The following is a 144,179-nucleotide window of genomic DNA, read 5'->3' on the forward strand; positions in this document are numbered from 1 at the left end:
TCTATGACAGTTGTGATGCTTCGGAATTGACCTCAGCAAACGTAAATCGAATACCCTCTTGTCACGACAATTATTGCTGCGGTGAATTTGGCACAGCATAGGAGTGAGAGGACTCAAAATTTATTGGTCCAATTGAGCTGCATAAAACCCCGGTCCGAACTTTTTTCATGTAAAACTCGTATAAACGACTGGGTTTATTGTAATTTGGCGAAAAATCGTGTTAAGTTAATAAACACCATCAAAAAGAAAAAGAAAAATCCACTGTAGAACTATATACAGCCATTTTCCACTTATGCGTATGTTCATATGTATATACACCCGTTAAATGTTGTTAGCTTAGTTGTTGAGTGAAAATTGTTAAAGATTTTTATATACAAATGCATAAAAATACACACACATACAAAAAATTCTAGATATGTATGTACGTAAATATTTATATTAATACAAAATGTGTATAATAAATGTGCGCCTCGAATTGTTTTTGTAAAGATTGTTAAAACTTTGACTTGATTAAGAGAAAAAAATTCAATAATACAAATTTTAAATATTTATGGTGCACACAGGGACAGAGTTATACTACTGCGTGGTATATCGACGCTTACAGTTACGTCAAGAATTGTAGGTTCGATTCGTATTTCTCAGGTAAGAAATACAAAAATATTGAATGGCAAGCAATTATCAATCCAAAGGGATTTAAGCTGTGAAGAATTGTTATTATTATTAAGTAAATTTAAAAGAAAGAAAGCGAGATAAAAAATAAGGCATCACCTTTTAACAAATCTTATTAAAAGAGAGTTAGAAAAAAATGGAGAAAAATTACATTCAAGTGAATAAAAATTGCATTACATTTTCGCTTTGCTTTTATATGCAAGTATCAAGAACTTTTAAATGCAAAAATGCAGATTTTTTAGTGATGGGTCAGAATTTTTGGAACGGAGATTTGGCGCTAAAACACAAACTAAAATTACCTTAAACTGAAAAGGCACTAAGCTCCAGCAACTTTTTTTAATTAACTGGCTAAACATCAAATTGCAAAATTCACTTAATACGAGGGTTGCCGTTTAACTATGTTGCGAAAAGTTCAAACGGAACTAGTCCTTTTTAAAATTTGGTTAAGTAGAATTAGAAATACATTAAATTAAAAATTATTTTATACGAGGGTGGCTGCTTATGTTTTGAAAAACTAAAAAAGAGCTAATTTTAAAAATTTCTTAAAAATGTACAGGTTATAATTTAAAAAATAGCAAGTTAAAAATTTTCCTAATACGAGGGTTGCTATTTATTTGTGTTGTAAAAACTCAAAGGAACTAGTCTTCTTTTAATTTTTTAATAAGTAGAATTCGAAAAACGTCACATCGAAAAAATTACTTTAAAGTATTAATACGAAGCTCGATACTTTTGTTTCGAGGAATTGAAAAGGAACTGCTCCCCCTAGTAGTACGTTTTTGACATCTTGCATTTGAGAGAAATCAAATAAAAGATTATTTTATGCGACTGTACTATTTATGTTTTGAAAAACCGAAAAGGAGTTAATTCTAGAAATTTCTTAAAAAATGTCTGGCTGCAATCTTAAAAACATCAAATTGCACAATTTCTTTAATACGAGGGTTGCTATTTAACTATGTTGCGAGAAACTCAAAAGGAAGTAATTATATTTTAAATTTTGTCTAGATGGAATTCGGAAAATATCTAATTGAAAAATTCTCTCTAAAGTATTAATGCGAGGGTCGCTATTGTGTTTCAAAAATCGAAAAGGAGTTAGTTCAAGAAATTTCTTAAAAATTTTCTGACTATAATTTTAAAAATATCAAAAAGTCACTTTAAAGTATTAATACGAGGGTCCCCACATATTTTTCGAGAGACCGAGAAACCTGCTACTAACAGTATTCATTTTTGTTAATTTCGACTAAGAAGAAATCGAAAAATATCAAATTGCAAAATAGTCTTAAAGTGTTAATACGAGGGTCGCTACTTATGTTTCAAGAAATTGAAAAGGAACTAGTTCTACAATTATTATTTTATTTTTAATTTGACTAAGTAGAATTCGAAAAACATCAAATTGAAAAAATCTAAAAACGACTAGTCCGCGCAAGTTCTATAAATTTGCTTGAGTCGAATTCGAAAATTGTATTATAAGAGGGTTGTTATTTATATTTTGAAAAACTTTATAATATTTAAGCCCAGTAATTTCCATAAATTAGCCAGAAATGAATTTAAAAAAAAAATTAAGCTCAAAAGTTGCCAACTGGTACTATTAACTTTTTTTAATTGAGCAATCACAGATCTTACCACTTAAAATCTATTAATAGAAATTTACTTTGAAATATTATTATATATATTATATCGAGCACAAGTAATATTTTTGTTGCTTACTTTGATTTTAAAAATTGTTAATTAATTGACCTGAAAAATTGAACTCGACAAAGAGTTAAAGGAAAAGAAAAGCGATTATTCTTTTAACTATTGCATCTTCTACGAAGATTTTCTCAATAAGAATGCTTTGAACTGATTGTATTTAACATCATTAACACGTTGAGTGCCGCAAATGTGCAAAATATTCTTTCTCAAGTTTCATTAGATATGTGAATCTAATTAGATGCGAACTCTAAAGTGTAGTTTCATCCTTTGAAGATAAAACAATTTTTTAAAATTGAATAAAGGAAAAAATTCCAAATTTTGGTAATCCAACAATTTTTCTTTGGTCTAGTGTTAAAGGAAATACGAGTATTCGCCGGTGATAGGTATGCAGAATTCAATCGTTTTGTGCGAGAAAAATTATGCGATTCATTTCCTTTTAAATTATTGGGCATTAGTTAGACCAGCATCTGTGAATTACCGTATACATTTTTAGAGTAAAAGAGATTTAAGTATAAGCGCTGAATTCCACTGAGGCAAGAAAATGTTGAGGCAAATACGATAAAGGTGCATCAGACGTTATGTGAACAGTGACGGGCTTGCATTAATGTGTCAGGCATCTTCTGATATGAAGCAAATTTGAGAAAAAATATTTATGTGGGAAATAGTTGATGTTTCACGGAAGATTGCGCTTGTAGTAATTATACGAGTATAAGTACTATTAAAGCAGCTTAGAATGATCCAGGCGCAATAACCCTTAGTTTGCCAAATGTGTTCGGTAAAATACTGGACGAGCAGCGCCAACAAAGATATTTCTTCATAATGGATTACGAGCTCTCACCAACCGCTTGCTTGACAGAACATAAGAAAAAAAAAATTGGGTCAGCAAATTATAAAATATTTATTTATTAAGAAAAAAAATTTACGAAAATATTTTATACTTAGAAAGCTTGCTTTAGCAACCGTAGTGATCTCCAAATCGGTCCATACACAATAGAACTCATTAACCAATTCCAGAAGATGAAGATGAACTTCACACTTAATTCCTCTTCACTGTTAACTGCTCTGGTTGCTCTCACAGCAGTCGACTCACACTTGCATAGCAATTGCAAGGGATGCTATAGAGTCGAATGTGTATGATGTTCGCTAATTGGAAGACATCAGGGAGCAGGTCCGTTTATGGCACTAAAATAACTATTTTTTACTCAAGCTTAGGTTAGGTTAGATTAGGCAGTGACAATAGTCCCCATTTAGGATCTGGGGCAGGAAGGCCTACAAATTGTGCCTATTTCGCTCGGACCATTTGGTAAATAAAGTGAATCCCGACAGGTTTTTAATATTTATCTCTCTATTTATCTGTGCGCCTAGCTGATGGTGGATAATAGCAGAAAAAGTATTGTATGGTCTCCTCTCGATGACTTTTACGGAAATTGTTCTAGAGTGCTTCCAAGTGGGTTGATTGTAAACCAATTAAGGGGTTACATAGGTTTCGTGGCTTCAAAAAATCGATTTTTTTTGCTTATTAATTTCTACAACATCTCAAGAATATTATCCTAAATTTTCAAGTCGATCCGAATAATAGTTTCGGAAATACAGCCTTCGGAATGTGTGCGCTCCAAGCCACTTTTATTGTTACTCAAAACTTTATACGTGTTTATCTCGGAACTGTGTTTTCAAAGTCGGTTCTCGAAAACTACTCAACCGATCTTGATGAAATTTTACACAGGTGTTCGAGAAACAATTTGCTCATGCTTGGACGAAGGATATTTTTTTTCAATTACAACTATTAAAAAAACCAAATGTCAAGCAAATTTCACAGAAATTTTCCTTATTTTTTGGAAAAATGTCTGCCAAAATTCCAATTTTTAATTTCCTTCGTTCAAGCACGAGTTTATGGTCCTAATTAAAACATTTATTTTTGTTTTTTCATTTTCGATGATCCTGTCAGGAGTTATGCTGACAACGCGGACGCATCTTTTTTTCGAGGGTCACCGGAAATGACGTCACAATGGAGGAGTTATAATTTTTTTTTTTTTTTTTAATTTCAGAAATTATTTTTTAAATATGTATCTATAAGACAGAAAAAAGTTTGAATTAAATAAATAATATTTGACATAGAAAACAAAATATTGAAAGTAGCCCTTTTTTACCCGACGAAACCCATGTAACCCCTTGAGCAAAATCCAGTAAGGACCGACATTTCTGATGTGAATAGGCTGAGTATTAAGATTGAGTTGAGAATCTGTACAGGTTCAGGTGATTCTTTCAACTGCATGTTTAGGAGATATTCCTGCGACCTTATGGCATCTCATCTGGGGCAGTAAAAGTTATATGTAACTGATTCAAGCGCCTGCAATAATTCATACTAGAAATTGATAATTATCGAAAGTATTTTGAGATTCAATAGCTCCATTGTCGATGACACAATTTTGTTTTTGTTCTCCATTTCCAAAATATAAATGACAGCCCTCGCATACATTTTCAATCGATAAAAACAGTAATAATTTTCCATAAGCGACAATCTTGGGACTTTTATTTTCTTACACAAATTAATATTATTTAGCAGATTTTAATTAAACTCTGAGACTTGCAGTGATCGCTTCGAGGAATTCTGACCAAAACAAAAAAAAAATCTACTCGAAGTGTATTTGTATGTTGATAAAAAAATTTTAAGATCACCGCAATTGCATTAACAAATATCATAAAATAAAAATATCAAATTTAAGCTTTTGCATCAAATTGCTGACGCGAAAGGTGGAAAGGAAAAAATGTTTGTATTCGAATGCCATAGGCTTGAAGCTTTTGGCGTTGCGAGAAATAGTGCGCAATTATATTGAATATTTATACGCATAGTAGTTTTTATATTGAATGTTACTCTAAATAAAAAATAAAAAATAGCGCGTTTTTACCAAAGTTGAGTGTAGCGTTGTTAGGCTAAGGCGAAGAAAAATTTGTTGTATTTGGTTTCAAGTAAAAAGCTTAGCAACCAAGAAGTTATAAAACCATTGATGGTTTAAATGATTTTTACTAACTTTACGAGACAGTTAAAAAAATATGAACTAAAATAAAATTTATTAATTAAGCGAATAATAAAGGAAAAGAGGAAACGGAAGGAAAGAAAAAACTGAAATTTGTTTATTATAAGTAAAATGTGTGCTGGTAACGCATTCGCTTTTCTAAAATAAAAAAAAAATTAATAAAAAATTAGAAAAAACCAAAAAAACCAAAAAAAACTCCTACGAAAATTATTTAAAATTAAATAATTCTGGCTTTATTGCGATTGCCTTTCTAAGCTAAAAGCCAAGACATTTGGTTGATATTAATTAATTAAAAACAAAATGATATGCATACTCTGGTATGTTTGGATTAGCAAGCAAAAAGTAGTAAGCAAAATAAAATTATATAAACTCAGTTGCACTTGTAAATGATTGAATTCCAAAAAAAAAAAAAAAACAGAATAAAAAAGTAAAAGCCTTTATATCACTGAAGAGTGAGGGCAACACACGACCAGAAATTGATATAATTTTGGTTATTTCAAAAAGTAAAGTTTTGTGTTCGAGGTCCAGAAAAGCTTAAGCTTTGTTCGCTCCTCTAAAGAAAGCACAATGTCCACATAAAAATACGCTTTAGAAATCTTTGAGACAATTTCTTTTCACAAATTTTATCGAATTTTGTAAGTAGCCTTACTGGACATTGTTCGCTAGGTATCCATGCGGGGAAACTTGCTGTTCTCAGTCTCAAGATATAAACTCCGTTTTCTACTAACTATTTCTTCAGAGAAAACGGTGAAATTTTTATAGAAAATAATTAATAAAAAAAGTTGTGCTCGGACATTACTTCGGCAAACAATCGTACTGCCTCGAAATAATGAAAATCGGGGTGTAGACTAAGCCAATTTGATAATTTCTAACACAGGAAATACTTCATAGAAGAATAAAGAATATAATTTTAACTTTTCTAAGTGTGATTATGTTGCGCCTGGCCCATTGTGCCATGTGGCCTATTTTCCGTTGAAGTCTGGCATTTTCTTAAAAGTTTACTATTTGTCTAAGCGGCGTTACAAAGAATTGGTTTTGAGAAAGCATGCGCCATTTGGTTTGCCACACTTTCATTAATTTCAAAGCATTGCTGACCGGACCTCGCACCCGGTTAAAATTTTCCGACGGTTCGCTCCGTTCTTCGCAGTTTTAAAGTTTTCCCATGCCTTTTATAAGGTTTTCATAATATTCTACAGCCCTGAAAGAGGATTGTCTCTTCCTCTTCTTAGTTGGCGCGATAATCGCTTACGCGATTTTTGCCGAGTTTAACAAAGCGCGCCAGTCGTTTCTTTCTCGTGCTAACCGGCGCCAGCTGGATACACCAAGTGAAGCCAAGTTCTTCTCCACCTGATCTTTCCAACGCAGAGGAGGCCTTCCTCTTCCTCTACTACCACCAGCTGGTACCGCATCGAATACTTTCAGAGCCGGAGCGTTTGTATCCATTCCGACGACATGACTCAGCCAACGTAGCCGCTGGATCTTTATTCGCTGCGCTATGGTTATGTCGTCGTAAAGCTCATACAGCTCATCGTTCCATCGTCTGCGATATTCGCCGTTGCCAACGTGCAAAGGTCCAAAAATCTTACGCAGAATCTTTCCCTCGAACATTCCAAGCGTCGCTTCATCGGATGTTGTCATCGTCCAAGCTTCTGCGCCATACGTTAGGACGGGCATGATGAGAGTCTTGAAGAGTGTTAGTTTTGTTCGTCGAGAGAGGACTTTACTGCTCAGTTGCCTACTTAGTCCAAAGTAGCACTTGTTGGCAAGAGAGATTCTACATTGGATTTCAAGGCTGACATTGTTATCGGTGTTAATGCTGGTTCCTAAATAAACGAAGTCTTTTACAACCTCGAAATTATAACTGTCAACAGTGACGTGGGTGCCGATACGCGAGTGCGCCGACTGTTTGTTTGAAGACAGGAGGTACTTCGTTTTGTCCTCGTTCATCACCAGACCCATTCGCTTTGCCTCTTTATCCAGTTTGGAGAAGGCAGAACTAACAGCGCGGTTGTTAGGGCCGATGATGTCAATATCATCGGCATACGCCAGCAATTGTACGCTCTTATAAAAAATTGTGCCTGAGCGATTAAGTTCTGCGGCTATGTCTACTGCACATAATATTTGTTCCAACAGCATTCCCGCTTGCACGCGAATACAGAGAGATTCAATAAAATCGCAGACCCTCTTTTAGTAATAAAATACAACAAAATTTATCAACATTTTTATTTCATTATGTTTTGTAGTCTATGGCATTTAGGTATGAAACATAATATCTGTTAAATGCCCACCACGACTGCTTTGCTAACAAAGGATGCGTATATCATAATTTTGCATCAGTGTTTGGTACAGTTGGGACTGTATGTCATTTATAAAGCGTATGGTATCATTCTTTAGCTTTGAAATCATATTGGGCTTATTGACACGAATCAGACTTTTCATATAGACCCAGAGAAAGAAATTGAATTGCGGCCAATTGACCTCGTTGTTTCGTGATATAATGCGTCCTGAGAGCTTGACAAGTGGTATCATCCTGTTCAAACCACATATCGCACAAGTACATGTCATCTAATTCAGGTAAAAAAAGTTTGTTATGATGTCACGTTAACGTTCACTGCTCACCGTAACAGCGTAACGGCATCATTTTCCATGAAGTACGGTCCGATGACTCGGCCAGCCGAACAGCAACACCAAGCAGTGACTCATTGTGTGCGCATACCTTTTTCTGAGTGCTGAGATGATTCCACCTCACCCTCATTCCAGGCAACTGCTGCAGAAAGAACTTGAAGCTATTCCAAGTCTCTCCGCATGGATACCTAACGGACAATTTCCGGTAAAGGTACTTAAAAATTCGAGAGCTGCGGCTTTGTTAGCCTTAGAAGTTCTTTCGAGCTACTTCGATTTCCCAAAGGAGTGTGAGACTTTGCACATTTGTGCTGTAAGTCAGCGCTCGGTTAGTTGACGCGAAGCTCACCTTACCGGTAATAGACAACAGGCTTGCAAATGAACCCCAATCCTCTCATTTGCGCTCATGCGCCTAGCCATTTCGCGTTATGTTCCTGTGACCAGAAACCCGACTGAGCCTATTATTAACAATATAATCGATGCAGTCGAAAGAGAAGGCAGGCATTTCCCGACTAATTGTGAGCGCATCAAAATGAGCTTAGAACATTAGTTACCACTTGGCTGTCGGAGTACATAATTACTTCCGCGACAGTTATTACACAAGAAAGCACTCAATCCACTGCTTCTTTGCTTGCGATTACCTCGGCTTGGAAAATATTACAGAGGTGCGGTAGCCTGAATTTGAGCTTAATGGAGAACCTCTCGCAGAATATTCCTCCAACTCAACTTGAGTGTTTTCTACATACAACTTTCGCCTTTGCTTCTCTCTGATGGCAAGAAATTCAAATGTGTGCTAGAATAAAATCTTTTTACAGCGAATGTTTTGAGCTAAAAAATATATTAAAAGTTTTCTTATAAACTAAAAAATAATGTATGTATGTATATGTGTAAGAATGATAGAATCAAGATTGAGCCTTCCAAATTGGCCGCGACGTCATGCCGCGAGAGTATACAAGCAAAAGGAAGACAAATGACTGGTTTGTGGAGGGGAAGAGTAGGCGAAATTATACAATTATGCAGCATCAGCATAAAAAAAACGCGTTTTTATAATTCATGCTTTCAAAATTTAACACGCAGCAATTTGTGTTAATTAGTTTGTTTAGTTTAAATGTCACAAATCACACAAATTCCAAGCCATTGACTAAATTTTCACAAACATGTAATTTTTCCTCCTTTTGTTTGTTTTGTTCGCGTTTTTGTATTGGCAAGGAACCTGACATTAAAATAAATAATTGGCGCGTACACTTCTGTTAGGTGTCTGGCCGAGCTCCTCCTCCTATTTGTGGTGTGCGTCTTGATGTTGTTCCACAAATGGAGGGACCTACAGTTTCAAGCCGACTCCGAATGGCAGATATTTTTTATGAGGAGTTTTTTCATGGCAGAAATACACTCGGAGGTTTGCCATTGCCTTCCGAGGGGCGACCGCTATTAGAAAAATGTTTTTTTTTATTAATTTTGCTTTCACCGAGATTCGAACCAATGACCTCTCTGTGAATTCCGAATGGTAATCACGCACCAACCCATTCGGCTACGGCGGCCTGACATTAGACTTGTCAAAATTCAAAAAAAATAAAGGTTTTCGGAAGGTGCCACCTTCTGTATTCTATTCGCTTGGTTACATGTGAATTCATAGTCAGGTGTCAAAGCGAACGTGACCTTCGACGGGCCTTTAGTTTGCAAAAAATTTGATGTTTATTTGGATTTTTACTTGGTTTGCTCTCAAATAAAATTTTGATACAAGTTAAATAAAAATAACTATAACCAAAAAATAATCAAAACAAATTTGAAATCGCCAATCAATAAATATAAAGTCATATAATAAAAATCCCCTTTAATAAATAGATTAAATATCTACAATTCGAAATGGGTTGGAATTAGATTCTGTTCATTTACTAAACTTTAAATCTTTAAATAAACTATTAGCTATTCTCAAAATTTTCAATACAACTTTTTTAAATTTAAACTCGAGATGAATCCTTTTATAAACATGAATTTCAGTAGTGAGTAATTAAAAATGCTAGGGAAAGTATTGGGAAAAACTATCATCTTTAACGCTACCTACTTCTTATTAAATTAATGCACCTCAAAGCTTTAAATCTTATACTCATAATATGTAAAAAAAACTATAAATGTATTTATTATAAAAAAATTATTTGCATGCAAATCAAGCAATAAAAATGGGATGAGAAGTGGATGACAAGTGCGATAAATCGATAAAAATATATATATAAACATATCGTCGAAAATGATATGGTATGATGACCTGAGCAACAAGAAAGAAATATAAAAAGTATATTTAAGAAAAATACAAAAAAAAAATAAATGAAATAAATTTTAAATGAAATGTTAAAACGGATTCAAAATAAGATATATACATATATAAATATACAGTAACTGAATAAAACACGTTTGTACAGCCAACAATATGACATTTGTATGTGCATTTGTATGTAAACCAACGCATTGCAATGTAAAGAAAGCTTCTGCGTTTCCTGCGAAAGAAAAATATCTACTCCACATATATTTTCAAACACCCTTACCATAGACTTACCTATCTATGTATGTGTTAATTGCGTAATCAAAATGTGAGAAAGTACTTGCACATAAATATATTTTTGAAAACCCACTACGATGCAATTATATAACTGCTGATCGCATATAAACTTGAAACTTTGAAATGTATAATGAAAATATAATTATTTCGAGCGTTTTATTCCAGCTGTTGGACGAATTGGTAAGAAATATTAATAATTAAAATTAATTTATAGAAACTGCGCTCTTAGTTCTTCGCCCTTATGGTACCATTGGGCAGTACTGCTAGTTCAGAACCGAATAAAGCGAATCTCAATTGGGATTCATCGTTTACTTAAGGGGTCCCGGTGGTCTAGAGCACGAGAATTTAGAGTATTTTCAAGATTTTTTTACAATAAAAAAAATTAAAAACGATATTTAATTTTTTTAGGCTTTTTATTTAACTTCTTTTACATACAAAAATTAAACAAGAAAAATTTGTATGTTTTAATAATTTTAAAATGGCGCTGAAGTTGACCCTCCCGAAAAATTGGACCTGGACGGTGTGTTCATTTTAGCTCTTCTAAATTTTAGCTCTTTAGTTAAAACACAAAAACCAAAAAAATTATTAATCAGTATGACTGTAGCTACGTTCCGTACTAGAATTAAAAAAAAAAATTGACAAAATGGCGCGGTTTTAAATTTGATACTCTAATAATCTGGTTTTTTTCGTTTTTTAATAAAAAAAAAACGAAATAATTGAAATAATAATACGATTCAAGTAGGGACGATAGTCATTGATGTTGTGAACAACATATTAAAATTTCAGACGATTCGGTAGAATTGTGTTTTTTTTTTTTTTTAACAACATCAGGTCGACAAAAGTCGTTTCGAAATGAATGAGTTTACAGTTTGAGCTACAGGAGCGCGCGGACCGCTCTCTACCTAGTTAATAGGCTGTAGAAGCTGTAATATTAGGAACTTCCGCATGAAAATTTCACAGTATATTCTTAAGATACTATACTTTCGAAATATCGAAAAAACAAAAAATCGATTTTTTGAAATTTCTAGACCACCTTAAGGGGGGAGCCTGGTTTGTAAGGTCAAAAAAATCAATTTTTTGTTTTCGTTTTAAGCGATTCCTAATATATTTCAGAATATTCACACAAAGTTACAGAGCCTAATTCTCAATACTTCCGTAGATACAAAGCCAAAGGTAGGCGAGCGTTAGGTAGTTACGCTGTGACCGGTCAGCTATAGTACAAACTTTATCTTCTTTTCTCGACTTTTCATTTTTATGATATCTTTGAATTGGCGTACCTGAAAAACAACTAATGAAACTTTTGAAAAGAATCATAGCTTGTTTCCTTCAGTATTAAATTCTCTTCTATTTGAACTACAATAACAATATAGATAAAAAAATTTTTTTTAAGATTTTTATACCAAGTTGAAGTGAATTTTTTTTTTATAGAAAGGCATTTTTTTCTTTAAAACCTCCAAAAAGTTGAAATTTTGGAATTTCTCTCAGTTTTCTTAGATAATAATTACGAGCTGTATCTTGTACGCCAGTTGGAAACTCCAGCGTTGCAGCCCTCTACTAATTTCTATGTTAAACATTTTTTTCAACTTATTTTAACCAGTACAAAAATTTTGTATACTTTTTAAATGTTCATTAAAAGATAGAAAAAACTTTGCAGCGCTAAAATATTTTTTTCTTTAAAAAAAAAATCGCAAAGAGATGCAATTTTTAGACCTCATAAACTAGGCTCCCCCTTAATGCTAGCAAAATTAGGCTGCATATAATTCGTCTTAATCATTTTCATATAAGGCCTCTAAAATCCTCTAAATAAAGATCCTGTCACTTCCGAGGTACACATCAACTGTAAAGCGGTACGGTGTGCAAAATTCACTAATAATTAGACTCAGTCGACACAACTGGAGTGTATTATGCGCTACACACCGGTAGTGGGTCCTAGATGCCTTTATTGGTGCAATAACTACCGGGTTCAACTATGCGGGCCATTTGTTGTTGTAACATCATAAAATATTCCCTTCAATTTCTGAAGAACGCTACGGACGCGACAGTTCTTTGGGTCGTTTCAAAAAACCAGACTCGTGGATACGACCCGTTCCATCATCGTCCTATACGGCTCCAACTAAAAACGCCAAGAGAAGTCAACTCCTTCTCCACTTAGTATTTCCAACTCAATAAGCTGCAGATACCGTATCAAAGACTCTCAAGAATGAAGTGTTTTGTATCCGTTCGTATGTATGCTATAACTTAACCAGCGAAGCCGGGGAATCTTTATGCTTTGCTATGTGTTTATGTTGTATTTTTCGAGACCTACGATATTCACCGCCGCTAACACGCACAGAATCTTTTTCACGAACACTTCACTCCTATTGTCCACGTCGCTGACTCTGTGTCGTACAATAGGACGGAAATGATGATAAACTTAATGTTGCTTTTTTTCTTAGTCGGGAAAGGGTTTTACTCGGCCGATTTAGTTCAAAAGCTCGCCTAAGTGAAAGAGAAATTTTCAAGGCTCAAATTATTTTTGGCGCGCATGCTGATTCACAAATAATTTAAGTCCTCTACTATTTAAATATTTTACCTTTCAACGGTAACGTGGTTCCACTGGTGGTTGTCACTGTTTTTTGATGATACTTTGTTTAGAAATGGGCAAGGTAAGGCGCGCCTGTTGAGGCCGTCGAAATGAATATCGCTGACATAAACTGGCAGTTATCTATTATTAAAAATTTACTCTGTATAATTTAGTTCTTCAGCTCGAAAACTGTTTTCCAACATCTAATAAGAAAAGTCATCCGATAGTGAAACACCCTCTCTGAAGCCTTGTTAGGTGTCATATGGCTAGGAGAGGTAATTTCCAATTCTAGTGGAGCTGGTTGCATCCCATTGCATGAACAAAATATTAAAAAGTTCTTTTCTAATAGCAGTGCCACTGCATTTCTAGCATTAAAAAACATGCCCTCTGGCATTTGCAGTCGTCATAGAACTGTAGAGCCTTCACATTATTTGTGAGAATTTTTCAATGCTCTTACCGCACATACGCAAGGATGCATGAAGACTTCAATAAATTATTTCTCCTATTATTAAGTTAGCCCTAGACCAAAAGAAGCTCTTGTACCGCAAAGCAAGAATACTGTGAAGAAGAAGACTTTCTGTATGCATTTTGCGCAATATGAAGTTGACATTCTTGCACTACTTACTGCATTCTCAGGGCATGTGCCAAAAAGCACTCATACATCTGCAACTTCCCACTCCAAGTATGTGCATGTGACGCAGTGTATCCAATATGAAAACCCATTTCGAGCATAAGTGATAAAACAAAGCGCGGTTAAACATTGACATTTCTATTTTTATTAACAGTTACAATACAGCTACATTTAGTTAAGTTATTTGTCTTATATTTTTTATCTAGAACACATGTATCATTTTTTGCTTAGTACTAAATTTGGAAGTACAACGTCACAGCATATAAAAATTAAATAAATTTACTTAATATCATTTAAATTACGGTTAATCTAACAGTAAATTCATAGACACTGTTTTCACATTTGATCTACACCTATAATAAAAATTGATATAGAAATGAGATTCATTTTAAAAACAAAATTCAATTTAGATTTCTAATAAAGGAAAATGTTAAGATAAAATCTTTCATCCTATCTTACGAAAATCAGCAATTAGCCGTTCAGCTGAGTGTAAACTTTGTACTCGAAGAAAAATTTATTCTTTGTTGCCAGCTTAAATCCCAAAATTAGTGCTTCCATTATCATTTTCTAGTGTGAACTATTATTCATTTTAAGTTCAACTTTTTCTGTGGCTCTTGGATTATAAGGGCACCACTGAAACTTACGAGAGAATTTTCGAGGTTGCTATCACCAAATGTATCTTTTATAGAAGTCTGGACAGTTTTTTCGATTTTGGAAATGTTTCGAGATTTTCAGAGTTTTCAAAACTTGTTCAAGTTCAAGGGAGCACCCCTACTAGCCCCGAACAAAAATCATCGAACGGTTGTTGTTATCCTATACGCTAAATGAAAAATCATTGCAAGTAAAATATCTAAGTATCACTCGACATGTGGCTGAAAATTCAAGCTAACCCAAGATGAAGTTGTGATAATTTTCTTATTGTTGTAGCAGCATAAAATCTGTCCCCTAAACTTTTTGAGAAATTATGCTGTAATGGTAGCCTTTGACCGGGTGTAAGTTTAGGAACGAGCTTTATAATCTATTCATGCGTTAGGTTGCTGTTGTTGTTGTTGTAGCAGCAATACTAAGCCCTGTCAGTGTAGTGTTTATCACCGGGCGTCTAATTCATCTAAAGGTAGGTCCAAGAAACTTGCTGTGTCGACAGGTTGGGTCCAGAGTGAGAGGGGTGTTAGACGAGTGCGTTTAGTGGGACATGTGAAAAGGTGGTTAGACCATGCGTTGGGCATTACCACCCTCTCAAGTCACTATTACGATTAGTGGTTGGAAATTGGCAAGGACGAATCATTTCAACATGTTTTCCAACTATTTCGCTTTCCCAAAAAAAAACTTGGTGTGGATAATTGATATGATGTGCGGAATATTTTTATATTTCTTTCTTTCTATTCCCTCCCTGTTTCTTATATCTAGCAGTTCCTCAAAGGACTATTGCTCCACTTTCTTTATATTGACTAGGTCCACATATAGAGGTCCACAAAGCTATGCGTCTACTCTTTATTGGAAAAAGTGCATAAATTATAGTTTTCCTAAAGCAAAAAAAGGTATCCTTATTAGCAAGTGACTTTACGGCAAGTGGAAATTTGGAAGTGAAGACACATTAAAATTGGCAGGTTCGTAGGAACTCACGGTAAAGTGGGTTGCGCTCTGAGAGTTATTTTAAAGTTACTCTAAAATCTCTACTAAATATATATATATAATTGGCGCGTGCACCCTTTTTGGGTATTTGGCCGAGCTCCTCCTCCTATTTGTGGTGTGCGTCCTGATGTTGTTCCACAACTGGAGGGACCTACAGTTTCAAGCCGACTCCGAACGGCAGATATTTTTATGAGGAGCTTTTTCATGGCAGAAATACACTCGTAGGTTTGCCATTGCCTGCCGTGGGGCGCTATTAGAAATAACTTTTTCTTAATTTTGGTGTTTAACCGAGATTCAAACCTACGTTCTCTCTGTGAATTCCAAATGGTAATCACACACCAACTCATTCGGCTACTGCGGCCTACTCTACTAAGTACTCATAAAACTGCAGCTTAAAGCAAACAGTAAAGAAAAGCAGGCAGTTACTCGTTTCCTTATTCTTCAATTGGGTAAAACACAAATTATTTATTGGGAGTTTATCTCTACTTTGACCTGATGTAGGTATGGAATAGCCTTTTTGACGAGTTTTTAGGAGTCGACGAAAACCTAACGTAATCCTAGAGATCTGCTTGATGTTGAGAAACTGGGGGAACCAACTAACCAGTTTGTTTTTGTTGTTGTAACAAAAAACATTCCCCATACATGTACGGAGAGTGCTGCTGTAGTGACAGTCCTTCGCCGGATATATAGTAAATCCGGGTTGTTCCAGTAATGTAGAACCGACTGTCGGGAAGGAACGAACTAACCAGTTTGTCTTAGGTACTTGCAGGTAATTTGCTGGTTGCACAGAGAAATTGCAGTTAATAAGCCAGCAAATCATTTCCTAAGAAAGGCAGTCGTCTCATAATCTGCTTAAATAAAGTAAATGCAATTTTACAAGGTGGTTCACCCAGCGTTTGAAATTTAATTTAATTCGGCAGCAAATAACATATGCAGGAATATTTTTCAACGTAATGAAAAAAAGTAAAATAAAAAAATTAAATGGATGTTTAAAGCAGGTATTTTTTGCGTAGAAATAAATGATACATTGGTCTGAGTTCATGGATTTTAAAATAAACTGAATTTTTAAAAAGTCCTTGAACTGTGGTTTATGTTTTATTACATTTTTATACAATTTTCAAATTAAAAACGAAATGGCCCTGATTTCTGCAGCAGAACCTACCATAACATTTCAACCGCTGCTAATGTCAAATCAATGTTACATTTTGAAGTGAAAACTTCTTTAGAATCGTTGGGAGTGATTTGAGACTCGATGAAACGAAAAAGCGACACCACTCTTGGCTACGAAGCGTTATATGTTGACATACGTATATGTGTGTGGCTGCGTACTGCTGAGCCACGCTAGTATAGTGAGTATTGTAGTATGTATACTACACTACCTAATAGTTGCTTAGACTAAGCGCCCTACGAATGTTTGTGTGTATGTTAGTACGTCTGTGTAATATACGCGTTACGACGCTCAAAATAGCAACCGCGTGTGCTGTATTGCGTCCGTATTTTTATATTAGTAAATATTTTTTTCATTTCTAAATATTTACCTCAATGATGTTGAAAAACAATGCAGAAAAGTGTCGTGAATATCGACAGAAAAAATAAAGTATACACCAGAAGTATCGCGGATACTTAGAAAAGATTACGATAAAGTTCCAATGATTTTAAGTGGCGATTTTAACGTAAATTTTGCATTGGATACAGCGGTTCCTTTAATTGACTTTCTCAATAGAACATTCAATTTAAAAATGTGTAACAATCGCACTGAATCGACAACACGATCAAAAACAACAATTGACGCGGTATTTCAAAGATATGTTGACAACATCGAAACCAAAGCATTTGTATCATATTTTAGCTATCATAAGCCACTCCTATCATTTGTTGAATTTGAAAAAAAATATTGAAGAAAATAAAATATGAACTTTATAGCAATATTATAATGAACCTCCTAATGCTGCTTTCGTCTCATTCTCTCTCAGTTTGTTTTACGGAAGGTTTCACTTCTATCGCGTCTAAACCGTATTGGTATTTTTTTTTTCTGTACACCTCTGTTAAACCAGAGAATGTTAATGCTATTAAACCTTTATTCAAATGTTAACTCTCCAGAGCTGTATTCCCGTTCAGTTGTTACAGATTTGTTTTTGTTTATTTTTTTCGTTCCATCTTATCGTTTATGCGTTCTCTAATCGTATTTATCGGCTGCAACTTACAGCTTAAACGGAAACTTTAGATGTTTAAGAGTAAACAGCATTTAAATTTTGCACATCCGTATGTTCGCCTATTCTTCTTCTTCTTCTTAATTGGCGCTAATGTTCGCCTATTGCCTATATTATTTCTCTGTAGCACTATTTTCTCGGTAGATGGGTGTTGTGATCGATATCTCATAAAATATCGATCAAAGCATTAAAAGTTTATACTCGTGGTGAAGATGATGTTTCACACTAAAGAAATTCGTTTGCTCTTTTCTGTTTGTCCCATTCAATTGTGAGTTACAGCGTACTAACAATGGCAGTCAACAAAGAGAGAGTTCGGTACATATGGGCCGCTGAAATTGTGAATAGTGTTTTTTTTTTTTTTGTTTTGTTATGGCGCCGATACTGTAACAGTTAATTACGTGCAAGTTTGATTTTGTCTATTCCGTTCAGGCATTTTTGATGTTAAAGAAAATGTCGACAGAATTACGGAAATAATAAAAATTTACCGACATGTTAGTAGTTGTAGCATCGCTCAGGAGCTAAAAATCGACCATAAAACAATTTTAAACCATTTTCGCAAAAATAATGGATTTGTATTTCCCCAAACTAATATGCTTTATGATGAGCTTTTCCAAGATGGAAATACACTCGGAGGTTTGTCATTACTTGCCGAGGGGTTACCGAATAGTAGTCACGCACCAACTCATTCGGACACGGTGGCCGCTAGAAAAATAGTGAGTTTAATTAAATGGACTCTAAATACCTACAGTGATTTACAGCTAATTTCGTGTGACCCTTTATTCGAAAGAAAATGCGCGATATTTCACTCGCACCTAAACTCTTCCATACTTGTTATTAAGTTTTTTATAATATTTTTTTAATATTAATATATTTTACACTTAACGAACGACTAGAACTTGGCAATCACCAACGAGTAACACTAATTTATTTTTTTTAAACTTATTTCTTTAAATATTACTTAAAATGCTTAACAATTAATTACGAGTAATTTAAATTCATTTGTAGTTATTGAAAATTTAAGTTTTCCAAATGCATGAGTTGTTGTAATTATAAGTATATGCCGCACAGCTTTAAGCTTACTTTCACTTCACAGTAGATACAATAAGTACATACACTGATACTACTAAAATACGTTCCTGCATCGCTATCCGAACCTGAAATTGCTTACAGCTGAGAAATACTAAAATGAAAATAATTAACTACTTCTTGTTAACTTTTCCTTGAATACACTAATTTTTTAAATAGTCTACTAAATTCCTGTATTTGATTCTTTCCTTTCCTCGGCACAATTGCCTTTGCTCTTGCCTTACTCTTCTTTCGCACTCTGTCAGGTCTCCACATGATTGAGCAGCAGTGGCGTATTAGCTGTTGGATAGGAGGAGGGTCTGCGTTGACGTTGCCAGCTGGTAAGTTCATCGTTGCTACCACCAGAGAGTGTTGACTCCTCGTAACGTGAATGCGTCGAACCGCCGGAAGAACGCCGCACACCCGTATACGAATCGGTGATGACCTCCAAGAGCGCCTCATCGCTGTGTAAAAAGTGCATTTTAATTTTTATATGCAGTTCAAAGGCAATAGTCACCCACACCCACCTGTGGTAGCGATGATGCTCGAGCAGACTGCCAGTAGCAAAGCGTAATTTCTTAGGTGATTCTAGGCTGGAAGAACGCGTAAGCGAGTTGCGCGGCATGCCCTTATTTTTCAACGACGAACGTATTCCATAATCCACCAATGCTGATGTTGTCTGCTGCTGACCTTTCTGCTTAATGGTACCCTGTATAAATTTGTTAAGCGCTCGCGAACCACGTCGCTGCGAGCGTTCATAGTTGCGTTTATTGCGCGCCTCTTCGTCTTCCCCCAACAGCCAATAGGTGCGCTGATCGCCTTTGCCTTTCATAGTGATGACGCCACGTTCCTGATAATGATAGCCACCCAACTTTTCCAGCAACTCGCGGCACTGTTGACTACAGTGTATCTTCAGTGGCACACCGCTCGATTCCATGCGGGATGCAGTGTTCACAGTATCACCGAATAGACAGTAGCGTGGCATTTTCAAACCCACCACACCGGCGCATACGGGGCCTGTGTGTATGCCTATGCGCAGTAGCAGTTTGTTGGTGGGACGATGACGTATTTTGAATTCGGACACGGCACTGAGCAGGTGGAGGGACATCGAAGCGATTTCGGCGGCGTGCAAATCGCCATTGCGGATCGGTAGACCAGAGACCTGAAATGAGAGGAAGGGAAACAATTTTTTTTCTGAAAGTATAATATTACATTTTGCAATTTTTTATCAATAATAAATACCGAAATGGATTCAAGATATTCTCATGGGGACACAATTGCCGTTCGACTCGGGCACGGGCAAAACTTTAAATATATTTTTCACAAAACTATGTTTTTTGAACTGGTGATCACTATAACTAAAAAAACCGCTTTGTAGATTTCAATACAGTTTATTCTGCTTTGTAAAAACATAAAAAACTCGAGCCTTAGGATTATTTTTTCAAAAATTTCGATTTTTTTTTTTAACAATTAATTGTCGGATTTTTCTCGAAAATCTGAAAAATATTTCCGGAGGCCGCCATATTGTTAATTTTGAAAAAAAAAGTTTCGATCAGGCACAAGATTATCTATTAATAAAACTAATTTCTCTTGCCCGATTGACTTTAGATGAATCTCCAAGAACTTGTGATGATCACCGCAAGGGACTTCTGGAGACACGGGCTCCACACAAGCAGCACTAACTTGAAATTTTGCTAAAGTTAAGTCGAAACATGATGCATTAATCCTATGTTTTTATTTTTGTAAAATAAAGCAATTGACTAGCAAAACAAATTATTGAAAATCATAATTTTTTCGGGTCTCTGACTACCTCTAACCCCTTTAGTCATTTTGTCCCAGCGGAGCTTTGTATTAGTGCGCTTACTTTAATCTAACTGATGGAAGTCTACTGTCCATTCGAAGACCTATTCATCGCTTTTCTCAACCATTTGAATGAACAGAAGGAAGCAAGATTGCTTGTAATCTGTAACATCGGAAGATCTAAACAGGGCAAATAAGCGAAATTAATTGGTTTGGAGGTAAACGAAGACCAACCACAGTATAACATCTTATCCAACAAGCAGTCTCCATGTCACTATTGACGTTCGTTTACTAGGCAAATAGCAGACTTCTAAAGAGACTCTGTCTCTCTCGCTGTGAAGAAGCACTTCTTTAGCCTAAGTGGGCCATTGAGGAGTAAAGCATCTCTCGACCAAAAAATATTACTTTATAAGGGTCATGGTAAGGCACAGATACCTGAACAATGACAACGTATAATGACGCCCCATGAGAGAAAAATTATGGATCTTTTCGCTTTTACGCCGACGAGTATCGCAGACAATGCAAAAATTAGCTGTGGAAGATTTATATGATGCAGCAAATAACGATCCAGTGATTTCCCTAGCTAAGTCCTTTCCCTGATCATTAGCCAGGAAACGATCTGCTGGTGTCTGCATAGAGAGTAGAATACCAAGTGTGGAAATCTTTGGCTTTATTTGATGTTTCTATGATAATTGACACCTGCTCTAAATCTGGTGGAAAAAACATGACCGCCGATTCTGTGCTTAGACTTCATATTAAGGCGCGATGGAAGACCCACGCTTCTATACTACAAACTAGGAGAAGTCATAATCAAGAAATCTACTACTCTTTCCCTAAACCCACCTAAACCCACAGACTCTTCAAGACAAACATCACGTCAAAAAGAGAGTGCCAAACTCAAAAACCATGGAGAAGAGGAGAAATAAATTTTTACACAGATCGATCCAATAAAATTGGCTATGGCTGTCTTCCGGACTACTGTAGCGTATACCAGGCAGAAATCTTAGCCATAAAGGAGGTAACTGTGTTCCTTAAGACACACGCCGTAACAAAAACTACAATAAATATTTTCTCGAACAACCGGGCGGCCATCAAATCAATGGAAGTAGGCTGCTCAAAAGCTGCTCAGGAATGTCTGACAGCTCTAAATGATACAACCACCATCTTCAAGGTCAATTTTATATGGGTTCCGGGACATAGAGATATTGAAAGAAATTGAAAGGACGCTGAGCTAGCCAGAAAGGGTACTAATCTTCCACTGCTTGAAAACAGAGGCAATATTGAAATTCCTATGGCAACTTGCAAATAAAAAATAAAAAAATATTCTTCAGTAGACCAATAAGTAATGGAGAAACGAAAATACGCGTGTTATAATCAGGCTAAGTTGGGCGCAAATAGATAAGCAAAGGTCAGGAGAATTGCTCAACCTCTGAAGAGAGAACATGTCGAAGGTCGTGACTTGTGTCACCGGTTATTGGCTGTTAGGTAGGCACACTTCTAAGCTAGGAGTATTTTCTCAAGAATACTGCAGAACTTGTAAAGATTAGGAAGAGGAAGAAACATTAGAACACTTCCCCTGCATTCGTCCAGCCTTAGCTCGGAGGAAATCAAGGTTGTTTGGAACACACTATCTTACGGAACTATCCTGTGTTGGAATAAAACCTATGCTACGCTTCATAAGTGCGTCTGAATGGTTCCAATGATGAATAAATACTGAGGTTCCCGTGTTACACAGTCTACACATGGTCTAAGTGAGTTAACTATTCTAAACCGACTGCCTAAAACCTAATTGGCGCCGATTAGCAAGAGGAAGAAACGACTGGCATGCCAAATCGCTAGGCGATTACCGGGCCAATAAAGAACAAAAAAGAAATTAGAAGGGGAAATATTACAATAAAATATCTTCTCCCTGAAAATATCTTCCGCTCGTAGGTGGTATAAAGTCTCCTCAATTGTAGGGAAAAAAGGTTAACGTCACAAATTGGAAGGTCTCTCTAAGCCCATCAAGGTTGCTTACGCCCCATCATACCACTTCAGGTTATAACACCTTACCTGTGCTTATTTGTCAACAACACTACACACTGTAGGGGAATATACACCTACTCACCACCATGTATGCATCCCCAATCGTTTCGACCTTGTACACATCATAGTGTCCGATTATGGAATCAAAGCAGGTATACAAATCGTTCAAGAAGTCTACCACCTGCAATGGCGTGCTCTCCGCCGACATCGCTGTAAAGCCCACAATATCACTGAAATATATCGACACTTGCTCATAACTCTCCGGATCCACTTTATTCCCCTTCTTTAATTGCTCCGCAACGGGGCGTGGCAACATTTCCAACAACAACGCATCAGTCTTCTTCTTTTCCTCTTGCAATTGATCGGTGCGTTCATCGACCAGCGCCTCCAAATTATTCGCATATTTCTCCATCATAGCCATCATATTGTCAAATATATTCGGTTTCATGCCCTTGCGGAGGGGACGTAATTTAGCGCGTATCGTCTTGAAGTCGGGTCGTTCTTCTGGACGTTCGGACCAACATTCACGCAAAATTTCACGAACACAATCGAAAGAGGTTTCCAATGGTTGCAACGACGGACGATATGGGTAAAGATGATCTTGGGGTTGGAGTACTTTTTGCAGGCATTGCATGGGCGTGAGTCCGGTTTCGCCGAAAGGACCATGGCGTATATGAATTTCATACAGCACAATGCCGAAGGAATATGAATCACCTTTTTGTGTACCGGGCACGAGGGTCGCAGGTCCTTGTCGCAGCAACTCGGGTGCACGATAAAGTAACTCTGTAAAGTAAAAATATTTAAAGTATGCAAGAAATTAATTGTGCTTTAAGAATTTTCAGCTAAAATGAGAAATATATATATTGTGTAACATACTTGTGCACTTAGCCGTCATGTTTGCGACTTCCGTTGAGTTGTCCTCCATTCCCTTTTTGAAGGCGAAGAGCCCGAAATCGGTCAGCTTAACAACCCAGCGTGAATCGATGAGGCAGTTGGAGGTGCACAACGAACCATGAAAACGAATGGGCGATTCATGTAAGTAGATGACACCCTGTCGTGCGAGCCGAGACGAAAAAATGAATGGAAATGGAATAAGAAATGCGTAAATGTGTTTGCTGCAGCAGAAGGAGAGAAGGGCTAAGGTTAAAATGCGGTATTGAACTTACACGTATGATGTCAGCGACCATTGATGCGATAAACATGTTGTCCAGCTTGACGTCCTCATTTTCCAATATATCCTTTAAGAAAAGAAAAAATTAAAGGTTTGAAAATTAAAGATTAAAGCCATGAGGAGGAGGAGAAATGGCAAATTGTCTTTAAGCAAAATGTGGGACATTTTTAGGTAAAACTAGGAAGTAACAAGTTAAGTAAATTAACGCGTTTTTCTTTATAATTTTAAGTGCACTGCTTATACATTGCAGTAGTGACATGATTAGCTCAAGTTCTATGCAAAAACTATAGCTGTTTTCCGATATATCCTATTAATGTAGCCTGTGCTGGTGGGTGAAGTATTTAGGATAACCAAGAGGACCTGCCGAGGTAACCAGATCAGTGCTTTTAACGAATAAGCCACTTGTTCGATACTCTCTTCTACCTTTACTCTTGTGACTATAAGATCTTCATTAAAAACCTTCGCCTAAGCAAAGTATTTTTATTTGTATTGATTAGGTCAGACGAGTTCGAGAGATTATTATTATTGCTTGCGATAGAGTACTGCGACTTTAAAATTGGTTGCGCGCCCTTCAAGATATATATAACTATAAATATTTTTTATACAGGGTGGGCCATATAGCGTTTGCTTTTTGAACCACCTAGTTTTTTGAGAATGGTAACACAAATGACATGTCAAATGTGTTCATAATTTACTTAAAGGTTTGACATTTACGAAATGGGACGCTATACGCTTGAACAAAATTGGGAAATATTGAAAATCTATTTCCAAAGTGGTGAGTCTTCTTCTTCTTTTCTGATTTTCACATCGGTGGCTACGTCAATAAGCAAAATTGTCGAATTTGCGGCTCAGAAAATCCACACGTTACTGTAGAGAAGCAAATGCATCCACAACGAGTCACTGTTTGGTGCGGGTTTTGGTCTGGCGGCATCATCGGGCCATTTTTTTCGAAAATGAGCGAGGAGCCGGGGTTACAGTAAATGGCGAGCGTTACCGTGATATGCTCAACGAGTTTTTGTTTCCAAAAATTGTTTCCAAATCGAACTTCAGCCGAAATTCCGATATCAATTGGCCGCCTCGGAGCTGTGATTTAAGCCCGTTGGACTATTTATTGTGGGGAGCCGTTAAGGACAAATGCCATGCGAACCATCCAGAGACGATTGATGCTTTAAAACACGAAATCGAAGTTGCCATTCATGAAATTGGAGCCCAAACAATCGAAAACATGCTTAAAAATTGGGTTGATCGAATGGCCTACTGTAAAGCCAGTCGTGGCAGTCATTTGAACGATATTATTTTTCATTCATAAATGGCAATGTTCAATCTTCAAAATGAAAAAAAAAGTTTGAAAAAATATAGATTAGTTTTTTTTTATAGCCGATTGAAAAAGCAAATTTTACATGGCCCACCCTATATAAAAATAAATACATATCTAATTTTACTAAGTTGTTCAATAAGTTTCGTGGTTCGATAAGAGAGGGCGTTGCTACTGGCTTAAATAATTTTTTGTTATGTTGGTACACCCTTTATATAAACGCACGAGTATGTGAAGTTTCATTTCGATCTGTCAATTCATTTTTCATATCATTTGTTTACAAGACGTTTTGTAGCAACGTGTCACAGTATTTTCTACAATTGAAAAACTCAAGTAACCTGAAATGATTGAAATTTTTATTTTGGAAGGTTTAAAAGCAAAGGAAATTTATGAACGAATGTTGAAGGCATACGAATATAAACACTTTCGTTTCTAATAGCGGTCGCCCCTCGGCAGGCAATGGCAAACTTCCGATTGTATTTCTGCCATGAAAAAGCTCCTCATAAAAAAATATCTGCCATTCGGAGTCGGCTTGAAACTGTAGGTCCCTCGATTTGTGGAACAACGTCAAAACGCACGCCACAAATAGGAGGAGGAGCTCGGCCAAACACCCAAAACAGGGTATACGCGCCAAATATATTTATATACATATATAAATAGGTGGTTAGTACCGCGCGTGGCACCATCATATGCATATATTGCATATATATGTATGTCGGATATATTGAGTATGTCGGAGTCGATTCTGAATAAGTAGAAGTTTAACCTGCTACAGTATCCAGGACGTAATTGTGCCGCGGATCTCACGAGGCAGCTGAAGTAGTTATGTTTGATCCTGGATTTCGTCAGTATAGTCGAAGAGGTGTAACTTGCCTCTGGAAAGTGTTTCCGGTGTCACTCTACAAAAATTGATTTATAATCCAAATCTAGTGACTGTCTCTGTTCCTTTTTTAAGAGGCTCTAACCCGACCGATTATCTTTATTCTGTTAGTTTTGGTACTGTTGAAAGCATATATGCTTTAGTTGTTAATGACCAACTTTTGAGAATGGCCCTTAATTTTTCTTCCTTTGCCGCTGAAAATAAGTGACTAGGAAGTTCCTCGGTTTCTTGCCAGTTAATTATGCTAAACAAAAAAAGTTTTATTTGCCTTTTATTCTAAATGAAACGGTATCCTGCATTAAATGACCGTACACATTCTATTTTATTATACCATACAACCTTAAATCAAATCTTAACCACAAAAAAATTATTACAAATTTCAAACCACTTTCAATGCCTTGAATCATTTGCTCTAGTTTTACGAATTTATTCAAGCATCCTTCGAGGAAAAAATAAAATAATAGAAAATATTTGAAATCCATAATAAATTATGAGGACTGAAAGTAAATCGCAAGCTCGCTTTAAAGGCATTTATTATCTTTTCCCTTCTTATTCAATTCACTTCACTCCTTAATCCTCTCTTGAGACTTCAGTTCCCCATGCAACACAATACAACACTGCGCTCTTTTTCCAGTGCTGACTGCTGACTGCTGATTGCTATCAAGTAAGTAAGTTGGAGTTGGAGGGACTTAACTCGTCACTTACCTTCAAACTGCCTCTTGTGCAATACTCAGTGATGATACAAATGTTCGGTGGATCTGTGCAGGCACCAATGAAAGCGCATATATTGTCGTGGCGTGTATCGCGGAGCTACAAAACGGATGGCGGAAAGCGCAGTTTGCAGTTGGAGGATTTGCACAAAGGAGGTGTGGAGTTGGCGCCGAGTGCATTTGACAGCGCAACGTAAGTCCCACAGCAATATTGAAATGGCGAGTTGGCATGTCGCATAGACCGGACGGAGATGGAATGACGGAAAATGAAAATGAGAAAAACAGTTGAAAAATTCTGTACATTACTTAAATCTGTCTGTTACAGTAAAAATGTGAAAAGTCAGAACATAAAATTTAATTTGGGACGTATTAGCAGAATATGGGATATCTGAGCTAATTTATTGTTCAAAAGTTAAATTAAAGCTAAAATGAAATATATAGATGACTAAAGAGCAAATAAAAGAAAATTGTTGAAAATGTATTAAAATTAGGGTTTCAACCAAATATTATATTAGTACAAAAGTTGACTTCTGAGCTACTTTAATTCTTAAAAATAAAATTAAATTATAAATTAAAAAAATACATAATAAGAATTAATACAAAAATACTAAATAAAAGCATATATTGAAAATGTATTGAAATTAGACTTTAGACCAAATTTAGGAAATATTAGTAGAATATGTGATTTTTGATTTAGTTTATTATTCAAAAATAAAATTAAATTTATTTATTTATTTATTTACAAACGTGGTATAATAATATAATTATTTTAACACGATAATAGGAGCACTGGCTGCCAGGAGAAGAATATGAAGAATATATTAAAGAGTAAAAATCAAATAAAAAGTATATATATACATTAGTTTTCACAGAGCAATGAGCGATTTTTAAATCGACCCGCCCTAATGTACATATTGAAAAAGTATAATATTAAGTTAAATTTTGGACCACAATTTTTGTAACATATGTATAAATATGTATGTATGTTTGAAAATATATTACTCTGCCGATTATTTCTGTTTTTTTCTATTTTTTTAATTACATATTTTTTGTTACTTAAGATTAAAAACTCAATCTATTTCATTTCATATTATTTTATCTTATTTTACCTTATTTAATTTTTATATTTGTTTTATTTTTTTAATTTTATTTTATTTATTTGTTCATTTTACTTAGAGTTATTTTTTTATTTTATATTTAATTCATTTCGTTTTTTTGTTTTATTTTATATCTTTCTTTATTTTTTTCATTTAATTTTATTTCAATATTATTGGATTTCACTTTTTCTATTATTTGAATATATTTTCTTTTATTCCGTTTCATATTATTATTTTCTATTTTTTCTGTTAAATTAATTTTTTAACCTTTTCTTCTATTTCTTCATAAACTTAAATTATGCAAAAGAATAAAAAAAAATGGCAGCATAGATTGAATATATATTTAAATTACATTTTGAACCCAAATTACAATATGAATAAATATGTATGTAAGTATATTACTTGGTTTATTATCATTTTTGTTTTTTTCTAAACGGATATTTTTTTATTATTTTTAACTTATTTGGTTTCATTTCATATTATTTATCGTATTTTACTTTACTTAATTTTTATATTTATTTCATTTAATTCAACTATTTTAAGGCACTATACGCCCACCAAATGGCGCTAATTATTATTATTATTAATTTATTTTTTGATTTTTATTTTATTTAATTTTCGTTTTTTTTTATTACACAGGCCTGCGAAATCTCGCTTTTTTACAGTTTCTAAAACCGCTATGGGTGCTTCCTGAAGATTTTTTTATGCTAAAAACGAATATGACCTTGAAAATGCTCCAGCACGTCAGGATTTTTGGCAATTTGAGGTTAAATAGTCAAAAAATGCAGATTTTGTCCATTTTTTTAATTTTTTTTGAGCAAGGTAAAGTTTTTTTTTTAATTTCCCACAACGGCATCCCAAAGTACTACTCTTTAGCTTTAAGGTCCTTTTTTTAAAATATTTTTACGATTAATATAAAAAAAGTTATTCTATTTTGAATTGGAGACTTTTAGATATGCAAATTCAACCTTTCTAACTCTCTAACACCCCTGTAAAGGGCGAATTCAAAATAGTATAACTTTTTTTATATTAATCCCAAAAATATTTTTAAAAATGGATTTTAAAGCTGAAGAGTAGTAATTTGCGATGCCGTTGTGGAAAATTAAAAAAAAAGCTTTACCTTGCTGAAAAAAAAAATTAAAAAAATGGCCAAAATCTGCATTTTTTGACTATTTAACCGCAAATTGCCAAAAATCCTGACGTGCTGAAACATTTTCAATGTCATATTCGTTTTCAGCACAAAAAAACCTTCAAGAAACACCCATAGCCGTTTTAGAAACTGTACCTCGCAGGACTGTGTTATTATTATTTTTTTCATTTTACTTTACTTTATGTTATTTTTTATTTAACTTTTTTTAATTATTTATTTTATTTAATTTTAGTTTATTTTTTTATTTCATTTTTTACTTTTTATCTCGTTTTATTTCAATGTTATTTGATTTCGCTTTATTTAATTTTCATATTTATTTTATTTTATTTCATTTAATTTAGTCCTTATTTTTTTGCTGTTTTTTCGACTCATTTTTAGGTTACTTCATTTAGTACGAATTCTCCTTTTTTTCTTTTTTTGTTGTTTATATAAATTTGTTTAATCTATTTTTTGCTTTTCTGTTTCTTTTTATTTTTACTTCTTATTATTTTATTTCATTGTTTTTAATTAAATTTTTTGGTTTTCATTTTGTTGTATTTTTGTTTTTATATTTTTATTTCATTTTTTGTAAGTATTTTTTTATCATTTTGTTTTATTTATTTTTTGTTTTTTTTTCAGAATTCGGCATTCAAAGCTAATTGCTAGTATTCACGCGGCCGCGTCCGAGGACCAAGGGTTGCGCCCTGTCGCACTTTTCTATTTCATCTATTTTATTTAAAATTTCATTTCGCTTCATTTCAATATAGTTCGATTTTACTTCATATAGTTTCCATATTTTTATTTCGTATTTATTTTATTTTATTTCATTTAATAATTTTTTATTAAATTTGATTTTATATTTTATTTGTTGTTTATTAAATTTGATTTTATATTTTACTTGTTTATTTAATTTTTTCGTTTTTTTTTATAATCTATTTTATTTCATTTGTTTTTGACTCCATTTTACTTTGCTTAATTTCATATTACTTTATTTTGTCTTACTTTATTTCGTTTATTTATTTTATTATAGGTGATTAAATTTTTTTATTTTAATCTTGTTTTATTTTTGTTTTTATTTTTTCTGTTACTTAATTTTATTTTTTAAATTATTATTATTTATTTAATTTTATCTTTCATGTAAAAGCCTTATTTCTTAATTTATGTTTTTATTTATTTTATTTTATCTGATTGAATAATTTTTTTTTCATTTCATTCCATTTCAATATTATTTGATTTTACTTTTTGTAGTTTTTACATTTATTTTATTTCATTTAATATTTTTTTCATTTCTTTTCTTGTTTATATAATTTTTTTGATCATTTTTTTTTTTTTAGACTTTTAACTCATTCTCTTTCTTTTCGTTTCCTTTTTATATTATTTCCTTTCAATTGCATTTTCTTTCTTTCCGGTTCCTTTTCTTTTATTAAATAATAAAATTTGCACTTACCAACTTCAATTCCTTCTTCATTTCGCGCGTTATATCAACCGATTTTTTTCGTACTTTTTTAATGGCGTACAGCTGACCTTTGTAGAGTCCAATGGGTGTGAAAATTGTCGTATAACGAAAATCAGCATCGGGATTTGAACTCAGGCTCACCTGACTGGTGCGTATGAGAGGATGTGTGGCCTACAAAAATTCCGAAATATAAAAGTTAATTCAATTTATTGTCTCAAAATGTTCGATAACGTAGGAAATAATTTTATTATTCTTATTCTTTAACAATTTAGGTTTGCTTTAGAACCTTTCAGAGATCAACCGGTGGAGAACTACCAGATAAAATGAGTTTTTTTTTTAATTAAATGCAACAAAAATAATAGTAGTAATAATAAAATAATGTCTCTCTTAGCGATTTATCGATTTTAATTTAGATTTCATTCACAATATATTTTTCACAAGATTTATTTTTTTTTTTCGTAATAAGCGAGCTTTCGCACAATTTCATAACTAAGTCCCGTCTTTGATAGCTTTCTTCAATTGAATCGTTTTTTTTTTTTTTTTTATTTAAAACTTTATTTTGTATTCTGTCTATACTTACAATTCTTAGAAGACATTTTACAAATATTTGGTTACATTTAAGAGTGGCTTTGATTTTAGTATTAAAGGAATATTTCCAGTGAAATATCCTTTCTATTAATATAAATAAATTCAATATTTTATAGATGGCTCTTGGACGAGCTGAATTGGTGTTTTTCTTTTCAACCTTAAAAAAACACATGATGGTGACATGAGGGTAGAGGCCAGTTCATTTGGGTGCGATTGAAGTCGATTTCGGTATTTACTGATTACATTTTGTATTTCCTCTTTTATCGTTATTGAATCGTGCCCGTTGTATAATAATATCATGTAATATAGAACTTTTTAACTTAAAGCCAATTTGGTTTGCTAATAAAAAAAAAACGAAATATCGAAAAACCAAGCATGTTGACTTATCAACTCAATAACATATGCATGTGACCGTATATATATATATATAAAATATATATACATACATTCATACATAAAAATAATATAAATTGTATGTGTCGCTACACCTTCTTATACCCGTACGCACACATATCCATTGTAATCACAAAATTGTCAAGTGCAGTCTTACGTGTACACAGCTTGCAAGTGTTACGACAACAGCAGCGGCAACAACAACGACAACAGCGCACACATTTGTCAGCAATGGCAGGACGTCATTATGCTAAATGTTGCCATGTTACTTCAGTTCCCTATTCACCAGGCCATCAACACAGGAAGCTGTTACGCTGCATAAGTATGTGTGAATGTGTATGTATTATATTGTTTTTATTGTTGCTTTCACTATGTCTGATAACGCTTAAGTTGACGATTTGTTGTGTTACGTGCATCCTCCAAGCAATCATTGCTACATTTGCTTGTGTTGCTTCTACTTTCTTTAACTGTACTTCAATGTACGCCTGCATAACTTGCATAACATAGCACAATAATATTTGCGTAGATACTTGCATTTATGTAGTATAGGGTGATCAATCATGAGGTGCTTTTTTCAATAGTTAAAAAAAACAAAAATGTAAATTATGTTCAAAACCTTTATTTATCATTTGAAAGGACATTCTTTGACATTTACTTTTTGAATATGAGTTCATTCAAATGTTGGCCGCAACTACGCTTAAGGTGGTCCATTCTGAAGGTCCAATTTTCAATCACTCGTTCGACCATTTCGACTGGTATGTCGTGAATAACACGCGTAATGTTGGCTTCCAGAGCTTCAATCGTAGCTGGTTTATCAGCATAGGCCTTGGACTTCACGAATCCCCAAAGAAAAAAGTCCAAAGGTGTGATATCACAAGATCTTGGTGGCCAACTCACAGGTCCTAAACGTGAAATCAGCTGCTCTCCGAAATGACTTCTCAATAAAGTCATTGTTTCACGAGCTGTATGGCAAGTGGCTTGTCACAGAACGCTGATTTTCATAATACAGTTGAACAATTTGTAGACGTTGTTGCGGTGTGAGTCTTTCCATGATGAAATGCCAAACGCTGTTCAACAAATCCACGATGACAGTTTGCCACAACTCGCGCGCGATCTGTAAAAAAAACGCAAATGAAAAAAACTCCTCTTAATTGATCACCCTATACAAGTATTCACCATCACTAAACGCTTAAAAATCTATTATATTCTATGGTGTTCAGCAATAGTGAAGACCCTACAGGTTGGAGAACCCAATTTTTTATGTAGCACTGGTGAAAATTTGAGTGGAAGTGGCACAATCGGCAAATGGTGAAATACCAAAATGTTTGGTGACAAATATATGTCGGTCAATTTTGATTATTTCTGTATTTTTATCGACATTTTCGAACATCAAAAATGCCTGAACGGAATTGACGAAACCAAAATTGCGCGTAATTATATTAACTGTTACAGTATCGGCACCATAAACACCTTTCACAATTTCAGAGGCGTTCAACCTGGCTTGCATTTTCGTCTTTATCAAAGAAAAACTGTAAAATGTACCGAGTTGTCTCTTTGTTGACTTTCATTGATAACCCCTTGTAACTCACAACTGAATGGAACAAACAAAAAAGAGAAAAATATTTATTTTAGTATGAAATGCCACCTTAACAACAAGCATAAACTTTAAATGGTTTGATCGATACTTCTCGAGATATAGATTACTACATCCATCTACGGAGAAAATAATGTATTTCGTTTTCCCCAAACTAATCTATATATATAAAAATGAAATGATGTTCGTTTGTCCGCAATTTTTTGGGCCGATACGAGGCCAATTTTATTCGTTCTTTTTTCATATTATAGGGATCCACTAGGGGAAGGTTTTTAGCAAAAAAAAATTTCTTTTAAATATTTTCTTCATATAAAAAAAAGAAAAAATCAAAATATTGTACAAAACTTGCTCGATTCTTAGATTAAAGTAAGTTTCGAATCGGCATTCATTTTATGTGTACAACTTTTTTTGAATTTTTCGTTATTGTATACAGAAATTTCAAATGATTCGAATGAAAATTTTTTTTTTTTTTTATTTCTTCCATAAAATATTACACCTGTCGTTAGACAATAAGTAATTTGATTTACAAAAAGATGGAATGAGAGTGATATTGAAGGGCCAATGCCCCCAAGCTCATTTAGAAGAAATATATACATATTATTTAAAAACAAGTGGTTAACAAACAATGACATATACGATTAGTTGACAATTGATTACAAGGATTTTGCAAGATCTGTTGGTGTTTGACGGTTAAGCCGACTTTGGGTAGATTTTTCTTTATTTGGTAGTCTTCTCATCATAGGATTTGTATGCGTTAATAGTCTATTTATGTGTCTTCTGCTAGCGCTTTGTATTGTTTCATCAATAGTATCGATGTCAAGGTCGCGATGAATATCTGCGTTAGGTATGTACCAAGGTGCATTAGTTAAGGTCCTAAGTATTTATGAAAATAATGTTTCAATTCAATTGAGCAATGCTTTCTTTGACCAATTCTATATGGAAATGAATGCGTTTGCAAACGATGTTTTCGGCTATGAACAAATGTTGGAATCGAATGAAAAAGGAAAGAAACGCGAAATGATAAAAAAATTCTTGGAAAATTTAAAATGAATGGTGCTTCATTGGAAAAATTCAAAGGTAATAAGAACATACACAAGATAAAGTTAGAATTCGAATTTTTAGATTTATTTTGTTTATTTCTCATTTTTTCAGAAGTACACCACACAACAACTCATTCCAACTCTGATTTTGAAATCCTGTTGGAATTGGTGATCGATAATTTTGTCACTATAATGGTCAATGGAAATTTGCGTGTATCAGACCCTGCATATTATTCACCATATCAACTTTTTATGGAACATATGGACCAAATGAACACAAACAAATAATTTAGTTTTGTTTTGATTTTGTGCAACATTTTGGTTTTCAGTTAATACAATAAAAACAATACTGTTTTTTCGTGAACCCAAAATTCTAAATTTATTACGTTGTTTGTTTAGAATTTTTTTAGAAAAACAGTAAATTTTTTGGTTTTGAGGAAATTTGTTTATTGTTGCTATTTGTGAAAGCGTAGATATTTGTAAGTATTTGACTATAATCCTAAAAGTTAATGGAATACCACTATGACACATAGAAAACATTTTTTCAAAGGGGTGTTTTTCGAAAATTATTAAAAAAATTGTTTTCAAAAATTTTGAAGAAATAAAGTAAAATAAAAAAATTTCGAAAGCATGAAATTTTTTCAAAACCAAATTTTCTTCAAAAAGATAAAAGAAATTTCTTCGAAGAGGTGTTTTTCTAAAATTACAAAAAAAAAAAAATTTCACAAATTTTAAACAAATAAAATAAAATGAAACTTTTTCAAGGGTATGAAATTTTTTCAGAACAAAATTTTCTGAAAACCAAACAAAATTAAAAAAAAAATGGTGTTTTCAAAGCATTTCATATTCCACTATTAATAGAGAATACATTTTTTCGAGGGGGTGTTCTTCAAAGCGGAAAAAAATCTTTTTTAACAAATCAATTTAAACTTTTACAAAAGTATGAAATTTTTTCAAGAACAAAATTTTCTCAAAAACGTTAAATTAAAAAAAATAGTTTTTTCAAAATATTTAATTTTCAGCAATTAACTGAGAAGAAATTTGTTAGAGCGAAGTGTTTTTCAAAACTTCAAAAAACACTTTTTAACCAAAAAAATAAACCTTTTTCCAAAAACAACAGGAATGATAACATTGCCTAACAATTTCTGCACTTTTGCACAGTCTAAAGAGGCATTAATACAGAGTGTATTTCCAAACATAGTTCAACATTACAAAAACCATGATTGACTCAGCGAAAGAGCAATTTTAGCTGGGAAAAATAAGGACGTCAATGATATAAATTCAGCTATTTTAGATCAAATACCTGGTGACATAGTTGCGTATAAGTCAATGGACACTATTACTGATCAAGATGAGGTCGTAAATTATCCACCTGAATTCTTAAACTCACTCGATTTGCCAGGCTTACCACCTCATAATTTACGATTAAAAATTGGAGCACCGATTATTATGCTGCGCAATAGTAATGTGCCCCGAATTTGCAACGGTACCAGACTCGCTGTGAAGAAGCTAGTGGGTAACGTTATCGAAGCAACAATTTTGAAAGGGAAGTACAAAGGAGAAGACATTTTGATACCCTGAATTCCACTGATTCCGGCGGATTTACCATTCGATTTCAAACGTTTGCAGTTCCCTATTCGCCTTGCCTTCGCTATGAGAATTAATAAGGCGCAAGGACAGTCTCTACAAATGTGCGGTATTAATTTAGAATACCCAATTTTTTCTCATGGACAATTGTATGTAGCTTGCTCACGAGTTGGCAAACCATCGTCATTATTCACGCGAAAGATGGAGAAACCAAAAACGTTTTCTACCAAAAAGTGTTACAATAAAGTTCGAATGAAATTGTATCAAAGAATTTGCTTTGTTTCGTATTAATTTCATTCTCTTTCAGCAAATCATTGAATTTATCGTCTAGCGAAGCGGGCGAGGGTACGCTAGTAATTATATAAAAATAATATAAAATATAAAAAATATAATAAAAATCATTAATTTAAATTTACTTGAATAAATTGATAATCCGCCAAATCGCAAATAGATAGAGTTTCAGTTCGCAAAATAGCGCTTTTGAAAAATCTTAATGGAAGCTTAAGATTGACAACAGGTGTACCAGCGAGATAAGATGATTGGCTGTCAATAAAAACACCAGCCCTAACCAAATTAGATGTGAACTTTCTCCCAATATTAATCTCGATTCGACTCATGGTTGCATTGGAAGAAGTATTGGAGAGATTTTCGCGAGCTAGAACAAAACGCGTCACTCCCGAAACTTTTTATGACCTGGGGTGTTTTAGCTACCGAGCCAATACCCCGGAAATTACGTAAAAGTTTTGGATAATTTTTTATTGAATTTTGCCGAAGAATTTCTCGGTGAATCTTGGACGTATCAACAGGGCAATACTCCAATGGCCCGAGCTAAATCCAAAGAAAACCTCTCTTGCATTCTTCGGACACAAGTTCATAAAGCCGGCCGCAAGTTTATTAGCCTATTACACATTAAAAAAGCTATTCAAGAGGAATGAACAAAAACCTTCCTTAGGCAAAAAAAACTCTCCTTTAGTCAGTCATAAATTCGATGCCACGACGACTACATAGTACCAGTTAAAATAAATAACGGAGGATGTACAAGCTAGATTTATTATATTTTTAAATTGTTTTCTTAAGATTTATTATTTTCTAAGGTTTAATATTAAATTTGTCGCTTTTATCTGCATACAGTCCGTGTCAGAAAAAAAGAACCGATTGTTTTCTTGTAACTTCAAGATATATTTCGTTCTGCTTTTCGCTGCGTAATAGTCCCACTCAAGGGCGACGACGCCAATGCTACTCAGGTTAGTGTCGTTCGAAACTTTCCCGTAAAAAATGAGTGAGAAGTACGTGAAGCGTTTCTAGGCGTTATTTTTATGCACGCATTCGAAAGAGCCGAAATTATCTTCCGCCGCGGCTGAAAACGTAATTGAAAATCAAAAAAGTTTGTTGTGATGTGGAATCAGGTGTACAAAAATGTTGATGACTTTTCCGAGCGCAGCTTGAGGCGGGTGATGACAAAACAGCTGGATAAAGTCATTGTCTAATTTTTTAAGCGATACCCTTCTTTGCGACTACGCCAAATACACTCAATTCTTGCTAAAAAAAGAATAGATGTGAGTGTCAACACCATCGAACGACGACTGAAGAAGGCGAACATATCCTACCATCCCACATCATCAAAACCCCTGCTCTCAGAAAAACACGTCTTTCAGGAAAGCGAGTTCACGATTTAAAGCAACTCGAGCGTCAAGTTCGCAAAATCTGGTCTTCTGCTGACGAGCTACGCAGAAAGCTGGTTTAAAGCATGTCGAGAAGATGTCAGGCTATACTCGATAACGATGTAGACTATACGGCTTATTGAGTAATTGCGACCCGTAGTTTTGTACATACACAAAAATTGCAAATATATATCTTTTATCTTTTTATCTATCGGCAGGCAATGGCAAACCTCCGAGTGTATTTCTGCCATGAAAAAGCTCCTCATAAAAATATCTGCCGTTCGGAGTCGGCTTGAAACTGTAGGCCCCTCCATTTGTGGGACAACATCAAGGCGCACACCACAAATAGGAGGAGGAGCTCGGCCAAGTGTACGCGCCAATTATTTATTTTTTATATATCTTTTATACTTCATGAATAATCGCGGTTTCTTTTTTCTGGCATAGACTGTATTTCATTGTACGCAGTTGAATATTATTAAATTTTTGCAATAAAAGACTGAAATAAATCTTTTAACAGATTTTATTCTCACGTTTGCTTTCTTCTTCTCACGTAATTGGTTTATCCAAACAATCTTATCTAATAGTGACACATTTTAAATTTGTTGTGGGGGACAGGCGTCATTTAGCAGTGCTTTAAAGTACTGGTTTAATATTTCCGGAGGTATATCTGAACCTATACTTGCATTTGCAACTTGTATATTTTTGGCAAAATCCCACCACTGACCCAGCGCATTTATTTATTCCGTTAATTTCTTCTTCTACTTGGTCATAATACGCTTTTCTATTGACTTTACTTCCTTATTTTATTACGAATTCATTATTTAATTTTTTTTTTTTTTTTAGAAAAAATCCTTCAATTCTCAACTCGGCGTTCAATGATTAATCTCTCGGAACATTGTAAGTAGAAAATTCGAGCTTCGATACAGCTGAACTCTGCATTTTTGAAAGTTCCAAGTGGTGTGAAAATGTAGGATGTTTTAAATAATGTTGGAAAAAGTGGGAAAAAGTACAATAAATAAAATTATTATTAAAGGTGGCGCAAAAATAAACTGCATAATTTTTTTAATAAAGCTTTTACTTAATAAATAAATAAAAATGATTTTGAGTGATGGGCAACTTTATTTTAGCCTTTATGCGCTCATTTGTTTATCTGTTTGTAGACTGCAGCCACTAGAGAGCTACAAGTGTCGAACGGCTGTTCCATCCTACAACTCTCGGCTAAAGCTAATTAATTTAGACTCTCTAGAAAAGAGGAGGACAGTTCTTTTACTTTCGTTTATTTTCAGTGTTGTTGATCGCATACTTGAGCGGATGAGCTTTAATGTTCCACAAAAAAGTGTTGGCAATTTTTACCCTATTTATAGGGAAAACTTTAAGACTAAATTTGCGAGTAAAGAACCACTTCGAAACTATAATTCAATATCCAATTCCAGCCTGCTTGATTTCGTTTTATTTAGACCTAATTTTGTAAAAAAGTTGGATTTAGTTGCTTAATGTTAAATTGACTGCTAATATTTAATTTGCCAAATTTGACTTGTTTTTCCTTACATTTTTGTCTAGTCTGTAAGATAATTTGTACTGCAGATTATTAAAATAAATAAAAATAAATAAATACACTTGACAAAAATTTAAATTATTATTATTTGTGAAAATTATTCATCTTCCATCGCTACCTTGTACAATGTGAAATTTTCGACGTCCACATTCTGTGTGTAAAATTGCACCTATTATAGTATATGAAAAGAGTTGCCTACTTTAATATGCGCACATTTACACAATTTACTAAGAGTTTAAGTAGTTAATAATTAATAACTTCCGCTGGTACAATTAATCGGCTTACACAAGCTTTTCTATCAACCGCATTGTATTTCACCCACTCGAATAGCATTTGAAAAAGTTTCCCCACACATATATATGTATATGTAAGTATGTACTATATGTATGTTTGCACTCACCCTTGTTTGCTTTTGACTAGACGTTTCCTTTTCGCTTTCATGCATTTGCACTTCTCGAAAATCAATTTTCCACAACAAACTATCCAGCTCCTGTTCGTAGCGCCAATTACGATACAAAACCAACGAGATAATCCCGAGCAGCAGCAACGCCCCACCAGCGATACCCGCGGATATCTCGCCCGTATAACCTGCAAAATATATAACATATGTATATATGAATGTGTGAATGTACAAAATTAAGTTAATAATGCCAATTGAAATGAGGACACGCCATTGCATGGTGACCGTTAGTTGGCCCTCTACTCACTAATGCACTTCTCGCCCGCAAAACCGCATTTCGGCTCCGCTGCTGGACGCCCATGCCCGCTCACCCAATGGATTTTGCCATATAAATTGAGATCCTATTTGTGGGTTGAATAAATTTTTAATATCAAATGGCTATTAAAGCGCAGTCATTTATTTATATTCATTGCAATGAGAAAAAAGTGTCTTCGTATATTTGTAGTGTTGGAAGATGGTTCGAGTGGGTAAATAGCAATTAGCAAAATTCGAACGTGTGTATGTAGGTATAAGTACTTGGGTGTGTAGTAGGGAGGGGGCGAGCACTCACCTGTACAAAACTCTTTCGCATATTTCGTTTGTTTTAGTTTTTTAGTTTTGTTATTTAAAGCATTAGTTTAATGAGAAATTATTGAAATCAATTATTAGAAAAATGCATATTTACAAAGTGCAAAAATTGAATAAAGTAAGTGTGAAATATGAACACGATTTAGTACTTTTCAAAAAGTGTGCAAATAATTAATAAGAATATTTATTTGAAGAATTATTTAAATAATTTTTTTAATTTTGTAGAGAAAATAAATGGTTCATCAGGATGTGAGATCGATTTTAGTGAATAGCTACTAATAATTTCTATTGAGGCGAAAAATATAGATATAGCTTATATAGCTGAGCCAAAAAGCTCATAAAATTAAAAAAATTGTGTGTAGCGGGTGGTTCATCTACCTAGCCGTTCTACCTCTCGCTTATTTTGAAAAAAAAAAATAAAATAAAATTAGATGCTAAGGATATGATGATTTTTCGGTGAAAATGTTCAACTTCAGCCAAGCGTTTTTCAGTTCATTCAGACGAACTTTGTGAATCAATCACGTCTTATTTCATAAATGTCTAACCAAAGATGTCTAACCATAAAATGTCTACCACTCGGCAGACAATAAAAACCCTCCTCATAAAAACAATTTTTCCATTCGGAGTCTACTTAAAACTGTAGGCCCCTCCATTTGTGGAACAACAACCAACCTTGCCAAATATCTAACAAAAGTGTGAGGGTCAATTATTTATTTTTAAAAACTAAATTTTCAACTATGTCAAAAAAAATTGATAGTTTAAATTCTATATAAAGAATTTTTTTCATACAATCGGCGGGTTTCATAAAAAAAAATTTCTGATTTTAGATTGACCAGAAATTTTATTTGCGATAATTTTTTTTCTCTAAAAGGGTGTTACACATACATACAAGCTGCTTCTTAAAAATAATATACAACGGAAATACATCGTTTTTTCCGGCTTTACTTTATGTATCCTAATGAGTTTTGAACTTCCATATAAAATTTGTAATTACACAGGTGAACAAACAATAATGTTTTTTTTAGCCCAGAACTAGACCAGCCAACTCGTATGTAAAATCCAAGACAATAGAAAATCCATATATAAAATCGTTTTTGTACATAGTTTTAGAGACATAGCCGTATAACGGTTTTGAATTAAAGAAAAAAAGTAGATCATAAAAATTTCTTATATCTGGAGAAAAAATCGTCTAAAGATGTTATTTATGTCAAATTTTATATTGTAATTAAAATTTATCACTCCAGTAATTTGTTTCTAGAAAAGCCAACTAATGATTTCACAAAAATGGAGTTTTTATTCTAATGGAGTAACTTTTAGGTTTAAGAAATTAAAAAGCAAAATATTTTGAAAATATTTCTAGCAATACGAGGGGTGCCTTTTATGTGTCGGAATTAGAGAACAAAAACAAATTTTAATCATCGAAAATCACTTTATTGGTTTTCAAAATATTCTCCATGAAGATCTATACACTTTTGCATGCGTTTGAACCAATTGTCGAAGCACTTTTGCCATTCTGAATGAGGTACCTCCAAAACATGCATTCTGAATGCCGCAACCGCTTCTTCAGGTGTCGAAAAACGTTGACCTCTCACTTTGTTTTTTACGTACGGGAATAAAAAGAAGTCATTCGGTGCCAAGTCAGGACTATACGGCGGATGACCCATTAATTCGATGTTTTGGGTGCTCAAAAATGCAGTTGTTTGAGCCGATGTGTGAGAGCTCGCATTGTCCTGGTGAAGATTGATCCGTCTAATTTGTTGGAAGACAACTGGCAAACAAATGGTTGTGTACCACTCAGAGTTTACTGTTCTGCGTTGTTCTAGTGGTACGGTTGCGACATGTCCAGTTTTTCCGAAAAAACAGGCGACCATTTGCTCGGAAGTGCTTCGTGCGCGAACAACTTTTGTTGGATTTGGCTCATCTTGAAACACCCACACAGTCGACTGCTGTTTACTTTCGGGCTCATACGCGTAAATCCATGATTCATCACCTGTCGCGATGTCATAGACGTGTTTCGAAGCCCCGAGATCGTATTTTTTGAGCATTTCCTTCGACCAATCGACACGAGTCTTTTTTTGAGCGGTTAACAAATTGTGTGGGATCCAACGCGAAGACATTTTTTTTGTCAAATGTTTATGCAATATTGAATGTATGCTAATCCCACTAATGCCTAAGATTGTCTCAATCTCACGATAGGTCACATGACGATCTTGCAATATCAGTTCGCGCACAGCATCAATGGTTTTCGGAACAATAACTGATTTTGGACGACCTTCACGAAATTCCACCCCTCGTATACTATAAATCGAAACTTCTCTTGATGTTTTCCCATAAACTGAAATACACTCGGTGGTCATTAGCTCTCTGTCATTATGAAGTTTCATGCACGGAATTGTACACTTCCGAATTGTTAGGCTATATAATATTAATATAGATATAGTGGGGTCTCTCAAGCACTTAGTCAGAAAGACCATTGCACTAAATGTCAGAATAGAGAGTCAGGATAGATACAGTAAGGATCGTAAGACGAAAAAATTGGTTTGAGGTCACTCTTCCGCAAATCTTTTGGATTCATTGATGAAACTTAAGAGATCCGGAAGAGGAAGATTATAAACTGTATCCATTATGATCAGAAATTTGTATGATGTAATCATAAACCTCTATTTGGCGATAACTCGAAGCTGTATAAGAAAAAAGAAATTATGTGAATTGCAGACTCAGCGACCTATTCTACATGGGAATTGAGTGATCTAGTTTTTTTTTTTTTTTGTTTTGCCTGTAAAGTAGTGTTATTAGATCTTTTTTGTAGTTAAAGCATGGTCAAATACAAGTTTTTTTTTCACAAACAAAATAAAAAGAACAAAAGTATTATTTTGTCTTCATTGCATCTGTATTGTAAGCCTTTCATAAACGGCTTAATATTCGAATTCGAATTCGCATCAAGTTCACAAATTTTATACTGCACCACAATTTAAAAGAAATTTTTATCCAAAAATGCAATTTCGTTAGCTCTTATAATTGACAATGAATGCGTAAAAGTCGCTGAAATTTGGGAGTTGTTGACTTGAAACAAATATTGCGCCCAGTTACTTTCATGGTAAAATCTATGGTTAAAATTTGTTCAAAAGTGCTGCTGAAGCGCCTTAAGCAGTTAACAGCAAATTTCAACATAATTCTCTAAACTTCCATCGAACGAAATGAGCCGGCCGTGGCAGCTAAAATTTGAACTATTGATCGTGAAAGTCTAAACAAATTTATTATCACTTCATTTTTATTCTTTATATGGCGTATTAAAAATATTTGGTTGCGCATTCGTAATCAGTATCCTCAAATACTATCAAATGCGGCTAATCACTGACCAGTGACTTCAAAATATTAAAATTTTGTTGCATAGTTTATTTGACCTATTTATATTAATAAATTAATCAGAATATGTTTCATATCTTTGGCCATTTTAAAAAATTAACTGAAATTTTTTTTACTTAAACAAGAGTACCTTTGCTGGGTTTTATTAATAAAACAAAACTAAATTTCTTAAAAAGCGTCGTCTATTTTTATAGACTGAAATATGTTTGCTACGGTTCGCTTTAATTTCGCCCGAACATTGATAAAATGCATGGTGAAAAGAATTCAGAAGGTGTGGACAACTTCAAACCGTTAACCGGGTCTTAGAAATATTAAAGGAATCAGCTGATTTGCTGACGTGACTTGAGATACATATGACGACGGTCTGTTTACGATAAAACCACGATTGAGATGGTGATAACACAGTAACTGCCCAAGTTACTTCGTTGCTGCCTGAATAACGACTGTTTGGACAAGCGTACAGATCTGATTATGCATACTTCGCCCCACTTCTCATAAATTTAAAACTGTTAGATAAAAATTAAATGCTTTTGTATATGTCTGATTAACCCATCTTCGGCCGCTACAAGAATTCGACATAATTTTTTCATTTCCTTTTTAGTCAGTGCTTATAGGACCATAATCAAGATAAATAAAAAAAAAAAAATTCTGACCATCGGTGTTTTAGATATGGACTGGTCGAAAAATCGACCGCTAGCCAAAAACCGTCAAATATATTAAAAAAAAAATACAACATATATGAAAAAAATTTAGCACACGAAGTCAATTTACATATTTCATTTTATTTCAAATACAAATATTTTTTTGTTGTTTTATTGATAGAAAAGTCAGCTTACAAATTTTTATGATAATCATCAAAACATTTAGTATGTAAATGAATATTGCATTTTTTGCAAGTAAAAATAGTATGTTTCTTGCAAAATTGACACCGCCGAAATTTGTTTTCAATGCTTCTCATGACGACGTGTACCCTTTCATTGATCCGAGGAAGGTTCGATGGACCTTCATCTCCATGTTCGTTTTCATACTCGTCCTCGTCCTTGTCGTAATTCAATAATTCTGTTGTGACTTTGGAACGAAAATCAATTTGTGACAGTGGTTTTATCTTTTCAATTTTTGCCATCATACAATGAAGTTTCCATGCATTGACCATTGCGTTACCAAGAGCATTTGTCCATATTGGCCACCCCCATTTTTTTCCTCTCATACATATTCTATAATTTGCCACCGCATTATCATGGATATCCACACCACCCATGCCATGATTATACTCTTGAATAACTTTTGGCTGCGGGATAGTGATAGTTTGTTTTTTCTTCCGACAATATCTTTTAGTGCTAATAATTGGATTGACTGTGGAGTTATTAGTTATAACATTGACTACAGCATTATCATTCCACCGAACAGTCAATATTTCTTGCTGATGATCAAGTAGTTGATGAAATGTTCCTCGTATTTCTTTTTTTAAATTTCTCAAAGGAGAATCGCCCATTCTATTTTCGCGTATAGTACCAGTTGCAAAAAATCGACGTTCGTTCAGAAGGCACATTAGATGGTATGAAGAGAAAAAAATTATCAAAGAAAATGATGTTGCACTCAGGGTCAGATACGTTGGCAAGCAAGTCTAAGAATGTTTGTGCGCCTAGACCAATAGTTTTATCGTGAGGGGTTGCTGCTCCCCCGTACAATGAACTAGAAAATAAGTACCCACTTTCAGAGCATAAGCACCATGTTTTAAACCCAAACCGGATTGGCTTTCCCTGGATAAACATTTTGCAGGAGTGGTGTCCAAAGTATGGAATCATCTGTTCGTCTATAGAGAGATTATGGCTAAAGACTCCAAACTGCATAAACTTTTTGTTGAGAGCGTCAGTAATAGGATGAACCTTCGCAAAACGGTCTGCTGCGTTTAAATTCGTGTTGTCAGCGAGATGGAAAAACTGCTTAATTTTGGAGGTAAGGTACTAGTGCTGAACAAGAATTTTGGTTCACTAGTAATGATTTTCCCTGCAGGGGTAGTACCTTTCCTATACCACAAAGATACTCACTTCCATCTCTTTCAATAAGAAAAAAATATTGCTAGATTTTGTTCTATCCTACATGACAGTTCCTGGCCAGCGGTCGATTTCTCGACCACTAAAGTTTACGTCCATGAAACAGTAAAAATTATTGCAATATCGATATGTTACTTTTTTGATTCTCTTAATTTCATCTTTTCTCTTCACAATTAATTAGTAACAATTATTTATTTTTTTGTTTTTCATTATTTTATCATCTGCACAAAAAACACGTAAAAATAGTGATAATTTCATTCTTTTACAAAAATCTTCCCTGAACCTTTTTTTCTTAAAAAATTATGCTCTAGAAATTAACTAAATTCCAAATTTAAAACTTGTGAAAACTAATCAATAAATTTACATTTAGTTTCTGAGATATTGGAGGCCGAAGTTGGTGGTCGAAAAATCGACCAGCTGCCGAAAATGGGTTAATCTGATTACTCGGAAAGTTGTGCTAACTTACGAAAAATCAGCAGTCCGTTGGACTTAGAATTTGTTGCAAGTTTTGTTAAGTGACATCACATACAGTGATGCCAAAAGCAATATTTTTACAGATTTGCATGCAAAGCATATTGCAGTATAAACTCGATTCTTGCACATAATGAAAACCAACCTGGATGCAAGTACTGAGGTTATTTTTCCGTATAAATTCAAGTGGTTTTTTACTAATAGCAATGCAAGCTTATTTGTTTTCATTGCATTCATTAAATACGGCCGCCGTAGTCAAATGGATTGGTGCGCGACTTACATTTGGAAGACGTAGGTTCGAAACTCCGTGAAACACTACAATGAAGAAAAAATTTTTCTAATAGCGGGCGCCCCTCGGCAAGCAATGGCAAACCTCCGAGTGTATTTCTGCCATGAAAAAGCTCGTCATAAAAAATATTTACCGTTTGTGTAACAACATCAAGATGCACGTCACAAAGGAGGAGGTGGTCGTCCTAACACTCAAAAAGCGTGTACGCGCCAATTATAGATAGGATTATTTTTATATTTATAATTAAATACTTTAAAGTGATAAGTTGGATTCTGGACCAATTACCATTTAAGCCAATAAGTTTCATTTAAAGTTAAAGAAATTTGCGATTATGGTTTGTTGTGTACACATTCGCTTGTTCAGGATTACACTGCCTCTGAGCCTTTGCAGCGTCATAATATCGTTTAAGCAAGCATTGTTTTGCTCGTATATTGAATACTGGTATTGCCTCCTCCGATGCAATTTTATTCTTATTCAGCATCTCGCCATTAGTTCCTTCGCCGACTGTTTCGTCGTTTTCACTACAATATTATTTATTTAAAGCTGTGGGTTCCGAATGAGGCTCAACAATCCATTGCTCGATTTCAGATTGGGAGACTTGCTGCAATGGTTCTACTTCCCGAAGCAAAGTTGCAATGAATTGGATATTGGATGCATCATCAGCTATGTGACTGAATTCAACTTGCAGTAAAAGCATCCCATACACTAGCTAAAAATTATATTGGATTTTTCAGGTCGATATTTCTCAGTGACTCATCGATAGTTTCTCCACGAGCAACAATGAGACTTAAAAGGAGTTTTTGTAGTTCAATTTAGTAAACCTTATAGCGTTTTGATCCATGGGCTGTATTAAAGCCGTACAGTTAGGAGGCAAGCACATTAACGATTTTTGGCCATCGTAGCTCTTTAACTTTTACCGCCTGCTTTGGGATGGCTTGGAGCATTATCAATAAGAAGAAGTGGTTTTTTCGGAAGACTTTGCGCACGAAGGAACTCTTTTACTTGTTAATTTAAGAAATTTTTGATTAAAACAGGATTCTTAGTTTTGGCAAAAAATGAATATAGCTCTGGAACAAATGTTCTGTGAAATCATTTTTCAAATGCAGCGAAGATCATTCAAGCACTTTTATTTACTTTGTAGGCAACGGGCATATCAGTGACATTTTTTATTTAACGAATTTTTAATGAATTTTTTCCAGCAACTTTTGCACAAGCAAGGAACGTTATTCTCCCCTTACTTATCTTATGACCCGAAGAAGAGATTCCTGTTGAGCGCACAAGAGCTTAATCGGATAAGGGCTTCCAAAGTAAGACAGGCTCAGCGGCATTGAATATGTGCTCCTTGGTCACACCTAAATCCATAATTGTTTTGTTAAATTTGTTCAAAAATGGATTTCTGGAGTCACTCTTATTTGATAATTTTTCTCCGAGTTTCTAGTTTATTATATTATTAATATAGGGAAATTGTAAATATTAAAAGATAATTTTTTGAAATAGTACTGATTTCTTTATATGATGGTATACGGAACATAATCAGCCTTAAGTTTTCTGAAGTTTGCGTAAAGTACGCATAATCAGACCTCATGAACGCGTGTGAAATGAGCGGGCAGCCGAAGTTACTCTCCCAATTTTGCTTCGAATAGCCAAACCTCGCAATCTATGCATCATCTTTAGATAAAATTGGCCGGCGATCGGTTTAGTTCAGCTTCGGCCACAAAAAGTGATATTCGTCCGTTCTGTACTCAGCACAAACTACAATTAATTTTACGCAATTGTATATGCCTACGTACATACATAAACCGAGAGTATGAATTTAAGCATTAGCGAGAAGCAATCAAACAAAGCTATAGCTTTCCGTGCACTTACAGAGAATGTGTACTCCAATCCCGGTGGAAATGCATACAAAATTGGCATGCGAAAATTAAGAGCATTTTCAGAAAAAGCGCCAACATGCCCTAGTACTTGGGCGAAAATTTTTGCATAGTTGCTGCCATAGAGAGGAAACTTAATAATGGGTCGTATCAGAAATTAACGAAGAGGAACGCCGGGCAGCTAAGAAGATAAAAATCCTCATACAACTCTAATGCTAGACGGCATTCCAAATGTAGTGCTGAAAGCGGCTATACAAGCGAAGCCTTTAGAGCAAATAAATACCTGCTTGCGTGAATCAATTTTCTCCAAACTGTGGGATAGCCAATGATTGGTGCGCATACCAAAAAATTTAAAACCTACACAGATGCCAGCAGAATATGACCCAATATGCCTACTGGACACCACAGGCGAAGTAATCGAACAAATCATATGTAATAAATTGTAGAAATATACTGAATCGACAAGGGGACTCTCCCAGTTTCAGTACGGCTTTAGGCTAAAAAGAAGTACACTTGATGCAATCCAGAAAGTGTGTGGCCTTGCTAAAGCAGCATTCCAGGGCAATAGATGGGCCGAGGGCATATGATATACTGCTCAATTACTACGTTTGACGTAAAGAATGGCGGACTAGAGTCGAATATTAAACGCGGTGCACAGTCCGGTGTTCCAGGCTATTTGATAAAGAAAATATCGTTGTACTTCAACAATAAGACACTCATATGTTACACAGACGTAGGTTCAATGTCCTTCAACGTCAATGCAGGCATCCCACAGGTCTCTGTGTTACGAGTATCATGTGCAATGGTGTATTCCGCGTACCTAAGCCTGAATAGAAATTGTAGGGTGCTCAGACGACATTGCGTTAGTAGTGGCAGCAAAAACAAAACGAGAGATTGCCAAAAGAAGCAGGACGACAACATCTGAGATAAAGAAACGGCTACAGAAAGCGCACCTATTTTTAGCACCTAATTAGCAGCCACAGACCTTTAGAGAATACTCACATGATTCAAGCATGTAAATGATACATTCTGCCAGTTGTGTGAGGACAAAATAGAAAACCCTGAACATGCAAACTCAGAGTATGTTAAATTTTCAGACTTAAAAAATAGGCTGAGCAGCAACTGAATTGCACAATGAGCTCCAGTGAACTAGTTCGCCAAGTGCTTTCCTCGGTTAAGCAGGTGAAGCTAATACGAAGGGTGCCTTTTATATGTCGGGATTTGGCAACCCTGGTGTTGCAATCTGGCAACTGACAGCTGTATCGCAAAGTTTGACATTTTTTGGCTTTTACGTACTCAGAACGTTTTGAAATACCAGCGCTATTTGTGTTGTTTACAGTAACTTAAAAGATTCATCTCGGTCCAAAAATGGAATTAAATCATGAACATTTTCGTGCGATTATTTTTTACAACTTTCGACGTGGATTAACTCAGCAACATTGCATGGATGAACTTAATTCATTTTTTGGCGGTGAAGCTCCATCAAGGACCAGTGTTTATCGATGGTATGGTAAATTCAATCGTGGTCGTAGTTCCCTCTAAGACGAATTTCGTGAAGGTCGTCCAAAATCAGTTGTTGTTCCGAAAACCATTGATGCTGTGAGCGAACTGATATTGCAAGATCGTCATGTGACCTATCGTGAGATTGAGACAATCTTAGACATTAGTGGGACCAGCATACATTCAATATTGCGTAAACATTTGACTGTCAAAAAAAGTTGTTCGCGTTGGATCCCACACAATTTGTCAATCGCTCAAAAAAAGGCTCGTGTCGATTGGTCGCAGGAAATGCTCGAAAAATACGATCGTGGGGCTTCTAAACACGTCTATGACATCGCGACAGGTGATGAATCATGGATTTACGCGTATGAGCCCGAAAGTAAACAGCAGTCGACTGTATGGGTGTTTCAAGATGAGCCAAATCCAACAAAAGTTGTTCGCGCACGAAGCACTTCCAAGCAAATGGTCGCCTGTTTTTGCGTACCACTAGAACAACGCAGAACAGTAAATTCTGAGTGGTACACAACCATTTGTTTGCCAGTTGTCTTCCAAGAAATTAGGAAAACCAATCGCCAAAGACGGATCATTCTTCACCAGGACAATGCGAGCTCTCACACATCGGCTCAAACAACTGCATTTTTGAGCACCCAAAACATTGAATTAATGGGTCATCCGCCGTATAGTCCTGACTTGGCACCGAATGACTTCTTCTTATTCCCGTACGTAAAAAACAAACTGAGAGGTCAACGTTTTTCGACACCTGCAGAAGTGGTTGCGGCATTCAGAATGCATATTTTGGAGGTACCTCATTCAGAGTGGCAAAAGTGCTTCGACAATTGGTTCAAACGTATGTAAAAGTGTATAGATCTTCATGGAGAATATTTTGAAAAACAATAAAGTGATTTTCGATGATTAAAATTTGTTTTTGTTCTCTAATCCCGAAATATAAAAGGCACCCCTCGTAATGGTGAGACTCCGACAAGATGAGCAACGCCTGAGAAACAACTGAGGAGACAAAACGTGCAAATATAACCTGCCTTACGAAGGTGGAGGGGGTGATTTATGTCCGTAGGCGCTCAGCCGCAAAACAGGCGAGTGAATCGGGTATGCTTATAGTAAGGGCTATACGTCTCATTTGGAGACTTAATCCCCTGCATCGCACATAAAAAAACAGATATGTACATGTGTATAAAAACAATTCAAAAATAGTTGGTACAAATAATACCGATTTTTTAAAGCATTTTAAATTAAATTTTTTTAGAAAAAATTTTACATCTAAATTTTTCAGTGACGAAATATCTTAAGAAATCGAAAAAACTTTATTTAAATATTCACATATAGATATTTTTTTACAAAGCGTCCATGCAAAATTGAGTTTCCTATACTTACAGGTAATTTATCACTTTGTGTTTGACTAAATGTCCCCACCGGCACTAGGCCAGGAAGTGTCAGATTTCTACTATTCCGCGCATAGCCCCGCGCTAATACTGTATAATTGCCAGCTGCGTCGCCATTCTCATCGATATAGACGTGGTAGCTGCAAGGAGGAGGGAGTAAAAATTGTTCTATTATTTAATTTTTCGAAATATGGCCACCACAAGAGAACCATGAAATAAGAAATAATTTTTCAATTCCAATATCCATATAAATGAGGGAAACAAATTCTATGCAATTTTTTATGAGCAAAGAAAATATGCTTCCATCACTCATTAAATATAAAACTCATTATTCGACATAATTAAAAGCTTGATTTCGAATACGAAACAGCAGCAATGCGCTCAATCTCCACAACGACCATAACATTTAGATTTAGCAACGGTACAGCTATTTCGCATTTTACATTACCCAAAGTGAAAATTAAAAAAGCAATACAATTCAGGTTCCCTGTTTTTGAATAGTCATACACAGTTACACATATACAGGTGAAAAAATCACTTCTTACTCACCCCATGGCGCTCAAGTATTTCGAACCTTTTATGGCTGAAATAAGAGCGGTGCCATTTTTGGGTTTGCCACCAGACTTCAAAACTTTTATTAGCGCATTTGCATACAAATGAACAGCATCGTAGAGATACGCAGCTTCGGCGCTGATCTGAAAGCGGAAGTATAATAAAAAATACAACAACAAAGTAAATTTAAGCTTCCTGAATCTACATGAAAAAATTGTGTAAAAATGTTGGCGTTGTTGAATTTACAAAAACCTTAAAGTCACACTAAAGCTTCGCACATTTCATAAATTTACTCACCTGCTTTGCTCCCCCAAAATAGCCTAGAGGGTTGGGGAAATTGAACGGTGGCAGTTCCATGTATTTATTCACCTAAACGCAGAAGGAAGCAAGAAAAATAAAAATTTCGTTAGGCTGCGAGTTGAGTTTTGATGTAATTGTGGTTAGAATTAAATATTTCAGGCACGTTATCCTTATCTCTTTCACATTTCCGCCCTACCTCCTTTCGAAGCGCACATAGCCCGCAGTGATGTTTGCTGGCATATTTAGCAACTGCACGCAATTCTCAGTCTATAATTGTCACTTAAATAGACATTAATGCGTGTTTATACACACTTTCATTCGCATACACACATACATACATACATACATTCCTACAAGGCTGCGTCTTCGACTATACCTCTTGTTATTCTTGTCAGCAATTTTGATCGCACTTTTATCTACGTAAATTGTTGCCAATCAATCGGCCTAAATCAGTTACAAGCTTAGCTCGATGAGTGTCATACATGCATGCATTTATAAAGATACATACACATATAAATAAGTATGTTCATACACTAGGGAGAAAAACTGAAGCACCAAGCATAGTTTGCTTTTACTGCTAATTCAGTAGCTGTAAACTAAGCCTTTAGTAACTAAATTTGATCGTTTTTAACGACTTACTAAAGGAGCTGATTGTCTATATGGAACACGTGACACTTACGAGGGAAGATTCATAAGTCTTTAGAATGAAAAACTAGACATTGGTTTTTTAACAAAAAATTGATTTATTATTCAACATAATCTCCTTTTAAGTCAATACATTTTTTGCAACGCTTTTCTAACATATTTATTCCTTCTCTAAAATAAGTTTTTTCAAAACCTTCAAAATAAGCATTTGTTTCAGCTATAACTTCAATATTTGACACAAATCTTTTTCCGCCGAGCCATTTTTTCATATTTGGAAAAAGTCACTGGGATCTAAATCTGGCGAATATGGCGGATGAGGGAGCAATTCATAGCCTAACTCATTTATTTTTTCCTGCGTTTTCTAAGATGAATGTGAAGGAGCGTTATCATGATGAAAGAGGATTTTCTTCTTCTTTAAATGTGGCCATTTTTGCTTAATATTTTGGTCCAATGTATCCAACAAAGATGAATAATATTCAGCTGTGATGGTTTTACCCTTTTCAAGATAATCTATGAAAATTATACCTAGTGCATCCCAAAAAATAGATGCCATAATCTTACCAGCTGATGCAACGACCTTTGCCTTCTTTGGAGCACTTGAGCCATGTTCTACCCATTGTTTGGACTGCTCTTTAGACTCTGGTGTATAGTGGTGGATCCACGTTTCATCCATCGTTATGAAACGACGCAAAAATTCCGATAGATTTCTGTTAAACATGTCTAAACCAACTTTTGAAGTCGTCATTCGGTTCATTTTTTGCATAGGAGTTAGCAAACGCGGCACCCATCTTGCTGAAAGCTTTTTCATACCCAACTCATCATGTATTATGTCATGCACACGTTCATAACTAATGTTCACAATGTCAGCAATCTCTCTCAACTTAATTCTTCGATCTTGTGTGACAATTTTGTACACTTTTTCCACCGTATCTGGAGTCGTTACCTCTTTTGGCCTCCCTGAGCGTGGCTCATCTTTGGTGCTTATCCGACCACGTTTAAACTCGTTTACCCAATTGTAAACTGTTGCATTTGAGGGTGCATGTTCCCCTAATACTGTCTGCAACTCCTCAATAATTTGCGTCTGGTTTAAACCTTTCAAATGAAAGTACTTTATAACAGCACGAAGTTCACTTTTTTCCATTTTTAATAAAAATACAATAGTGTTTTGCAAAAATAATTCTCAAAAAAGTACCGTTTGACCATATGTTATGAATGCTGGATTACCTAGCCGCAGTTGTCAAACGGAAACTTAGAAAAGACCTATCAAAAGACCCATAAAAGGAAAATCGACACACACCATTTTTTTGTCGATTGATATTGACATCATCGGCCTTAGCAACCGCGCTGTTTGTTCGGCTTTCCCAAAGTGGACAAAGAAGCAAAGCGAATAGGTCTGGTGGTGAGCGCTGATAAAACTAAGTACCTCCTGTCATCAAACAAACAGTCGGCGCACTCGTGTATCGGCACCTACGTCACTGTTAACAGTTACGAATTCGAAGTTGTAACAGACTTCGTTTATATAGGAACCAGCATTAACAAAGATAACAAATTCCACCTTGAAATCCAACGTAACAGGTGGCGCTAAAGTAATTCTCCTATCAGAAAATGCTATAAATTTTGCGATTGGCCCCTAATGTCAGTTCTGTTTTGACATTTGTGTAGTAAACACATGCGAAATACACGTTAATAAACAATGTTACGCTACACTGCTCCAGAACGCAATAATCGGTCGGTGACTTTGGCACAACGTGAATTTCGTCGCAGATTTTCTCGTCGTCCAACGCCTACTGGTGAAACACTGCGACGTTTAGCCGCTCGCCTTGAAGAGACTGGCACAACACGAGATGCTGCCAGGCGTGGCAGACCCCGGAGTAGCCGTTCTGCAGAGAATATTGCTGCTGTAGCCGAGATGTCATGGAAGCGCCGTCGACATCGACCAGACGACGTGCCACGCAAATGGGTATCAGTCGACGGTCTTTACAGCGAATTTTGGTACAAGATTTGAAGATGTTTCCGTACAAAGTCCAGACGGTGCATCAGCTATTAGCTGCTGACCGCCAATCGCGTCTAACATACGCTCAAGCCATCCTTAATCACCATCAAGAGGAAGATGATTTTTCATCAAAAATAATCATGAGTGATGAGGCCCATTTCCATCTTAGCGGGTACGTAAAAAAGCAAAATTTACGCTTCTGGAGCACTGAAAATCCACGTGTAACCCACGAAGAGCCATTACACCCGCTCAAAGTCACTGTATGGTGTGCTGTTTTCGATGGAGGAGTCATCGGACCTTTTTCCTTCGAAGACGTCGCGGGCCAAACGGCTACTGTGAATGGTGAGCGCTACAGAGCAATGATCAACGAGTTCTTTTTGCCGAAAACATGTGGTTCCAACAGGACGGTGCAAACGGCACACACTGCACGTGCCACAACCGATATGCTGAAGGATGCATTTCCCGGGCGCCTAATCTCCCGTTTTGGCGATTTGCACTGACCAGCAAGATCGCCTGATTTGACCTCTCCAGACTTCTTTTTGTGGGGATTTTTGAAGTCGCGGGCTTATGTCAACAAGCCTCAGACTCTTGCAGTTCTTAAAGACAATATCCGTCAAGAATGTGAGGACCTATCGCCGGAAGTTTTGGCCAAAGTGATGGAAAATGCCATAAAAAGGGCTCAAATGGCAATCAACTGTGGCGGCGGCCACTCTCATGACATCATATTCTCGACTTGATGTAAAACAAATTAAATGACCAAATAAAATCCATAAGAAGAATCAAAGTTTTTCATTTATTTTTTTTTAATTGCAGCCAAAAAACATCGCAAGGTTACTTTTGCGCCACCTTGTATAATCTCTTTTGCCAACAAGTGCTACTTTGTACTACGCAGGCCCTCTCTCGACGAACAAACCTAGTCCTTTATAAGGCTTTCATCATGCCCGTCCTAACGTATGCCGCAGAAGCGTGGACGATGACCGTATCCGATAAGGCGTTCCTTGGAGTGTTTGAGAGGAAAGATTGCGCAGAAGATTTTTGGACCTTTGCATGTTGGTGACGGCGAGTATCGTAGACGTTGGAACGATGAGTTGTATGAGCGTAACGACGGCATAGACATAATGCAGCGAATAAAGATCCAGGGGTTTCGTTGACTGGGTCATGTTGTCCGAATGGATACAAACGCTCCGCTGCCGAAAGTATTCGATGCGGTACCAGCTGGTGGTATGGTGGTAACAGAGCAAGAGGAAGGCCTCCTCTGTGTTATAAAGATCAGGTGGAGAAGAACTTGGCTTCACTTGGTGTGTCCAACTGGCGCACGAGCACGAGAAAGAAATGACTGGCGCGCTTTGTTAAACTCTGGAAAAATCGCTTAAGCGGTTATCGCGCCAATCAATAAGAAAAAGAAGACGAAGTTGTCAAACGGGGTACCCTCTCAAGATCAAGCACGGCCTATTCAATGAAGAGAAACAAAAAATCAAAAACTCAACCTTTTTCGGCATGCTCCGTTAGTGGTGGCTGATAAGGTGCAGTACTTGCGACTAACGGAAAGCTAACATAGAAGCCCAAAATTGGGGAGAGGGTTAGGAAGGCTGCAAATTCCATTTATGGTTGCAGTGGTACCTTTGGCGAAAAATAGATCCTCTCACCTAGAGTCATATTTTTGCTTTTTTTGTCCTCACTGCGACATCGAACAAAAAGCTGGAGAGGGACCCAAAGTCAGTGCTCATTGGATTCAGTGAGGTCGTTCAGTCCAGCACTACAGCAACTCCTAACGTCATGCTAAATGTGGCAACCGAGGAGATACCAGGCAAAACTGTCACTGCGCGAACCGCAATCAGGTTTGATCTCAATTACGGACACTCAAGTATACTTAGAAACTGTGAATTTATCCCCATAGAAGAATTCACATCCCATCCATTCATTCCCATTTCTTCATGAAAAGGGCGCGTGGGGTGCAGCTTTTGAAGGTAGGGTCAGGCAAATTTGTTCACGGATATTTCGAAGTTGGCCAGAAAGGTTTATGGAGCGATATTCTGTGAGAAACTTCCCAATAAGCTCAAGTTCAAGCTACCGGACCACTGTCATGAGTTCCAATCGAAGATAACCGCAAACAAAAAATTAACCGATTAATTACTTATTTGAGCAACTATTGTCAGGCAAGTGAATATTTTACTGCTACAGCGAAGTGGTAATAAGGGCGGAAAATGGCCGCATCCCAAAACTTTAAAGTGAATCTCATATGTGTACCTAGTCACAGGGGCATGGCGGGAAACTGCTGGGCGAAAGAGTTAACTAGACAGGAGACTCGTGAGGTGGGAATGCGAAGATTGGAGTCCCCTTAACTATCTGTGGTTCTTTCCGGACATTGTCCCTTGGGCATTAACGAGTCTCTTTTTCTGTAACTGTCTGGATGATGAGATGGAATCATCTCAGCCCTGTCCTGCGCTGGCGGGGCTAAAGTTTAGTCATCTCGGCTTATAGCATTTTTCGAATTGTGCAAATTCGATGAATTCGAAAGAACGTGGAATTATTCCGAAACTATCAGCAAGTGCTTTAGTACCACTTTTGTTTTGATGAGTTAAACGACAGGTTAAGTGGGTGTGTAAAAATAGCACCCTCTCAAGCTATAGTGGCTATGGAGGCACTGCAGAAAGTTATTAGTACTATGTACTGCTTTTACATTGGAGTTTCTTCTCCAGCATATCTTGGTTGAGGCCACTTCCGAACCGCAGATGATTTCATGAGAAACTTTTTCATGGCAGAAATGCTGCTCGGTGGTGTTCGTAATTGCCTACCGAGAGGCGATCGCTATTATAAAAAAAAAAATAAAAAAACTTTTACTAAGCATTTCAATATTGGCGAAATAATGGCGAAACCGGGAAAAATCGAATGATTGTTATAAGAATAGACTGATTAATCAAAAATATTTATCACAAAATATACACTCCTTGTTTCTATTTGTAAATATTTTAGTTTTTTTTTAATATTCTATGTGCATACAAACGTATAATATTTAGCCATGAAATTTAACCACTAATGGTCATACTTGTACATGATTAACTGAGTACTTAATCCAATTTTTATTTGAAATGACTGTGTAATTAAATTCCTGATTTTGATGCTGTGACGTTGTATTTTCACTTTGTTGCGATTTGGCTTTTGAACGCAATGTTGGGAAATTGAGAGTATGGAATGCCCTGGTAGCCACATCGTTATGTAAGTACAGTGCACACTCGATAATGTGAGCTAATCAATTCGAATTTGCTCACTTTTGATAATCTCAAAACTTGGGGCAAAAAAATATTCAAACTTCCAAAATAAAAATTAAAAAAAAAATTAACATTTTTGCAAATATGTAATAAATTTAATCAAAAAATTACCGAATGTAGAAATACGTTTATTAAGCGTTATTTTGCAGTTATCCAAAAAATATTTGTAATTTTTTTCTGCTGAAAGAACTGAACCCCCTTAGACCTCTCTCTCTTAGGTATCCAAGTAGGTTCATATCGCTTTGATCGACTTTCTTTTTCAGCCCACTCTTAACCGCAAAACCTTCTCGGAGCTCATAGTACAACTCAAATTGTCCTCTGTTCGTACTAATGCGTATGAACTAATTCGTATGGCTTGAATACGCATGAGTTTGTAAGTTGTAATCAAAAAACGCTTATTTCTCAATAACTCTTAAATTCGAAAATACCATTTATGCATTTGAAATATGTACTGAAGTATCCATCTCATACAGCTTTCAAGCCTTCTTCACTCTTTAGCATATTTTCTGATATTCACTCCATATTGTGTTCACATTACTGCGCGTGCACTGTAAGTATACGAGTATAGCTAACTCTACTCGTACATTAATTAACAATAATTAGTTTATTTTGCCACTACCAAAGGCGCAGGCTTTATCAAAGCCGGCAGCTAAATGATGTTAAAACACTGCACACACAGAGTAAGGCCCTATGGCTGATGTAACGGCTGCTGGTACACAACAGCTGACTAACGCAGAAACTTTGTTGGTTGTAATGTAACATATTTTGATAATTCGATAATTACTATTTAGAAATGTAATAAGTATAATTTTAATGGGAATCGTTCCAAATTAATATACATTTCACTAAAAGGTTCGATGGGTGCACAAAATTCGTTTCTGCTGAAATTTACAAGTTTGTCTAAGAGATAAATTTGTTTCAACTTAATTTGCTTACAGATCATTTATTGGCCATAAAAATGTATAAAAAAACAGAAAAAGCAAACTAACGAACGCATACGAATTTTAAAAATTCAAATAAGAAAAAATTTAAACAATTATTGATAGCTAAAAAAAGGGTATACATTAATAAAAACCAAAAATATATTGAAAAATTTATGGAATTAAAGAACAAATTGATCAAAATAAAAACTAAACCGACTACTAAATAGTAAATACGAAAAAAATTTAAGATTAAAAAAATTTTAAAATAAAATTAAAAAGAAATTTAGAAAACCATTGATAGGAAAAAAAAATATATAAAGTCACTAAAAACAAAACAACAAAATAATGTAAAAAAAACCATTTTAAATAAATTTGTAAAAATTTTAAAAATTACAAAAGCAAATTGATAAAAATAAAAAATAAACCAATAAAAACAAAATCAAAATAATAATAGCAAGATAAGCAAATAAAATTAAAAACAAAATTATATATATATAAAAACTTCAAAAATTAGTAATCGCTCACTAAAGCATCAAAAAATACAAAACACTAATTATAATATATTAAAAAATAATAAAACAATATATTAAAAAAATTTCACAATAAATAAAAGTTTTGAAAATTTGTACTATTTCATAAAAATTAAACCAATGAAAATAAAAAATAAGTCAGAGAAATTAAAAAACAAATTACTAAAATATATAAACCAAGACAATAAAAAAAATTATAATAAATTCATAAAATATTTAAAAATTAGTAAAAGTAAAGAGCAAATTGAGAAAACCAACAAACAAAAAATTAAAAGATATTGCATACAAAATTTAAAATAAAACAAACTAGCTAAATATAAATTTAAAAGACTCTTGAGAGACTGAACGACCGAAAGTAATAAAATTAAAAAATTAAATAATATATTAATAAAAGTAAAAGATTAATTGAAAAGCATAAAACAATAAACAAAACATAATAACAACATAAAAAATGAAAACAAAAAAAAAACAACAGTGTATTATATACATGTATGTTCTTAAACAAACGAACTAAAATAAAAAATAAATAATAAACACAGAACAAATTAAAAAAAAAATATTTTAATTTATAAAAACATCAAAGTTTAAAAAATCCATAGCCCATAAAAAATTAGTGATAAAAATCAATAAATAATAGAAGAAACAAATTGATAAAAATAATAAAGCAAAATAGTAAATACAAAAACAATTACAATAAAAATTAAATTGTTTAAATAATTTACAACGCGAAAGAAAAATTGTTCAATTTAATAATAAAAACAAAAAAACAAATAAAAATTTAGGTTAAATGGTTGGAGTGTCAGTCTAGCATTCCTCAAATAGCACTAAAGCGCCGTTCTGATACCATTAAGATACCTCCAACAGGCAGATATCTACAGCCAGCCAGAGCTGTTGGTATAATGGAGAAGATTGATGGAATTTAGGTGCTAAAAGGTAAACTAATAATAAAAATATTGTATCCTACATAAATATTTTAAATAGGTTAAAAAATGTTGTAAATAATATAACTTGAAAAAACTCCTAATATTTCATAAGAGAATAAAGTAATAAAAATGCAAAAAATAAATTGGTTAAAATAAAAACTAAGCAATTAACCAAAAATGATAAAAAAGCAAAATAATAAATACATAAAAAGATACAAATTAAACTAAAACAACATTGTTTAAATAATTGATAGGCCACAAAAAAAAAAAATAATTAAAAGTTATAATTAAAGACATCGGTATCCCCGTCGTTAAAGGGAAACTACACAACTTCTTTCTAAGAAAAGCGCAAGACAGATGGAGGTCTATCTCATCATGTGCCATTTCAAAAGCACTATGGCCTCAATATGACATAAACAATACGCTTAAGGTGATGGGAACCCCCCGCCATTCAATTTCCAAACTCATTGCGGTGATCACTGGCCACTGGGTGATCGGCACTCATGCGGAGAAGCTTGGAATTCCGTACAACCCCCATTGCAGAAGCTGTGGGGATCCTGCAGAGAAAGAGACTGTGGAACACTTTCTCTGCAGATGTCCGGCTTTGGCGGCTAGGCGCTTAAGATTCCTCAGCGTCCCCTTTGGGGATGACTTGATGAAATTCTCCAGCCTAGATCCCTTTTCTCTCCTCCGCTACATCAACAGCACTGGATGGCTGTAGACGGTTTTATCTTCTCCCTTAATCCTTTCACAGGTAGTGGTCCACTTTATGGTACCAAAACGGCACGTAAGTGCTACTTATAGTGTACCTGGGGTACTCTTGCCATCTTACCTACCTACCTATAATTAAAGTTAAAATATAAAGTAAATACAAGATACATACAATATACAAAAAATATTATAAACAAATAAAATTTGAAAAAAATGCCTACTATTTCATAAAAAATAAAGTAGTTAAAATGAAAAAAAATAATAATAAAAGTAGAAAACAAATTGATAAAAATAGACAATAAAAGCCAAATAATAAATACACAAAAATTAGATACTACAAAAGTAATTTGTGGGTCACAAAAAAACGAAAAAATAAGAATAAAAAGTTAAATTAAAAAGTATAGTTTATATATGAAGCAAATACTAAATATAAATTTAAAAAACTCCAAAAAATGTTTAATGTACAAAAATTTTAAAACATGTTTAATATTTTATAAAAATAGTAAAAAACAATTTAGTAAAAGTTCTATTTTATTACAAATTGTTAAAAAATGTAAATGTATCACAGGTAAGTGAATAAAAATAAAAAATAGCAAAAAAATAAATGTAAAAAGAAAAAATTTATAAATTTAATAATAAAAATAAAAAGTAAATATAAAAATTTAAGTAAAAATGTAAAATAAATAATAAATACAAAAATAATTTGAAATAACGTAGATATAGGCTCAAGTCCACAATTTGCCGCTGTATTTCGTATGGCTTAGAGATTGATTTGACTCCACCTAGGAGCTGCACTAAATTAAACTGCCAGCCATCGTGGTTTATATATAAATCGAATTTCAATACCGTGCTTCACGCACTTAATAAATCTACGACAAGTAGTCCGACCTATCAACAACTCTTCGCAGAACAGGAAAGAAACTACCGGAACAGCAATTGGAATTTTTTATATACGGATGGATCAGAAACCAGCACTAACACCACGTTCGCTGTAGTTAATCAACAAGGATTGCTCATTTCTGGAGGCCAGTTATCTAAACACTGCTCGGTGTTCACAGCGGAAGCAATGGCCATATATGTACAAAGCAGCAGATTTCGCGCAGAGTAATAAAGGAAAATTCCTCATTTGTACGGATAGCATGTCGTCTATTAAAGCCATACAAAACATTTATAGTAGTAGCAAATTGGTTGACAAAATAAGAGACCTTTGTATTCGGAACTTAAAAAAGATCAACATTATGTGGGTACCAGGCCATAAAGACATCCGAGGCAACGAGCGAGCCGACGAAACAGGTCGACTTATGCCAGCAACAAGCTCATTGTTTCCAGTTTATTCAGAGAATGATTTACATAGGCATATAAAAAAACATATTGACTCGATTAAGCTGACAGAATGGTATACATTTAAGCATCGGTATACTGAATTCAACGACAGGCGCAAACCATCTCTATACCCAAGCAATACACGTCGATATTTATCAAGCCAGTTCGCCAGACTCAGAATCGAGCATACTAAACTCACACACCAACACCTCCTCACAGGAGGTACCCAACAACAATGTCCATTTTGTGATAGTAACGCATCAGCTGACCATCTTTTAAACGATTGTTGTACCTTAGAAAGTTTCAGGAAAAAACACTTCGGATCCACCAAACCTTCTGCTCTGCTGGCTACGGTTTCTACCACCAATATAACTGCTTTAAATAATTTTTTGAAAGATTGTAACTTAACTACTATGATTTAATATGATTTCCTAATAATAACACAGACTGTTCTATCTAACTATCAAGTTGTAGGCCCTGGCAGCTAGTACTCGTTCTTGTATTAGTTTTAGTATTATATATTAATTTTAATAAATAAATAAATAAATAATTTGAAAAGGTTAAATAAAAGTTTAAGGGGGAACACCGCGTGAAAATTAAGTGATTCTCATGCATTTTTTTTTTAATAAGTAGGGATGATTGTTTGAGGATCGGACAAATTATAGTTTATTTAACATATATTCAACTATACTGCCACAAATTTTTATTAAAAAATATTAAGAAGTAGAATTGTTATTAATATTAATGCAATGACGTCATAAAAAACTGATGCACCCTGGTGGCCACGATACAGCGGTGAAAAATCATCTGAAAGCAAAAAACCAAAAAAATGCTTAATCTATACATCAATGGCTATCGTCGTACGTGGGGGTTTTTTATTATTATTATTATTTTTTTTTTTTTAGAAAATGGTGCAGGTTTGAAAAATGAGGTAAAACCACAAACCCTTTTTTTTTTGTTTTCGAAAGGCTTGAAAAAATATTAATTTTTGGAATTTTTAAAAACGTATGCTATGTACGACTGTAGCCCATAAATGTACAAAAAAAATTAAAATCGGTTCGTAAGTCTTCGAGAAATGGAGGCCACCGTGTGCAGAAAACGTTTTGAGAAAAACGCGTTTAAAGTTTTCATTGGCCGTTGTAACTCATTACCTGCACTTATTGCCTTGGGTATAACTTCGTCAATTTTCAAGATTTTAAGTTAAATTTTTTTACATATTTTTGAATATATCTACTTTAAGAAAATGCAGAAAAAAGCAAATAAAAATTTAAAAAACTCCTAATATTTCATAAAAGAATAAACTTATATAAATTAAAAATAAATTGGTAAAAGTAAGAAATAAATAAATAAATAAAATTAAAAAGTAAGCCAAAAAAGATAAAAAAGCGAAATAATAAATACATAAAAAATTACAAATTAAAATAATTAAATTGGGTCACAAAAATTGAAATAACAAAAATAAAATGTAAAAATGCAAATTAAGTTTAAAATGTAAAATAAATACTAAATACATACCAAAAAGGTGAAGGTTGAAAACTTTTTAAATAAGTAAAAATTGAAAAATACAATGATAAAAATAGAAAACAAATTGCAAGCAAAAGCAAACTAATAAATACATAAAAAGTTTAAAATTAAAAAATGTTTAATTAAATAAAAACCACAAAATAGTTAAAATTCAAAAATTAAACTCCACTTTACTCCTTTTTCAGTTGGTGAAAAAACAGAAAAAGCAGCTGTTCACGACTAGAAGTTTGTTTCCCTATTTTCCTTGAAGAATGTTGGCAAATAATTGATATGCTTACATACATACACCCTTGTAACACGCTTAAATTGAATACAAAGCCTCGGGTTTAAACCAATCAATCACATTCGCTTACATTGCAAAGCATGCGTCCTTATTTTACACCAGAGACATAACATATTTAATTATTCATAACAGTTATTTTCATACATACATACGCACATCACGCGTATTCCCCCAAGGTGGCACAACTCATAACCGTTTTACTATTCGTACTGAACGGCAAGCAGAAGACCAATTTGAGTTTTGTTGTGAATTTCTACTAAAATATTCATGCTACTCCTTCTCAACGAAACCCTGTGCTAAAATTTTTCTTTCACATTTTCTTCTCACCAAAAAATTCCTTGTCATCAAAAAATTAGGTCTCATTTGAAGAATATGTACATGCTAATGTATGTATGAATGTGCGACATGTGCTCTACTCACCTCCTTGGCAAACTTGGCAAAAGAGGCCGGCGCTGTTGGGAAGATGCCCACATACGATTGGAAAGCCACTTCTGCGCTTAAATCGATTTTCTCCAACAGCAAACCGCGCAAATACTTATCCGGATTTGCTGGGTCATATTGTTCAATGTCGATGCCGACGACAAAGTATTCACCGTTGGCGAGTAGACCTTTGCGCTCCAGACTGACCATCAGGCCGACGTGCTCATAGTAATGGCCAAGAATGAGATAAACTGTAAGTGAGCAAAAAAGTGGAAAAATAGTAATGGCTAGTAATGGGATATATACTTATAAAGGTATGATATATATTTGTAATATACTTGTATATAAAAAATTCTGTGTAATCACGTGGGATTAGCGTCAGGAGAATAGAGAAGGAAATTGATCTGAATTTGTATTTGCGCATTGTTTGGTTGTTGGAACTGAATTGCCAGCCTTCAGTAGCCCCTATGAGTGAAACAAAAAAAAACTTTTGAAAAAATAATTTTGAATTAAAAAAATTTTAATTTGTTTAATCGTTGAAAAAATATGCTGGAACAGCTTCCTATTTCTCAGAATGTTACGATAATTCAAAAAAATGTATTTTTTCTGAGTACTAATGGATTTTGATTTGTTGCGTAAGTCTTTTAATTCTACCAAAAACTACTCAAAAAACAAAACAAAACAACGCCATCAGCCAAAGTGTTCCCGGCCAGATTGAAAAATACTCAAATTAGGCCTTGAAATTACTTTTTGTGATCAGTGATGTTCAAGGTATTGACCCAATTTGGACTGTAATTTGTTAATTAATGGCAAAAGGACAGTGTTCATGTTGACTGCTGAGCTTCCAACCGCTCTCTTAATATCCATTAAACAATTGCATTGTTCTGACTCTTTCTTGTATATGTATTATTATATATAAAGGGTGATTTTTTAAGAGCTATAGGAAAGTTTTTCAAAAAAACACACGTAAAATTCAGAAAAATGCATGAACTTTTTATTTAAATCGATAGTACAGTCCATATAATTTAATGTTTGAAGATTATTTCATGCAAATGTTGACCACGACTGCGCTTCAAATGGTCCATCCGCTTAGTCCAATTTTGGCATACTCTTTCCAATGTTTTGGCCAGTATCTCACATATAAATACTTTAATGTTGTCTTCCAATGCGTTAATTGAAGCAGGCTTGTCTGAATAGACATGAGCTTTAACATAGCCCCACAAAAAACAATCTAAAGGCGTTATATCGCACGATCTGGGTGACCAATTGACAGATTGGCAGGCCCCGAACGTGAAATAAAATGTTCACCGAACTCGCCTCTCAACAAGTCCATTGTTACGAGTGCTGTGTGGCATGTGGCACCGTCTTGCTGAAACCACATGTCATGCAAGTCAAGCTCTTGCATTTTTGGCAAAAAAAAAGTTGAATATCATTTCACGATAGCGCTCATCATTCACAGTTACGTTAGGATTCGCAGCATCTGTGAAGAAGTACGGTCCAATGATACCTCCAGCCCATAAACCGCACCAAGCTGTGACCTATTCTGGATACATTGGTAGCTCTTGCAATTCTTCTGGTGCTCTTCACTCCAAAATCGACAATTCTGCTTATTTACATACCCATTGCTCCAAAAATGAGCTTCGTCGCTGAACACAATTTTTCGATAAAAAAAATGGATCTTTGGCCAACTTTCCAAGAGCCCATTCACCAAAAATTCTGCGTTGCGGTAGGTCGTTCGGCTTCAATTCTTGCACCAGCTGTATTTTGAAAGGCGTCACACCTAAATCCTTTCGCAAAATTTTCCACGTTGTTGAGTAACAGAGGCTCAATTGCTGCGAACGGCGACGAATCGATAATTGATGGTCATCATTAACACTGGCCGATACACCTGCGATATTTTCTTCAGTTCGCACTCTACGTAAGCGTGTTGGGGGTTTGATGTCCAATGATGTGAATTTGGTTCTAAATTTAGTCACAATAGCTCGAATAGCCGGTTCAGTGGTACAATTAAACTGACCATAAAATGGAAGAAGTGCGCGATAAACTTTCTTAACAGAACACTCATTTTTATAATAAAACTCAATGATTTGCAAGCGTTGTTCGTTTGTAAGACGATTCATGGCTAAATTATAGACCAAACTGAAGATGTTTGACAGTGAAACAAAACACGAAACGTGCGTCAGCTGTTTAAACCAACTGTTTAAAACGATAATAGCTAAAAAATCACCCGTTATATGTACATAATACAACACTGCAGTTCCGTTGCGTTCAGGTGCAGCCGTTAGCTTTTTGTCATTTATTTTTACTTTTAGTCTTCTGCTGAAGCACAACAACAACAACAAATTACTTTGAAATTATATCGCACAGTTGGACTTGGTTAGTTCTAAAATGTAATTATTGCTCTTACACGAAAATTGCTTACTTAATAAGATATCTTTTTAGGAGTTACATATGTTTTGTTCTGAAAAATATTTTTTTTTTTTTTGAGATTCTTGCATTGCATTTGAACCTTGTTATTTTAACATCCTGTAAAAAATACCGTTGAAAAGAGAGTTCAGTGTACTACACTTATTGAGTTATAGATCGTGTAAATCATAAAATTGTATTTTTAATGTTCGTCAATATACTCGTATGTATGTAATTCTTAGTAAAATAAATATGAAATAATTGCGAGGTTGAGAGTGGATGGATTGTTCATCTCTATTTTACAGTATTAGTATAGCCATTATTGACTAATAAATAAATAAGTATGCAGAGCAGGTAGGTGGATTGCTCAAAATACTACTTCAAGTACAAAAAAAGCACAAACAAATAAAACCATTGTTTATTTTTAATTTGTCAATTATTCCCAACCCTTCTTATTATTCATACTTTGGGGACTACACAAAATTGTCCCTAAAATATACGTATGTCAATGTAAGTTCGTATCAATACAGTGGCTCACAGCTTATTTCGTGTGGCTGTATGTTAAACTAAAGAATTGTAAAATTATTTTTATTTGATTTACTTTAAAAAAAATTTAAATGCACAATCAAAGATAAATTATTTCTAATTACAAACATGTATAAATGCATTCAAATTTTTTCTGCTTTAGTAGAATATTTACAACAAAAACAGAATACTAGGTAAATTGACGTCACAGCTTATTTCGTGTGTTCACTTTTACCGTTATCGGCGCCATTAAACCGGTTAGCAATTATAGGAAATTTGTTTTGCATAGTATATTAGATTATATCCTTATTTAGTTTACACATTGAAAGTAGTCGGTTTTCCAGCTTAATTTAAAAATACCGTGATGGGTCGTCGTACGTCGATTGAAAGGCGCGAATTAGTGATTACGCATTACAAAAATGGAAAGTCGCAGAAAAAAATTGCTGAAATTGTAAATTTAAGTACTTCCACAGTACAGTACATTATTCAACGCTTTTCTCGTGAAAAAAGAGTGGTTGACAAAGGCCGCCAAGCTCCAAACAAAATTTTTACAGAAGCTGATGAAAGGTGGATATTAAGAAAAATTAAAAAAGACCCACGAATTAGTGCGCCAGCTTTGACAAAAGAGGTTGAAAAAGTACTTGGTAAGTCATGTAATCCTGAAACAATAAGAAGAATTCTGCGCAAAGCTGATTTCCATGGTCGTACAGCTCGAAATAAACCGTTTGTTAATGAGCGTAACAGAAGATTAAGGGTGGAGTTTGCCGAAAACCATGTTAATAAAGATCAAACATTTTGGAATGACGTTATTTTCGCCGACGAAAGCAAATTCAACCTCTTTGGTTCCAAAGGAAAGTTTTTCGTTTGGCGTAAGCCCAACGCGGAGCTGGACAGTAAAACACGGTGGGGGCCATGTAATGGTTTGGGGCTGCATGTCAACAGCTGGTGTCGGAAACTTGGTTTTTATCGACGAAATTATGGATAAAACAGTTTATTTGAATGTATTAAAAAATAATTTACTACAAAGTGCTGAAAAATTAGGCATTCGGGACAGGTTCAGGTTCTACCAGGACAATGATCCGAAGCATAAGTCGGAATTAGTGCAACGGTGGCTTATATGGAATTGCCCTCATGTGGTAAAAACGCCAGCACAATCACCTGACCTCAATGTAATTGAGAATTTATGGAATATTCTGGATCAAAAAATTAGAAAACATAACATAAGCAACAAACAAGATCTAAAAACAGCATTGCAAGTGGAGTGGGAGAAAATATCTCCTGAATACACTGGAAAACTTGTTAGCTCCATGCAATCCCGGTTAAAAGCTGTATTAAAACAAAAAGGCTACCCTACAAAATATTAGATTAGTAAAAACTTAATAAATTAAAACAAAAAAATCATGTTTTTTCTAGTTTGGTTAAGCACACGAAATAAGGTGTGACGTGGATTTACTTATAATTTTGATTTTGCTGTAAATATATTACTTAAGAAGAAAGAATTTAAGTTTATTTATGTATGTTTGTAACAAGAAATAATTTATCTTTGAATGTACGTTTAAGTTTTTTTTCTATATAAAGTTTATACAAAAATATTAAATTTTTTTATTTTAATAAACGGGCACACGAAATAAGCTGTGAGCCACTGTACATACATTCACCCGCCAATACAGATTATGTTACCAGAGACCAAATCACATTTTTCTTAATTTAAATTTAAATTTATCAATTATCGGTTCGCAACCAAAGGTCGCAAACCCTTCAAAAATTCTTCATAGACTCATTAGAGTGCTCCTCTCCACGGAAATCTTTAGTAAAAGGCGAAAGATTTATTCGACAACTGAAGAGAAGCCAGAGTAATTTCTATAACCCAATACACAACTAATACTTTAAAACATTTTATAAACCATCTGCGAACTACAAATTTTGAATGAACACGAAAAAATAGTACTCACACTACATAATTCACATATTTTAACATACAGATGTACATAAATAGGGGGATGAATCAGCAGTACGCGAAGCGATTTTCCAACGTTTCAAACGTGAAGCATAAAACATACTCACAAGGGTGGGAATGTATATGTGAAAGATGTAAAAATTGAAAATCAGGTAAAAGTCAACAAGCACTAAGGTGAAGAGCTGGCACAAGAGTTGCCGATAGCTCTCTGCCTGAGGTTTTGCTGTTGTTGTTGTCTTCTTAGCTCAATGTACTGTGAAGTGCCACTTATAAGTTAAATAAAGTTGCCAGACAATATACATAAATGCAAGAAATGCGTATTTAAGCACTTTTGCTTATGTAGCGAGATTTACTTAATATAAGGCCAAAATAAATGAAATGGGTTAAGTAAAAAGTCGCTTTATCGAATTTATATGATAACAAAATTTTTCAATAAAGTTTGAATTCTTTCCTGGAATTTCTGAAAACGTTTAATTTAACCCATTTACACCCAACTCTCTTTTTACACTATTGTTTTTCTACTCGATTTGGAAAGAACACATTTATTATACAAAATTTTCGCTCTTGCACGAATCTCAAAACAAAAAATGTTTTTACTGAATATAGTTTTGAGTAATAGTAGTTTTATTTCACCCTCCAATACTTGTCTATTTGTATACTGCACCTGCCTAGTGCACAAGTGTCAAATATGATTGGTATACGCCTTTAATTGCAACATTATAAGATTTGTATAGTGTGATTAATTTTACGCCACCTTGTATAAACAACTAGAGAAAGCAAAAAACAGTCGCTGATAACAAACTTGGTTGCAACGAAACAACGAACGGAAACTATTAATAAGTGTAATAAAACCTGGCAGATGGGCTGGGCATATCTGACATATGATATCTACTCACGAAAGCATTTTGCGTTCAGTCTGTAATAAACGTGCATTTATGTTAACAAGTGGTCATGAGTAGTTGAGTAGATTTTCTTTTTTCTAAATTCAATTTCAATTTTTATATATTTTGTATATTGCATTTTTTCAATTTGAATTTTTATGTGTTTTATCTATTGATTTTTCACTGTACACTAATTAAAATAAAATTAATAATGAAACAAATTAACATAAAATATATTAATTAATAAAATAACACATTTAATGTTTGAATAATAAAATTAGTTTGAAAATAATTTGTAAGAAAAATTAATTGTTTTTGTTATATAAACACGCATCTATATGGATTTCTTTATTACTTCTTTTGCACGATTTTTTGTGAAAATATTTATAGTTTTTTCATCTTACAGGAAGTTGTGGAACCTATCCCCAAATTTACGAAAAATTAAAAATTGTGTAAAAAATACGTCAGACATAGTATTTTTTACACAATTTTTATTTGCCCCTTATTCTAAGGAACATATCACAAACCATGTGAAAGAAGAGTTCGGTGCATTAACACTATACTCGCTTGGGTATGCAAAAGCCATGTAATTTTTTTCCAAAAGTTCTAATACTTTCCAAGTTTTATATCTTGTTTATTTTTCTAAGAGTTTTAAACTATTTTTGCTTTCCATGTATTTTTTTCTCGTAATAAAATCTTGTTTATTTTGGAAAATATTATGAAAATTAATAAATTGTGCCATATTACCGATTTAATTACTTAACTGAATCTCCATTCTTGAGTAATGGAAGAAAGCATTTTTGCATAAAAACTATGCCGTTTACATTAACCTTTTTTGGTTCATATACCTTAAGAAATAAATAAACCTAACACAACCCCTTAATTTTGTGTACAGATCTCCGCTGTTTGACATCCTCTTTTTAGTTCTCACAGGCATCTCATCTACACTCACCTCACGGCAAATCTGCGCTGAATTTTTCATTTCGTAATCTTGTATTATTCATTCCTGATATATACTAAGATTAACATTAAAGTCGTAGTATTTACATATAATATAATATTAATTGGTACTGATGTATTATAGAAATTTGATCAAAAGCCAGTTTGGCTTCATGAGCGTGATATTGGCATTTATCTTGATTTCTTAAAGTATTCGTACCGAAAATTTAATTACATATGCAAATACAAATAAAAATATTTTCATGCCCGCTGATGCACACTCAAGTCTGGCAACGCCTTTGGCTCAATGCTGCCTATAACAGCGCACTAGCGTGCTAGTAAAGTCACACCTATGCTTACATATACGTTTGTACAACAATAGCAAGCAAATGCTTGTGTAACAGCAGGGGAAGCAGCCGGCAAACGAATACAACCGAAAAGGCGACGGCCAACAATCAACGGTTGCTATGAATGTTTTGATGTTAACATTTGGCAGCTTGTTAAACGTGCGTATGTACATAAATGTATGTATGTAGATGTGTATGTCTGATAAGTATAGAGGTAAAATGACTCGTACGCTATGTTGCTGATATCGGGTAGTTGATTGTAAATTTATACATGCCTTCCTCCACTGTTCGCTGTATTTGAAATGCGTGTTGAGTTTATTTCGGATGTGGTTCACTCGCTTCAGTTTTGTGTAGTACAGTTTGCTGTCAATTCTCAGAAGCCTTATTCACGTTTGAATTAAAGTACTTTAATGTGAGCGTTGGTCAGGTTATCGCTTCTCGGCCTTATGGCTAAGATCAAAGTGTAGTATCTGTTCTTATCAGCTTAACATCTGATAGATTCTCCATCGGAGAACAACAAATGTTAAACTGATTTTTGGAAATAGACGGAGTGTTTTAGGAGCTTGCTCCACCTCTGTCACGGGTTGGCCCAGTATTGCAGTACCGCTGGGATTTCGGCCCAAATTACTGAATAAATATTATTAAAACTTCTGCGAAACTCTCCCGTCGGTTCTCGAATGGCACGGTTATGTCCACTATGGTGACGGATCTCGTGGTCTCGTTCCTGATGACAATGTCCGGCCTTAGTGCTGAGAGATTCCCACCAGAGACTCCCGCAACTGTCTGGTTGATGGTCATGGTGCCAGGCAGTTTGACAGCTTTTGCCACTCTTGCTACAATAGCGTCATGGCGCAGTTGTCTCGCTGCCGAGTGAGGTGTGCAGTGGCACAGCACGTGCGGCAAGGATTCCAGGGCGTGATTACATCTACGGCAGCGCTTGTCCCCCTCACCCCATCTTCGTGCCCCGTTTAATGGGAGCACGTCGAGCCGGGCGCGGTGGACAAAACGCCACTCGGCAAACCTGGTGTAACTGCCGCTTCTCATAAAATGATTGGCGACCCTTACACCAGATGAAACCTCGTAGACTTTTCCCTGGTCTGGCTTTGCGAGGAGCGTCGCGAGGTAATGCTCCTGTATGGCCGTTCTCAGCCGGTTGATCACCTGGGTCCTGGCCTCTGGGGGGATGATGACTGTTCTGCCACTAGATCTCTTACACTCCAGCGATAGTTCGTCCCGGCCGCCATCGTGTCTCCATTTCAGCTCCAGCTTCGCAGCTTGGCGTCTCGTTGCCACTCTGACACGTGACCAAAATAAGGAATTGTCGGTGCTGGGCCCAAAGAGCTCCCCCTCCAATGAGCCAGAGAGGTATTCAGCGATGTCCTGCTGCACTGGTGGTCTTTTCAGCTTCCGCTGAACCGTATCCGACAGTGTCTCCCTCGCCAACGCGCTCACGGACCCATCCGCACAGGTTAACATCCTGAACGCATGAGCTACCGTGAGTACGTCTACCAGGTCCGCCAACGGAAGCAACCCTCCACCACCCCTATACGGGGGTATGAAGACCACCTCCGGACTGGCGCGCTGCGGAAGGTTCAGCCAGCGTTTACCTGCTCTCTTGATGACTTTGTCCGCCGCTGTGAGGCCCGCCTTCCGGACCTGAGCTCCCCTCATCACGAAATCTAGCCTTGGTAAGATGAAAGTGGCTACGGCGTCAAACTTCTGTCATGGGGTTAGCAGAGAGTCATCCACCGTCCTAACATCAGTGATGAGCTGCTCAATGGTGGCAACGGGTGTTTGTCTCACTTGGTAGCCAGTTGGTATTCCTAGATGTTGGTAGGCTTGTCCCGCTTGGAGCGCCTTCACTGGCTCATCGTCCATGATGAACTCAGTGGGTACTGCGCGCTGCTTACCGCCCTTGCCCCTAAGATGGAGGGTGGCGCATTTTCCAGGATTAAGCCTGAGCCCAATCTTCTTGGCTTCAGCCTCCGCGGTCGTCAGCAACAGTCTCATCTCCTCCGGGCTGCCAGCAATCAAAGCAAGGTCATCGGCGTACGCTAAGTTCTTCCATCGCGTGGTCCCCATCACGTAGCCCGTACCTTTGCTGGAAAGCTCTCTGATGAGCGACTCCAGGGTCAGGTTGAACGTGATGGGGCTAGCCGGGCAACCCTGCTCGACTCCCGCAGCAATTCTAATTGGGTCAGTGAATCCCTCCCGTGTCCTTACCTGTGTCGTGCAGTCGGTGTACATTGCTCTCACCATGTTCACCGATGACGACGGCAGGCCAGCTCCATCCGAGTCCCTATATATGGATTCATGAGGGATGGACCCGAAGGCGTTGGACAGGTCCAGCCAGGCCACCAGAAGTTCCTTCCCCGTCCGTTTGGAGTCCTCAATGACCTCCTGCAGAACGTAGTTGTGCTCAGCACACCCCTCATACTGCAGGAAGCCCTTCTGCTCCTGTCCAAGGCGCTTCCCCCGTACTGCGAACTCGGTGATCCTGTCCGCCAGTACAGCAGCAAACAGTTTTGCTGTCGTGTCGCCCATGGCGCTGCATTCACGAGGCTACAATGTGGAGAAAGAGGCGATCCTCGTTGGTGCCCTGGGCACCTGGGACCCATGCAACGAGCCGGTGCTGAGACGCTTGCGTGTTAACCAACGCTACGCGTCTATGATGCGCCGTCTAGTTGTCTCTGACACCATCCACTGGTCACGGGACATATACGTGGAGCACGTCTCTGGGGTGAGACAATATTCTGCTCCTCCTGGGGAGCGCCCTGGCTAGGGTGTGCCCCTGGCGGACGGACTTCAAACCCTCCTGACCCTACGTGAATGCGATTGTAAGGATGGGCTATGGCCTCCGGTACCCCTTCTGGGTGAACGGGGGCAATAACAAGATTAATTCTTTCATATGAAACACCTGCAAAGAAAAAAGTCAACCTTAGCTAAAAAGCAGCATAATCTTTTATTTATATCTAGCGAACCGTCACTCTCGAAAAGAGTGCGGGAATTTTTATGTATCACCCCGGGGGGGAAATGTCCCCCCGGGGAAAACGGTCTTGAAGCCCACTTTATCTGTTCTTATCAGCTTAACATCTGATAGATTCTCCATCGGAGAACAACAAATGTTAAACTGATTTTTGGAAATAGACGGAGTGTTTTAGGAGCTTGCTCCACCTCTGTCACGGGTTGGCCCAGTATTGCAGTACCGCTGGGATTTCGGCCCAAATTACTGAATAAATATTATTAAAACTTCTTAGGTGGTTTAGGGATGTTATCAACTGGGAACGTTACTTAAGACGAAGCGTTTTCAATTAGTTGAATCATTCAAAAAATATGTTCCTGTATATCGACGCAGTAAACAACGTACACGATTTGTGCCAAGATTCTTATTATATTCGTGGATTTTTAACGACTCCACTTCCTTTTCTTTTACCTAACTTTGAGATTTAGATCTTCTTCGCTTGGCTTTTTCAACGCTGAGGAAACTGGTTTTGCACGCACTTCTTTCTTTATCCAGCATTGCCAATTTTTGAATTTCAAAAAACACTAAAACCTGGAAAAAAGCGTTCTACCGCCAAATAGTTTTTTAAATTAAAGAATACTTTTTTCGTAAAAGTTAGTGCCGGATGTTTTTTAACACCTTAAGAACTTAAATTGTTAATACGGAACAGAAATACTCTTGGAATGAAGTCAATGATAAGGACCGATGCTGCCGTCAGTGCTCTATGAACTTCGCGAACAGATTTATTTTCGTTTTTTTCAAAGTAAATTTCCACAAATTTATGTTGTTTTGGCGTTGAACGATTCATGATGACCTGCCAAACCTTACTAAACACAAATGTCACAGAGTTTGTCAAACCCTAGCGCTCATACAGCTAAAAAGACACCCAATATAAGATTTCGCCAATTTGTACATATAATTCTCTTTTCAAAGACATTTAAATTACACCATTTCAAAGTCATATTCCGTCTCTTCTTCTTCTTAATTGGCGCTATAACCGCTTACGCGATTTTGGCCGAGTTTAACAAAGCGCGCCAGTCGTTTCTTTCTCGTGCTAACTGGCGCCAGTTGGACACACCAAGTGAAGCCAAGTTCTTCTCCACCTGATCTTTCCAACGCAGAGGAGCTCTTCCTCTTCCTCTGCTACCACCAGCTGGTACCGCATCGAGCGTTTGTATCCATTCGGACGACATGACCCAGCCAACGAAGCCGCTGGATCTTTATTCGCTGCGCTATGTCTATGTCGTCGTAAAGCTCATACAGCTCATCGTTCCATCGTTTGCGATATTCGCCGTTGCCAACGTGCAAAGGTCCAAAAACCTTAAGCAGAATCTTTCTCTCGAACACTCCAAGCGTCGCTTCATCGGATGTTGTCATCGTCCAAGCTTCTGCGCCATACGTTAGGACGGGCATGATGAGAGTCTTGTAGAGTGTTAGTTTTGTTCGTCGAGAGAGGACTTTACTGCTCAGTTGCCTACTTAGTCCAAAGTAGCACTTGTTGGCAAGAGAGATTCTACGTTGGATTTCAAGGCTGACATTGTTATCGGTGTTAATGCTGGTTCCTAAATAGACGAAGTCATATTCCGTACTTGCGTTTATTTCACGTTTTTTTAGTTCGGCTTTTTTTGAGCCATATATCCTAAAGCAGTCATATAGTATACCTCTCAGGTGCGTTCGAAACTGGAATACGTCGTCTTTGTCTTTATATGGAGACCATATTATGTTTGTCATATTGGTAGGCGTGAACGTGTCTAGTAAGCTTTTAAGCGTTGTGCTTTGCGTTCTTTGAATTTCACTGATCCAATTCCATCCTATGAAAGTCGGTGCTTGCTCATTAATCTAAAAACACTAGTCCAAAAAATTAATTTCAATGAAGCCTACGGAACCATAATTTTTTTTTGGTTAGAGATGGTAAGAACTAATAAAAATAAATTACGGATAGTTCCGGCTGTTCTCGTATACACTTTCGCAACGCTGTACGCAAACTAACTAATTTTTGGTAACGTTTCACCATGAGTGTCCAACTAACTTCTGTAACAACAATTCACTTGAATTGAGGAATTTAATTCAAGGTGCGGAAACTGCCGGCGTCGTTACTATATTTATATATAGTTCCTCTCCTCTATTATACTGTATAAGCATTCAATTATTTGGGCCGAAATCCCAGCGGTACTGCAATACTGGGCCCGTGACAGAGGTGGAGCAAGCTCCTAAAACACTCCGTCTATTTCCAAAAATCAGTTTAACATTTGTTGTTCTCCGATGGAGAATCTATCAGATGTTAAGCTGATAAGAACAGATACTACAGATAAAGTGGGCTTTAAGACCGTTTTCCCCGGGGGAACATTTCCCCCCCGGGGTGATACATAAAAAATTCCCGCACTCTTTTCAAGAGTGACGGTTCGCTAGATATATTAAAATCAGTTTAACATTTGTTGTCCTCCGATGGAGGATCTATCAGATGACTTTGATCTTAGCCATAAGGCCGAGAAGCGATAACTCAATGCAGTTAACGGTAAAGTACTTCAAGCGAAATGCATATAAAGTGTGTGAAAATCACAGCAACAGGATAGCGATCAGAGGATTGAACGTAAAAGGATCGTAAAAATATTTCACAATAAGAAAATGCTTCGCGCAAGGGTGGCTGTTAATTCGGATAAGATTTTGCACGGCACGGTGCATGTACTCATATTTACTTGTGCAAAAGTGGTGAAAATGAATTATGAAATCGCTTGACTCCTCACTCAAAATTCTTTAAGACTGACTGCTTCAATCACCTGTTCATGTTTATAAGATTAGAAGCCATCTAGTTGACAGTACTTGCCAGCTTGGATTATCGAAGTGGAAAACCAATATTCTGTCGTGCTCCTTATGACGAGAAATTTATATTGTATGTGTGTATGTGTGTGCCCTCTCGCCCAATTCTAAACGCATTTGTACTTACTGCGAGTGTTTTTGTAGGTGCGCTCCACCAAGTCATCGAAAGGGTTCGCCATGAAGCCATGGTGATAAATGGTGTTCCAGGTTTGTACGTCGCGTATATTCACTCCTGCATTATGCAAAATGTTTTGTATTGTCTCCGCAACCGGGTGATAGGGACTATGTGGACTGTCCAGAAACAAAAATGATACCTGGTGATTAAAAGAAGAAGCAGAAAAGGTATAAGGAGAAGCGCATTAATCATTCAAATCCCAAAAGTAATCAAACTCAATTCACCTGCGTCCAATTAAAGGCTAACAGCAGAGAAACCACCGATTTGGATATCTGTGTATCAGGTGGACGAGTACGCGCAAAAGTGGGAAAGTCTTGCTTATTGGACGTGTCGCGGTGCATACAATACTGGAAAATATTTAATTGTTATTACATTATTACATTTTACATTCGATAGATTTAGGCGCATGGAGCTTACGTATGAAATCATTGGCAAATTGAAGGCGGCCGCCATGCGACCCTCGTGCACACACGTCTCTTGTGGCCCGATGTAGCCGGCTACTTGTTTCGTCCACAATGAAGCTGTTTGGCGTATGCTCGACACTTCATCGCCGTATGTTTCCGCCACAATGAACTCCAGCGAATGGCCGAGTGCTTTAAGTTTGCCAGCATTGACTTGTGACACGGCGAGTGTAATGGCGCCTGAGATGGTGATGCCTATGTGTAAAATAAAATATAATATATCACAATTTTATGCATTTCTAAACTAAACTATTTTTACTGATATTCAAGTTATGCGTATAAACGACTTTAGGTTTCATTGGGTTGATGCGACATGCATAACACAGCGCATCACACATTCCATATTTTGTATAAGTTCAGTATTCGTGTCTTTGCCATTTTTGGGAAAGTCAATTAGCCGCTTCAGGTACCTTAAAAGATTGATGCTATGCGGGGAATTTAAAGACGATCAATGCCAACATGGTTTCTTGAAAACGCACGTGGAAGGGTATATTAATGCAAAGTTTAGTTTTTGTTCTCTATTTCTATTTCTATTTTTTTATTTTATTTTTTTGCTTGTTTTACATTTTATTTTATGTTTTTACTTTTTTATTTTTTTATTTCATTTTTAATTTTTTATTATATATTATATTTTAAGTTGATTTCATTTCATTGATTTTATTTAATTTCTCTTGTTTTTAATTGTTTTTTAATTGACTTTCTTTCATTTTATTTAATTAAATAATTTATTTTTTTTTTGCTTATATTAGTTTTTATTTGATTTTTGATTGACTCTTTTTTTTATTGATTTTAAATTGAATTTTATTTTATTTCTCTTATCTTGTTTTTAATTTTTCAATTTAATTTATATTGTTGAAGAGACCTACACAAATGAGAGACCTGCAGTTTTAAGCCGACCCCGAACGGCAAATGATTTTGCTGAGAAACTTTTTTATAGCAGAAATGCACTCGGAGGTTTGTCATTGCCTGCCGAGGGGCGACCGCTGTTAGAGAAATACTTTTCCTCATTTTGGTGTTTCACCGAGATTCGAACCTATGTTCTCTCTGAATTCCGAATGGTAGTCATACACCAACCCATTCGGCTACGGCAGCCACCCATCAATAAATTTACGTTTTTTAAATATTCGCGGCTAATTTGTATTTAAACTTTTTGTAAATTTTAATGTGTTTGCTTACTTTTCACTTTATTATTTAAAATTTGTTTTGTTATTAAATTAATTCAGTGAAATTCAGTTTATTTCTTTTTACTTTTATTTTCATGAGATACACAGTTTTATTTTACTTTTTATAATTTTTTTTATTTAATTTAATTTAATTTTGAATTTAAATTTTTTTCTTGTTTTGATAATTTTTATTTTAATTAGTTAAGTCAAGTTTAATTTAATGCATTCTCGTTTCCTGCTTTTTCAAATTTACTTTAACTTTTTATTTAATTCTTTCTTTTCAATTTTTTTATGTTTTATTTATATTATAAAGAAATTTTTTTTTTTTTTTGTTTTGCTTATTTTTAATTCTCTTAATTTTGTGTTTCTGTTTTTTTAACTAATCAGTTGAGTTTAATTAAATATATTTTTCTACTTCACTTTGTTATTGTAGCTTCTGCTCAAATATGAACGAGACGTTATCAATAAAACGGTCCGCGGATGACATATGGCAAAAATAAATTTTTTGTTTTTTGGTAGGACTGTTATAAGCTTACATGGCAAGTTGGAATAACAAAATTTCCAAACAAATTCTTTGTTCAACTTGAATTTCCATCGTTAAATTCGAAGAACACACTCGAGCTTGACTTGTTTACAGTTGCACATAAAACAAACTATGTGACATATCACGCTGAAATTTGCCATGTAAGCTTATAACAGTCCTACCAAAAAACAAAAAATTTATTTTTGCCATATGTCATCCGCGGACCGTTTTATTGATAACGTCTCGTTCATATTTGAGTAGAAGTTATATTGTGTTTTGTGCTTTTTTACATTTTATTTTTTGCTTTTGTTTAAATTATTTGGAATATTTGTTTATTTAATTTTTTTGCTAAGTTTCGGATATTTTTTGTTTTTGTTTAAACAGAGACCGATCTGTGTTACATCGTTTTTGATTTTGTTTTCATTTCTTTTTTATTGTATTTTTTCCTTTTTTTACTTTTTTTTTACTCTTTATTTTTTGTTTAAACTAATTCAGTTTATGCTTGTTTTATATATTTGTTTATTTTTTATTTTATTTAGTTTATATTTTCAAATAATTAATTTATTATTTCAGTACTTTGGTTTAATGAAATTAATTCAGGTTAGTTTAATTTTATTTACATACGTTAAACAATTTTTTATGTTCTATTTTATTTAACTTTCAATTTTTTTTTAAATTTTTTTTTATTCTTATTTTATTTTATATTATTTCCTTTATTATATGGCAGTTATTGGTATTCATTGGACTTAATTTATTTTTTATTTTTCGTCTATTTTACTCTTTTAGTTTTTTATTACTTTGTTATGAATAAATTACTTTAGTTTAATTTTACTTATTTATATAAAACACAAATTTAATATTACTTCTCTGTTTTTAATTTTCTTTTCAATTATTTTTATTGTAATCTCATTTTATTTATTTCGTTTATTATGTGATATTCTATCATACTTTCATTCCATTATTTTATTGTATATTTTGTTCTAGTTTTATTTAATATTCTACTTTTTGAGCTGTTAGTCCCGTCAATTTAGACATTCGAAGCTACTAAAATTCATAATAAGCTGAAAATGGATGAAATTGTTCAAAACATAGTTAAAAACAGAATTTTAAAGCTCCCAATCGATCCGGACGGGGGAAAAAATTGACTCAAGGTCAAAGGTTAAAAAAATGGGTTTTCGTGAATTTCTCGAAAACGGTCAGTTTTATCGCAAATAAACTCAGACGAAAATTGTAGATCATAAAATTATCTACAAAAAAGGTATCAATGATTTTTTCCCTAAATACAACCGATTCTAAGATATAACGAAGTAAAGAGTTGCAAGTGTAATAATAAAATATGCATAAGCACGCCCCGTATATACATTTTTCTAGCTGTAATATAAGTAAACATAAGGATGTCTATCGATGATTTTAACTGAGATTTAAAATATAAAACATACATACATATAATTCTCAGAATATTAGGTATAATGAAACCCAGTCCCTTATTTTATATGATAGTGTAACCTTGAAACGACAGCTGCCCATCTGTTCAATTGTGTGCGTGGCTACGGTCGTATAGCTGCTTTGTGTGAGAATTCCCCCTAAATGAACTACCGTTAGTCTTAAGCGTCACTCCGTAGTTGATTCAACTCCACAAGAAGTTATCACCAGCGGAATTCGTTTTCTTCTCTGTATGTACGGAGCGCCTAAAAAAAATACCTGCTAAGATAAATATCGATATGTATGTTTTGTTAAGAATACTCGAAATAAAAAAGAAGTGCAATTAACCTGTCTTCCTCCAACGTCTGTCGCTGCTCATCAACATATTTTCCGGGTGTATTACCAAGTTCAAGTATGGCTTGGTAATCAGCTAGACCAGTTAGATTGGGGTTGGAGGTTGGTCGATGATACATAAGAACCGATTCAGACTTTACTACCACCTGCACCAGAGAAAATATTAAACACGATTTTTTGCAGTAGTAAAAAAGGATGCAGTGCTAAATGTGGTGTCAAAAAAGTGGGTCTATATTGTTCTCTGGCGTGCACAAATTGTCTAGGCCGATCGTGTTCTATTGTTGAATTTTTAATTTTAATTCCGTTTTAATCCGGAAAATCCATTTTTTACTTCCGCTTTTTTTATTTTAATCACAACAGACCCGTGGGGAAACCACGTTAAAAAAAAAAACGCGCTAAGTACACTACCTCAGAGGTGGCGTGGATATGTATGCACATTATAAGACTTGCAACTCTTTACTTCATTATATCTTAGAAACGGTGGTATTTAGGGAATCATACCTTTTTTGTAGATAATTTTATGGTTTACAATTTTTGTCTGAGTTAATTTTGAGATAAAACTGACCGTTTTCGAGAAATTCACGAAAACCCCATTTTTTTAACCTTTGACCTCGCGTCAATTTTTTTTTAACTTTATTTTTACATATCTTTTGAACAATTTCATCCATTTTCTGCTTGTTATGAATTTCAGTAACTTCCCCTTACGTTTTGGCCTTTTTAGTTTTAGTTTTAGTTTTTTACTTCTTTTTTTTAATTGCATTAATTCAGTTCAATTTAGTTTTGAATATTTATATTTTACAGATTTTTGTCGCTTAAAATTCAAATGATTATGATACATTTTTTTTATTTTATTCAATTTAGTCTAATATTATTTATATGGTTTCACAAGGTGAAGTCCAAAATAAACAAGACTGGCATCATAAAAATGTTTTTGATGGTGCAATCTTTTACGTATTCGGAAAATTGCATTTGGCCATGAAAGGAAAACGTTTTGCGTCCGTAGAGGCCATCCAAAACGCTTGTACCGACATCCTGAAGGACATTCCGGTCAATGACCTGAAACATTCTTTCGAAAAGCTTTTAGATCGCGCTGTCGTTTCTATTTTAACTCAGTCTTGTTTATTTTGAACTTCAATTTGTATTTAAAAAATTTTTTTAACTTATTTTGTGTTTTTTATTTTATTATATATTTTATTTATTACCTTTTTTATTTAAATTATTTCAGTTTAATTTAGTTGTATTAATTTACTTCCAAAACAACTTTGTTTGGTTTGTGGTTCATTTTATTTTATTTTCAAATAATTTTTTTTTTATTTTATATTATTTTGCTTGTTTATTTTTTGTTTATTTTAATTCAGCTAAACTTATTTTATTTCCTTTTTTTAAGGGAATCGAGTTGAATTTAATTTCATTTATTTGATTTTTATTTCATTTAATTGTTTATTTTCAAACAGTTTTTATTTAATGTTTACTTATTTTATGCCATTAAGTTTGTTATTTAATTTTTATTTCTTTATTTTATTTTACTGCATATTTTGGTTTAGTTTAATTTAGTTTTATTTGATTGTCTTGAACTGCCTATTCATTGCTGGATGTTGACGGTCCCATTTATTTATTTAAATACAAATATTCGTTTCATATTTCTGTTAACCTACATACCTACATAAATCACAAAAACATATCTACAAACTAAACTAAACTAGGACCAGTGTGTGAATGATTTGTAAATGATGATTTTAGTTTAATTTATTTTACTACATTTAACTAATTTCATATGTCTGAAGTTATTTGGCTTTATTTAATTTAATTATTTATTTTGTCTTACTTCTATTTGCATTTTGACAATTTTCTTATTTCTCAACTCACCTGGTCGCTGATAGTCCAAATTTCCCGGACTTCGCTGCGAGCCTGTTAAGTAACCCAAAGTGAATACTTCCGCTGAGACTTTGCCGATACTGCTTTGATTGCTGCTTGTTGGCAACAACAAAATGTTTAAATCAAAATTTCCAATTAATAGTAAAAGAATAATTGTAAATAATGATCGCGATAACGATAACGATAGTAAATGCGTCGCAGACGTGCAGGGGAATGTCTTCATTACGTGCAACGACGATTGGCTTTAGTTTTGACTATCCAAAATTGCTAAAATTACGTTCTGAGCTGAGCCAAGGATGACAGAGGGATGATGCAGCTATGAAACCTCTTACTTGTTATTAAACTTCGTTTTTTGTTTAATTGTTTTATTGAAGGAGTGCGTTTGGCACATGGTGGACAATTATGCGGCAGTGTTGTTTGCTTGCCGAGCAATCTTCCGCTGCAGCAGTTTCAGCATTTGGATATTTTGATTTATTTGTAAGTACTTGTAATATATTATTCTCTTACGTTCATTCAAAATGTAATATATTTCTGTAGAGTTTGTTTCTTTTGCGCTTCATTATTTATACTTTGGCATGCATTTTACAGGGAAATTTATTATCATACCTTTTTCTTATTACTACCAGTGCAATAATAGAAGTATACTCCATTTTATTAATAAATTTCTACTCCCCCATTCCATTCATGCATTATAAATATCCTTTGTGCGCTTTCCCGTTATAATGCATTCATTTTGTTTCATTGTATTTTATTTTTCCTTAATTCTATGCTGTTCTCTGGCGCGGACATTAAATTTTCATACGTGGTCATCTTTATTGTGGCCTATTCTGCCTTTTGCCGCTATGGCTGGTACTTAATGCCTACGTAGCCTTTGTTTTCTCTGCCACATACCGTTATGACAGCCCATGCAATTTGAGAAATCAATCTCCCTTAAGGCTTCACCTTTTCCGTCAGTTTGTTTTTTATTCTATTTAGTGCCAAATCTAATTTCGCTGGCTTGAATTTCCATCTTCCGTAAAATAATAGTTGCGTTTTGAATGTCTACAGGCTGACGTCTGTGGATTTATGCCGCCATATAAATTATCTGAAAATAAGAATAAAGCATTGAACGTTAAAGGTATAGCTTGAAGAGCTAATAAATGTAATATGAATATTTTAGTTATTAAAAGAAAGTCTAACTTAAATGCATAATACACTTGGACATTTGGTTAGCCCACCCTCGAATTCAGCTGAAAAAGTTACTAAGTAAACATGACAAGCAATTTCTCTTAATATCACTCATCAACCTCCGTTTGGCTCTATCCAAATCTTCAAAAAGTTTTTATAATTCATATTCAGGAATTACATTACCAAAGAGCCAGCTCACGGTCATATATGAAATTGCGATATTCAACTGGTACTAGCTGAAAATTGTATGCCATAAATGGCCACTGACAACTATAACAGCAGAAGCACAACTGTCCTTACTGATAGCTAGGCAGCAAACAAGGCTCTTAACCCTTTCATGTTACGGCAAAACTGCTGCTGATTTATTGATGAATACCTTAGACTAGAACAACCAGGTAAGTATCTTATGAGTTCCAATGCACATAGGAATTACTGGAAATGAAATGGTACTTAAATTAGCCAGGAAAGGACGGCCTCCCCATTTATAGAACCAGAGCCATTTTGTGGCATAGGAAAGCTTACCTTCACCTCTCCTATTCAGGAAGTGGAGGAAAGACAAAGAAAAGCATACATCGCAATGAAAATCAATGATAGGAAGCGTTAACCTAAACCGATTTAAAGATTGTATGGAGTTAAATAATAATACTTTGAATAATTTCCACCAGGCCTTGCAAACATGGAAATATACTCCAATGGAACTTACAGGTTTTGTAAATAAAACTCAATAAAATAAAACAAATACTAAAAAAAATTGGGCCCAGATAAATACTCTGATTCCATGAGGGGCGTGCAATAAATCTTTCAGGTCGTCGTGGTAAATCTCCTTATATTTATACAGGGTGGCTGATGAAAGCCGCTACCAAAAAAAAATTGAATAACTTTTTTTCTTTTTAAGTTATCTGTTCCATTTTTGTTTTAATTTGCAGATTGATCTTTAAAATTTATTAAAATGGATAACTGGGACACGCAAACAAGAATTTGGATAGTCCGCCGCTATCACGCACTGGAGTCCGTAGTTTTGGTACAGAGAGAGTACAGGCGGATGTTTGGCGGCGATCCCCCGAGCAGATGGACCATAATGAGACTGGTGAATAATTTTGCTGAGCAGGGAACAGTCGCAAGAAGGCCTTATCATCGAAACCCACCAGTTCGGACGGAGGAAACGATTGCTGCTGTAGCTGCAGCTATACAAAGCAATCCAAGGGTTTCAACAAGAAGCTTATCTGCTCAACTTGGTGTCAGCCGACAGTCTTTGCAAACAATAATGCACAATCCATTCGGGCAACAATTGCGGCTATTCCTGTCGCAACTCTCAAATCAGCAATGAACAACTTTTTACTAAGATGCCGCACTTGTGTCAACGAGCATGGGGGGCATTTAAATTCAATTATTTTTAAAACTAGTTAAGCTACATTTAATAAATAATTAATGACCTTCAACTTGAAAAAAAAATAAATGAATTCCATACACTAAAAAAAAAGTTATTTGAGTTTCTTAGTGTAGCAAAATTCATCAGCCACCCTGTATGTATAATATGGCGGCCGCCGTAGCCGAATGGATTGGTGCGAGACTACCATTCGGAATTCATAGAGAGAACATAGGTTCGAATCTCGGTGAAACACCAAAATTAAGAAAAACATTTTTCTAATAGCGGTCGGTAGGCAATGGCAAACCTCCGATTGTATTTTTGCTATGAAACAGCTCCTCATAAAAATATCTGCCGTTCGGAGTCGGCTTGAAACTGTAGGTCCCTCCATTTGTGGAACAACATCAAGACGCACACCACAAATATATAGGAGGAGGAGCTCGGCCAAACACCCAAAAGGAGTGTACGCGCCAATTATATATACATAGGTATATAACATTAATAAAAAGGGCCACTGGAGTTCGAAAAAGAATATATGTGAGTCCACGTCGCTTCGGTAGCGTGTGCACTCGATTTCGAGTTCATTGCTGTTATCAAAAAGTGTTTCATGAAAACAAAGAATAAATTATGTTTAATGTTAATATTTTAAGCTGAAATGAAATTTATCTAGCCAGATATTCTGCTTCAAAAACGTTTACGAATTTCATACGTTAATTGGCGTAGCTTACAAGATGGTAAATTTTAAATAAGTACATATGCATATACATATATCACATTGCCGACAAGTTTGTATGTCTCTGGTTTGCTTCTTTTCTTGAGCACATTTTGAACGACGTCTTCGAGGTGGAATCATTATTGGTAAGTCCAACGATACGTTGTCTACTTTACTATGGCGCCACTTAATTCGGATCTGCGTATTGGGGTACCTTCAGATATTAGTAATTTAGCTAGTGTTATTATGAGTTGAATAAAGAAGAGAGAGTTTCTTCGAAGGTTGCAATAAACTACGCAACATTCACAGCAGAAACCAACTTACAGTTTCAAATAAAATTTGAGTTTTTTCCATGCGACTAAATGTGATTTGGATTTAATTTTGTTTAAATTAACTAAAATTTTAAATTTAAAAATTAATAAAAAAAATATTAAACATCTTTTTTTCATTATTCTTTTTTTACGACATTGATAGGGGTTTTTATCTATCTGAATATGTGAATTTTTCTGAATCTTTTTTAACTTTTTTTGTTTACTTTTTATAAATAATGAGAAAACTTACTTATTTCATATATTTACGGCGCAAAATTAATCATCCCATTTTGTTTCTGATGCAAAAATATTTTGCGTGATTGAAATATACATAAAGTTTGTCAAGAATATCTTTGCATAGTGAAGAAAAATTTAAAATTTTAGCTTTGATCGAGAATTCCAGCAACAAATAAAAAAGTAAACAAAAAATGTATATACACATTCCATTATTGTACTTGTCTACAACTATTAGGCGCCAACAGTTATTAAATAAACACACACATTACAAAACCAACAACAAAACAGATGTTTACTCTATTTAAAAAGTGTCAAAAAAATCTTTGCATAACTGATGAAAACAACAAAAAATGCAGTTATTTTCCGCGAATTTCATTCATTCCAAAAAATATTATTCAATTAGTCTATTTCAATCACTACAAAGGCAAACCAGCCAGAGAAATCGCCGATATGTTCTCCCTCAAAATTAGAACTCTATATAATACCTATAATAAGCCAGCCAGAGAAATCGGCGGTCAAAATTAAAACTCTATATAATATAATAAATCGTGCTGAAAATGAAGAAAGACTCGAGTTGAAAGGGTCTACAGGCAGACCAAAAAAGTGACATAGCAAATTGAACGTAAAATTATTAAAACTATTTATAAAAGCCAGCAAAGCAGTTCAAGAGTATTAGCTCTTCAAGTGGAAAAAGACTACGGGTTAAGAGTTTCTCATGAAACTGTTCGATAAGTGTTGCAAAAACACAAATATTCTTCAAGAGTGATTAGGAAAAAACCTTTGCTATCAGCACCAATCGCTGATAAAAGATTGCGATTTGCCACCGAGCACCTATCACTTCTCACAGAGTACTGGGATGACGTTATTTTCTCAGATGAGACGAAAATGATGCTGTACTACCATGATGGACCCTAGAGAGTTTGGCGTAAGCCTCTCACAGCACTACAAAACAAAAATATTATCCCTACCGTAAAGTTTGGAAAACTGTCAGTAATAGTTTGGGGTTGTATATCAACAATAGGAGTGCGTGAAATCAAAATTTTGGACGAAATAATGGCCAAAAAAGTATTTATATCTTGATATTTAAAAAAACGAATTGACTTCCAGTATTAGAAAGTTCGGCTTTGTTGACCCGGAAAATTCGAACAAATTTAAATACAAATACTGATCCCAAACATAAATCTTATTTATGCTGGTCCTAGTTACTCTACAACTGCACCAAAGTTATTGATACTCCCGCCCAAAGTCCCGACATTAACCCAATCGAAAATTTGTGGGTTCATTTAAAAATAAAAGTAGGAAAAAGCTCGCCAACTAATAAAACTGAATTAATAAGATTCATTCGAGAAGAGTGGGGAAAAATACCATTGGAATCTGATATTCCGAAACTAATTAAATCAATGCGAAGTCGTCTTCAAGCGGCAATTAATGCCCAAGGAGGACATACAAAATATTAACCCCAAAAATGCAGTCTTTGTTGTTGAAAAGATTTTTTTGACACTTTTTAAAGAGAGTAATCATCTTTTTTTTGTTTTTGTTTTTGTAATGTGTGTGTTTATTTAATAACTGTTGGCGCCTAATAGTCGTAGACAAGTACAGTAATGGAATGTGTACATACATTTTTTGTTTGCTTTTTTATTTGTTGTTGGAATTCTCGATCAAAGCTAAAATTTTAAATTTTTCTTCACTATGCAAAGATATTCTTGACAAACTGTATATTTTGGCCTTTACGCGCTCTACGGCTTGTCTGTTTGTATATTGCAGCTGATTGATTGACGTACGACGCCATTTAGAAACATGATGGATGAGTCTTCCGATAGGGTGATTAATTTCGCGCCACCCTGTGTAAACTACAGAATTTTATATACTTTACTACTCTTATCACCAAATATATTTTGTTAGCGTTTACCTACCTATGAGGTTAGGAAGCCAAAATTGAAGGTGCATATTTAGAGGGTATTCCATGTACTTGAATACTTGACACATGAGATCTTTTAATAACGGAACCAGTTGTTGCTCGACTTGCTTCGTCGATAGCATTTTAGAAACGCCGTGCCATACAATTTTAACCATAGAACGGTGCACAGCCAAGGGACGCGAAGAATCGTGATTTTTTTTTTTGTTGAAAATAAAACCTTGAATAAGTTAACCCAGTGTCATGAGAGATAAGGTACATTTACTCTCAGCGAAGTAGTAAACTAACAAAATTGTCATTTCTGGTGCATCAATCATCGAATGATGTATGAAACGTTGAAGGCACTATTTTAAGGATTGCGTGCACTGCAAAAATTACCGTTCCTTTTTTTTCGAGGTTGATGTAGGCCGTTCTATAACTGCCAATGGTGACCGATATCGGCCCATGATCACCGAATTTATACAGTCACTCAGTGAAGAAAATCAGTTGGAGGATTATTGGTTAGAAAGGGTTCTCTCAACATGCCATATGGTGTTGCATGCAATGAATTTAGTCAAAACAATGTTGCAGCATCATCTTATCTCCAAAACCGATGATTTCGACTGACCTTCTCGTTCACCTGATTTGACAGCAACGGACCTTTTTCTGTGGGGTTACTTAAAGCGGAAGTAATCGACCAAATAACCAAAGCCATGCTCTAAAATATTGTGAGAAATGCAGAAGAAATAATCCAAATGTGAGTCACAAAGTGCTGAGCCTCTTGATATTGTTTACGGTTTTTGATCCAATAAATTGCATTTCATCAAATAAAATTTTAACAGGAGGAAATCGCATCAATGGTTTTTAGAAAGTTATAATTATTCATAGTTCTCACGTGTCAAGCATAGATGGAACAGTCTGTATATATGAGCAGCAGCTCATGATGAATTGATGGACTCCGTGTACGAGTACCACCAGAATCTACTGATTTCATACATTTTCAAATTAGTAAACCTCAGTTGAGCTTATATCCCGTTCTATGCGCTATACGCCATGGAAAATGACAATATCTGACGAGTCCTTAAATGAAGGGTTTGAGAGAAAGATTCTGCTGGAGATTTTTAGACCTTTGCACGTTGACGACGGCGAGGATCGTCGGGGATAGAACAATGAGCTGCATGCGCTTTAGGGCGACATAGACATAGCACAGCGAATAAAGATTTAGCGGCTTCATTGGTTGGGTCATACCGTTCGAATGAATTCAAACGCTCCGGTTCTGAAAGTACTCGATACGGTACCAGCTGGTGTTAGCAGGATAAGAAGAAGGCCTATTCTGCGTTGGAAAAATAAAGTGGAGAAGAACTTGGCTTCACTTGGTGTGTCTAACTGGCGCCAGTTCGCACGAGCAAGAAACTACTGAAGCGCTTTGTTAAATTCCGTCAAAATCGAGTAACCGGTTATAGCGCCAATCAAGTAGAAGAAGAAGTATGGTTTATACACTCAGTACTCCTTAGTAAGCAAAAAAACTATTATAAAGTTAAGTAGCTTAACTATTTTTAAACATAAACGAAACTCTTCTCGCTCTTTCCAGATCATTTAAATCTGTCTTCCATTTACAACTCTGTATCACTCAAACACAAGACGTATTTCGAGATAGTAAATAGTGTCATCATTTAATTTAATGCTCGTCCACTTTGGCTCTATTTACTTTCACTCAAGTTCTTAAATGAACAGCAAAGGATGCAATATCATTCAGTTTTGTGAAATTTAAGCTTAAGCAGAGTAGGAGAATCTCCTTTCTGCTGATGTTTCTGTTTTGACTCTGGCGGAGCATGATTTGCAGCTATGCTTGCCATGTCAAGCATAATTTAATTTCACATATTTCATGTTGTTGTCTACTTTCAAGATATTGTTGTTGTTAATTAGGGGGTGCAGCACTGATGAGAAGTGCTCGCAGCTGTGGAAAGCTGAGATGACTAGCATAGAGGGTGAGTTGTAAAGGGTGTTTCAATTATAGCGATAGACTATCCGTTTAAAATATGCGACTACGCGATGGATATTAGCTTCTGAATGACATTATTAACAAATTTCGATCTATTGAGATATTCATATCCACGGCTGAAAGAATATAGGAAGTTCCGCATATAGCCCGCAGCAGCTGAGCTAGTGCTAAAGATGCAAAGTCGCGTGATCTTTCTGATCGCGGGTAGATCGGGGGTGCTCGACGCAACTTCTAACATTAACGGACGTCCTTGCCAGACATTGTTCATTAGGTGTCCATGCGGTGAGACTTGGGATTCAAGTCCTTTCTACAGAAGGAGTCTGGAAGGTAAAGTAGAATCATGTCAGCTGCCTCACTCTCGTCGGATTTAGGATTTAAACATCTGGGCTCTCACTTTTCTGCTACACCTGCGGATATTGCAGGTTTAAATACCACACAAATATAATTAGCCACTGTTAGTTGTCATCCTTTAATCCAAACCCTCTTCTACCTTTTTTCCCCACCTGTTTGGTTTTTTTTCCTCCAGTATGGGATCAGCATGGAGGAATTTTTGATTATTTCTCCAAGTGCGCCCCTCGCGTGGGCAGCCATTTATCCTATCCTATCCGAATATTATGGTACCACTACTCGGTTCTCAGTGCGTTTGACAGTAGCAGGTGTTGAGTTGATGTAATTGTACAATAGAAATTTTAAAAATCTTCTTTGTATGCAAACAACTTTTTTCAAATTTTGTTTGTTCTTGTTTACATTCACCTAATCTAATTTTCAATTTTTTTCTTACAAAACTTCGCTGATTTGACGTTCCTCTATATTTATTGTGACACTCCATTACACACCATTTCAAATTACGTGGCAGCATTTTTTTTTACTTTTTCACTTCATCATCATCATCATCTTAGCATCACAGCTCAGGGTGAACCATTGTTTCTGTTAAAATTCGCTTCCACACTCGGTCTTCAGCTTTTCTGGCATCAGATATGCCCATAGCTGTTATGCCTTCTTCTATGTCATCTCTGCATCTATTTCTCGGCCGATCTCTTCCTCTTCCTCCTTGTGTATTTATTTCGAATGTTTCAAAGATCTTTTTTTCAGTTCTATCGTTGCTCATTTGCGAAATGTGACCGTACCATCGAATTTTTTGGGCTTTAACGTATTTGATAGCATTTGCACCTCTTATAAATGTGTCTAACTCGTAATTTTACCGAATGCATTTGGTATCATCTTCAAGTCGTACAGGGTCAAATATCTTTCTGAGAATCTTTCTTTCTTGCTCTGCAAGCATGCCACTAGGTCCTGAACTCTTTCTAGGTGTAAATTCTGCATAGATTCAATATGGATTGATGATTTCATGAGGCCTAGCCATAGAAGACGTTGGTCTGAGTTAAGCTCCTGCAGAGTAGCCAAGTGCTTTGTGAAAGAACCAAACAGAAACCAGAAAAAAACAAAGGAACCTTTTTGCTAAAGCTTATACGAAAGGAGTATTGGTGGGTGCAATCTCAGGCACAATGCCTGTGGTCAGCGTATGGCTTCCATGGAAATCATTGACGAACGGAATATTGGTTCCTGCCGGGAAAACGGAAAGCATTTTCTCTGTAGCTGTCCGGCGTTTTCTAGAATCAGGCTCAGGCTGCTGGGCTGCGATGTACTGAGTATGTAGAAAGTGTAAGTAAGTAAGTCAGTATGATAAAGACTCAGCCATGAATCCAAACGATTTGCGGAAGAGTGACCTCAAACCAATTTTTCCATCTTATCATCCATACTGTATCTGTCTTGTCTCTCTTTTCTTTCCACTGTAATCTATCCCGGTGTAGTACAATGATCTTCCTGACTGAGTGTTTAGATTTGTCCAACCCCACACAAAACAAATATAATCTAATCTAGATCTGTCATCTGTCATCAGTCCCCTTTGTGATGTCATTTTTTCATTTCAGTCTGCACAATTTTGTATTCTAGCATTTATGAACTGATATAATTGCAGAGTTTTGCTTACATTTACAAGCAACTCCTTTGCGTTGTTCTTATTCTTGTTTGTTCTTATCGTTAATCTGATCTAACTTTTAATTTTTCTCCGCAAAAATAGTGTGAAAACCTCTGTTCTTACTTCTCTCACCCATACTCGCCTTTTTTCTCCCTATTCTTCTGTTTGTTCACAATAACCGAACCTAACTCTTCATTTTTGCTTCAAAACTCCACCAATCGACACCCTGTTCTCCTCACAGCTCATCTAAACTTATGTTACGTTACGGCAAAACTCCACTTCAATCTGCTTAACCTTGCATTATATCGTTTTTGGTACCCTTCGGTGTTTTGTGTTCTCGTTTTTAATTTTACCGAGCCATAAAATATGCTTCCCGCTTCGCAGCATGCGTTGACTTGCTAGCTGTTTGCCCCTTATGTGACTTGATATACTGCAGCAAACACCAAGCAGCCATAACCGAGGCACGTATTTTGGTAGTAATTTTTAAAGGGACGCTTTTGGCACATTGAATAAAGTAATCGAGTGTAGGTATGTGTGTTGTTGTTTACACATAAAACTTCATCAAGAATTATTAGGCAGCAAAATTTCGGAGAATTCGTATCAAGGTGGGGGACATACAAAATTGTTCTTGATTATTGATATTTATTTGAATTCAACTGTGGTAAATATAAAATATTAGAAAGATTGGTGTAATGGTCACAATTGGATTGTTTCGGAAGAGGAATAATTCAGTTACAGAATTATCAAACTGCCCTAGTACCGCTATTCACTGTACATACGCACACATACTCGTATGTATCTCTTCTAATATGAGTATTCGTATTAAATCCTGTTAACAAGTTGCCTTTTGAAAAAGATTAAACTTTCTTTTCTACGAAAAACTATTAAAATAAATATTTTCTTTGCCGAATCGATTTTATTGGTTTATTGAACTGGCTGTTTTGTACAGAAAACTATAGTAATAAACTTTTGCATTTGAAATATTCTCATACCACAGATGTGCTCAATCGCTGCCTACTATTGCCCCAATTGTGCGGCATTTCAAATTTGCTAAAAGGCCTGCCTCTAAAAATAAAAAAGCCTGTCACACACGTGTGTACTTACATAAAATCGTATAATGCAAATCTCTTTATTTTTGCTCGTGCCCGAATTTTATGTTGGTGTTTTGCTGATGCCGACAGGTGGCGTAAACCTTATGGCAGTAAAAAGGAAAAACATAAATGGAAAAAAAATGTTTAGACATCTTTCAGATGGAATTTCTAAATAAATTGGACTAGAAATCTTTCGTGCTGCATATTTTCACTTGACCCAATAAAATTTATGGACATTTTTCTAATATTAAAAGAATCAGTAGGATTAAAGAGGTAACATTTTTTTACGCTTTCTTTCCCTTGCACATTTCACAACTAGTGCGATGAGCCCAGAAACGTCGTTGACTAGTGTAAGTATTTTATCAGGTCAGTCCATAAGTTCGTGCGTTTTTAAAGTTGGTTTTAAAATTAATAAAAAAGATGTTTAAAGTATTTATTAATCAATAATATATTTTCCGTCATTATTTACAATGTCTTCCCAAAGTTTAGCCAAATTTTTAGTTCCCTGCTCAAAAAATTGTTTGTCCTTGGAGCCAAAATACGCTGCGATATCCCTTTTTATAGTTTCTTTTGAGGAGTAGTTCTTGTTACTCATATGGAATTGAAGTCCACGGAAAAGGTGATAATCACAAGGTGCAATATCCGGAGAGTATGGTGGATGCGGCATTAGCTCCCATCCGAGCCCGTTCAGCTTGCCTAATGTTTGTCTTGCGGTATGAGGTCTTGCGTTGTCGTGGTGAAACAAAACTTTGCGTCTATTCACTAAAAACGGTCGATTTTTATTAAGTGCCTCATTCAGGTTTGATAGCTGATGGGAATAATAATCAGCAGTTATCGTCTGGTTTGGTTCCAGAAGTTCATAATAAACAATGCCCTCCACATCCCACCAAATAGACAGGAGAATCTTCTTGGGGTGAAGGCCATCTCTAGGGGTCGGTTCTGGTGTTTCATCTTTATCTAACCATTGGCGTTTCCGAACAGGATTATTGTAAAGGACCCATTTTTCATCACCAGTACCGATACAGTCAAAAAAAACTTTCATTTTCAAGCCGTTGCAGCAGCTGAGAACACACATTCACTCTCTGCTGAAAGTTGACGACGGAAAGTCTATGCGGAACCCATTTTCCCAGCTTTGAAACCTTTCCCAACTGAACCAGGTGCCTGTGAACTATTCCATGCTATGAATTTAACCTCTGAGCTATTATATTGACTGCCAAATTTGGCTCAGCTTCCACGCGTTCGAGCAAGGTGTCGGAGTTAAAGACTTTAGGACGACCAGCGCGCGGGGCATCCTCCACGTCGCAGTTACCACTTCGGAAGTTTGAAAACCACTTTTGCGCAGTCCTTACATTCACGGCGTGGTCTTCTCGCTATTCCAGAAACAGGCCGTTTACAGATAGACTAACACGGATGCGTGCAAAATAACTAAACAAACAATATCCAATTTCAACAAATCCAGAACTGACGAGTTGCTAAGAAAGCCACAAGCAGACATATTCAGAATTACGTCAACAATAACCGATCACTGGCCTTTGGAAGCCCATGCCAGGAAGATGAGGTGGCAGTACAACGGTAGATGAAAAAGGTTAAGAGGAATCTAAGGAAGCAGTGCCCGAGTCTAAGTAGTCTACGACATAGGATGCTGAGGGAATTCTCGATAGTTAGCTTGGAAGAAATTGCAGAAAATAAAATATACGACATAAAAAGATTCATAGTCAAATAAAGATGGTTCGACTAATAAAAAAGCAGTGGTCAAATTGGCATCTTTTGTGCTAATTGTGTCTGGGCTGTGTCATTCAGACAACCCCTCCACCAGCACTACCCTAACTATAATGGTAACCTCTCATGGAACTTATCATGTTTGTGTTTGCCAAGAATTATCAAGGAACCAGTCAGACCACAACAGTAACTACTGGACCCGGACAGTATATACATTGACAGACATTAAACGACATTCATCGTCAGAATTTTACCACCTTCTTAAACTGCCGATCCCCGAATGCCGTTATCAACCCCCACCACTTATTGCAGACACTCAACTGCCACGTGAGACCTGCGTAACTTTGGCTCAATCTCGATCTGGATTTTGTAGCAAGTTAAACTACTACTTCTCCAGAATCCACCCCGACATTCTCAATATATGTCCGGTATGTAAAGGTACACCGCATGATACTAACCACCTATTCACAAGCTCTCTTAAACCCACTCTAACCCCTCTCTCTCATACTGAACCCAATTTGTTGAAACTGTAGGTTTCCTGGGCCTATGATTCAATTATAGAAGGTTAGGTAAGTAAACAGCTTTCTCGCTCCCTCTTGACATATCGGCTCCCTTATTTGAAAACGTGTTGCTTCTTTACAAAAAAAAGTACCTATTTCACAAAAAAATTTTTGAATTGTAGTAAAAACTAAACTTTTGGTGCAAATTATTTGGTCGGCAACACTGTTTCCATTTTTGACACGTTGCTTTATTCATATTCGTATGATCGCATGTTTACTTCAGTTTAAAGAGGAAAACCCTTTATTATATGTATTTTTTGTTAATAATTCGAGCAAAAACACATTCAATTAAAAATATTTAAATAATATAAGATTATGCATTAAGATTTTGTAGTCAGTATAGAAACACTAATAAAACATGAAATAAAGTAGAAAACTCGATGCCCATTATAAGTATTTTTTCTTACATCATTTAATTAAAAATATGAATTGCAACAATTTTAACTTTTGGTTGAAATATTTAAATAAGGTTATGCCAAAAGCAAGTTGCTCCTTGTGTCATAAAACATGGACTCAAGAAGCAATCAAGATGTTCCACGTTCCAACGAGCGTAATGAAAAGAATCATGTGGTCTTCACGCAGCTGGGCCAAGGGCCTATGCCCACTTGTGTAAAAATGGTTTTCCGTACCCTTGCGAATCCACGATTCGAAAATGGTTGCAAAAGTTGAATATTGATGATGGAGTACTGAATTTCTCCTTGAATGTCATGCGAGCCGCGAGTGGCATATCCGTCGCAGATAAACTCTGCATAATGTGCTTCGATGAAATGAAAGTGCAATCCGTTTATGAATACGACCAGTCAAGCGACACTATTCGCAAACCGTGCAACTACGTGCAATTAGCCATTGTACGTGGACTTAAGTCTTCATGGAAGCAGCCGGTTTTCTGTGCGTACGACTGCAAAATGACAAAGGCAATTTTGGAGAACCTCATCATGAAAATTCAAGAGTCTGGGTTTACAGTGGTCGGTATTGTGTCAGATATGGGAGCAGGAAATCAGTCCTTGTGGAAGGCGTTGAAAGTGTCGAGTGGTATGTGAACTTGTTTTGAAAATTTTCCGTTTCGTTTTGTAACCATATATTTTCTCTTATAGCAAACGTGGTTTTCAAATCCAGCAGTGGATGGGAAAATATTTGTGTTTGCGGACGTTCCGCACTTACTTAAACTGCTTAGAAATCACTTCCTCGACAGTTGCTCACCTTAACGTCGGTGTCAGACGCTTCCATAACTCACAAACTTAGTGAAGAACATCTCACAGTTCATCATGCTGGGCGTCAAAAGGTGAAATTGGCTACCCAATTGTTCTCACACAGCACTGCAAGCGCAATACGACGGGTTTATTCGCTAGGTCATGAAATATATAACACTGTAGAAACAGCGGAGTTTGTGGAAATTGTCAACGACTGGTTCGATATTTTTAATTCGAAGTTTACAACAATCCAATCAGTGCCAACGAAAAAACCGTTTGGGATGGATTTGTTAAATCAAAACGAATTCATCGACAAAGTTGACGTATGTATGAGAAATACAAGGGCCTTTGGACGCCAATCACTTTTACCCTTTCAAAAGGGAATCCTGATGAGCAATAATTCGCTCATCCTGACATACCGATTAAATCAAGATATAATTGAGCACTTTTTTGGAGCGATGCGAGCGAAAGGTGGTATGTTCGACAACCCAAGTCCACTTCAATTTAAATATAGATTGCGGAAATATTTGCTGGGTAATATTTAAGCATAATATAATATGTAGTAAATGTTTGACATAAATGTAATTATTTCTCAACATGATTTAATTATAGCTCGTAATACGGAAAGCTTTGCTTCTCGTGGAAACGTAGAGACGGATGAAACCGAGTGGCTTCGCCTCAATGACGTTTCAACGGAACGCTTAAAGACTTTCCTTAGTGATGATGAGGTGGTTTCTGAGGAATTTTTGTTTTCCACTGAGCTGGCATTTCCTAATGAAGTAGGACAAGAAGAAAATTTTAATGGCTTGCACGAAGACGCCTTAGAATATATAGCAGGCTATATCGTACGTAAACTAGGCTTAACGGAATATGTTTCCAATGAGCCTACGTTTACATGGATCGACGAATTATCGAGGGGTGCTTTAACAAAGCCAACAACAAATTTCCTAAATTTAATAAAACAGATGGAATCTGTATTTCGTAATTTGAATGGCGACCAAATTTCAAATATTCCAAATTATTTGGAGCAAATTTTAAAACTGTCTTCACACATAAGTGCCAGCATGGACATAAAAAAACTTTTTTTCAGAATGCGCATGTACCAAAGAATAAAAAAACTTAACAAATCTTAAGAAAATAGGAGCCCAGGTGAATAGCAGTGCATAATATAACATATATACAGTTATGAAACGTACATTTACGTTCGTATAGATGACTTCTGTGCATCGTTTTCTTTTTAATAAAGCTACACAAAAGCTTATTTTGTTTACTAGCATTGTCATATGTATGTGGTTCTTCGGACAATTTCATGGATGACATTGAGCGTGCTGTGGTGGTGGTGACGGTCGTTATGTGTCTGGTGCAGGTGCCTCTGAAGTCGACTTGGCTTCCGAACTGGCTGTCTCCGCCGATACCATACCGGGTCTAGAACAGTACGCTGTACGTAGATCTACGATCAAATCTTCGCACTTTCCGTCTACAAGGGACGTAAGTCGTAGTTATATATGTATTTGAAGTTAACAATTTTTAAGACTTCTGGTTTACAGGTTTTCGGTTTCTGCGCAAGTTCAACGTCCCTATATCTGCTCGAATCAGAGCAGCGTTCCAACACCCATACGAGCCACTTTCCGCAATTTTTCTCATTGCATTTGATTTACGTAAATTTATGAATTATATTAGCAATATATGTAAATATTTGTTTTAGACCATATGAATACATTTTCCCAACACTTACTAATATTAGGGCCAAGTATATTAAGGTAAACAAACTTTAAACTATAAACTGCTAAACTTGTAATAAAAAATATACTAATGTTTATTTTAAAACTGCGAACTAACTTAAAACACATACTTAAGGAACAAAACATAGTTCTGCGTGCTCTTGTGTTGTTAGATAAACAACATTCTAAATAAATATTACATTTGTTTAAAGAAAAAACTATAACTTTTCTGTCGTTTTGTTTTAATGTAGATTAAATAACCAATATACTTGTTTTTCTCTTATTACAGGACTAATTAGTTACTTTTACGTACTTTTTTACTACCTTTAGGCAAGAAGGGGAAAACATTTTTCCCTTTTTCCCATCCTTCGTAAATGCAGCCCTAAAATAAGGGAGTGTCAAAGCACCCTTGTCACTACTTACCTAACCTTCTATAATTGAATCATGTCCTGGGCCTACCGTTAGATGAGTTAGACTAGGAGGATTGGTGACTACACCGTACTGGCAGGGCCTAGTGAACTAATACAACAACAAAAAACCCCAATGTTGTTTTCAGGTTCCCCTTGTATTCAAATGGTATTTATTCAATAAATTGGGCCAAAATACCAGTGATACTGCAATACTGGGCCAACCCGTGACAGAGGTGGAGCAAGCTCCTTAAACACTCCGTCTATTTCCAAAAATCAGTTTAACATTTGTTGTTCTCCGATGGAGAATCTATCAGATGTTAAGCTGATAAGAACAGATATCTACACTTTGATCTTAGCCATAAGGCCGAGAAGCGATAATTGAATACCGTTCAAGGTACAGCACTTAAATTAAAAAACATATAAGCCCTGTGAGAATTTCAACAGCAGCGTAAAAATCAGCAATTTATTATGTGATTATGTCAATAGCAACCGGCCAGGAAGAAGGGTGGAAGGATATGTCAATGATATGAAATTAAACCAAGCGCTTCACCCCAAAGATGACAGATTTACAAAAACCTCTTCACCATGCCTTCACCCTTAAGTAGTTTTTTTGTGTTATTGCGAACTTCTTTTTTGTTTGTACATGAATATATAGAAGTCCCTATGCAGGTATGGATGTGCAATGGATATACAATGGGCTTTTGTGATTTGTTCCTACGGTTGCAAAACTGGCTTTTTTGATGATCTCATTGCTGTTCGTAAACAATGTTATTAAATTCTATAAGTATTTATAAATAAAGGCAAACCGGACTTTTTATGCATACGTTTACCAAAGAGGTCATTTAGGTAGGAAAGGTGGATCCAGTACTCCAATACAAACAAGAAGATGGTTGAAGCTTATATTATGGATAGAGTTCAACAGGAGTAGGTCTTTTCATTTTCTATTCATAGGACGATGGCGGAACAATGCGAGGCCAGGTCGCTCAGGCTTTTTATATGTGAAGGCTACCATTGATTGTAATTACCCAAAAGCAGTTTGGCTGTTATAATATCGGATGTTTTTTAAGAGCTTGAGAAATTATAATAATATTTTAAAACAGAATTTTAAGGATTTTTCTTTTATATACCCTGGTTGATAATTTCATGACATTTATTTTTGCATATGATACGACATATGTCCATCGCGGCTACGAATTCATGGTCTATTCGATTAATACAATTTTTGACTACCTTTTTTGGTAAATCTGACTGTATGGCGTCAATGATGGCTTGAATATTGCAATACATCTCTTGTTAAGCTCACTTTCGCCTCGTCTTATTGGAACCAAATTTAGTCGAAGCTTAGCTGGTTAATTTTTGGAAACAAAAGTTCAGTCGGGGTGGTGCGATAGCGCTAGCCATTCACCGTAACGATAGTTCCTTCCTAGCTTCGAAAAAAATTAGAACCGATGATGCCACCAGTGTTCTATAAACTTCGCGAACAGATTAATTTTTTTTTTTTTCAAAGAAAATTTCCACAATTTGGAAGCCTTGTTCTGGCCTTTAACGATAATTCGACATACCTTGCTGAACAGCAACCCCAACACAGTTCGCCATTATCAACTGTCAAACCATAGTTATAGTTATGGCCGTTCATTGGCCATATAGGATATGATTCATAGAACACTCCATTTTATTAATCTCAGTTCTGCCTGGAACATCTACAGTGGTTAGGTGAAAGTGAGAGACCTACTGTCGTTGAAACTAGAACAATCTGTAAAAATAGCAGTGGGATCTGAGTCTAGCCCCTTTTACATATACATACGTTCCCCTTTGATATTATTTTTGGTAAATTTCTTTTTAAATCAGGTTCGAGTCCCATCTTGGAAGATAGAATACCAGATTTGGTCATCCGCTATGGTAGAAAACGAAATTGTGCGAGTAAATTCGGCTGCCAGGTCCAACAATCCACACACTTGACCAATCAATCGTTGTTCAGTGCTGATTTGTTTCGTAAATCAACAGTCAATCTCAGTTTTTTTCGTAAACAAGCCGCTGTCATTACCCATGTGACGTCAGCTGATCAGCACATTAGCGGTCTGATCTTGGCTACACCTCAATATTCCTGTTCACGATGGAGTTACATATAATATATTGATGTAGTTTTGTCGCATGCTCTTTATCTTATTTCACAGATCCTATCGTTTAATAGGTTCCAGAGGAGCTGACGTGATTATAGATTACTAAAATGTTGAATAGGGCTAATGGAGATTTCGCCTAAAATTATGATAGAGTTTTAAGTACTGCTTGGCCGCAAATGATGGATTTGACCATTCGAAGTGAAATTGTAAGAGTAACTTTGGTTGGTATATCATAGGATATTTGACAACACAACTATGCCCGCGCATTTCACACGCTTCCTTAAGCTCTTCCAATCAGTCGTTGTTCAGATGGCAACGAAGTAACATGCGGAGTGAGTGTGCTGATTTTTCTCGTATAACACCAATAAATCTCAGATTTTGCCAAACTCTGTTGCAAACAAACCGCTGTTTTATCCCTGATTACGTCACCAAATCAACTGATTTCTTCACGTTCATTGAGAGCTGAATAACGATTTGACATTGGCCTCACCTTTGCATTCTGTCAGTGAGATGTAGATATGAACTTTACAGTAGTTTGGTTGTAAGCTTATTTCTGCTTGTTTCTTAATTTTAAATATTTTAGTTCTGGAGCCACAAAAATCTACATCCTACTAATGCTCCGAAGCTTTTTTGCTATTTCTAAATTGAAACTAATTTGTTCTTCATTTTTATGAAAAATATATCAATAATTCGGTAAAATTTGATTAATAGCTCCATCTAATTTTGCTTTACACTTTCTTACAAAATTACTCTTACTTTGAATGTTATTATCCAAACCTGCACTAAACACTCACTGTGTAATGAACCCATGCAACACGACATCCTGTAGGTGCTAGAATTTCCGGTCATGTTCCTTACATGCTTTCGCGCCTATCTATTCCTCTCAATCACCTTAATTCAGATACTTAAATTCACACACAACACCAATCACACATAATTTTTTATACCCGGAAGTGAAAAAATGGGATCTTGTTTTTTATCCGTCATACGCTGAGAAATGACAAAAGATGATGTGATTTTTCATTTTGGTCGTATTAAATTTTTTACCATGTGTTTAACTTTATCGCACTTCACACACAAGCTGACGGATATAAAAACCAAATATCATCAAGGGATAAAAGAGCTTTGGAGTAAAGCATAGGACATTAATTTCTTGGCACTTCTGCAATTGAAGGTTTACCGAATGCTGGAAAAAACATTGCACTGGGGGAATGGGAAGAAAACGAAGGATGTCAATGTTCTTATTTTAGAAGTACACATGTATGTATTAATGTATTTATACGTGTATTCGTACATATTTACGTTATGAGCAAATTAAATGTGACAATAAATCTTCTAAGCAGCACAGCGGCAAATTCTATTACTCAGCGATATGACTTTACTGTATATAAAACGTTTTTACGAAGTCTTTAAGGCGCTCAGATTACACTAATATTGGGTAGTCGAAGAAGTCTTTTCGTATTTCTAATCAAACTCATTTTTTTTTTATATTTATATTTATAATGAACTTTATTAACCCGAATATGTACCATTTTGGTCGACCACGTTTTGCTATTTTTCTTCTAGAGACATTATTCCATCAGTGTAAAACTTTTGTGGTTTCTCGGCGAAAAACTGCGACAAGTAATTTTCACAGGCTTCTCTTGAAGCCAACTTTACTCCATTAAGGGAGTTCTGCATTGACCGAAACAAATGGTAGTCCGATGGTGCAAGGTCAGGGCTATATGGTGGATGCATCAAAACTTCCCAGCCAAGCTCTCCCAGTTTTTGCCGAGTCATCAAAGATGTGTATGGCCTTGCGTTGTCCTGATGGAAGACGACGCCCTTTCTGCTGATCAGTTCTGTCCGTTTTTTTTCAATTGCTTGCTTCAATCTCATCAGTTGTTGACAGTAAAATGTAGAATCAATCGTTCAAGCAGGCTGGAGCAGCTCATAGTGGATGATTCCTTTCCAATCCCACCAAACACACAGCATAACCTTTCGAGGCGTCAATCCTGGCTTTGCGACCATTTGTTGAGCTTCACTACCCTTGCACCATGATCTTTTTCGCACATTATTGTGATATTTTATCCACTTTTCGTCTCCTGTTACCATTCGCTTTAGAAATGGTTCGATTTCATTTCGTTGCAGCAAAGAATCGCAGATGTTAATTCGGTCCATTAAATTTTTCACAGACAATTCATGTGGTACCCAAACATCGAGCTTCTTTTTGTAACCAGCCTTTTTTAAATGGTTCAAAACCGTTTGATGATGAATGTTTAGTGCCTTGGCGATGTCATGGCAGCTTATGTGACGGTCCTGGTCAATCTTTTTCATAATTTCATCGACTTTTTCAACGATAGGTCGACCGGAGCGAGGTGCATCTTTCACATCGAAATTTCCATAACGGAAGCGAGCGAACCTTTGTTGTGCTACACGAACTGATACAGCATCGTCTCCGTAAACTTCACAAATTTCATTGGTGGCTTGCGTGGCATTCTTCCCTTTTTTGTACAAAAATTTCAAAATATAGCGAATTTCTTCATTATTTTCACTCATTTTTGAACAGCCGTAACTTTTTTTCAACTTCTCCGAATTTAATTTTTTTTTTGGGTAAATGAAGCTTAAAATGTCACGACATCTATTGACAAAATACGAAAAGACTTTTTCGACTACCCAATATATCATTTTCTCCAAAGAAGCATTTTCAAGATATAAGCGGAGAAAATGCTTTCTGGGTATTTTTGCAGTTATTGCCAAAAAATGTGTAGAAACTAGAAAAAACCGAGCCATTACTTTGTTGCCGTCTGAACAACAACTGATTGCAACTGTGTATGAATAAGTGTGAAAAGACCGACAGAATTCTGTTGCCGAGTCCCGGTGATAGAGCAGCCGAAGTTACTCTCACAATTTCGCTACGGATAGCCAATTTAGGAGATATAGGAATAAAGAGAACTACTCCTAAGCATTCTCTATATTCCTTTATGCAGATTCCCCTTAAATTGCAGATTGATTCAACAATGTTTGGGTGCAGATTTTTATCAGCAAGCCGAATTTCACGAAAAGTTTCGCTGGCCTGAAGTTTCTCAAAACCATAATCAGTGACAATATTTCTAAAAATTACTGATAAGCGATATTGCGGATCAGTCCTGCGAAAGTCGATGGCAGTTTACAGTTTGTAAATTGTAAGCGGAATCTGCTTGATTTCAAATAACACGAGAGGCTATACAGAAGTTGCATACATAGGTATAGAGACATTGTTATAAAACAACGAGATTATGACAATTAACTCAATCTGTACCGCTGCGAGCAGGTCTTACTTAAGTGTAAAACAATTTAAGGATACTTTTACGGGTATATTTAAATAGAAAGCTGTAGGTTAGATGGCAAGAGTACCACGTATCACTGGAGTGCTGTTTTCATATCATAATATAGACCACTTACTGCGACAAGTTACAAAACTTAAACAACGCAAAGTCATCTGCAGCCATCCAGTGCTGTTGTTGTGCCGGAGAAGAGAAAAGGGATCTAGGTTGGAGAGCTGATAGTCCCAAAAAAGTACATTAAGGAATCTCAAACCCGAACATTTGCAGGGAAAGTGTTCAACAGTCTCTTTCTCTGCCGGATCCCCGCAACTTCCGCAATGAGGCTTGTACGGAAATCCAAGCTCCTCCGCATGAGTTCCGATCACTCAGTGACCGGTGAACTCCGCTATGAGTTTGAAAATTGAATGGCGGGGATCTTCAGCACTTTAAGCGTCCTGTTTTTGTCGTACTGAGGCTTAAGTGTTTTTGAGATAGAATACAATAAAATAGTATTCCATCTGTCTTGCGCTTTTTTAGAAAATAAATTGTGCAGTTTTTGCTTAACAATGGTCAAGAGGACACCGATGTCCGAGATGGGGACAACTGAAACCGGTTCTGTTGACCCCTTCCCGGCAGGTAAGCTCATCGGCAATTTCATTTCACTCTATGTTCCTATGTTCTGGAACCCAGATAAGAGAAATGAAATGTGTTACAGGAGTTGACCAGAAGAGAGCTGCAAAATGGTGACGACAGGGCCTTGACCGCAGCTTGATTATCGGAAAAGATATTTATGTCTCCCGCCCAACACGCATTTTGCCTGCCTGCAAGATCGCGAAGATCTCTCCTTGAAAAACACTTTTTTCGACGTTTTAAAGCAGATTGAAACATTGGCTGAGTTAGAGAAAGCCACCACTACTACTCCGGATTCCATCTTAGATCTATCGGTAAAAGCCTATGTCCATGCAGGTACCTATATCCCCTCTTTCCAATCCAGCCTGCTTGGAAATATAACCATAGCACAACCCTCAAAACCCAGTTTGCTATATAATTTATATGACTAATAAAAGTGAACTTTGCGTCGAAAATTAGTCCTAAGTCCAATATTTCAATGACTGATCTCACAAAAGAATTATAGATAAACTCGGATGTCTTCAAAAAAGAGTAATATGATAGCATGTCGGAATATTTAAAAATATTTGATTACTAATACAAAAAGAAAGGACTTTATAAAACTCATTTGGGAACATATCCTGCAACAGAATAGATTTTAAGGTCGTCAGCATTAAGTAAAAACTTGGTATATGAAAAATATTTTTTATGTAATTAATAAGCAATAGAAAACTCAAAAGACCCAAAATACTGCGTTGTGAGATTCCAGATGGCACAATAAATTAATATCACTGATGACTGTCAACAACAACCACACTTCTACGGTTCAAAGATAGGACTCTAGCCAACGCAGAAATATGGAATGGAAGCCAAGGCCTACTAGGCAATCGTCCAAGATTTTATAAAATTTCAAACCGCCGATATACCAAAGGGGAAGCCGTGCCAGTTGCCATCTTATCCTTTATAATGCATTCAAACATTTTAGAGGTAGTTAAATATTTGGCGCAGTAAAAAATTTAACATAGTTATACATAGTTATACGAGTATTTAAGCAAACATCTCCGTACTGCGTGTCGAATTTAACCAAGGAAATAAATGTTCACTTGACCGTACAACTTGACGATTTCTATGATTCTCTCAACCTTTGTCGAGATTGTCATTTTCGATGCTCATATTGTCAGAACGGAGTCATCGAATTTATCTCATTGTCATTGAATTTGCTGCTATTTTGAATCCGTTCCCACGTTTCAGCTTGGCCCAAGCACTACAGAAGAACGTATCGAATTTTCTCTTTTATATATTACCTTCCTTTTTGAGAATTGCAAGATTTCACGGGCTTCATCAAACGCAATTGAGTCAAAAAAAACTTTATTTTAAACGTAATTTCACTTTTAAATTACCGTGCAGTATAATCCGGTGCAATGCATGCATCGTGAGTTCTGGCTCGCCAGGTCTGTCTAGCGGAAAACGTTCAGTATTTTAGTAATTCACCTCATATTTCTGTGATTTTGGCATTTCACTATGTCGTATTTTATTTTAAATAAACGAATCAAAAACTCCAGCGTGCTGGCTGAAACCTTTGCTGCCATATTTTAATGCGCAGATTTGTTTTTTTATTTCACTTAACACACCAGTGAGAGCAATAAAAATAAGCGCGAAATCGCTTACAAGGCCTTAAAATCCCTTTTTATTGCAGCTAACAAACCCTTGGATGAGATGCTAAAGCACTGTTGAGAGCTATAAAAATCACATACAGAGTGAGGTAGCGTCAAAAAATGTGCTCCCTGGTATGCTCGTGTAGCTTTAAGTTGATGCAAAATAGAAAAAACAGCTGAAAAAAAGTGCATGAAAGGGAAAAATTAAAAATGAATTACAAAGAGTGAGTAGCGAGCAGTGAAAAGTGAGTGCATAGTTAAGAGTAAACAGTAAACTGGAAATTAAAGTGAAGAGCAATGAAAGCACTACAGCTCATGTGAAACGTTAAGCTCAGTAACTCGTGGAGTTTGAGGCAAATGCTAAATTTTTTGGTTTTGACGCTTGCTAAGCTAATCAGTTTAAACGCATGCCACTGCCAAAACGCATACAACGGATATTTGAATATAAAGATAATTTGCAACTTTATATGCAACTTTCCAAAAAAGATAGAAATAAAGTGAATATATTGGCACTTATTTTGCATTAAAATGACAGCTGTTTGAAGAAGCCGCAAGTGCAGCCCACTTTTAAAATGCTATGAAAGCCAATAGCAGAAGTTAAAGGAGAGTATGGAAAGTTTGTGCAGACATATTGGCAGCCATTGACAATCTTTCAAATGCATTATTCTGTGTACTTTACTTTAGTCTTTTTCTTTTTTGTATTGAGCCTTCCCTAGCGCTATTGCATGCCACATAAAGTTTATCGTTATCTGTACGCCACATACTCGTACGCTCACTGGCGCTGCCCATATTGTCATTTATGGCATCCGTTGGCTATTTTTACGCTAACCATTATGGCATGCCAACAAAAAGAAAGAAAGAAAATATAAATAATAACACAAAGAATAAGAGTAATGCAATAAATGCCCGGCGGAATGAGCCCGTTTTCCTTTTTTCCCTGTTGCACATTTAAGTATATTTCATGAGATGCTGCAGTAAGTGAATGTGTGCATGTATGTAAGTATATATGCATTAGGCCGGGTCGATTTGTGGGGAGGCAAGAAAATCGCCCATTGCTCTATGAAAATCATATTCTAGGGATCAAAATAAGAAACTTTGCCGAAGGAACCATACCTCTAAAACGAATTCTGATGTCCCCCAATTTGGGTCGAACTTTTTAGTTTCCTTTCTCATGTAAAGGCCAAAAATGCTGATATTTTGAAATGATTGTATGGGGAACCCCGCACGGGAGTTCCAGGGGGTGTGCCACTGGCATGGGTGGATCGGCCATCCAAAGTTAGTGGGGGTTGGTCATACATTTGGACTCGATTGGAGCACTCAAAGTGGGATTTTTCGTTCGACCCAAATTGGGGGACATCAGAATTCGTTTTAGGGGTATGGTTCCTTCGGCAAAGTTTCTTATTTTGATCCCTAGAATACGATTTTCACAGAGCAATGAGCGATTTTTAAATCGACCCGCCCTAATATGCATGTATGTGTATTGCTCATACGTATCCTTCCACTTACTTTAAGCGTTATGTTTGCCAAGTAATTCAATGCTGCTTGACTGCTATCGCCCGTTTGATGGCACACACAAGAATGTGCTGCAGTGCGTATACGTAACATTCTAGCAATGTAATTGAAGCAAACGCAAAGACCGCAGACAAGCAGCTATCTTTCTGGTGGTCGTATGTTTACTTTTGCTCGTCGTCTATTTTCAAGCTATTTAATACTATTATTGTCATTCAGTCTGTGACAGTTGGGAAATCAATTTCAAATGGCATACTTTGCACACTTTGCACACTTTTCTTGAACACATTGCAAATTATCTGCAGCATTCACTTCACTGAGTGCAATCAATTGAAAATGGCAATCAAATTATTTATGTATATTTATTTTATATTATACGTATTTATTGAAAAACTCATTTCGCACATTCTCAAGTCCAGAGTGAGTGACGAATGACGTGTGACATTTTTTTTAAGATTGTGCACTTTAGCGCTTCCTCTGCGTTCACACTTCATTGACTTTTTTCTTTTCGATGTTATAAATTACTTTCGTCGCAGTCAATGATGTTGATGTTGAGTAAAAAGTGTGAAAGAATTTAATAAATTTGGAGCATTGACACTTCAACCGACAAATCTTCTTCTTGATTGGCGCGCGAACCGCTTAAGCAATTTTAGACGAGTTACAACAGACAGATAAAGAATGAAAAATTGTCTTATAAACTTGTTCCAATTTTTAAACTGAAAGAGAGGGAGCATGAAGATACGATGAAATGCTCGTTGCTAACCACACATCTAAGACAGGTGTACTTGCATTTGAGGCTTTTGAGATGCCATAGATATATGAAATTTATATAGGTAGAAAACCCACTAAGGAAATCAAAGGCAAAGGAAAAGGCAATGCATGTACAATCGAAACCAGGCAAGCCTTTGTTCATACTTTTTAAAGTATGCTGACCCAGGAATAAAATACTCGATAGATTTGCAAAAGGTGGCGAAATTCTGTTTAGAGCCTACTAAAGTTTTCATGTGTCGGCCTAAGTTGTTTTCAAAAAAGTGGAAAAAATAGTTTTTGGCTTTTATATAAGTAATTTCGTCAAAAATTATGTCTCTATTCTATGTTTTCTTCCCGTTGGATATTTCAAGTTAACAACACCTTCAATGTGAAATATTCAGTGAATCTCCCACTTTATATTATGTTTCAATAAATAAGTCTCGTATTGCCAACTAAACAGCAAACTTTTGTGCTGCCCTCTCTCGGTGTAATCGAAGAGACTCAACATTGAGACAATTAATTACAGTCCGCTTTTCAAGTATATTTGTGTGTTAGAGCAAAATTAAAGGAAAGAGAAATACATATACTCTTAAAATTTCACGCGAGCTATTTTCGTAGAACATTCTAACCCATTACCTCTTAAAAGAATTTCAAAAAGGCATTTTTCGTTACTTCGGGAAACCTCCCCAAAAACAAATTCGAAAAGTCCTTAGAGGATTAAAATGCTTTCCTTTTCCTTTATCCTTAGCAAATTAAAGAAATATAAAAATGCGAACAAAAATCATGAAGAAAAAGAAATTACACAAACAACATACACATAATTTGCTGTGCGACGTCACATACACAGCGATCTACTGCAGATGCGATAGATGTCGTAAACACAACTGTCGAAGAGACGATTTATGGTAAACGCTGGTTGGGTGGAGCAAAAGAATACTGTTTTTTTCTCTACTGTCGCGATAATACACAGAGAGGCTGCTGCGTTATGTCAGTGATAGTTGAGTCTTTGACTACAAAGTCACAGCTGGTGTGCCACAAACATCCATGCTATGTCCTCCTCTCCGGACGGCATTTGTCCGGCTAAAGGTGCGCAAGAGAGATTTTTACGCTTACGGAGATTGTAAATATCGCGCGCAAGGCTTAAGGCTGGCTATGTAGGTAAATATAATATATTTAGAAGCCGCACTCATTAGCAGCCGTAGGTGGGCTGAAGGGGTCAAGCTCAGAGTTGTGACAGCAACACCGAGTACAAATCATTCGTAAAATATTTAGGCAGTTGATGTACGCTAGCAACAAAGCTGCGACTACGACGGTAGCTCTAGCCAGAATAATGGCGAATAGCAAAGAACCCGACAAGACAGTTTCTGGCTGAAGTAGTCAGGCCCATCCGCCTATATGGTGACTCATTCAGTCGCGCTGGATAATTAACTAGATAATTAATTAGATCATTAATTATACGTACCGCTTGAAGTCACTCTGATATGTGTTCTCGGTCGCAGGAACATACTGGGTAATGAGATAGCGGATGAACTAGCAAGAAAAGGCTCGACACTAGAAATAGCAGAGGCGGTGGCACCCCACTCAACACATTAAAATCATCCATTGCTTCTCACTATCATGCTTTAACCGAAAGAAGATGGAAGGAACTAACTATGTGCATTACAACAAAAAACACATAGCCGTCATACAAAATCCAAAGGACGAATGATCTGTTAGGATGCTCCCGGGCAAACATCTCACGCATCACTGCAACCTTTACAGGCCATTGGAAAGTAGGGGATCATGCAGCTAGACTTCAATCCTATCTGCAGGAGCTGTCAAGCAGAAGGTGCGAAGGAAAGTCTTTTCCACTCCTTATGTGAAAGCTAGGGCACGACTCCGCTCCTTTGGTAAGCCTTTCCTGCAGCAAATTAATGAAACTCAGTCATCGAGATAAAGAATTTGCTGCTATACTTGGACCTCACTAAATGGATTTCACTTAGAACAACACAAAAAAAAAACAAAAAAAAAACATCATTATACGAGGACGGTGGTAGTAAAACGGTGCTGGTCACTAATTAGGATTATTTCAGTGGAAATGCTCAACCACTTCAAGAACAACAACAACAACAAATATACGTACCGCTTGTGTGTTCTTAGAGTTCGATCTGCCTTCAGAATAGTCACAGCAGATGCGGCGGTCATCATACCGGGCCTCGACATGATAGCGCAGGGGATGTGTAAAGCGAGAACGGTGAAGCGCAACCAAACTCAAAGCGATCAGTTGGCCCTAAAAAAATCATAAATCAGCGATTCGCAATTGTAGTCAGTGACAGATACGATGGGGCGACGTAATAAGAGAGAGGTGGACCCACCGCCACATTCCTATAGTTGAAGCTTGGCTCCAAATAAAGCACGGGGATGTAGGCTATTACCTTACCCAAATGTCCATGGCTTTTCTAAATCGTACCTTCACCCAAGAATATAGTACCATTGATGCTGGTGAGCTACAATGCATGGAACCAAGTACAACACATGGCTGCAGAAATGATGGAGCAACTCCGGCATAGTTATCAGGCAAGTAGGATCTCCTGCGTTGGAAAGTTCAGGTGGCGAAGGACAAACAAAGTCCTTATGAGAAGTGTTTTATGAGTAACTTTTTTGAAAGTAGACTTAGAGAAGGGAAAATCAAAGTCTAAGGAAGAAGAATATGCATTAAATTGTGCTAGCGTCATCCTAAAAGGAGCAGTCACACCATAAACAGTTTTAGCAATACCCACAAAAAACAACTCATTACAAGGGAAAATGCGTGAGGGAACACTAAGCCGATATTTCTTGGGCAGATCTGAAGATCAAATATCAAAGACAGCAGAACAAACCTTAGAGTCTGGACATGAGATTTATTAGTAAACAACGAGAGCGATGGAATAGGATCAATATTCATCGAGCGCTAGGCAAAGGCCACAAAAGCTCTAAGAACAGACTCTAATCTATTAACCCCTTGGGTACATTTACCGTCTAAGACACGTCATGCACTTATTTTCCCTAGAAGCGGATGACGTATTTTGCTTTTATTAATTTATTGTTGTTATGCAATTCTATGTCTCTAATATAAAATATGTCACTAATATTTTTGAAATAAATGCATTCTTACATAAAATTTATTGCTTTTACATGCTGCTCCAACCAAGCAAAAAATATTTTCTCAAATAAATCCGTACGCTAGGGTTTAATATAGACTGCTTCAAACGGTCTCCAAACAAATACCGCGTGTTCTAACCGGGATCGAACTAAGGGCGAGTATTGGACGAGAGTATAGAGATCACACAACGAAGAATCATTTAGACGAATAAAGGCCAACATTGCGAAGAATTTAGAAGCAATATAGGTAATTTATGTGAGTGAGCGGTGAAGCTGCGGTTGGAGTCAAAACAATTCACCAATTGCCTTTAGTGGCGGGCTGGAGATGTACGAGGGGTGCCTTTTATATTTCGGGATTGGGCAACCCTGGTGTTGCAATCTGGCAACTGACAGCTGTATCGCAAAGTTTGACATTTTTCGGCTTCTACGTACTCAAAACGTTTTGAAATACCAGCGCTATTTGTGTTGTTTACAGTAACTTAAAAGAGTCATCTCGGTCCAAAAATGGAATTAAATCGTGAACATTTTCGTGCGATTATTTTTTACAACTTTCGACGTGGATTAACTCAGCAACATTGCATGGATGAACTTAATTCATTTTTTGGCGATGAAGCTTCATCAAGGACCAGTGCTTATCGATGGTATGGTGAATTCAATCGTGGTCGTAGTTCACTCCAAGACGAATTTCGTGAAGGTCGTCCAAAATCAGTTGTTGTTCCGAAAACCATTGATGCTGTGCGCGATTGCTGTGCTGATATTGCAAGATCGTCATGTGACCTATCGTCAGATTGAGACAATCTTAGGCATTAGTGGGACCAGCATACGTTCAATATTGCATAAACATTTGACTGTCAAAAAAATTTGTTCGCGTTGGATCCCACACAATTTGTCAATCGCTCAAAAAAAGGCTCGTGTCGATTGGTCGAAGGAAATGCTCAAAAAATACGATCGCGGGGCTTCGAAACACGTCTATGACATCGTGTCAGGTGATGAATCATGGATTTACGCGTATGAGCCCGAAAGTAAACAGCAGTCGACTGTATGGGTGTTTCAAGATAAGCCAAATCCAACAAAAGTTGTTCGCGCACGAAGCACTTCCAAGCAAGTGGTCGCTTGTTTTTTCGGAAAAACTGGACATGTCGCAACCGTACCACTAGAACAACGCAGAACAATAAATTCTGAGTGGTACACAACCATTTGTTTGCCATTTGTTTGCCAGTTGTCTTCCAAGAAATTAGGAAAACCAATCGCCAAAGACGGATCACTCTTCACCAGGACATTGCGAGCTCTCACACATCGGCTCAAACGACTGCATTTTTGAGCACCCAAAACATCGAATTAATGGGTCATCCGCCGTATAGTCCTGCCTTGGCACCGAATGACTTCTTTTTATTCCCGTACGTAAAAAACAAACTGAGAGGTGAACGTTTTTCGACACCTGAAGAAGCGGTTGCGGCATTCAGAATGCATGTTTTGGAGGTACCTCATTCAGAGTGGCAAAAGTGCTTCGACAATTGGTTCAAACGCATGCAAAAGTGTATAGATCATCATGGAGAATATTTTGAAAAACAACAAAGTGATTTTCGATGATTAAAATTTGTTTTTGTTCTCTAATCTCGACATATAAAAGGCACCCCTCGTAGCAAGAAGTTGGAACAATATTGAAAACTTTCCCAAAAGAAGTATAGTGAGGAATTATTGTCTAGACACACACGATTACGTGCAGACCAATTATGTATATTCAATTCACTATGAAGAATATTTTGCAAACAATAAAACAACCATCAATTTTTATTTTTCCGTTGGAGCTATTTGACAGATTTTGAAGCTATTTGGTAAATTTGATGTATTGCTTCCTGTTTTACCCCACAATACCTGCAAGAAAAACAACATCAATTTGCTAATATTTCTACTTCATTCGTTTCTGTAGTATTGTGTTATAGTCAGCAAAGGCCAGCACTCACTTGCTCCTGTAAAATATGGCGTCTGAGTTACTCAAATTTGCAAGTCTAGTTACGGCCCCTCCAATTCAGGAGCTCACTTGATACCCAACTTGACAGAGCTCGTTTTATTGCTTAATTTTATTTGGCGCAACTGTATTTGTATATGTTTGACGTGTTGTATTTGTTTTACAACAATGAGGTTATTTATTGTTTTCTTTCAAAGGTCGAACGGTTGTAGGTAATACACAAATACTTGCTTTGAATGGAAAAATTTGCATTTTCTGAGGGTTTCCTTTAATAAAAGAATTTTTGCCGCCATCGTAAAAATCATTTTTCTTATTAAGGAAATGGAAGTAGTGATTTTTTATATCTATCTACACTACGTGTCATAATTCTACGCTCTTCCCTTTTTTGAATACTATTTTGCAGTGAAATTCTGACAATAAACTCATAAAAATTCAAATTCATCATCTTTGTTGTTTACTATCGTTGTTTATTATCATAGCTGGCGATACAAATTATCACTTTAATGCGTCGTCACCGGCGCGTGTCAAAAGTGCACGCTCATTATTTGCGGACTGGCTTCTTATATTGTCAGGAGGAAACTTTGGTATGGAAAATTATAATTTTTATTTAATAAGCTATTAGTTTATCGGTTTTCAATAGCCTAATGGGTAGCCATGCAATGCAGGTGAAAAGAAAAAGAAGGGGAAAATCATAATAAAATTGTAGGGGCAGCAGGGCATGAAGATCAGTTCGGACAGTAACTCAAAGCTACGAAAATATCGGAATTTTGCCCACAAGGCCAAGAGCTGGGCGTCCTTGTTAATTAGCAGGATGAGAAAAGCGCAGTATTAAACGGCTCGTAAAGGGCTCATGTAAAAATAACTTCTTCAAGAGTGAAACACGAAGTAAGGAATAAAAAATTAATAAATAATTGGCGCGCACACTTCTGTTAAGTGTTTGACGGATCTCCTCCTCCTATTTGTGTCGAGCGTCTTGATGTTGTTTCACAAATGAAGGCACCTACAGTTTTAAGCCGAATCTGAACAGTAAACGGTTTTTTATGAGAAGCTTTTTCATGCCAGAAATACGCCGTTCTTCATTTTGGTATTTCATGTGTGGAGATGCGTACTTGCGTACTCCGAATAGTAGTCACTCACCAACCCACTCAGCTACGAAGGCCGCCAATATGAAGAGAAGTAAGGATTAAGTTTCAAAAATATATTAGTGCTTCAGCTGCCAGAAGAATCATAAGAGAAGACGGCTATCATCGAAGAGTTGCTAGGAAGAAACCATTTATCTCATATATCTCCCTAATAAATAGGCAAAAGGGCATTGCTTTAAAAAATGAGTTTATACTCTAGAATTCTTAAAAAGGGTTATTTTTTGAAGCAAAAATGAAAATGAAATGAAATAAAATGAAGCAAAAAAATGGCGGTTAAATCTCTTGGTGGGGTTATTATTAATTTCGTCATTTCTCGCAAAAGCCGGACGTCTATTAATATTTCCGAATCCATTTCATATGTGTGCCAGGGCATAGTGACATGCCAGGGAATGGCAAAGCAGACAAATTAGCGAGATATGGCACTACCACCTTCCTCTTGATATGGTGATTGCAGGTACAACCCTCTTAACCCTTTCGGTCCTCATATGCAGAATTATGCACATAATATTTAAAGCCTTATAGCATTTTTATTGTACTTTGTTGACAACACTTGGGACCTAATGTGCATAATTGTGCACATGCCGGAAAATTCGGAAAACTTAATAAATATGTATGATTTTTCACACATTTGTTTTTATGATGTCCTTCTTACTTATAACAAGTAAAAAAAATAATTTTATTATCCATTAACAACAATTCAGGTCTGAAGGGGTTAACCGTACAAACTGCGTGGTACAAGTAGCATTGCCACTTCAGCCAACACAAGATGGGTTGATAGTCTGACATGTAATGCTACAAAAATAATTTCACCAAAATGGAACGTTGGGCGCTCAAAAACGCTACTTAATCGATCAAAGAAACACGTCTCCATGTCAGATCTTCTAGAAACGACATGCTCAAAGATAAAACGTACCTCATTTCGGCTATTGCAGAAGCTGCACCAATGCGGAGGAGGAAGAGACATCTTCTCTGTTATTGTCCCGCGTGGCAAGCCACTAAGTTTAGATACTTTAATCGTTCTTGAATGAGGCTGATGACTCTTGGGCTATAAGTGTCAGCCAAATTACTGAGTTTGCACTTACAACAAAATGGTTTGACATGGTTTAGCAAGTAAACTCTTGCTGTGGTATCACAATGGATCAACAAAGGTCTCAGTGAGCTGGTTTATAGACCGACTGACACTTCCATCTACCTCCCACACAACTTTTTAAATGATGTGAGCTAAAATAAATTATAAATTTGATTCAATAAATTTAATGTCGTGGAATCTTGCCGACAAATGCTATTTTGAACCAACTAGGCAATTGAATAGTAAAGAAAAACCAACACTTTACGAGGGGTGCCTTTTATATTTCGGGATTTGGCAACCCTGGTGTTGCAATCTGGCAACTGACAGCTGTATCGCAAAGTTTGACATTTTTTGGCTTTTACGTACTCAGAACGTTTTGAAATACCAGCGCTATTTGTGTTGTTTACAGTAACTTAAAAGATTCATCTCGGTCCAAAAATGGAATTAAATCGTGAACATTTTCGTGCGATTATTTTTTACAACTTTCGACGTGGATGAACTCAGCAACATTGCATATGAACTTAATTAATTTTTTGGCGATGAAACTCCATCAAGGACCAATGTTTATCGATGGTATGGTGAATTCAATCGTGGTCGTAGCTCACTCCAAGACGAATTTCGTGAAGGTCGTCCAAAATCAGTTGTTGTTCCGAAAACCATTGATGCTGTGCGCGAACTGATATTGCAAGATCGTCATGTGACCTATCGTCAGATTGAGACAATCTTAGGCATTAGTGGGAGCAGCATACATTCAATATTGCATAAACATTTGACTGTCAAAAAATTTGTTCGCGTTGGATCCCACACAATTTGTCAATCGCTCAAAAAAAGGCTCGTGTCGATTGGTCGAAGGAAATGCTCAAAAAATACGATCGCGGGGCTTCGAAACACGTCTATGACATCGTGACAGGTGATGAATCATGGATTTACGTGTATGAGCCCGAAAGTAAACAGCAGTCGACTGTATGGGTGTTTCAAGATGAGCCAAATCCAACAAAAGTTGTTTGCGCACGAAGCACTTCCAAGCAAATGGTCGCCTGTTTTTTCGGAAAAACTGGACATGTCGCAACCGTACTACTAGAACAACGCAGAAGAGTAAATTCTGAGTGGTACACAACCATTTGTTTGCCAGTTGTCTTCCAAGAAATTAGGAAAACCAATCGCCAAAGACGGATCACTCTTCACCAGGACAATGCGAGCTCTCACACATCGGCTCAAACAACTGCATGTTTGAGCACCCAAAACATCGAATTTATGGGTCATCCGCCGTATAGTCCTGACTTGGCACCGAATGACTTCTTTTTATTCCCGTACGTAAAAAACAAACTGAGAGGTCTACGTTTTTCGACACCTGAAGAAGCGGTTGCGGCATTCAGAATGCATGTTTTGGAGGTACCTCATTCAGAATGGCAAAAGTGCTTCGACAATTTGTTTTTGTTCTCTAATCCCGACATATAAAAGGCACCCCTCGTATAAGGCTTTCCGGCTTGCCCGTTTTTCCGTATGAAGCAGCTCATTTTGAGATGAGCTGTACGAGCTTTACAACGACAATGATATAGCGAAGCGAATAAGGATCCAGCGGCTTCATTGGCTGGGTCATGCCGTCCGAATGGAAGCAAAAGCTCCGACTCTGAAAGTATTCGATGCGCAACCATCTAGTGGTAGCAGAGGAAGAAAAAAAAGGAGACCTCTCCTATGCATTGGAAAGACGTTTAGCACGACAAGACAAAGACAAGTGCGCTTTGTTAAACTCGGCAAAAATTCGCGTAAGCGGTTATCCTGCCAATCCAGAAGAAGAATGCCGTTAGAAACTATTGTAGAAAAAATGTATTTCAAAAACTTAAAGACTTTTTTAACTACCCTCAAAAGAGCGTAGACTTTTGACGCTAAGTGTATGTACATATGCTCGCCTCCATGTCTGGCTTTCTTTTACATTCCAAAATTATTCGGATCATCAAAAAACAATTTATTTTTTCATTAGTGAAGCTGGAAAGCTTTTATTCAATATATCAGGATGTATGTATACCCATCAAAAATGGAAATGTACCTCTATGCACTTTAGAAAAATTGCCGACGCAGTTGTAAAAGTAATAAAATTCATAAGCAAAGTGGAAAATAAAAATAGATAAAAATGCGTAGAAAATTCATTTCCAAGCATTTGTCTTATTGTCGGCGGCAGACACGTGTCGCACGCGCTCATTTCACGCGTCTTCCGTATAGTTTTTGTTACGAATAACTTTTTCCTTGCACAAAACCTGAAAATGAGCTTACATCTTTGTAAACATACAAACATGCAAACATACCAACATATGCAAATGAGTAGCATAAGTTGCGACGTGTTTCTTGCAATAAATTTTTTTTTAGAATCTCTGACAAATTAGGGCGCACGTACGTCACTCAGCATGCGCAATTACCAAAACACCAACGAATTGTGGTGAGAAAATAAGATGAGTTTTGCCATACAATGCGCTTGCATACAAAGGGGAGGAGTAAAGATTGCTGTCAAAACACGGATATGCCATTTAAAATTCATAAACAAGCAGCGAAGGAGTTGTAATTTGCATAAATGATATAATAAGCTTTAGTTCCAATTGTATGTGTGTATGTGCGGGTGCTGAACGAAGGTTGGTAAAGAAGGATGCGTGAATGTACTGATACTCAATAAAATGTGACAAGCCTACTAACAGCTGGAACATCGCCGGCTATGCACAGAAGTGAACGACCGGAAGGACGAGCAGAAACTTTGACACGGGTTGCTTCTGCGAAATTGATGAAAATTCGGTTGTGTATGCGTTAAAGCATAATTGTAGGCAATTTGAACGCATTTGTTATTTTTGCCGCATTGAAGGGTATTTTTCGCAACAACTCAAGCACGTAATGTGCATTTGAGTATAGAAACGAAAGTGTCAAAAGCAGAAAGGGATATCTGCCAATTTTTTAATAGAAGACTTTAATGTAAATGGCAATTTAAAAGGTCATTACTGGAATCAAATTGCTGGTGATGGTGAGGAAAAGTTTGTTGTAAAACTGCATCAAATAAAAACTCTGTAAAGGTAAGTAAATAAAAATGGGTTCGGAGAAATAAAATAATTAAGCGGGTCATCACATAGACGCACATAGGTACCATGAACTAAGTAAGTAAAATGACCTTTTTGATGTTCGCACTCGCTAGAGAGTTACAGCGCACACCGACGTAAAGTATCTCGCGATTAGTCAAGATCGTAAACTCAACTATCGTCTATGAAGATTTTGCACGAAAACCAGCCGACCTCGCATTCTGACAAGCTTTTATCAATGATGATGATGTTAATTTTTACCATGACATTCACGAATAACGAAACTGCATCTGATGTACAAACCAAAGACTTCAATGAAACCTAGGTCCAGTATGAAGGGAAAACTAAGCCATATGCTGAGGCTTTACCACATATTCGCTGTATTGAAACTTTTGTCAGTAACGACATTATTTAGTTGCAATACGCCAAAAATAAATTAAAATAAAAACAGGATAAAATGCGACAAATCACTATAGGCGAAGTATTGAAAATAAAAACCACATAAATAAATATGTACAATCAGCATCAAGAAAATTGTGCACCACATATTGATATTTTTTTAACTTTTTTTATAAAAATACAATATTCCACATTACAGCAAAAAACTATTTAACGCAAGGTTTCAAAATGTTTAAAAATTCATAAAATGTCCATAAAATTCCAAACTTTTTAATAAGAGTTTCTGGAGCAATTTCAAGTATGCAGTTTTATGGGCATTCAAATTTGACATAAAGTGCAAGTTTCTAGTGGCTCAAAAATCGCGTTGATTTTTTATAATTTTTTCTGGTGTCGCTGTAGGGTGTTTTCCTCCAGATATGAAAAATGTGGAGTAGGTGGTAAATGGAGAAAATGCACAAGACCACGTCCGAAAAATTTTCTCACAAATCAGAGTGGTTTATTTGGTTTGATTTACTTAAAACTTGCTTTTAATATCCCCGAAGTCAATGATTTAAAAAACTGCATACCCCAAATTCGTCTAAAAATTGTGAGTGAAAAGCTTGAACTTTTGATGAAAATGTTTACAAATTTTATATAAAATTCGAAACTTTGCTTTATATGGTACTTATTGTATTTTGAACTGTATTTTTATAAAAAATTAGTTGAAATTAAAAAATAAATAAATAAATTTTCAAAACTTGTTCATATGTCGTATACACTTCGACGCTGACTGTATATACGCATGAGTAACTATTTTTTATAAGACACATGGAATAAATTAATTGCACCGCCTAAGTCTTTAATTTCCTTAACGGATTGCAAAGGTAAGCCAGCAATACTATACGAAGTATGCAAAGTATTGTTTGATTTAGCATATTTTACGTGAAAGCATTTGTGTGACAAATGGTTTAAATAGCACCAGTTCCGGACATTGTGCAAGTCGGTTTGCAACTTTTCAGAGTCCCTAACACTGTTAATCACCGCAAATATTTTAAGATCATCTGCATACAACAATTGTTCTGCAAACGGAAAGCAAGAACCAATATCGTTAATAAAGAGTATAAAGAGAAGGGGTCTTAGAATACTTCCCAGTGGGACACCAGAGGACGCAATAAATGCACGGGATGTCGTATTATCAACGGCTACAACGCAGTGCCTGTTGGACAAATATGATTTGATCCACGACAAAAACGTGGAGTGTATACCCAATGATGCAAGCTTCGACAAGAGTATTCGACGCGATACTTTGTCAAACGCTTTAGAGAAGTCTGTATAAATTGTATCAACTTCAGATCTGTTCTGGAAGGCTGAAATGCAATAACCATTGAAAATAGACAAATTAGTGACAGTGGAGCGACTTGCAACGAAACCATGCTGGTGGGTAGATTTTAGGCCTTTGACAGCAAAATATAGCTTATCATACACTGTTATCTCAAAAAGTTTTGAGACAGACGAAAGCTTCGAAATCGGTCTGTAATTGCTAACATCGTTTTTATTTCCCCTTTTAAATATAGGCGTAACGGAAGTAAATTTCCAGTCGTCAACAAAAATACCGGAGGACAACGATTTATTAAATATAATTCTAAGAGGTTCAGCGAGACACAAGCAGTTCTTCAGCAAAATGCCTGAAAGGCCATCCGAGTCAGTTTTCGTTGTAGACTTGAGCTTCATAATACCCTTGACGACATCAGTAACAAATAGGCACAAAGTCCCAAAATTGAGAGGTGAAAAACTATTAGAGGTCAAACTAGAATCGAAGTCTAAGTCGGGTTCAAAATTAGAGCAAAAAAAGTCGGAAAATAAATTGGCAGATTCTATGGCAGAATTTGCATATTTACCATTATAAAAAACATTGTTTGGCACCATTGAGCAAGACTTTTTTGATTTGATGAATTGCCAAAAGGCCTTCGAATCCGAAATAATATTGTTTTCGAAATTCAAGATGTAATTTCTCTATAAGAACTTGTTCAAACAATTAAACTCTTTTAAATGGCATTGAAATTTGGAGTAGTACATTGGGTCTGCAGACCTTTTATACAGTTTAGAAAATTCAAGATCGACCATAAAATAGTTTTAAACCATTTGCTGGATTCAAAATGAAGCTCGATGTGTGGGTGCCACACGAATTAACACCAAAAAATATGATGGCTCGAATTGCCATCTGCGAAGCCTTGGCCAAACGGAATGAAAGCGACCCATTTCTTAAACGGAAGCTGACTGTGGTGAGAAATGGGTCACGTACGACAATAATGAGTCAAAATGATCATGGCCAAAGCGTGATGAAGTAGCTCAAATGGGGGCCAAACAAGGACTAACGGCCAGGAAGATTTTACTATGTATTTGATGGGACTTGAAAGGAACCATTATTATCAGTTGCTATGCAGAAGCCAAACACTAAATTCAGATCTCTACTGCCAATAACAGGACTGCTTTAATTCCAAATATGTGCAGAAATTTTAAATTCAAATTACCTTTAACTGGCCTGAAATACGAAAGACTTACTTACTACACTTGCAATTCAGCTACTTTCTTTTCATGCGCAAGTTTTTGATTACTTGCCAACACTGAAACGCAATTAAATATTTCTTCAGCATTCATCACACAAATATATTACATACGTACATATAATCATGTAAATACATACAAACATTGTAACGGGTTTCTGCAAACATTCAAGTTCTTGAACTGGGACAGAAGAAGTCTGGTACTAGTTCGAGAGCGACTAGAATTGCCCTAATTTTTAAGTGACCAATTGTGAGTGCATGCAAAACAAAAATTTTTCTATTACTACAACTAAGAGTGATTCAACCGTTAAAGATGACCGAAATGAAGATCATACGAGTTCATTAACGGGTATTTGATGGAAAAGGCAATGACAAAACTCCGAGCGTATTTCTGCCATGAAAAACTTTCTTATAAAAAACCAATGCCATTTGGAAGTGACATAAAGCTGCAGGTCCCTCCATTTGTGGAAAAACTTTGACACAAATAGGAGGAGGAGCTCAGCTAAATACACAACTAATGTTTAGCTCCAATAATATAATATATATGCAACTCCTTATACATAAGGACTCTCTTTCTAGAGGAAAGTTTTGTGTAAAATGCCTTAAATAGCTTTACACCTGGGTCACAAATAATGCCTTTTATATATATGCGTATGTAATTTAAGTATCTCAGAAATATCATCTTATTACCATAATGTATATATGAGATGCAGAGAAGGTGAAGGAGGCCACTCCGACGTACTTAGCTAACTGGATCTGCTCACCAAGTTGTAGAGCTTGCACAAAAGAGGCACAAGGGGCACACAAGAGGAACAAAAGAGCACAAAAGACCTTGAGGTCGAAGTGCAAACCTCCAATAAATCTATCTATATAAGGCTTGCTATAAAAAAATGTATTTTAAAAACCCTTTCTCCTGTCGGTCATACTAGGAGCAACGACTCTCAATCCAACGCCTATTTCAAAAATTTCAAAAAATCGCATACAGGTATGAGAAATCTCTTTTCATGGAGACCAGATTATAATGACAAAGCTAACACAATCAGCACGATAAGAGCAAGAACTACGTGGCAGTATAACAGACCAATGTAATATGAGAGGGATGCAAAGTGAGTATTATAAAGAATTTGTGATGAGAACGACGATATAAAAAACTATCGTTTCTTCGGTATCTCTTCAACTTAACACTAAATTTCAAACGATCTCTGCTTTGCCAGTTAGAAAAGGTTAATCCCATGATGAAATCACTAATGGTGGTCGTGTAAGATTTGTCCCGATTTGGTCGCCCATCAACGTCTCAACGGATGAAAACGTCGAAAAAGTCAAGGAAATGGAAAACCATTATTTAAGTTTGATGGAGATAGTTCGTGCCCTTAGCGTGTCTCACGAATCAATTCGCAAAATTTTAGACCATCAATTGGACATGAGACGCGTGGCTGCTCGACTCGTTCCAAGAGAGTTGAATTTCTTTCACATAATTCATTGGAAGAAGGTGACTGAAGACATGATTAAACAAGTGAATTCGGACCAAACGTTTATCCAACGCATCATAACAGTTAACAGACGTGGATATATGAGTTTGGCATGCAAGCCAGTCAATAGGCGGCTGAATGGCGCTATCCACATGAGCCGAAACCAAACAAAACCACCTCAAAGGCGGTCAAAAGTGAAAGTCAGCTACTCGTTTTCTTTGATTATCATGGTGTTGTGCACTGGGAATTCGTTCCAAATGGTTCTACAATAAATATAAATATTATTTGGAAGTTATGCGCCATTTGAGAAAGAATGTGCATAGGAAACGGCCCAATTTGTGGAAAGAAAACTCATGGATCTTGCACCATAATAAAACACCGACTCACAAGGCTCATATTCTGAAAATTATTTTTACCAAAAACTGGACAAATATCATCGAACAACCTCCGTATTCACCAAATGTATCCCCCTGAGACTTTTTCCTTTTCCAAAAACTTAAATTGCCAATCCGCGAGCGCCGCTTTGAGTCGATAGAAGCCATTAAGAAGAATTCGCTGAGGGAGCTGAAGAAGATCTCTTCAAACGCGTTTAAGAGGTGCTTCGATCACTGGACTAATCATTGGCATATGTGTATTGCTTCGAATGGAGCTTATTTTGAAGGCGACAAAATAAATTTTGATGATTAAACAATTAATTTGCGTTTTATTCAGCAATTCCCGGTACTTTTTTGATAGAATGTATAATAATAAAATTTTGTATCGACGGCGAATGGGTTGGTGTGTGACTTCTTCTTCTTAATTGGCGCGATAACCGCTTACGCGATTTTGGTCGAGTTTAACAAAGCGCGCCAGTCGTTTCTTTATCTTGCTAACCGGCGCCAACTGGACACACCAAGTGAAGCCAAGTCCTTCTCCACCTGATCTTTCCAACGCAGAGGAGGCCTTCCTCTTCCTCTACTACCACCAGCTGGTACCGCATCGAATACTTTCAAAGCCGGAGCGTTTGTATCCATTCGGACGACATGACCCAGCCAAGGTAGCCGCTGGATCTTTATTCGCTGCGCTATGTCTATGTCGTCGTAAAGCTCATACAGCTCATCGTTGCATCGTCTGCGATATTCGCCATTGCCAACGTGCAAAGGTCCAAAAATCTTGCGCAGAATCTTTCTCTCGAACACTCCAAGCGTCGCTTCATCGGATGTTGTCATCGTCCAAGCTTCTGCGCCATAGGTTAGGACGGGCATGATGAGAGCCTTGTAGAGTGTTAGTTTTGTTCGTCGAGAAAGGACTTTACTGCTCAGTTGCCTACTTAGTCCAAAGTAGCACTTGTTGGCAAGAGAGATTCTGCGTTAGATTTCAAGGCTGACATTGTTATCGGTGTTAATGCTGGTTCCTAAATAAAAGAAGCCTTTTACAACCTTGAAATAATAACTGTCAACAGTGACGTGGGTGCCGATACGCGAGTGCGCCGACTGTTTATTTGAAGACAGGAGGTACTTCGTTTTGTCCTCGTTCACCACCAGACCCATTCGCTTTGCCTATTTATCCAGTTTGGAGAAGGCAGAACTAACAGAGCGGTTGTTAAGGCCGATGATGTGAATATCATCGGCATACGCCAGCAATTGTACGCTCTTATAAAAAATTGTTGTGTTGGTGTGTGACTACCATTCGGAATTCACAGAAAGAACATAGGTTCGAATCTCGGTGAAACACCAAAATTAAGAAAAAGTTGTTTCTAATAGCTCTCGCCCCTCGGCAGGCAATGGCAAACCTCGGATTGTATTTCTGCCATGAAAAGGCTCCTCATAAAAATATCTGCCGTTCGGAGTCGGCGTGAAACTGTAGGTCCCTCCTTTTGTGGAGCAACATCAAGACGCACACCATAAATAGGAGGAGGAGCTCGGTCAAACAATACTAGTCCTATTGACTGCCACTGCTACCTTAAATATTTTCTATGTAGTCTAGACGTTTCCTGCCTGAGGTTGGGATTATGATGGAAGCCAAATTCTCTCAGTAAATTTTCCGCATTACGGAAGATGTCCAATCTTGTCTTTACCAAGGCAATACAGTTCCACAAGCTCTGTGGTTTCATCATCCTCCAGACAGAGTCTACACTTTATCACATTTCAAATGCGAATTTTTGAGAGATGGTAATTTAAGTAATAGTGACCTGTTAGAAAACCTACTTTAGGCATGATAAGCAGTTCCCTAATGTATAATAGGCAAAAGGTCTTATAACCAATATGACTTGACGGAGTTCTTGTGTGACTTCCCAATGGATAATTTTTAAGAATTTTACCCTGCATTTAGCTTCTGCCCTGTTGATACCACAGTACGGTTCTGCACCTTGTAAGTCTGCAGTCGACTCCGCCCTAGTGAGTTTATTAGCAATTTCGTATTTTTTTATTATATTCCATAGAGCCCCGGAAGCCAGTAAAGTACAATTTTGTGTTGCACTGAGTTGGTTAAGGCTGCTAAGGCGCTCCTACACTAGTTTTGGTCCTACAGAATGTGAAGCTCGTGCTTTTAATGTCGCTTGACTGTCCGAGTATATATGTAGTTAAGTTGCCGAGTGTATATAATATTATAACAGGATTTTCTCACGGTGTCTACCAGTTATCTATACAAGCGATATGTAGTGATACTCATAGAATTAAGTGTTGATTATCCAGTCCAGAAATGAAGAAGAGCAAAATGATTAAATGAATGCGATTTAAGTTAGTGAACTTTTGATTAAGCAGATATTCCAATTGCACCTCACGAAGTATTTTATCTTGCGATATACAATCTTTTGCTTACTTTGGTTTCCAGTTGATTATTTTCTACGTTGGTGTAATTTATTCTACTCACTTCTTCGGTTCTTCGAAATTAAAAATGTGCTCACTGCAGTACAAAAACAACTGAAGCTAAACGCGACGAAAATAAAGTTCTTTTCTTAGCGAATTCTTTTATCAAATGCCAGTTGCAGTTGAAATGGTATTTTCAGAAGATTAAGGAAAAGGATGTAAAGCGAATAGAAAAGGCAAAGGAGTAGACAAGTACTATTCTGTGGCACGTAAAGTCATTTCGCCAAAAAGTGTGCATTAAAATGGCGAGAACCAAAAGGCAAAGGTAAACTTTAAACAACACATTTGAAATGAAATGAATGCGAAAATCTGCAATTCGCAATTAAGGCAAAATGCCTGATTAAATGGAGTGGAAATATTAAATGAGCAAATATCTAAAGTGTTTTCGAAAGCAATTAATTACTGTGAATACAAGGAGTGTTGTTGACTTAGTAAAATAACAACAACGAAAGATGGAGCAGATGCACACTTCAGCTACTTTTCTTAACAGAACTTTATAATCCGCATATTAAACATTTCACACTCCCAGGTGGGCTAAACATTATACTTGGCGAAAGTCGCAGATAATACATTCTGAAGTGAGATATTAGGTATTTAATTATAAATTATTAATCAAAATTAATCATCCGATTCTGTTTTTGAACAACTTTTTTATTTAGAAACAAAAATGATTTTTAGTGATGGAAATCTTTATTTTGACCTTTGCGCGTTTCATTCCTTGTCTGTTTGTGTACTGCCCAGTTCACAAGTGTCAAATATGATTGACATACGACATTTTTCCATTTAGAAAAATTATAAGTCTTCCAATATACATATGTATATATATATATGTTTATATAATTGGCGCGTACACCCTTTTTGGGTGTTTGGCCGAGCTCCTCCTCCTTTATGACGTGCATCTTGATGTTGTTCCACAAATGGAGGGACCTACAGTTCCAAGCCGACTCCGAACGGCAGATATTTTTATCAGAAGCTTTTTCATGGCAGAAATACACTCGGAGATTTGCCATTCTCGCCGAGGGATGACCGCTGTTAGAAAAAACTTTTTCTTAATTTTGGTGTTTCACCGAGATTCGAGCCTCTGTTCTTTCTGTGAATTCCGAATGGAGGTCACGCACCAACCCATTCGGCTACGGCGGCCGCCTTCCGATAGGATGATTAATTTTGTGACACTTTGTACTTATATATGTAGTTATCTAATTAGGGCATACAGGCATTGTTAGGTTTTTGAGGTTATCTTCCAAATGGACGAGTTTCCGATGCAGCAGATATTTTTTGATAAGCTTTTACATAGAAGAAATACACTTGGCGGTTTGCCATGGCCCTGTCGCCTCTCTGCATTATTAGAAAATATCTATTCTCATATAATGTTTCCTAGTTTTTCTTGTCTATAGTGGGCATTGAACACAAGTACAACCAGCTAAAGCAAACTTTGTCACAAACGACTTCAAAAAGAAGCATCAAGAAAGCAATTTTAATTGCTATGTGGTATATCAAATATTTTGGTAAGTTCTCTCTGAATTTGTTAAGACCTTCAAAATTATTTTATTAACTTGTATAGTTACCAGTAAAACGGAACACTTTTATAATCCACCAAAGCAAGTTAAAACAAAAATATAAAAACAAAACGAATGCTTCTCTCAGCTGTCAAAAAAGAGTTTTTTACACATCTATTTTCTAAGATGATTTGATATACCTACTACTGTTACACACAAAATAGTCATCAGTCCATCATAAAGTGATCATAAGAGTAATTTGTTGATCAAAGCACCAAATCGGACTTAAATTATAAATAAACGTAGAAATGCGTAGAAAAGAACGGACATCATTTGAGATGGTTGAGTCGGTCTATTATAACTATACAATAGGAAAAAGTGTACAACAGTTATCAGAAATGTTTTATTTAAGGGGGGAGCCTGATTTATAAGGTCAAAAAAATCATTTTTTTTTTTTCATTTTAAGCGGTTCCTAATATATTTCAGAATATTCACACAAAGCTACAGAGCCTAATTCTCAATATTTCCGTAAATACAAAGCCAAAGGTAGGCGAGCGTTAGGTAGTTACGCTGTGACCGGACAGCTATAGTACATACTTTATCTTCTTTTCTCGACTTTTCATTTTTATTATTTCTTTGAATTGGCGTACATGAATGAAAAAAAACTAATGAATCTTTTGAAATGAATCATAGCTTGTTCCCTTCAGTATTAAATTCTCTTCTATTTGAACTAACAAAATAGATAAAAAAAAAATTTTCAAGATTTTTATACCTAGTTGAAGTGAATTTTTTTTTATAGAAAGGCATTTTTTTCTTTAAAACCTCCAAAAAGTTGAAATTTTGGAATTTCTCTCAGTTTTCTTAGTTCACCTAGAATATTTTAACCAGTACAAAAATTGTTTATACTTTTTAAATGCTCATTAAAAGATAGAAAAAACTTTGCAGTGCTAAATTAATTTTTACCTTAAAAAAAAATGCAATTTTTAGACCTCATAAACCAGGCTCCCCCCTTAACCCGATACACTATTTTTAACATAATAGGCTGGAGCCAAAATCTGAAAGGGTAAGACCACGGAAAATATCTTACCGCGCCGAGCTATTTTGCTAAGAAAAATTGGCGCAAGCCCGCAGATTTGCGCAGAAATCTTTTTAGTGAGCTTAGAGATGAGTATAGTCTGGAAGTTTCTCATAAAATAGTAGGACAATTACACTTTACGAGTTGCTAAAAGGAGTTACCTTTCGCTAGAACGCACCTAGCTCGACCATATAGCTACTGGGATGATGTGACATTCTGTGATGAGACTAAAATCATGCTGTATTACAACGAAGAACCCAATAGAGGGTGGATATAGCCATTAAAAGCACTGAAAGGCGAAATATTATGCCGACCGTGAAAATTGACAAACTTTAAGTCGTGATGTGGGGACGCATATCCAGCAAGGGAATGGAAGGTTTGGTGTTTATAAAAGATAAGATGACTACATGACGACTACATGAAGAATATTGAAATATCTCCAATGCCATGTGACAAATAATGCAGCAAAAAGTGGCTTCATTGTTGACAACAAATCTCAGTTTAAATTCTAACAGGACAATGATCCAAAGCATAAAGCTCATAGGGACAGAATGTGGCTTCTTTTTAATTGCAGTAAAGTATTGGACACATGTGTGCAAAGCCCGGATATTAATCCATGTCAGCATATTTAAGGGGAAAAACACTCAAAAGGTCGAGCAGAGCTCAAAAAACGTTACTTTAGAGGAATGGTACAAAGCACCCAAGGACTATGATGTACAAAAATTTATTAATTTTATGAGAAAAAGACTACACGGTGTTATAGACACTCAAGGTAATACCTGTAATATCTAATATTGGCTTATGAATTATTATATAATATTAGTTTCGGGAACAAGAAATCCATTATGTCTTCGGTAGAGGGCTTTAGTGATATTGTCAAGGTGACATTTCACACTACAAAAATTCGTTTGCTGTTTTCTGTTTGTTACATTCAGTTGTGAGTTACAGGGTGTTAACAATGAAAGTCAACAAAGAGAAAATTCGGTACATTTTATATTTTTATAAAGGCGAAAACGCAAGCAAGGCTGTTGAAATCGTGAATAGTGTTTATGGTGCCGATACTGTGACAGCTAATTATATGCAAATTTGGTTTCGTCGATTCTGTTCAGGCATTTTTGATGTGGAAGATGCACCTCGTGCAGACAGTCCCGTCGTCGTAGCATCGCCAACTAGCTAAAGATCGACCATAAAACAGTTCTAAACCATTTGCGTAAAAAAAAGGCCACCGTAGCCGAATGGGTTGGTGCATGACTACCATTCAGAGGTGCACGGATTCCAAGCCCCTTGTACGAAACATCAAATGAGGGAAACAATTTCTCGAATAGCAGTCGGCAGGCAATGACAAAACAAAATCTCATAAAAAACCATCTAGCGTTCGGAAGGGTCTTAAAGCTGTAGGCCTCTCCGTTTGTGGAATAACATCAAGACGCTCACCACAAATATGAAGATAAGATCAGCAAAACTCCTAATAAAGGGTGCACGTGCCAATATTATACAGGGTGGGCCATATAGCGTTTGCTTTTTGAACCATCTATTTTTTTTGAGAATGGTAACACAAATGACATGTCAAATGTGTTCATAATTTACTTAAAGGTTTGACATTTACGAAATGGGACGCTATACGCTTGAACAAAATTGGGAAATATTGAAAACCTATTTCCAAAGTGGTGAGTCTTCTTCTTCTTCCGCGGTTACAGTAAATGGCATGATCAACGAGTCTTTCTTTCCAAAAATTGAAGAGGATGACATGGACGACATTTGGTTTCAACAGGACGTTGCAACTTGTCACACTGTCAAAGTTACACTCGAACTTTTGGCTACCGTTTTTGAATTCCGATATCAACTGGCCGCCTCGGAGCTGTGATTTAAGCCCGTTGGACTATTTTTTGTGGGGAGCCGTTAAGGACAAATGCTATGCGAACCATCCAGAGACGATTGATGCTTTAAAACACGAAATGGAAGTTGCCATTCATGAAATTGGAGCCCAAACAATCGAGAATGTGCTTAAAAATTGGGTTGATCGAATGGCCTACTGTAAAGCCAGTCGTGGCAGTCATTTGAACGATATTATTTTTCATTCAATGTGCAATCTTCAAAATAAAAAAAATTTGAAAAATATTGATTAGTTTTTTTTTTATACCCAATTCAAAAAGCAAATTTTACATGGCCCACCCTATACAAACCACGAGACTTTTTGATTTTCTACTGCACTCAAAAACGTTATGCATATGTAGGAATCCCGAAATATCGGGATTATATTTAAAATCTCGAAATTCCGGAATAAAAAATCAAAGCTAATATTGGCATGTCTAGCGCATACATGCAGACGTTTTTCAACACACATTTTTGGCATCCACAGATATCTATGAGCATGCAGTAATCTCTCTAGTCTTTTACGATAACAGTAGGTACGTCAACTGGTGAAATATTATAAAAATGCAAAAGCCTGTATGTTAAAGTGGATATGCATAGAATACCGACAATTTGAACCAGTTCTAGCAAACTGGTATCTGAAATAATTTTCATATTAATTAAGTTTCAATCGCTATTAGTGATTCACACGCTTTGCAGTTTATCACATTTGAAAAAAGCTTACTCAGTTTGTTTGCGTTCTGATTAATTGAATACGTAGATAATTGTGCTAGCCAATAAAAATGCAATCGAGTGGCAATAATTAAATGCAGTAAATTCAATAAACTTTAATGGAAATTTTTTGTTTTTGTGTGAAATGGAATTTCTACAGCGGTGGAGAGTGAAAGGCAAAAAACAAAATTAAATATACATACATACATACATACAGATGAGCACCTAGCCATACAGAGCAAATACTACCGAATATATGTGGTCCACAAAGGGAAAGAAGGAAATTGTTATCAACAGTCGTGGACTCAATCATACTCTACGCGGCACAGGTATGGGCAGAAGCAAAGAACATTCACATGCGTGAAGTGGTACGCACACATAGGCGGAGTGCATTACGGGTTTCATGTGCATATAGAACGGTATCAGACGATGCAATATGTGTTGTAGCTGGAAAATTGCCAATTGATATTCACGCAAGAGAGCTTCGCCGCCTCTATAGCGGGCAAGGAGCTAAACCAACGGCAACAGAAAAGCCATCGAATGAGAGCGATCTATGTATGAGTGGCAAAGAAGATGGGAAGAGTCACTTAAAGGGCGCTGGACGTACAAGTTAATATCACATCTCGAACAGTGGGTAAAAAGAAAGCATGGTGAAACTGATTATTACCTTACGCAGATACTCACCGGTCATGGCTGCTTTATGGAATATCTCTACCGCTTTCAGCTGGCAGAAAACCCATTCTGCCCAAGCTGTCTTAATGCAATCGAAAGCACGGAACACGTGACTTTTCATTGTGATCGCTTCGCACGAGAACGTGCAATACTTGAAAGGGTTTTGGGACACTCAGCTAATCCTAATGACATCGTACAGGACATGTGCTCATCCAGTGCTAAATGGGTGGCGGTTCGAGCGTTTGCTGGAAAAATTATGCTACGACTCCAATTCATCGAATGGGAGCGCAAGACCCAGCAACAGCAGCTACAGTTGCAATTACGAAATGGAGATGAACTGTTTCCGGACAGAATGACGACAAACATAGACACTTGAGTCAATCACTCACAATAATATCAGACAGAAGACAAGACGATAGTTCGTAAATACTGCGCTATCGCAAATTTTCCGATGTTCCATTTCCTACAGAACCACGCATGAAAACAGTGGGGGAGTGGACACCATGGCTGACGTAAGATCTCCATACGTCCACAAGAGAAGGACCTGGACGCAGGTACCTGGTTGTGTCAATAGACATAAACGCGGCTCCACCTTGATGAAATGTTTACATCGGTCCCAGGGTGGAAATCAGCCGAGGAGGAGGAATGTTATAACGTTAGTGGGAGCATGCCCCACATACCACTGGTGCGATGGCGCCTTTGATGATGTTCCTGACATTTTGATTTTAACCTCCTACCCAAAAAAAAAAAGACATACAGAGCAAAATTCGATATAAAATGCATTGAGTGCATGCAATACATTTGGAAAGGTTTGATAGTCTATTTAGATTTCATTTGCATTTTGAATTTGTTTGCAAAACTCTAATCCATTCAATTGAAATTTTCAATGCTGTCTATTTAACTGCTTTTTGTTTTTTTTTTTTGTTTGCTTGTGAAATGCAAATATCCAATTCGTTTGCAATTCACACTGCCCATTGTGCCAAATCAACTCACTGATATGTCATTCAAAGCTTAAAACACAATTCGAAACAAAAACAAAATCAAAAACAAGTATAGTAAACTGTTACACTTTTTTTAAATAAAATTTAATCGCATTCAAATTGAGCTAAACATTTCAAAGAATTTCGCGCAATAAAATGCTGCAACATTGCAAATATACACGCGCCAGCACACATACGAATGCACACACATACTCGCGTAAATGAGTCAATGGAGTGAAGCATGCCTGCATTAAAATGCAACGCTGCGCTTTGACTGATTAATTTGACAAATTACCGCCAACGCCAAAGGCTTGCCGTCATTTAAATGTAAGTTGGTGTGTTTCATTTCTGTTCATTTGTTTCTGTGTGCGTATGTGAGCGGCTGTGCCGATGCGTTGCCAGCCTTTTACATTTTGTGACATTGCACGTATTCCACAAGCAAAGGCTATAAATTGCAATTTGTGTCACTTGCATGGTTTTTTACAAGTAGATAAAATTGTTGAATCAAAGAAAACAAAAGAGGAAGGGAAAATGTTTATCACTTTTCAGTAAAATTCACACTTAAGGTTAACGATGTACTTTTGGGGTAAAATTAAATTGTGTTGGACTTATCTTAATGCTCTTTGGTTACCAGTTAAATACATACTTTTGTATGCCTAAGAAATCAGAATGCCCTAGTCAAAATTGCAGCAAATATATTTTTTATAATATTGGGTAGTCGAAAAAGTATTTTCGTATTTTGTCAATAGATGTCGGTGGAGTCATCTATCTCCAGTGCTACCAATCACATTGTGTCATATCATATGGTGTTAGAAAGGTGACATTTTAAGCTTCATTTAACCAAAAAAAATTAAATTCGGAGAAGTTGAAAAAAAGTTATAGCTGTTCAAAAATGAGTGAAAATAATGAAGAAATTCGCTATATATTTTGAAATGTTTGTATAAAAAAGGGAAGAATGCCACGCAAGCCACCAATGAAATTTGTGAAGCTTACAGAGACGATGCTGTATTAGTTCGTGTAGCACAACAATGGTTCGCTCGCTTCCGTTCTGGAAATTTCTATGTGAAAGATGCACCTCGCTCCGGTCGACCTATCGTTGAAAAAGTCGATGAAATTATGGAAAAGATTGACCAGGACCGTCACATAAGCTGCCATGACATCGCCAAGGCACTAAACATTCATCATCAAATGGTGAGCTCGATGTTTGGGTACCACATGAATTTTCTGTGAAAAATTTAATGGACCGAATTAACATCTGCGATTCTTTGCTGAAACGAACTGAAATCGAACCATTTCTGAAGCGAATGGTAACAGGAGACGAAAAGTGGATCAAATACGACAATAATGTGCGAAAAAGATCATGGTGCAAGGGTGGTGAAGCTCAACAAATGATCGCAAAGCCAGGATTGACGCCTCCAAAGGTTATGCTGTGTGTTTGGTGGGATTGGAAAGGAATCATCCACTATGAGCTGCTGCAGCCTGCTCCAACGATTAATTCTACACTTTACTGTCAACAACTGATGAGATTGAAGCAAGCAATCGTAAAAAAAACGGCCAGAACTGATCAGCAGAAGCACACACGCATCTTTGATGACTCGGCAAAAACTGGGAGAGCTTGGCTTGGCTTGTCGCATCCACCATATAGCCTTGACCTTGCACCATCGGACAACAATTTGTTTCGGTCAATGCAGAACTCCCTTAATGGAGTAAAGTTGGCTTCAAGAGAATCCTGTGAAAATTACTTGTCGCAGTTTTTCGCCGAGAAACCACAAAAGTCTTACACTAATGGAATAATGTCTCTAAAAGAAAAATGGCAAAAGGTGGTCGACCAAAATGGTAATATACATATTTAGTTTAATAAAGTTCATTATAAATATAAAAAAAAAATGAGTTGAAGTTTGATTAGAAATACGAAAAGACTTTTTCGACTACACAATATAATAATAACCAGAGAGTATCTAATGAGTATCACGATTTAAGTACCCAGGATGTTGGCTTCGCGAAACATGGATGTTTGCTGTCGGATTGAAGGAAGCTTTCTTCAATCACAGGAAAGTTCTTTCCAATAAAAGCTTGAACCAGTTTTTTTTTTTATTTTCCATTTATTTATTGCGATCTGTTTAAAAATATTTAGCAATATTTATAGTTAAAACTAAGATAGTATACGAGACGTGCACGGAAACCACCCAGTGGTGTTAAACGAAATGAGATTCATGCTTTGTGATTCCTTCAGCTGTTGAGGTGCATTTGCGATAATTCTGAGAGTTTTCGATTGGAATATTTGGAGTGTTTGGATCTTCAGCTTAGCTGCAGTGTCCCAGATTTGTATGCCATGACATTATTTTGAGGTATGATTACATTATTGAGTTTCACGAGAGAGCAAATGCTTCGAATGAGGGTGAAAGTTACTTGAACTGATTTTGTCTCATTGGGTTATATAATATTTTCCAGTCTATTAACCATTGAGTTAAAATATCAAGTCCTAGATTGATATCAAGTATAGGATTGGGCCAATTATCAGTCATGCTAAACGCTGAGTTATATTCAAAGGCTTGAGTTATGTTCAAAAATGCGGCTGTGCAATTCTTTTTCTGCTCAAGAGCTTTGTGAATACTATTTACGAGTCTGTGTACCTGTTCAATGGTACCGTGTGTTTTTCTGAAGCCAAATTCGTGATTGGGGATTAATTTTTGGTCTTGAATTATGGGATCATTCTTTTGAGAAAAAGTGACTCCAAAACTTTGAAGCGACAAGCTGATGGGCGATAAGATTCCACTTTTTCTGCGCTTTTTCGAAATTAAGGATCATTTTTATTTATGCAGCTTTCCGTTGCGGAGGAACAAAACCAGTTAATATGGAGTCATTGTATGTTTGCGTGAGAAGAGATTCCTTCTGCTGGGAGTTGCTTGAGTAGATGAGCTCCCATGATGTCTTTTTGAGCAGTAATTAGTGAGGGTTCGATATCATGTGAGGTAAGGACTCGGGATAAGTGACGAACAAATATTTGAGCTTTGTTCAGATCCGACTTAGCCCATTCGTTACTTTCTATTTCAATAGCTGATTGTACTACGGCTGTCCTTTTGAACTTCATTGCTACTTTCTAGCGAGAGTAGTCTGAGACAGAGGATGCTGGGGGTTAGTGGTTACTGAGATTGTTTTGTAGTTGCTGGGGGTTAGTGGTTACTGAGATTATTTTGTAGTTAAAAGTTACGTTCGTTTTTGAGAAGTTCCTTGAGTTTTTGTGTAAGCGAGTGCACAGTTTTTTTATCTCCAGGGTGTCTGGTTTGTTGCCAATGCTTTATCGGCTAGCTATTCCTATCAGCTTTTGATGATTATAATAAATAATTATTGTATTTCTTATTTTTTACATTTAACAGAACTATAAAATATTAGATATGATATTATGGTAAGTGTCTCTGCTTCGCACTGCTTCAACCAACTGCCAAATAGTCCGTAATCCTGTCCAGTCCCTTATATTTCATAGCCAAGACATTTGCTTCCTTGCAATTTGTCGTTTGCCTTCGATTTTACCTAGCACAATCATGACCAAAATATATGGTTTTGCGGCATTTCATCGATAATAAAAGCTCTCCGTCCTTTCAAGATTTCGTTAAGACTTCTTTGCTACTAACTTTGTCTGTCCACGATATTCTCATCATCCGCCGTTAGCACCGCATCACGAAAAGCTCTAATTTTTTTTATGCTCGTAACATTTAGTGGCCATGCTTCCACACCGCCCAACAAAACAGACCATTTATTTGTATTAAAAGTAATGAATAAGTTATTACTGCGATTGCTTACATTCTGTATTAGGAATTTGCAAATAAAAAAGAATAATGACCAAAATGATGTTTCTTAAGATAAGGATGTAGAAAAGTACATGAAGAAAGCATCTCGTCCAAGGTCCTCTGGGTCTCTTGGGCTTCATAAGATGAAGACAAGGCTGGAGTAGCTACAAACAGTAGGGGATTTAATATGAACACTTGCAGAGTATCGCATTCTCTTTGTCCAAGACTTGATAAACGAAGAACGCAAAAATTACTGAGACTCTTAAACACTAAAATACGACTTTTCACTGGCCTATTATAGGAACTTTTGGCAAAGGCCATCCAGCTCGCACACCTGATTTCTGCATGATCTTCAGAGACCAGTAAAAAGTAGAATGGTCTCAGCCTTGAAACCAAGGATATAACTGATAATGGAGTCCTCCTCATTTACTCTGTTTTTTCTCCAAACGCTTCTACAATGGAGCTTCATATGCAAATTTCTCTTGAGAGGTAAGTGAAATTGCGGCCGCCGTAGCCAAATGGGTTGGTGCGCGACTACCATTCGGAATTCACAGAGAGAACGTCGGTTCGAATATCGGTGAAAACACTAAAATTAAGAAAAACATTTTTCTAATAGTGGTCGCCCCTCGGCAGGCAATGGCAAAACCTCCGAGTGTATTTCTGCCATGAAAAAGCTCCTCATAAAAATATATGCCGTTCGGAGTCGGCTTGAAACTGTAGGTCCCTCCATTTGTGGAACAACATCAAGGCGCACACCACAAATACGAGGAGGAGCTCGGCCAAACACCCAAAAAGGGTGTACGCGCCAATTATATATATAAGTGAAATTGTTTATGATGATTATTTCACTATTTCCACAATAGCCATCGCCCTAAATCTGATTCCAGAATTGGCAGAACTGGCGATTGATTCAGGATTAGATTTAATCCGTTCCATAGAAGTTATTGGCACCTGTAACACCTGCAGAAGATGTGGAATTTAGAATACTGCGCAATTTTCAGTTAATACTAGAAAATACTATCGTATTGCTAGAATATTTTTTATTGTATTCTTAGAAATACTATTTCTAGTAGAATGACAGTAGCCGAATGGATTGGTGCGTGACTTCCATTTGGAGGTGCATAGGTTCGAATTTCCGTGTATGAAACACCAAAAGGATAGAAAAAGTGTTTACTAACTAATAGAGGGCGATCTTCGACGTCGACTCATTCAGACGATTTTTTCCACCAAAAAAATCACACATTTTGCCATATGTTTTTCTTAAAGATCGGGCATTTTGACAATGAGTTTCAATAATTTTAACGCGTTGCTCTATCGTGTAAAATTGTGCAGCTGTCTACTTGACAAATGTCAAAGATGACACAAAAAGATCTATGATTTATTCACTACTGACATCTAGGAATCACTTTTGGAAGACCCTTTGTGTCGGAAAAGTTGTAAAAAGTGGTAAAATTCCGTATAGTTTTATACTCTAAGGAACATGATGACCCCAAAGCCATTTCAATATTTGGTTATTGGAGGTTTATGGCTATTTAGAAGAAGAAGAAAAGAACTAAAATATATAATATGATAATTTGCAAGAAAAAAAACACAACGGCGGGGAGCGATTTTAAATAAATTTCAAAGTTTGAGTAGCTACCAGCAATGAGACATTTGATCAATTTACTTGAAGCTCGTATCTTTATTTATATGTACATAATCTTATCTTACCTAGTATACATATTTAATAAATTTCAGAGGTCAATTTTCATCACTGTAGATGGCTTTTAGTATCCCCATCCTTCTTTGAGAAATGCCCCTACTCGTATATTAATTTATTGCCGCTGAACCTTAAGTTACGTGATTCTGCTTTTGCGATTGAATTGTTCAGGTGTTGTTGGGAAGTGTGATTATTTCCATTCAAATAAGTTGAAAAAAATACCAATGCGTAAATGCACCTATTTGCAATACCATTTCTCCGACTCTTTCAAGCTGTTTCCCTGCACCCAATATAATTCACTATCTCAATGAGCCTCAAAGCTGGCTGCACCCTTAACGTTAACTGCCGAGACAAATACTTCTTGCAGAAGCAACCACAACAAAAGCACTTTCACTGCTAGTTTGCCAGCAGTTCATACCCACAAATGTGAGTTAGTACAATCACTTGAGTATTAAATTTTTGTTAGTGTCATCGTAGAGAAGTTAGCGCATTTATTTTTAAATTGAGCGAACTCTATCGAAATAGACTAGTCTGAAGGCAGTATAGGTGTATTTACTGCAGAGTTAAATGGAAATGTATGCATGCGCTTCATTACTGTACTTCATTCATGTATGCCAAGACACAATTCCAATAACCTCATATGCACCATTCATAGGCAAACAATGCGCAAATGAGTCAATGAGCAGAACGTCCGACTAAATGACCACCCACACCTCCCCGTAATTGCAATCCTTTGCTGCTAAACCCCAAACATGCAAAATAATCGAAAGCCATTATTGACGTTTAGTCAAGCACAACGGCTACAAATCACAATTCTACTCACATCATTTCCACCCGCACTTGATATCTCTTACCGCTCTATTGATTTTAATAGTTAATGATTGCATGTAGGATCGGTTCTATTTTCTATTTTGAGGATTAAAGCCAGACAAATAGCTGTTCAATATCTTCGAAACAAAGAAATGCAAAGGCGGGAATAAAAGCCATTAATACTCGAATAAAAGAATATCATCATTGAGTGAAGTGTAAGAGGAAAGTGCGAATAACTTTTAACAGAGTTCAAGAACCTTTCCACTCTATACTTACTTGCACATACAAACGAGCACACATACATAAGCACAAGTATAATAAGTCATTTGTAAGTATGCGAGACTATGTTTTGTATTTGTTTGGTTTATGTTGTGGCAAACTTTGAGACTGTTTAGTATTCCTCCTAAATATGAAAAAAAAATTCCCGCAAACTTTTTTTATGCATATTAGAGATATCGGATCACATATCATTGACATTGAGGCTCAATACATAAAGTAACAATGCGCGCACACACAAACAAGAGTAAACTTATGTAGGTATTTACATCCGTAAGTAGCCGGAGTGCAAACAAAAAAGATAAATAAAAGAGCCACACAAAGTTTTAGGCGAGAGGTTTGCGATTTTGTCACTGCACTTGCAAGGGAAAGTTCCGTTTCGATGCTGCTAAAAACGTAGTCTTAACACGAGTGCTGCTTATGAGCATACACACACACACTTGTATATGGCCTTAATTTCAACATTTTGCGCTTGAATTTATGGTGACTTAGGTTCTTTTTATTTACATTTTGTTGCTGTAACAAAGTTTACCTTATTTGCTTAACTGTTTTCGTAATTTGCATTTGTATAAAAAAAATTTCCATTAAAATTTAAGTCACGTTCAATCGGCTATTCACACGTGTGTCATTTCAGATTTGAATTTCTTTAAGCAGTCTTCTTCATCTCAGCGAAAACATCTTGGGCAATTCGTGTGAAGAACTCAAATGTTCTTGTGTAAGTACCAATAAGTTAAATGGGTTGAAAGTAAAATCTAAGCGGCAGCAATGGTAAAAGTGTAAAGCCAGATTGTGAAATGGAGTACCAAAAAGAAAGTTAGGACCATATGTTGGCTTCTCTTTAAAAAGCTAATAAACGCTGTTTAATATTTTCAATAATTTTTTTATTTACCTGTGGGCAAAAAGTAAGGTGAATTTATTTGTCAAACTTCGCGGGATTAAAATTTCGCTCTAGTTATTTTTTTCATGAGTTAGCAGCACTGTTAATAACATCTGGGCCAACTTTCATGTGAATGTCATTATCAGTAATATATTTACACTTGTGTTTACCAAACGACCAAACGACCAAGAGTGCATTTTTCGATTTTTACAATGTCTGATTTGATTGAGTAGAGAAGTGCCATCAAATTTTGTTTGCGGAATGAAATTTCGGCTGCGTAAACGTTTAGCATGTTGCAGAAGGCATTTGGTGATTCGACCATGTCGCAGAAAAATGTTTATAAGTGCTACAAAAACTTCAAAGAGGGTCGAGAACGTGTTGATGACTTGGAGCGCTCGGGACGACCATCGACGTCAACAGATGACCAACACGTCAATAAAGTGCTCAAAAATCGTCGGTTGATTGTTAAAGACCTTACTGATATGATCGGAATATCAGAAGGATCTGTAAAAACCATTTTGAAAGACCATTTGTGCCTACGAAAAGTCAAATCTCCTTTGGTACCGAAAACTCTCAATTTCTTGGAAAAAAGTCGTCGCGTTGATGTATGTGAAACAATGCTTTCAGACTATCAGGACAAGCTCAAATGCATCATTACGGAATATGAGACTTGGATTTATGCTTACGACCCTGAAACAACCGACCAATCAAGCGAATACTCGTATCGTGCTAAAAGCGAGGCCAGACCGAAAAGAGCACGTCAAAGTCGTTCAAAAATAAAGGTCATGATGACAGTTTTTTTCGATTTTCGTGGTGTGGTGCACTATGAATTCCTTCCACCTGGCCAAACTGTTAATAAGGAATATTATTTGAGCGTTATGCGTCGTTTACGTGAAGCAATTCGTCTAAAAAGACCAGAATTATGGGCCAACAACTCTTAGTTTTTGCATCACGATAATGCACCGTCTCACACTGCACTCGTTCTTCGTAACCATTTCGCCAAAAATTCCACGCATATCGTTCCGCAACCACCGTATTCGCCTGATTTGGCTCGGTGTGACTTCTGGCTATTCCCGAAACTCAAGAGACCACTCCGGATAACGCGTTTCGAGTAGATTGAGGAGATAAAAGCTGAATCGAAGAAGGTGATGATGGCTATACCGGAAATGGACTATTTGGCATGTTTCGGGGATTGGAAAAATCGTTGGCATAAGTGTATTTCATCGAGAAGGGATTATTTTGAGGGGAATGAAATTGATTTACAAGAATAAACAAAGATTTTTCATTTTACAACCAAATTCACCTTACTTTTTGTCCACAGTAGTATTAGATACACTAGTCTGATTTACTTTAAAAATAATCTCATTCAAGCTGCAGTCGGCTGCCTTGTCTCGCTCTACCTCTCGCCTCTCGACCCAATTTTCAAGACCTTGCTAAGGCTGCTGGCTCTATCTCATGAGAGCAACGGATGAAATAACCCCTTAAACTAATTACATATCATAATAAAATAAGTTATTTTCCAGTTCGAGTATAAATTTACACAGGATTTACACTTTAGCAATCAGTCATGTTTCTAGACTCGTTGTACAGAAAATCACAGTGATTGTGTCGTAATTTGTTCATTTATAATCATTTAGTTACAAAAAAATGGTCAAAGTATTTTTCCGGAATGGTCAAAAAAGTGATTAATACGAGAGAAGCCTTTAAACAGGGGCGCCTCTGCAACACTAAGGGTATGAGCTGTATTTCGATGTTTTATTGAAAAGTTTGATATTTTTTAGCAAAAACTTAGATTTAACGTTTTTAGTTACGAGCTTCATTGGTTCTTTTCGCAGTGAATTGAAAAATTCATCTCTCCCGAAAGATGGTTTCAGCTCATGAAATTTTTCGAGCAATGATTTAATATATTACGATGTTCGACATGGATTATGTAGACCGGAGTGCATTGGTTAACTTACTTCGACGTTTTGGCAAGTGTGGCGCACTTAGCCACTGTGAAATCCAGGTATAATGAGTTCTAATGTCGAAGCTGTTAGCCAGAAAGTTGCAAAGGATCTGTCTGAACATCTTAACTCTCTTATAAAATTCAAATTATGAAAGCACTGCAGCACAAGACCACAAAAAACAGAATTGGTAGATCTTAATTGGTCCACTCTGTACTAAGAAAGATTTACTAAGCACTATTTTTTTTTTTTAATTCATCTGATTGAATGTAAATTCCTTTAGAAGCTCCAAAGAACCGGCCAATATGAGCCGAGCTCTTTGGCTATAAAATCATGCTTATTGCCGCAGGTGCAGGTGCTATTGAATCGATTTATTTATTGACAGCGAAGAAACTGAATTTTCATAAACTCGGCGTCTCAGCCTTAATGACTATTTAGGAGCTAGCGAACCTTCCTTATTAGAGGGATACTACTACATTAGCAACTGTCCTATATATACAATTAATTTCTTATAATTGAGAAAAACAAATAATTATCTTAATTTTTAATTACTCATGCGTATATGCGCACACATACATATACATAACTTTGCCAACTGAAGAATTATATGCTGAATAATGTCAAGTGTTTATTACGCGCGTTAAGAATTTGGGTGCGATATACAAAATATTTCATATTTACTTAAAGAGACAAAGGCGTGACATTATCAAAGAAATTTGTATGAGCATCAATATGTAAATGCATTTGTACATATGTATATACTCTTATACTCATATACTCGTATATGCATATGCCAGTTAGGCTGACAAAATTTCACTGGTGCGAGTAACTTCTTAATGAGTCGATGACAACTGTCATGTAATATTTACTACTTACATACATATATAGGCATATCTTCTGCTTGGTGCATACGTTCATATTTCAATCATAAGAGCTGAATGAGAAGAATGGAAACCAAGACTTTGTTGTTATTTTCTTCACACTTCATATATGAATGACATTTTATAACCAGAGGGGTTTGGAATTAATTTTCTTGAATACCAGTTATTTGCACACGTAGAGAGTTGAATGTTTAATATCTACATATATACATACATATACAAGGTGGGGCAAAACTAATCATCCAATTTTGTGTTTGACTAACTAAATAAAAAAATGGAAGAAAATCTTTAATTTGACCTTTACGCGGTCTAT

At 36.0% G+C, this 144,179-nt stretch overlaps 1 protein-coding gene, 3 non-coding genes and 2 pseudogenes across 4 annotated transcripts; 2 read left to right on the forward strand and 4 right to left on the reverse strand.

The window, feature by feature from the left end:
• Positions 1–13,990: 13,990 nt before the first annotated feature.
• LOC129241099 (guanylate cyclase 32E) lies at positions 13,991–83,714 on the reverse strand. Its single transcript, XM_054877260.1, has 17 exons — positions 82,880–83,714; positions 77,508–77,746; positions 77,315–77,437; positions 77,043–77,229; positions 64,043–64,293; positions 51,496–51,567; positions 51,196–51,341; positions 50,639–50,786; positions 39,379–39,472; positions 39,072–39,259; positions 30,245–30,424; positions 26,567–26,671; positions 23,662–23,733; positions 23,372–23,546; positions 22,578–23,278; positions 19,198–19,832; positions 13,991–19,134 (listed from the first exon to the last, which is right to left on the reverse strand). Exons 1-17 carry the CDS (start codon positions 83,109–83,111, stop codon positions 18,933–18,935), a joined length of 3,750 nt encoding a protein of 1,249 aa, XP_054733235.1. The 5' UTR covers positions 83,112–83,714; the 3' UTR covers positions 13,991–18,932.
• LOC129243300 (U5 spliceosomal RNA) lies at positions 68,707–68,830 on the reverse strand. The gene has a single exon (XR_008582277.1). It is a non-coding gene; the product is annotated as a U5 spliceosomal RNA (small nuclear RNA).
• On the forward strand, positions 71,528–71,725 carry LOC129243260 (U2 spliceosomal RNA). The gene has a single exon (XR_008582267.1). It is a non-coding gene; the product is annotated as a U2 spliceosomal RNA (small nuclear RNA).
• On the forward strand, positions 74,147–74,327 carry LOC129243166 (U2 spliceosomal RNA; annotated as a pseudogene).
• LOC129243158 (U2 spliceosomal RNA) lies at positions 76,244–76,416 on the reverse strand (annotated as a pseudogene).
• Positions 83,715–99,423: 15,709 nt separating the features above from the next.
• Positions 99,424–99,622, reverse strand: LOC129243284 (U2 spliceosomal RNA). Its single transcript, XR_008582271.1, has one exon. It is a non-coding gene; the product is annotated as a U2 spliceosomal RNA (small nuclear RNA).
• Positions 99,623–144,179: the final 44,557 nt, after the last annotated feature.

This window comes from Anastrepha obliqua, chromosome 3, assembly GCF_027943255.1.
Source record: "Anastrepha obliqua isolate idAnaObli1 chromosome 3, idAnaObli1_1.0, whole genome shotgun sequence".
Classification (NCBI taxonomy): domain Eukaryota; kingdom Metazoa; phylum Arthropoda; class Insecta; order Diptera; family Tephritidae; genus Anastrepha; species Anastrepha obliqua.

Bases quoted from the DNA above. Each gene is read 5' to 3' on its own strand.
- LOC129241099 (XM_054877260.1), bottom strand. From the start codon at position 83,111: ATGAAGACATTCCCCTGCACGTCTGCGACGCATTTACTATCGTTATCG. The intron at 77,230-77,314 runs GTGAATTGAGTT...TTTAATCACCAG, and splicing joins TAGCCTTTAATTGGACGCAG to GTATCATTTTTGTTTCTGGA. The intron at 39,473-50,638 runs GTAAGTATAGGA...ACCCACAAATAG, and splicing joins CACAAAGTGATAAATTACCT to GATCTCAATTTATATGGCAA.